Here is a 127857-nt window from a genome sequence, read left to right on the forward strand (position 1 = left end):
AACTGAAACCTCGGGACTCTCAATAGACAATAGGGCTTCAGGTGGTGGTGTAGGCATGTGCACCCAGCTTTCCAGCAGCCTGAATTTCTGCCCTCTCCCAATAATCCCACTGGCTTTTAAAGGCCCAGAGAGAGACCAAAGGGCATGATGGCATGCTTGAGTCGCAGAATGGTTTAGGTTGGAAGGGACCTTGAAGATCATCTCATTCCAACCCCCTGCCCTGGGCAGGGACACCTCCCACCAGACCAGGTTGCTCCAAAGCCCCCTCCAACCTGGCCTTGAACCCCTCCAGGGATGGGGCAGCCACAGCTTCTCTGGGCAACCTGGGCCAGGCTCTCACCACCCTCACAGCAAAGAAGTTCTTCCCCAGATCTCAGCTCAATCTCCCCTCTCCCAGTTTGAAGCCATTGCCCCTCATCCTATCACTAGATGCCCTTGAAAAAAGTCCCTCCCCAGCTTTCCTGGAGCCCCTTGAGGGACTAGAAGGGGCTCTAAGGTCTCCCTGGAGCCTTTTCTTCTCCAGGCTGAACCTCCCCAACTATCTCGGCCTGTCCTCACAGCAGAGGGGCTCCAGTCAGGGTTTATTAAGCTAAATATTCAAATTTAACCCAAATGCAACTAGGGACCTACAGCTCATCGTCCAGACCTGCATGCTGCCTCCTGGTTTTCATGTCTTCCTCCCCAGCTCCCTGTACTCGAATGCCATCCCCCACCTTGCATTTAAGGGTTTTGCCTACTAATAATAGGATTTGAGGTTTGTGCAGAACCTGCTGCTAAGGGGTTCTGGTCAACGGCAGCAAAACTTTCTGAATCCTGAATCCACAGTGCTGAATATATTATGCAAATGAAAAAAATCCATTGGGCTAGAGGAAATAAAAAGATTTTTACAGAACAGCCATCACCTCTTAATTATCTGCTTAGTTGAATTGGTAGTAATCAGTGCTTTCCTCAGAGAGCTCACCTTGGATTTTCTAGGATGTGTGAAAGAACAGCTTGAGCTGAGATTATGGAAAATAGATAGATAATTAAATCTAATCCAGACATGTTTTGACATAGATTAACCTCAGGCGTGGCTTCCATCTGCTAGACAGGATAAAGGAGGAAGCATACCCAGCGCTGTCTCAATTACACCCTGGAACATGTTTCACCACACGGTGTTGTTGCGTGTGTATTTGGCACTTATCGCTAATTATTTTAGACTGATATTGTATCCAGGATTTATTTCACTGTGAAAATCAACAATAAAAATGACTTTGAATACCAAGTTATGGAGATTTTTAATAGCTTCTGCTTAAAAAGATGAAAAGGAATCTCAGCCTGCAACAATCAGGCACTTTTTAGCCTCAAAGATGGGCAAATTGGGACTCAGAAATTTGGGTGTTTGCAGGGGATCCTGCGTCTGTTGCTCATCTCCAGGTTCCCAGGTTGGAGAACCTGCAAGAGCCCCTGAACTGTGTCAGGCCATGGGGTGGCTGATGGCACTGAAGCACTAATTGCACTGAAACACCGCTCAGCACGACACCCCATCCCACATGGCTCACACCGAGCTGTTCTCATGGTCAACCTGCCCCAATTTAAACATACTCAGAGCCACGCCGTGACCTTCAGCAGACATCAGCCGTGGACAGGTCTACGAGGCAGGTTGCAAGCACAAGCAAACGAGTTTTTCCCACACTTCAGATGAGCCAGGAGCGATGTTATCTCCTCAGCTTGGCCCCGTGCCTCTTAGATGGGCGTTAGATACATCCAACCTCCTCCTCTGATCACAGAATTGCACTGAGACACACAGCTGCTGGTTTGCAGAGCAAGTTTATGTCTGTCTGCCAGACACCAATATTAGATCACTCAACAGTTTCTGTATTTACAATTTCCCTCCTCTACTCTTCCAGCTGACTGAAAATTAATTAGCCAAGTGTCCTGGTTTAAGGTAAAACAGAACCAATTTTCTGTTCAGTAATGCCCTGTCCTTGGCTGAGAAGCCAAAACATTCTGGATCCTCTTTAAAAGAAAACTATTCATTCCAAGCAAGCAAAAGCTTCCTTCCACAGTTAAAACCTTCCAAAGACTCTTTACTTCTCAGCAGTTATAGGATAGTTGAGACTCTGAAACCACAATCGTTTTGATAGACCCACAAGAATATACTTCAGAATACTATGTCTTACAGAAAACCAAGTTTCCCCAGTTTGCGATGAAAACAACTTGCAAGATCACCCTGAAATGGGAAGTACATCCGTCCTGAGCCAGTTTTGGCACCCAGGCAGCAGCTCTGTCCCAAAGCACCCTGAATTAAAAGGATCCTTCAGAAATTGTGGTCATTTTGTGTCCTGTTTGCTCTAGACTTTTCCCATTTGTGGTCTACTTGGTCATCATATTAATAGCTGTAGGTTTCTGGAACTATGTGAAATAAAAATATGGACAAATGATTCCTTGGGGATTCTGGAAGACAAATGCGCATGGGTCCCTGTGTACAAGTGTATGTTTAAAGGTAATTCTTTGGCTAACAAAAGACAGCAAAATAGAATGAGTGACACTAGTAAAGTGAAAAAAATATCAGGAAGCAAGTCATGAGGTTACTTATAATTTTATTGCTGCGTGTCCCAAATTAAAGATCAGAAGAAAGTGGCCCCACGATTACTTTTTTTATAGCAGAGGGTGAATAAATCTGAGTTAATGAATTGCATCTCTTTGTAAAGTAATTTCTGCTCGCAATCAAAGGAGGCATGCTGCAAATTTCTAGTTGTTCTGGCAGAGCCAGCAGGCAGGAGGAGAGCTTGGAAACGAGCATTTGCATCTTCCATGGCACTTTGTGGCCGGTGCTGTCAGTGCTACTTCTGCTTTGAGCATTGCTGCTGCTGCTGCTGGGGGATACTCTTCACAGGACACTTGACTTGCCCTTTCGGGGCCTGGGATTGCTCCACGCACTTTGGAGCGCACTTTTCCTGGCATTTTGAAGGAATTTGCTGCTGCTGTTTCTGCTGGTGGGAAGACATCTTCACTAAGCCTGGAAGAAAACCAAGGTGCCATTTCAGTTATTTTAAGCCCTACGCACTTCTCCTTTCTGGATATTATAGTTTCAGTCAGTTCTTCAGCTTTGACATCAAACCAACAGTGAAGAGCCTTTAAGGGTTAATCCTATCAGCAAAACCACAACAAAACCCCATGGAAATCCCTGAGGATGGTGCTGTTCAGACCAAATTTGTGTTGGTGACTCCAGTTTGCTGTAGCTGCCCCATGTTGTCCTCCTGGGCTCCCATCACTGTTGGATCTCTGGGGAGATCAGGCACTCTGAGACCTCAGGGCGTAACTGTATTCAAGCATAAATGAAGAGGCAAGAATCATCCTAACAGAGTTGTGACCCAAAGAGGTAAATGGCTACAGAAGTGGAGGGGAGAGAAACAGGGAGAGGAGTTTTCCTTCTTTCCCTCTGCCTCACTGTTTTCTGAGCATTTCAGCTTTGACAAGCAAAGAAGCAACACAAGTTTTAATGAAAGCACGCTTAGTTCAAAGGGAACCTCAGAGCAATATTTAGAAGTAGTCAAAGAGGAACAGAAAGCCGGTGACATTTCAGTATTGCAAGTGGTTTTGAAAGAGAAAAATAGTTTGATAGCAACCCCTTCTACCAAGAGCCATGTCTCTGCTTAGTTCCCTGAGACCCTCAGAGCAGGAGCCATGTCTCTAGCAGTTAAATGCAGATGACCTGTCCTCCTGCTCGGTGATTATATGAATTTATACAAAGAAGTGAAACTCAGAGCCCTGGAGATCCAGGAGACTGCAATGATCAGTCCATGCCTGCTTGATGGATGCAAACCAAGCTGTCGGTGGATGCCATCCTTTGGCAGCTGATACTCAATACCCGATGGTTATCCGCAAGGATTCTTATCAGTTGGGAAAAAAAAATAAGAGGGTTGACAAGGGTTTGTGGGTTAAAAGAGTCGGCAAGCCACTGCTGTCTGGAGCCTCAGAAAGTCTCAAAATAAAATAATATGGCTTTCACCTGTGCAGAGGTGAAATTGCCAGGGAGATGAGTTGAAACTGTTATTAGATAAACAGAATAAAGGAAAAAAATCTCCCTGTCTCCCAAGGAGAGAGCATCAGAAACCCCCACATATAGAGCTAAAAGCACATAGAGGTACTCACCTGGTGTCTCCTGTTGTTGGAGGAAGAGAAGAAGCCACTGAAGTTAAAAAGCCTCCTGAATGGGAGGCTTTTATATGCTTTTAGAAGTCAGCCCTGGGAGCTGATGACAACAGATTAACTTGATGACCAGAATCTTTCACAACCAGAACCTGCTCCACTGACACCTCCGTACACCTGGACTTCAGTCAAGGTCTGTGAGATGCCTCCTCTTTCAGGTGCGGGGGATTTGTTGTTTTTAATGCAAGGCACACCCAATCTGGTAATAACTGGCTAATTTATTAATAATTCATCTTGTCCCGACCCTGGGCAAAGATCCCACAACTCAATTCAGGTTTGAAGGGGTGGCTCAGATCCATTCTGGAGTGAGCAGAACACATTTGCATAAAGTTTAGGTGTTTCCTGATAGTTTTGTCTGTGATCACCAGGACAGATCTCAGCTGGCACAAATCCCAGTAGGGTGGGGAGGTCTGGGTGCTGCATCCCAGCTCCTGGGAAGGGCAGCAGGTCTGCGTTTGGCACTGTGCTTTTGGGCTTTGCTTCTGTCCTTCTCTATTTTCATTCCCCAAAAGGGAGAATGAAACATTTTATATTGCCAAGAAATTAGAAAGCTTTCCCCATTTTTTTTTTTTGCACTTTCACATAGTTTTTCACTGAAGCAACAAAAACTTCTTTTTCTATAAATGCTGAGTTTGTCTTGCTGAGGTTATGGCAGAATTTCTTTTCTCTGGGGATGGATCCACGTCTATCCCTTGAAGTTTTTCCAAGGAAGGAGCAGAGAAAAAGTTTCAACCGAAACATTGTCTTTAGCTCTAATGTAGAAGGTAGTTCAATCCTCCCTGGAGTATTCCTCAATGCCATGCCCCATGGGGTCAGATTCAGCCCTGGAATTACAGTCCGGTCTCCATTACAGATATGTGATGCTTGGAGAGATGATGGACGTGGCTTCCACTGGTTGCAGGAGAGCAGAAGGTGCTAATGGAAAAAACATCATCCTGTATCTTAACATCCCTCTCTCGTGCCTGATTTCATAGAATCATAGAGTGGTTAGAGTTGGAAAGGACCTTAAAGATTTCCCAGGGGTCTTCATGACCTCGAGGCTGACATAGATCAAAGGTTACTAATTTGTTGTAAATATTCAGGAGAATCTTAGCAATGCCCAGACCTAACCACAGGTGCATAGAGGAGCAGTGTGTCAGGGCTTTTGCAACACGTTTTTCCTACAGGCGCAGGAAGCGTGATGAGCACAAACCAACAGGTCCCTTCTGCCGCTTCCCCTGGGCTTTCAGAGCTGCATGTCCTCACCAATGATGACTGCGCCTGGTGAAACGCTTGCAGCAGAGAGGGAGAGAGGAAAAAATGTAAATTACTAACACAGCTGATTGATAGAGCTAGATGAAGATGCTTGGAAATCAGTCATAGGTGACTAACCTATGAGATGGAGCTCATTAGTAGCTGCATATGACTTCCTGATGAAGGCTTTTTCCATGCCTGGAAGTGGGCACTGACGCTACACAGCAAGCAGTTATTAGCGAGGCAGAATTCATGGCTGAATCCCCAAATGTTTGCATTCCACAGTAGGAATTAGAGGTTCCTAGTCTTCCCCCTCCACTTTCGTGCTGTGGAATATCTGGCCCACCTCGCCGTTTTGACTGTCTGAGCTGAAAGGTGTGTTCAGGTGTAGAATTTGTTTGCCTTAGCAAGACGTGTTTTACCTATCATTATCCCTGTTTGATGGTGTCACCTTTTGGTGTTGACAGAAGTAACACAAAGAGGAATCTGTTAAACTCTCTACACCTGCACACAAGGTTTCATTAAAAGCTGATTTGGTAACAGTGTTTACACACACCTAAATATAACTCTTTTCCTTTCTAGATTAGATGTTCTCCACCCTTGCCGTAATGATAAGGTAGGTGGATAGCAATTCTCTACATCCCAGACATGGAAATTGTGTGGCCGTCACGGAGACAGAGGAACGCAAGTCACATGCACGGAATGGAAGACAATGGGAGCATTATCTCTGAAACTCGGCATTTAAATGGGTATAATGTCCCTCCAGACAATGGGCCTCCTTCAGGTTCAAAATTATGACTCCAAATAAAGAGATATCATTTATATGTGAATTAAAATATTATCATGCCTTCCAGTTGTTAATGAACCTGAAATGCCAACCACTCTGTCAGTCAGGGATGTGACTTCTCCTCCTTGTAGATGGGGAATGGACAGATAACAAGAGGGACACCTGCCCAAAGCCACGCAAAGTGTCTGCAGCAAATCTGGGCACAGAGCTGCAATCTTGAAGGGCCCGGACCTGTTCCTGAACCACAAGAAGATTCATCTCCTGAAGCCAAATCCCCTACTTTCTATAGTTAGTCTCTGAGGATCACGGGGAGAATTCATCAAAAATACCGTGTTGGTCTCCATGAAAAATATCGGTTTCATCTCTATCTGAACGTTTTTAAGAAATGGTTAAAATCCCAGCAAGAATGTTTCAATTCCTTCTTCCTTGGACTTAGGGCTTTCTTCCACTTAAATTTACCTTTTAACAGTTTCTAAGATTTGCCTCCAAAATTCAGAGGTATAAAGACCAAAATTCTGTCATTAATAAAGGTGAAAATTACATTTCTATCGTTTTAAATTAGGACGATGTTATTCTTCTTAATATCTGTTAGAAAATCATTGACGGGATGATGTTTTGTTTATGGTATTAGAAGACATTTCTCCACATTCTAATGGATGCTCTCTCTGTTTACAGCACTGCATTGCAGGCACAAATCCTCCACAACTGTCACAGATTTTAGAAGGAAAACTCAAGGAAGATGTTCCTGGTCCAAAGACATGGAAATGGGGAGATGAAATAAAGACAGAAAACGCATTATGCCATCAATGGTCAATTTTTATTGCTGCAGATAGACATTAAAAGACAAGAGGAATTACATTAAAAGACAAGATGAGAATGAAAGAATAGAAGGGGAGACATCTTCCAACATCAGCTGCTTACAGCACAACCATTGCTAATTAACTTCCCACGATGCCTAGCAGTATAATATTGGCCAACTGCAGTTACCAAGATAAAGGTGCTGAGATAGCAGTAGCAGAAGTATCATAGGAAACAAAGATACAGGCTGGAAACGTTCAGAAAAAGATTTTCCAGGACAAAAAGAGCGTGGAATAACCAGGTCGGGAGAGGTCTCTGTCCGTCGCAGATGGGTCTGTAACCGGTTTTTCATGCCATGGATACTCATGAGCCCCTGGATATTGCAATGCACTGAAGCATTACACAAGGCTCGGGCGTTGAGGCCATCAGCAGGGGTGGGAGCAGCCGGTGCTGCAGGGCTCCAGGCACACGGTCTCGCAGGAATCCACGCATTTGGAGGCACAGACCTCCACGCACTGGGGCGGGCAGGGCTCCACACACTTGGTGCAGCACTGGGTGACGCAGGGCTCCACGCACTGGGTCTGGCACTGGGTGGCACATGGCTTCACGCAGACATCAATGCACGTAGGGGGGCAGACCTCCACGCACTGGGTGGCACAGGGCTCCACGCACTGGGTGCTGCAGGTGGTAGTGCACTGGGTGGCGCAGGGCTCCACGCACTGGGTGCTGCAGGTGGTGGTGCACTGGGTGGCACAGGGCGTGGAGCAGACCTCCACACACGGTGTGGAGCAGGGCTCCACGCACACCGTCTTGCAGGGCTCCACGCACACCGTCTTGCAGGGCTCCACACACTTGCCGCACTTCTGCAGGCAAATGGGAGGGGGCAGGCAGGGCTGCTTGCACTGCTCGTAGTAAGACATCCTTCCGAGGAGCTGGTAAAGCTAAAGAGAAAGGTAAAAAGAGAGATATAAAGTCAGGACACTCGTCTTTTCTTCTTAAACCACAATTCACAACCTGAGCTCTTGAGACATATATAGGAGTTAACAGTTGGCCTGAGAAAGGGCTGTTAGAAAAAATTGCTCATGTGAATGATTCTGCAGGTTATTCCTTCCTTCCTTGGGAACCTGCAGGCATCACTGTTAGGAAGACTAGAGCCATAAACCCTGAATTTTATAGAATTGCCCACAGTTAAATTTTATAGAAGCCGTAACATAAGAATAGTTGATTGCCTTATTTTCTTAATTAAATCAGCAGACGTTCCAGGGCCCACCTTTTGCTTATCACTTTTTCAGTTCCTCACATACCACGGAGCACATCCCCGTTTGTGTAGACATTGGACTTGCTAATCCCCAAGGATAGAGCCTAAAGACCACAAATTCAGACACTATCCCAGATCCTCCAGCTGTATATCACGGTACATCATTGGAGTTGTATCAAAATTCATAGGCTCATCCTTTCATAAAAGAAGGGTTGGCCCAGAGGTTGCAGCTCCCAGTTCCAATTCACTTCTTCATCTTGACTTCTCCCAGATGCCTCCTGCAGCTTTGCCCTCAGGTGTTCTGCAGCTTCCTTCTTCCAGATAATGCTTCTTCCCACCCATCTCTTTTGAAGTCCCAAGACTTACTCTGCCAGCATCCACTAATTTATTTAATTTCCAGACTTAATGAGGTATGAAAAAATTCATGAAGATAGAATACGAAGAAGGATGGGAGACAGCCACAGTTTCTGAAGAGGTGAGAAGACATTTGCAAGCTACTTATGGAAGAGCAAACTCTAAGTTCTCTCCCCCATTCCAGGACAAACCCTGGAACAGAAACACTAGAAGCAACGCTCTCCTGCGTTCAGTAATATATTCCTTCGACCAGACCAACCAAGTACCACAACCATCACATCTTCCCCTGATAAATCCGAGAAAGACTTACCAGTTCACCAGTGCAGGTGAGTGAGGGAGAAGTCAAATGAACTGGTGTGAGCATCAAAATGCAAACCTTTTTATATGGCTCGCATGGCGTCATCTCCGGAAACAAGGGAGCCCAGGGGTATGGACACCTGACCACTAACTACCTGAGCAAGCTCCACCTATACATGCTTTACATATTTGTTTACATCCTAATTTTTGATGGAAACCCTCTTCCAGGAAAAACATGTGATCCTGAGCAAATTCTGTTTCCACCTAATTCATCAGTCATGTGGTTCTCAATGGAAATGACACAGTAATTAAAAAAAACCCAGGTACTGAATTAATTGCTTTTCAAAAAGATTTAATATGGTCGGATATTTTCATCTCCTTATTTCCATAAATGTCTGAATGATACCTTAGGTTTTTTCAATGCAGTAAGAATGGATAGCTATTATTAGGGAAGATGGACAATTGATCTGATTTACTATGGGAAATAGCGTGTCCTAATTCTCATGGTAAGAAACAGTTAATCCTACAGTGGGCCTTCAGCACTTCTACAAAGTATTGTATTTTTTGTTGAGGTATTTTTGAGGTATATAGTTGAGTTATTTTTTTCTGTAATACCTTTTATAACCATTAAACACAACCAACCCATTCTTCTTCCACCGTCCATTAACAACATTGACGCTTGGCAATGTCATTGTGGATACAGACAGGGCTTTAGTGATGGTTTTTGTCAGAGTCAAGTTGGTGGTTGGACTTGATGATCTGAAAGGACCCTTCCAACCTTGGCAATTCTATGATTCGATGGTTTACCTTGAGGACCTCTTCAAGCCATTCAGGGCAAAGCAAAGGGCCACACATTTTGAAGGCATCTTTCTCTGCCAAAACAGTGTAAAGGGCTTCAGTTTAAGCAGAATTTAGGCCCAGAACTCCATATTATCACATTGAAGCCTTTTCCTGATCATGAGATCTCACTCAGCACCACAGTACACAAAAAAATCTTTATTTCTCTGAGATATTCCAATCATGGCGGTGGAATGCGATCATCAGGCTATGTAATCAAATTCCCCAATGAGATCACTCACAAAAATGCTAAATGGGCAAAAAAAACCCAACCTCCAACCTGTTCAGCGTGAGCAGCGCATCCTGTTTACGCTGGAAACCAGGAGACCCACTGGAGAATTGCAGGCATCGGCACTGGTTCCTTTCCAGTGTTTACATGGGAAAACTGGAATTCCCGTCCTTAGCCCATGTGAGCTGACGTCTTTGCACTGCTCCTGACATCCTCCCAGCAACACCTCATGGTTAATTCAGTCTTTCCGCTCTTCTTCCTTCGCTGGACGGACTCGGTGCATCACGTGCGGTTTCTCCCAGTGAGACTCATACTCTGCACTGGCGGTTTTTATAGGTGATAGGAAGAAATAAGGACGTGTACAGTGTTTTCTGGTGTTAGACATCTGCTTTGGGGTGAGGAGAAACACCCACGACTGCATCAAATAGACCCTGCAGACTGTAAAATGAACAGAGACCAAGTAGCTCAGATTTAGTTATCTAATATTTTGACAGATAATCTCTCTCCATCGTCTCATCCAAGACCTAACCCTGCTGGGTGATGCTGAGCAAGCACTTGTCCTCCAGTACACTTAGGTTCCTCCACAGCAGCAGCCTCCAACACTTATCTCGCCAAGGAGTTTGTCACAGTCTGGTTTGTACAGTTCTTCATGCTTTCCTCGGGCTCCAGGCTCACCTCTAAAACCAATGCCGAGGACCGGTCCTACGTCTTCCTTTCTATAGTGGGTTATTGTATACCCTATTGTTATATTTGATTAGCGAGAAATTGTAACGACTTCTAAGAGAAATAGACATTTTAGGAGACATAAATTGATCTGCATCTGTAATATGTGGGAACATCTGAGGGCTGGATTATTATTCTTAATTGACACTTATTTGCGGATCTCTATTACATTTATGAGCAATTTGGTCATTTGACTAGTCACATTAACTTCAGTGAGTCAGGACCCCACAGCAACATCCTTTCATGGCCAACCTGCTTTGGCAAAAGAACTGGAAAGAAGTGATTTTTCCAAATCTGACACTTCTGGGATCTATTTAATTAAATGGCACGTGTTAAGGTCTTTTGCAGAACCGGAGCTGGGTGATGGGTAGTGCTTTAATGAAAAGAGCATGACAGAGCCCAAACCAGAACCAGGAGAGGTTCCTGGGGTCCAGGAGGAGACAGACTCCCCAGAGGTTTGTCTGCTGCTGCAGAAGAGGAGCCCCCTGAGCGCTGTATTCTGGCACTCAGGAGAATATTTCTGAAAAACTGAGTAAAAAAGAACATGGTCAACATTTCAGCTCCCAATAATCCAAGAGAGACTTTATATTTCACCACCAAGAGCTACCAAAGTTAGAGGCACATCAAGATTGGAGCCATTTTCCTACAGCTATAAAAAAATTTGCCTGCAAACATGAAACACCGCATGGTCACAGGGACATGATTGTTAACAAAAATACAAAACTTCAGGATGTGCAGATGTCATGACTTTGGATGGAAACATCTCAAACTCAATTTTTTCCCTGTGCAACTGTTTATATATGCACCATTGTGGGCTGTTCAGGGGTGGAGCGATGGGACGAGGGGGAAGGGTTTGACACTGAAAGAGGGGAGATTTGAGCTGAGATGTGGGGAAGAAGTTCTTTGCTGTGCGGGTGGTGAGAGCCTGGCCAGGGCTGCCCAGAAAAGCTGTGGCTGCCCCATCCCTGGAGGGGTTCAAGGTCAGATTGGATGGGGGTTGGAGCAACCTGGTCTGGTGGGAGGTATCCCTGCCCAGGGCAGGGGGTGGGACTGGGTGGTCTTTAAGGTCCCTTCCAACTCTAACCATTCCATGATTCTATGGTTCAGCTGGATTTCTGCTAGAAAAATGTGTATTCATAAATGGTTGAACACTTTGCTTTAAAAATCTAATACCTCTGGATTTCTTTGCATCCCTTGGTTTAACTAAAAGCCTCCTCAATAAGCATCTGTGGCATCCAGCACTGGTCAACATCAGGGATTTCATTTCACTTATGTTTAGCATCCCATATAGTACATTTTACAGTACCCATATTTTGGCAAGGAAAGCATTTTCATAGAAATCAAGGATTCTCCCCATATTCTCATCCTGTCAAGTCCTTCCCAGCCCACTCTCCTGCACTTTGTTGCAATTACATCTTTAAGGCTGGGCCTTCATTACATCCGACTTTCCCCTCTCGTCATCCCCTACCACAACTCCCCAGGGAAGGTGCGAGGGTGTGATCCAGCACCCAGGGCAGCTTCCAGTTTGGGCTGGTCTCCAGGCTGCTGGTCCATGGCTCCGGCCGCTTTGGAAATCGTCTGCATAGCTGAGATGCCAGGAGGCTGAGTCCAGGATGCAATTAGCAACTCACAGGAAAACAAGTGGCTTGTCTAGTCCATGCCCCGGGGACTATTTGATCAAGTAATTAGATCATTACTTCTGGGGCTGAGAGGAACCCAAATACGGCACTATCCGCCTCTTTTCCTGTTTACTCAGGAAGGTGAGTGCTCCATGAAGAATGATAAGTGAGCATCTGAATGCAATTAAATCTGAAAAAGAGGAACTAGCTGTGATCGTGGAAAAAAAAAGCAAAAAACCTCATCTGTTTTATCATTTGCCTTCTATTGCAGATATTTGCTGTGATTTCTCAATATTTTTGACCAGGTATCTAGCTTTCCTTAGGTTTTTTCACATTATTGAATAAAACTGTGTCCTGATCTCTGAGGAATACATTTTAGAGCTCAGAGAAAGTTGCCTGACAGAGGAAGAACTGTGGCCCTATTACATTTGCTTATGCTGAACAGCAATTTTCTCCCAAACTGTGATAACAGGTTCATAGGTGTAGGTGTTCAGGGTGTAGGTGTTTTCATAGGTGTAGGTGTTTCCAGGTGTTCAGGGAGGAAGGGAATCTGTTTCTCTTCCTATGGCACAATCCTGTGATGCTCACCTGGAAATGAAGTCTCTGCTCTCCGCTAAAAGGCTCTCAGCCTTTTAAAATCTGAATTTCTATGTTCATATGAAGGATTAAATATAATGCAAGCTTCATGCCATCAGAAGGATGCTACAGAGAAATAGTTTAAGGGCAAATCTTATCGGAATGCCATTTTTTCCACCTGCAGTTTCTTATTTCCCAGAAGATTGTTCCATTTTATTTGGGAGCCGGAGCAAAGGAAATTGTCTGTTGCACAGGAATTTACAATGAGTTTTAAAGGAGTTTTGGAGTCAAATCAGACCTCCGCAGGGACGATTAGGAAGCCCCAATCGGTTTGGGATTTCTATTGTGTAGTATTTGTGCTTAGGTAACGCCTAGAGCCCTCGCCAAAGCCCAGACACCGCCGTGGTGAGAGCTGCACAACCAGTGGCGAGAGCCAGGGGCAGCCACAACAGGTTGAGAGAGGAGGACGGAAACAAAGGAGCTGTGAGGGTGGGACAATTTGTGTGAGGCCGGACTTCCCCAGCCTGCGTGCAATGCCACGTCCATTGGGTATGATTTATCATGGCCCACTATTGGTCAGACTCCTCTCCTAGAAAAAAAGTGAGACAGCGATAATTGCAGGTTAGTCACCAGCCACGTGCCCCGGGGCACCTTTAAAGAAGGAGGCAGTGGGTGCTCGCAGACAGAGCTGCGCCCATGTCTGCTGCTTCAGCAGCTTCCCCCGCAGCCTGTCTCCCCATCCCTCCTCCCTTCAGCGGTTGCCAATCCCACTCTGCACCAGCTCCACACTGGAAACCTGCAGAGACACCCTTGGCATGTATCGTGGGGCAACTTCGAGTCCCTGAGGATGTTGCCCACTCTCGAGCAAACCAATGTGGTGCTAGGGAGGAAGCACTGGGATCCCGTTAGCAGATATTCATGGAGGGCCACCAAAATTGTTCAAATTGCTAATACTAATAATATTCCTGCAGAATTCAGTGGTGGGTGAATCCATGTCAGTCTCCCCAATGGATGAGGCTTGCCCAATTGCCACCAGAGACACAGAAATAGAAGGTGATTGCAAAAGGTTGAGATAGGACCTCTGACACACAGGTGACAGTCACGAGGCACAGTCTCCCAGACCTGCTCATCTTTCCCTCATTAGTGGCTTATTTACCCCTTGCTCCTAAAGGAACATTTCATTTCTGCCTGTGGGACGCAGCCACAGCCGGCCTTGAGCTCTTCCAGCTTTGGAGGAGCACTTCAGCAAGCGGTTGGGTTTTCAAAGTCTTCTCAAAACCATGTGAGAGGAGTGCTTCCTCGTGAGGTACAGCATCCCCTCTCCCAGTGACGATCTGGGATAGCCCAGATGAGTCCCAGGTCTCCGGCTACTGCCGTAGACCTTCCCACACATTCTAGATGGAGCTGCCACTCCAAGAGATCAGGCTTTTAGGAAGAAATTAAAAGGGGAACTCATGAGTCTGGGGGAATGCAAAAGTGAAGGAAACACTTGCAGACAACTGATGTCAAGATATATATATTTTTTTTATTGCTTCATACAAGAAAAGGAGAAGATGCCAAGAAAGAACAAATGTGGAAATTCCTCCATCCACACCAGTGCAAAGAAAAATCACAGAATCTCTCTCCCAGACAATATCCCTGGGGGCACAAAATCAATTAGTTACATGTTACAAGGAAACGCATTGTGCTTGAGGTAAATATAGTAGAAATGATGCAGAACATAAGGAAACCCGTTTGAAGATTTGCACTTCCTAGGACAGGAAGGGCATTAGGAAAGGAAAGATGTGAGGAAGACGTTGGCAAGTTCGGGGATCTGTAAACCGTTTTCATTCCTTAGCCTTTGGAGACTCCTGCCACAGGAGCCCCCACACGCAACCTCTCAAGGAGCCATGCATTTACGAGGGCAAACATCTGCACAGGTGATGGAGTAGATGCGGCCGCAGGCAGGGGTGCACACACCCTTGCACCGGGGGGTGGCTTGTGTAACGCAGGCGGTGGGACAGGAATCCACACACTTCGTAACAGCCTGAACGCCCCCACAGCAGGGTTCCACGCACGTGGTGGTGCACTTGGTGACCTCCTGGCAGCAGGGTTCCACGCACGTGGTGGTGCACTTGGTGACTTCCTGGCAGCAGGGGTCAACACATCTGGTGGTACACTTAGTCACCTCCTGGCAGCAGGGGTCCACACACGTGGTGGTACACTTGGTGACCTCCTGGCAGCAGGGGTCCACGCATCTGGTGGTGCACTTGGCGACTTCCTGGCAGCAGGGGTCAACACATCTGGTGGTACACTTAGTCACCTCCTGGCAGCAGGGGTCCACACACGTGGTGGTACACTTGGTGACCTCCTGGCAGCAGGGGTCCACGCATCTGGTGGTGCACTTGTTGACCTCCTGACAACAGGGATCCACACACGTGGTGGTGCACTTGGTCACCTCACTACAGCAGGGATCCACACATCTGGTAGTGCACTTGGTGACTTCCTTGCAGCAGGGATCCACGCACCTGGTGGTGCACTTAGCCACTTGCCCGCTGCATGGCTCCACACACTTAGCAGTGCATCTGGTCACAGGTCTACAGCAGGGATCCACACACCTGGTGGTGCACTTCGTCACTTCACAGCATGGATCTACGCACCTGGTGGTGCACTTCGTCACTCTGCCATAGCATGGATCCACACACTTAGTGGTGTATCTGGTGACAGCTCCACGGCATGGATCCACACACTTAGTGGTGTATCTGGTCACAGGTCCACAGCATGGATCTACACACCTGGTGGTGCACTTGGTCACTCTATCGCAGCACGGATCCACACACTTGGTGGTGCACTTGGTCACCTCTCTACGGCATGGATCCACACACCTGGTGGTGCACTTGGTCACTCGATTGCAGCATGGATCTACACACTTTGTGGTGCACTTGGTCACCTCTCTACAGCAGGGATCCACACACCTGGTAGTGCACTTAATCACTTCACTACAGCATGGGTCTACACACCTGGTAGTGCACTTGGTCACTCTGTCACAGCATGGATCCACACATTTAGTGGTGCATCTGGTGACAGCTCCACAGCAGGGATCCACACACCTGGTGGCACACCTGGTCACAGGTCTACAGCACGGATCTACGCATGTGGTGGTACACTTTGTTACTTCCTGACAGCAGGGGTCAACACATCTGGTGATGCACTTGGTGACCTCCTGGCAGCAGGGATCCACACACGTGGTGGTGCACTTGGCGACCTCCTGGCAGCAGGGGTCAACACATCTGGTGATGCACTTGCTCACTTCTTGGCAGCAGGGATCCACACATGTGGTGGTGCACTTGGTTACTTCTTGGCAGCAGGGGTCAACACATCTGGTGGTGCACTTGGTTACTTCTTGGCAGCAGGTGTCCACACATCTGGTGGTGCACTTGGTCACCTCCTGGCAACAGGGGTCCACACATGTGGTGGTGCACTTGGTTACTTCCTGACAGCAGGGGTCAACACATTTGGTGACACACTTGCTCACTTCTTGGCAGCAGGGGTCCACACACGTGGTGGTGCACTTGGTCACCTCCTGGCAGCAGGGGTCAACACACGTGGTGGTGCACTTGGTGACCTCCTGGCAGCAGGGATCCACACACGTGGTGGTGCACTTGGTCACCTCCTGGCAGCAGGGGTCTACACACGTGGTGGTGCACTTGGTGACCTCCTGGCAGCAGGGATCCACACACGTGGTGGTGCACTTGGTCACCTCCTGGCAGCAGGGGTCTACACACGTGGTGGTGCACTTGTTGACCTCCTGGCAGCAGGGGTCCACACACGTGGTGGTGCACTTGGTGACCTCCTGGCAGCAGGGATCCACACACGTGGTGGTGCACTTGGTCACCTCCTGGCAGCAGGGATCCACACACGTGGTGGTGCACTTCCTCACCTCCTGGCAGCAGGGATCCACACATCTGGTGGTGCACTTCCTCACCTCCTGGCAGCAAGGGTCCACACACGTGGTGGTACACTTCCTCACCTCCTGGCAGCAGGGGTCCACGCATCTGGTGGTGCACTTCCTCACCTCCTGGCAGCAGGGGTCCACACACGTGGTGGTGCACTTCCTCACCTCCTGGCAGCAAGGGTCCACACACGTGGTGGTACACTTCCTCACCTCCTGGCAGCAGGGGTCCACGCATCTGGTGGTGCACTTCCTCACCTCCTGGCAGCAGGGGTCCACACACGTGGTGGTGCACTTCCTCACCTCCTGGCAGCAGGGGTCCACACATGTGGTGGTGCACTTCCTCACCTCCTGGCAACAGGGGTCCACGTATCTGGTGGTGCACTTGGTCACCTCCTGGCAGCATGTATCTTCACATCTGGTGCTGCACTCAGTCACTTTGCAGCAACATGGGTCCACACATGTGGTGATGCACTTGGTCACCTCCTCACAGCACGGAGGTGCACATGTGGTGACTCCAAGGCAGCAGGGATCCACGCACCTGGCAGCCTGTGTCACACCGAGATTACTCAGGTTCACGTAAGTTGTGGTGCCCTGAGGAACCCCGCCATAGCAGCAGGGATCCACACATGGAGGCAAGCACTGGACATTACAGCCAGCGCCACAGGGATCCACGCATTTTTTCACGGGAAAGGTCTTCACCAGGATGGTGGGAGGTGGAAGGCAGAGCTGTCTCAGCTGGCAATCGTTTCGGCACTGCATCTTTGAGGGAGGGGTAACGTCTGAAAGCAGGAAGGGAATTTACTCTGTGGAAAAGAGAGACATTCAGCTTTCACAAATCTATTTCATACGCTGAGTTGAACTATAGTTTTTTTCAACAGAAAACTGAAAAATATACTGGAAAAACAACTGAAATCCATAGAAAGGCACTAACTCCACATGAAAGCATTTTAGACAAGTTTGTAGCTACTGGATATGTGTACATTTCAAAGAACTTCTCAAAACATGAAAGAAAAGAGGTGTTGTTTGGACTCGTCTAGATTATATTGCAGGTTCTGAAGTCATGACAGTCCCCATCTGTCCACAGCTCCCCTTGTTTTGGGATGAGATCTTTGAGATTGTTTCCCTATTTCCACCTGAAAAGGAGACTTAATTAGGCTTCTGGTGTGGACCCCATCCACATGCAGGTCCTCAGCTAGAGAACATGAGTGGAGCCTTCATGCCGGAGAACTTCCACCAGCAAAGGATCTGATGCTCACAGCGCAGCTGCCTTCCCACCTCTCCCACAGAAGTCCTCCTGGTTCTTCTCATCCAGACTTCCTTCCAGGCATTGCTTACCCTTGCAGCCTGAGAGTCTCCACTTCTTATCTTCCCTCCCACTTTTTCCCTTTGAAGTCCTAGCCTTGCCTTTTGATCTCTCTCAAACCCAATAATTTCCTGGTTAAAACAGGGCAGCAATGTCATTGGGGAAAGAGAGAGAGGTTAGTCCGCTCTCAGCTACCCTGAGATGCGTCTTGATGGAGAATGCACAGCAATTGCAAAACACGCAGCAAATAAAGACTGGTAGAAGATGGAATGAATATTTACCCTTACCTCAGCTGCCTGATAAGTACCATACGCAAATCTCAGTAAGCAGAAGCACTCCTAAGTCTTCTATATTGCTTCTGCAGATAATATTTTAAAATTAAATAACCCCAGCCATACATTAAGTAAGCCGAGAGAGACTTACCCAATTCACCACCAGCAACTAGCAAATGAAACCAAAACGGCTTGAGAAACACTACAATATGAATCCTTTTATATGATTTCAGTGTCCGTGTCTCCGGAAGTGAGACACCTCAGGGGTATGGAAATAAAATTTATAATAATCCAGACCTGCTCCACCTCCAATCCTTAAATTACTTGCTTACATTATAATTTTTAATGAAACCTGGCCACTGTGGTGGTACATGCGGCACTATGACTGCTGCCTGCAAGCCTGAATTCCTGATCCACGTATTTCCTATGGGGGATGTGGAACAAGGAACTGATGATACATCCTGGAAACAATCCCCCTCGGAATTAAGCTTTGTTTCGATAAACGTTGATTTGGTACATGTTCCTACCCCTTCCCCTGAGACATCCATACAGACCAGGATTACAGATGGGAAAGGACTCCATAGGTGGTTTTGTTCAGCTCTACTGTACAGGTTTGCTTGCTCTCATCAGTACACAATATCCTTCCCACTGAGAACTTTATTCCCAATAATCTGGCCAGAATTTCCATTGTTGTAACTTGCAACTGTTGCCTCTCACCCTGTCTCTGGCCACCTCAGAGAAGAGCCTCTCCATTAATACTTTTTAAATAACCGAAAGGGCTCCCAGAATGTCCCCTAAGTCTCCTCCTTTCCAGGGTAAGCAGATCCTTCAACCTCTCCCTATCTGTCATCTCCTCAAGGCTCCTGGACCATCTCGGTGGTCTCCACTGGAGTCACTCCAGTTTGCTGGAGTCTGTCTTGCATTGTGGGCCCCAAATTGGACACAGTGTCCAGATGTGGTCTCACGTGTGCCAGATGGAGGAGAGCACTCACTCCCCTGTACCTGCTGGTGTACACTGGAGAGTGCAGCCCAGTACATGGGAGCACCCAAGTTTTCTGGGCAGCTTCATAACATCTCTAATCCTCAACCAAGTGCAGTACACCAGCATAACCAAAATTTCATAGAATCATCGACTGATTTGGGCTGGAAGGGACCTTAAAGCTCATCTAGTTCCAACCTCCCGGCTATGGGCAGAGACACCTTCCACTAGACCAGGTTACTCAAAGCCCCGTCCAACCTGGCCTTGAACAGTTTGGCAGCTGGGGAAGGTTTCACATTATGTTAAAATCTTCACTGTCACTTAGGGTCCTTCCAGGACATCTGCTGTCATGGCCCATCTCTATGCAGCGACACTCCAAGGTGATGAACTATCTGTGTTTGCTGCTCTGACTACCGTGTCTGTGGTGGTGGCCCTTTTTGGTTTGCCGTGCACATTTCTGTCATACAAAAGGTTAAACAGAGACCCAGATACACCGTTCACTAAAGATAGTGAACTGTGCACGACTGCCGCAGCACGGAGTCATGCTGCCTGCCACAACTGCAGCCCAGTCAAGATGCTCTTGTCTGAAAATCCCTCATTATAAGAGAGAAGGGAGAACCACCGAGTGCATTGCCTGCGAGAGATCAAAGGCTCTGAAACTTCCTTCTCTGCTCACTCCAAACTAGCCTTAAGTCACTTGGTGACACAAACACTGAACCAGTATTACTTGCATGTGGAGACGAGGGCTTATATCATCTGGAGACGAAGGTGAGTTCTTGTGACTGCACCATATTCTCCCTTTAAATGTGAATGTCCGTGGAGTAGCTTTTGGTTATTTAAGTTAACATAAATAAATTTGGGATGCAGGACCACTTGGGTTGCCAACTCGCTGCTGACTGCAGTGATTTGAATTAACCTTTAGTATAATACAGCTGATTTTGGTAAACTTGGGGGCTGAAGGGAAAAGGATCCTATCACCTGTCGGCTCTCCAGGGGGGGTAACTGCAAGAGGATAAAGGCAACATCATGGCAATGGAGTCGTGTTTTGTTACTTGAGTCAGAGCTTTAGGAAAAAATGCAAAACATCACGAGACTAGCAATGATATAAGAGTTTCCAGAAGCATGTCAGGACACTAGCACCAGCTCCACCGCATCCGAACAGGACAGCAGCGGCAACAGAAAGAGGTCAGACCTGCTAAAAATAAAAGAATCCCCCAGATCCCACATCCCATCCTGTCTCTAATGGCCCACATGAGGTGTTGGGCTGGAGGATGTTTTACCGTCACAGAAAAACTGACCCATGACTGGGCGACTATTTGAGAGCAAGCCGGGAGTCCATTCATTTCCCAAATTCTTCTCTGACGTCAGCCCCATAAAGGACACGTGAAGTGGCAAGCCATCTTTGCTCACTCGAGGTTATGCTACAGCCGCGGAAATAGCCGGTTTCCACGAAAAATAATTAGTCAAATAATCCATCAGAGGGTAGAGGCGGAGCAGGGCTGGGTTAGTAAAGGATAACTTGTCTCTGTGCCTGGGGCACCTCATCTCCAGAGGCCAAGCTCTTGAATATACAAGGCAGATCCCAGGTTAAAGCTGCCGTGTCTGCTCACCCTCTTTATTTGCTGATACTGAGCTGGGTAAGTATCTTCGGGATTGTACAGATCTGAGCCTGTTACTGCTGTTAATTTTCTACTGTTGGCCGAAATAGATTACTGCTACCAGCTGCGTAAGGGAAATTGTTTATTGGCTCTTGCACCTCCTCGGTGATAAGGGTTTGAAAGAGTAATGATCTTCCTTTGCACTTACTTTGCTGTCATTCCCACGGATACCCTGCAAAACGTTTCCTGCTGCCTCAGCACTGGATTTAGAGGGCTAAAACACCGCCTTGCTCCCTGAGCACCTACACGGCAGGCAGGAGCCGAAACTGCTCTACATGTAGATACCATCGAAGCGGTGAAGTGACTGCGGCATCGCAGACGGCAGTGGCCAAGGTCCCAGGTAAGAGCTCCCGCCTCATGGTAAACCTGAACAACTATGTCTTTCTCTTACCTGTCTAGCCTGTTGCTGCTTTTAGCCATGGTAAAGGTGGGACAGTGATAGCTGCTCCTCTCACAGCTGCTGCGAGATGGGTATTCTCTCTGCTGCAAGGGAGTTTCAGGACAAGGAGAGAAGGTCTGGAAAAGAGAGGGGATTAACTTGGAGTTTATAAACCTGCTGAAAGCGGTAATCAAATCCACTGCTATCTGCACAAGAAAATGCTCTTAGGGTGAAATTGTTTCGCTGAAAGCAGATTTTAATAAGAAAAGCTGAGTTTGGAAGTTTATACAGAAAATCAGAATGACCAAGCTTCTTTTCATAAGGAGCAGTTGCAGAGTTTGAAAAAAATAAACCACAGAAATTTCTCTCCAGTCCTTATTTCATGACCAAATTGTGGCACAAACTGCAAGTGTCTTGCCAAAGAATTCACCAGCCAAGAAAATGAAGTGTCTGATGCTTTGGGTGAGCACACACCAAATTGCTCTTTTTCTTGCAGGCTCGCCTGCAGTGCGGAAAGATGTCCTCCCAGTCCGAGGTGCCCTGCCTGCCTCCTCCTGCCTGCGCAGGGGAGGCTGTATGCACCGACACGTGCCCATCCCAGTGTGCCGTGGTGGACCTGGATGCCTGCCCCGTGCAGGACACACAGCCCTGTCCTGAGCAGACTTCTTTCCAGGTGGACCCCTGCTCATGTCAGGGTGCAGCCACCTGCCTGGAGGCTTGCCCTCAGGTTGGGCTCACCTGCCCACCTCCTGCTGTCCCCGTGCCCAGGGACACCTGCGCACCCCTATGTGTGTGTGCCTGTGGGTGCCCAGCAGTGATCCCTTGTGACGCCCCTCAAAGCAAGGGAGGGACCAGCTTCCCATGCCAGCCTGCAGCTTTGGTGGTGGAGCCCTGTACTCCTGAGGAAGCTGGGACGTGTGAGGAAACCTTCCCCTTCCAGCATGAGATCTCACCGGTGGATCCCTGCATCCCTGGGATGGCTGGGACCTGTGTGGAAACCTTCACCGTGCAGCACGCAACCTCAGCAATGGATCCTTGCATCCCTGAGACAGTTGGGACCTGTGCGAAGACCTCCTCCCTCCAGCAAGCCGTCTTGCCAGTGGAGCCTTGCAGCCCTGAGACAGTTGGGACCTGCATGGAAAACATCCCCTTGCAATATGTGATCTCATCCGTGGAGCCCTGCACCCTTGAGGTGCTCGAGACCTGCCCAGAGGAACCCTGCAGTGCTCAGGGTGTGATCATTGGTGATCCCTGCCCTGACCAGTGCTCAGTTACATGTGTGGATCCCTGCACACCCCAAAGCGTGATTTATACAGAGCCTTGTGTGTCCCAGAGCGTCGCAGAACCCAAGGGGACGTGCACACCCCAGGGCAGCGTGGAGCTGTGCACACCCCAGGGCACTGCAGATCCCACGGACACCAGGTCTACCAAGGGCACAGCCAAGGATGCCAGCGCCCACCCGTCCCCGCGGGCACCCTTCCGCCTGAACACCCGCACCGCCGCCATCGTGGAGCGGTGCCTTTCCAGGTGTCAAAACTGGCTGCGAGGCAAGAAATAAGAGCGACATCAGTGGCCAGCCAGCAAAGAAGAGGTTTCCCCGCAAAGACAAGACCTCCTCTGGTGAGTCTCTTGGTTTCCCATGTGTAACAACAAGAGAGAAAATTGCTTCATGTTAAATAAAAAATACTTTTCAATCATCTGTTAATTATGGCTCTTATTTTTATTGCCTAATGTTAACTGCAATAATGATGGCAAAAGTTCAATGCAAGTATTAATTGCATTCACAGGGACTCGTTTCATCATCTTCAACCTTTTTACTTCCCACATATAAATAACTACTTTCAGAGTCTGTCTTAAATTCAGTTATGATTTTGCCTTTGGGTTTTCTATCCTCTTTTTTAATGCTCTTTTAGATTGAAATTTTTATGAGAATATTGAGAAAAGGAGCTTAAAGGCATCATTTTAACATAGTTTGAGAAAGGTCTTTTAAGGAGATATAAAATGCCAGATGGCATTTAAGGTGAAGAAAGAGCAAACACGGAGCAGAGAGAAGTTGCAGAAAACACCAGGAGAAGAGTAATGCTGAGACATGAGAGTTTTGTTGCACAATGTCCAGCTGAAGACTGGGTAAAACTCTCTATAATTAAAAGTTTTTGTCACACAACAGCTTTCCCTGGAACTGGAGTTACGTCTGTAAATATTAGCACCAATCTGATGTGGGAGGTGAATAAATCTCTTAGAGAGTTATAGAAAAACCGGGGAGGGGGAGGATACACCAATTATTCCTGCAGCTGCCTGTGGTGTAATTAATATCTCATCTGTCATTTCTTGCCCAGCAGCCCTGTCCGACTTGGCGCTGGCATCCAGGGCTCTCCGTACTCCCGGTGGCACTTGGTCACCAGCTGCTTTTTGCTGATACAGCAATTTGCTGCAGCTGCAGGAAAAGCCCGATCCAGCTCAGGACAGCCTGGAAAAATGATGACAACCAGCCCAGGCATCCATAAACAGCTGCTCAATTAAAGCCATTTTTATTGGATTATGGCACTTTGTTTGCTGGGTCTTTAACATCCTCTGTTAGAAAGGGTTTTTCTGCCTCCATACGCACATCAGATAAAATATCTCTATGTGTTAGTGCTCTGTGTGTATTTTCAAAGAGCTAAAGCGAGTCTTTATAGTGTAGCAATAATCGCAGTTTATTGGATTGAGGGGATAAATCTTGATGAATCTGAAAAGTTTGTCAGCTGTTCCTGGTTTTCCTCAGTAAATAAATCAACAGATATAATTCTCAAGACACTACACCAGATTACTGTGCCTGAAACTATATCTATCACCCATTATGTTGTAATAAGGCTCTTCCGAGAGTTAGATTGGATCTGCAGTGTTAGGCTTTGGAAACACCTATAAATCAAGCACGGGTGAAGATAGCCTATAGTAACGGAAAAAAAGAGAACTGAAGATGAACCAGAGACGATGATAAGCAGAGGAACACTATTTACTGCCATACCAAATATGCCCTTGTGAAGCCAGATAAGCTCCACTTGTTATGAGATGCTCTTTTGACACCCTATGACTAGACTGTCCTTTACAAATTGTTGTCCTCTCCCACATAATCTCGTTACAAAAATAACTTCTCATTACGCTCTCACACCACCCCGACTGGCGCTTCCCCTCGCAACCCCAACATTTATGGTTATGCCAACGCAGCACGCTCCAGCCCAGCACATTCGCCATTCAAACACCCATCTACTGATGCTCAGAGCTTGTTGGCGTCACCTTGGGTGCTTCCGAGTGCTTACCAACAACAATAAACCAAGACCTGGAGACTGAGCCATTTCCTCCACCACCAGCAGCCACTCGGCAGGTGAGGAAGTGAGTCTGCTTTCCTCAAGCGTCATTAAGCTGGAGGTGTTCCTCAAGACCAAGATGAAGGTTTCTTTAGCTCTTTGAAGGACCCCATAGTCCATCCAGGGCCATACATATGTCATGTTTTATATGAAAACTACCTAGAAAAAATTTTCCTTTTTGTTGGGTGCATTGACTGTAATTTCAGGGAGTGTTTCTTCGTTCAAGGCAGAGGTGGTCTTTGTGGCTGGGCTGCCCTGATCCCGGTCCCAGGCCTGCAGTGCCAGTGGTAAAGCAGCAAGGCAGGAAGAGGACCAGATCCATCCAGAGCCTTTTACTGGTCTGTGTTACCTGGGGATGGACTGTGTTTGCGTCTCAAGGCTCATGAGGAGCCTGTTCACGGCCTTCCCCCAGCTTTTCATTCCTTTGACGGTTCTCATGCTCCCCTCACCATGATCTCCTCCCCTCACTCATCTGTCATTACTCCTGCCTTGTGACACCTCATCATCATCAGGGTGGAGTGTAATTGGTACAGCTGGAAAAGAGGCATCAGGTGTGATTGTGGCATTCCAAACATATCAGCAAGCAATTTATCCCTTTCCTACAGAGCGGAAGGAAAGGACAAAAGCCCGTCCAACCTGGGTTTAGCCAAACTTTGTTTGCAAACGGAAGTCAAGGGCCTCATTTCTCAGACACGGCCGACAAGGCTGAGAGCTTGCATATGGCCACCTCAGCTGGTACTGAGATGAAGGACCATGAGAAGAACCCCAGGGCTGGCACTGCTTATTTCATGGAGCTGGGTGAGTCATTTTAGGAAGCCGGTCCTTCAGAGCAGGTCAACTGCTGCACGTCTGCATTTGTGAGCGGTGCCAGCCTGGAGCCCATGTTCTCCTGGCCTGAGTCACCAGCTCCAGAGGGTCTTCCAGGCATGGAGAGGAGACTGAGAAGTCCAGTCAAAACCAGCATCTCCCACCCTTTACTAAAAGCAGAGAGGTTAGCACCCCTTAGCACACCCAGGTCTTCAAAACACACACAAGCTGCACTAAGTGAAGCATTTAACAAAAGTAATGAGTTCTACCATTGCTACATCAGCTCTGAATTCCCCATTTCTTCATCCCATTTTTTCTCCTCTGGTTTTCAGGCTCCCGTCCAGCATCCCCCTGGGTTCAGGATCAGGCGACTCCTGCCCGTGGGCTGCGACTGGCTCTATTTTGAGCAGGGCACAGTTCTAAACTTCAGCACAAACATACACCTGGGCTAGAAGTTTCTGCGAATGGCTGGGAGCCTGCCAGAGCCCAGCACACCTTCCCCACACCCGCCTTTCCAGGGTAAACAAACAGAATTGTTGCTCTTAAACAAGGCAGGCCACAGGCAGAACTGGTAGAGCCTGGTTTCCTCCATCTGTCCTGTGTCCAACAGCCCAATGAAGGGAGAACCGATTAGTCCTTTCTACTGCAGCAGAGTTAACCAAGTCTCTGCTAATTTTCATGAAACTTGTAGAGATTCAGCATTTGTTTGAACCATGCCACTGTGTCAAATTTGCTTGGAAATAATGGGTTAGGATATTAAAATTGGGAGCATATAAGTTTTATTTCTTGGGAAAGTCTGGCTAAAGGAAGATGAACCTCTATGAATAAAAGAAAGCAGGTGATTTTCCCTGTCTGTACATCTCCCTGGAATAGAAGGAGAGGAGTGGGCAGGGCAGTCAGGAGCTGTGTTCCTGCAGGCAACACTATGTGCATCAGCCCAGCTTTCCCCCTCCTGCAACCCCAGACGCCTTGTCCAAGCGGCTTCCAGACCTGTACTGTTCACCTCCTTGAGGGCTGCCATTCCACCACCAGATACACGTCCCTGCCAAGGCAAGCTCCGTCTTGCCCCAGAGCACCCACTCCAGTCCTCGGCTGGCAGCCCGACTCAACACCTTGTTCCTCCCCAGCAGCACCTTGCCCAGCCAGATCCACCACACTGCCAGCCTGGCTTTGGTGGGGTTCTATCGGGGCATGTTTCCCAACATGTCCTCTCTGCCCCCTTCCACCCTCTGCTTGGGACAATGCTCCCGTTGTTGCAGCAGAAGCCACCCCTGAGAGCTTCTTAGCTGCTTCCTCTTCACCTGTCCTTGATGCTCCTGCTGTCACTCCTTGGTGACCAGAGCTGCTTTCCAGAACAGCAGAAATCAGCTTTCTACCCCAACCAGAGAAGACACTAAACCAAGACTTTAAGCCATTGCCCAAAATTGTAGCTTCCCACAAAAACGAGCTGGCAAAAGGAACAGAAATTCCCCCGTTGATATGCTGGGCAGTGAGGAAGCTAACGGGAAAAGGCACTGAAATTGTCACCACCACCAAGGGGAGCAGCCAAAATGAGTGCAGCACATGACTCACTTCCATCACAGCCACAGGAGGTGACTCAGGTCTCCACCAAACCCTCAGCTTTCAAGTGGAGGAAGCCGGCAGAGACCACAACTGAGCCAACTGCCCCATCCCGTCCCAGCCCATCTCCTCCGCTGCCAGTGGGCAGAAAGATCCATGGGTGGCAGGCGTGACCTGTGACTGCCTCCATGGTACCCACACATGGCAGGAGTCACGGCTCTGAGCTCAGGGTGATAGAGTAGGGGAAGAAAATCAAAGAGGAGTGCTCGCACCTGGGCTACTACACCTGCCCAACCACAAAAAGCTGGTCCGTGGCCAGAGCCCTGCCCAGAAGCTGATTTTCCAGCGCTAAAGTCTGTGGCTGGCTCAGGGAGCATGTTTGAGCCAGGTCTGGGTGCAGGCAACAGACCTCCTGGGAGGGGATGGCGTCCCAGCTGCCCACAGGTGTGTCTGTGCATGCACACAGTTGGCCGTGGCACCCACAGCACACACTGTACACGTGTGACCGTGCGTGCACACACGCAGCGTTCTCTGGTGGTGCACAGCACAGGAAGACAGGAGGACATGTCCTGCTGGACGTCAGAGAAGTTGAAAGGAAAGGAACACACGGGCAGTGTCAAAGCTTGTTTTCTGGTGACAGATAAAAAACAGGACTCAGAATCTTCTGGGCTGGAGCTAATGAGTAGTAGCTGCGTGATTAATTTTGTCTTGGTCATTAACAGCATTCCTAAATATTGGGATGAAGGCTGCCTTGCTGCCTCATGGGAGGTCCTCCTCCTGACAGTGAAAGCAGATATGAAATAAATCTTCATAGCAGTAAACATGGGATAATCTTGTCTCACCTTCCTCCCTGCCCTATTTCCATGTTAGGTTTATTCTTGGCCTCTAATTGCTAAAGATTTGCTTGAACTGAGATACAGAATTTCAGACTCTATGCGTTGGCTGCCTTCACATCATCATTTCCTGTCCTTTTCCAGACCTAGGCCTGTTGAAGTGAACTTGGGAGTTCCTTTGCACCTTCAGAAAAAATAATTTACTCAGTGACAGCTTCCACGTTTTGAATTAAAACAGCCGACTGGATAAGTTCTGAGCAAAGGAAGCACAGACAAATCCTGCCTCCCCAAGGAGGAACAATGGGTGAGAGGAACAAGATAATCTGAGATACCTGGGCCTCTTTGTGCCTTCTGGGGTAAAAATGCAAAGGAAAGCTTTAATTAACTTCTCCATAAGTACAGTTAACATATGTATTAAAACTGTCTCAAAACATGAAAAGTATCCTCAAAAGCCTTGTTTCAGCTGAGAGATTAATTCCTAATTTTAATTGTGGGATTATTCAAATGCAGAAAGTGTCTTTTAGATATTAAAGGCATTGCTAGCTGGCTTTTCAGTGCTTTACCACAGGGAGTCTTAGAATCCAATTATCTCTGAAGAAATATGTTAAATATACTCATTAACATGTAAAAAAGTGGAAACGTGTATTAGAGAAAAGCTGATGTATTACACTTCTTAATGTCACAATGAATTAGCAATAAAGAAGGTTGCAACAGAAATAACTTGCTGAAATGCCTAGGCAGCATAGGAAAATAAAGCATTTTATTCCAATTAGCTTAATTCCTGATAATGACATAGATGTAGCGATAAAACTCACTGTATAATGGGCTCCAGTGTTTTCGTGGATGGAAGGAGGCAAGAAAAGGCAGGGAAGCCTGAACCTCAGTGTGAACTGCCCTCAGCAGGCAAAAGAAGGAAGGAAACAACAGGGGGAAAAAAAAGGCAAAGGAGGCACGTTAGAAGGCAATAACCACAGATAAAACCTCGGGGTCCCATGGCTGCACAGGGCAGGCACCAACCAGGCATTTATTTGCTTTTTTTTTTTTAACCTCCCAAAGCAAGCCCCATCCGCTCCAGCCCAGAAGCCTTCCAGCTCTCCAAACCCCGTATTTAAGTACTTTCTCCCATTAAACCTTCAGCACAGCACTTTCCCTTCTCCACCAGCACTGACCTACACTTCAGCTCTTCCCTGCTGAGCAGGAACAATCAGAGCCACTCAGGAATAAACAGTAATTTCCTGCTTTATTTTTTGTTGGGAAACCTGACCGTCCTGACCTAACTCCCACCCCTTTGAGCCCCAAACCTTAAACACACCCGAAGTCCTAGCACCCAACACCAGTTCAACACCAGTCCCTGCCATTACTGCCTGACAGACGTTCACCACATTCCCCCGACTGGTGGCAATGCTTCTTCTGTGCCCCATCCCTCCCAGTGTCACCTTCATCTGCTTTCCTTCCAGTCCCTAAAGGGGCTCCAGAAAAGCTGGGGGGAGGACTCTTGATCAGGGAGGGGAGTGATGGGACGAGGGGGAAGGGTTTTAAGCTGCAAGAGGGGAGATTTAGGTTAGATATTGGGAAGAACTTCTTTATTTTGAGGGTGGTGAGAGCCTGGCCCAGGTTGCCCAGAGAAGCTGTGGCTGCCCCATCCCTGGAGGGGTTTAAGGCCAGGTTGGAGGGGGCTTGGAGCAACCTGGTCCGGTGGGAGGTGTCCCTGCCCAGGACAGGGGGTGGGGAATAGGATAAGCTTTCAGATCCCTTCCAACTCTAACCGTTCTATGTTTCTATGAAATTTAGGCACAACCCAAGTTTTAGATCTTCAGCAATCACCATAGTGGTAATAACAGCTACTAAATTATTTTAAAGCTCTTGCTTAACAATTACATTTTCCAGACCTTCTCTTTTTTTCTGCTCTTCTGACGTGTCTTGCTCCAAATGACCACGCCAAAGTCCCAGTGCTGCCATGAGCCAGGTGTCACCCACAGCTTCACCCAGCCCTGGTGCATGTCACTCGTCCAAACCCATCCCAGCTGGGCAGTCCACAGCCCAGGCAACCTCAGCTGCCCCTCGTGCGAATGCCCCGACTAGCCTGCTTACAATATCTTTTTGCCCAAGAAATAGAAGAAAATGTGGAATGATAAAAGTCAGTGGTCAAACTGCTTAAAGGAAGCAACCAGAGAGCGTTTCACCAGCAGCCTAAGCCTGGATCCGTGCTCTGCCCATCCAGAGAAGCTGGTTTGCCCAGTGCCCCGGCACATTTTCTACAAGTGAGCTCAGAAAATGGAGCTCCTTCAGCAAATACACCTCAAAGACCTGTGAATATTAGCAGAGTGAGTTTGCCAAGTAAACAAAGGGCTGAAGACTTGTTTCCTCCTCCACCGCACCGTGCTCCTTACCTCCATATCTCCATGGTAAATCCTCCCTGGAGAGCCAGCCCCAATTAACGTGCATTTTGAACACAAATTCCCAAAGTATTTATTCCTCTCTCAAGTGCGGGCGGCATCACAGGATGATCAATCACGTTAAAGGAAGATGCCGCCCCTCCTGCCCGAAAATTTGAGCTGTGGTGCTCATGACCCCCTTCCAGCACAGCTCGAAGGTCTTGGGGTACGTGGGAATCCCTAAGCACATGGGGCACAACCTCGGAGGCTGCTACCCCTTCTTGATATTGGGTGAAAACAGAGAAATTTGAGCTCAAGCTTTATCTCAGCCAAAGGCATCATGAGCTAATTGTATTAAGCAATTTGGCTCTGCTGGAAGAGCTGTTTCCAGGGTAAAGAGCAGCACAAAAGCTGCTTTCCTGTTGTTGAGGAGGTCCAAGGAAGCTCAGCTTCTTTCCAGACCTCTGCAGAGAGCAACCCCTCCCAGCCCCATCCCAATCCTCTTCAAAACCCCTCAACACCATCACAAACCAGCTGTGAGCTCATGCAAAGCACCCCACCTCCTATTTCCCAGCTCTCAAGGCAGCACCACTGAGGTTTGGTGTGATTTCATTAGTCCAAGGCTCAGAAGCACCTGCCCTCCCCTCCCTGGATTCAACTTGATTTATTGCAAGCTCCCCTCAAACCGGTGTTTTCCTTCTTTTGTGTTCTGCAGCGCTTTTTAACTTCTTCACACATTGTTTGACCCTCTAACCTTTTCTGCTTCACAAAGCACGTATGAACTCCTGTACAGCATAAACCTGTTATTGTCTACGGTTGTCTACAAGAGGAGAAACCGCCCTGCTCAGGATCTGGGTGGGTTTGACCAGAAATAACTTCAGTGAGAACACCCCAAACACTTTTGCTGCTCCAAGGTGCCCCAGTAATTGCCCCCCACCCTCACTGCAGCTTAATGAGGAGATGAGCGGTGAACGTGCCACATGTTTGAGGAAAGTGGTGTGTTTCCATGCAGACGTGAGAGGAAGGTGGATGGACTGGGAAAAGGGAAAGAAAGAAAGAAAAGGGAGATGATGGCTCCTCCGTGGGTACTGCCTGCTGGGCTAACAGAAGAGCTGCTTGATCACACCTGGGATTAAAACTGAAATCTATGAGAAACCTCTCAGCTTAAAGAAAGGGCATAGTTTGGACAGAACTGGCCAGAGAAAAGGAAGCCCTGATCTCGAGGATTCAGCCCACAAAGCCCTCCTGACCCCGTTTCCTCCTGTATTTCTCCTCTCCCAGCCCTTCCCCATGCACCTATGAGGATTTCACACAAACCAAGTGGGACCCATGAACCTTCCCCCTGCCAGGCACAGAGCAAGCCGGGGTATTTTCCTGAAAGTGCTTTTTTTTAGTACAAAACTGGATGTGTTTTCTTTTCTGTGCCCAAAACACCTTGTACTTTCAAAGCTACATGGATTTCTGATATCATTTTTTTCCCCAGTCTTTCTTATTAACCATATATTGGCCAAGAAAAGGACTTTAAAAAATAGAAAGCTATAGTGAGGACAGCTCAAGTCTCACTCAAAGTGCCTGGGAAATTTCATATCATCCTGCATTTGGAGCATCTGGGGGGCCATAGGACAGCATAAGGGGGTATAAAATTTATTTTCCTGAGCAAACAGCAATAACTGCATTTAGGCCTGTGGGGCTCCCAATTAACCCACTGGTGGCCTCACCCACAGGGTTGCAGCGGGGACTGGTGCTGGATGCAGCATCAGGAGTTGAAGTCCCTTCCTTGCTGTGTGCCTCAGTTTCCCCTTCTGGTAAAGAGGTGGTTGCAGCCCCCCATGCTCACAGTCCCCAGCTGCTCGCTAGCTCTGGGACAGGCCATGTCACCCCTCTGTCTTGCTCCAAGTGCCACTTGGTGGCACTGTTTGAAAAGATTTCTCTGCTAAAAAGATTTCTTTGCTCAATTCCTATCTCCCCGACGGGATCAGAAGAGGGAGTTTCTGGAAGGAATCACATTAATCTTGATGCGATCACATCCCTCTTGATGCATCACAATATCCTCATTTTTTTTCCTTTGTTCTTTTCTCTTTATTCACCATGAAATCATCCCGTGAGGTCTCCTCCCCTGCCTGTCAGTCACTGGGGATCTCCGTCTCACAAAACACAAGAGTCCCGGGCGTTTCTCAGGCATCACCTTAAACTAAATCCTCCAGTGGTAAAAATAGCCTTTTCTGTTAAATTCCTCTGAAGTGTGTCTGCAGGTGGGGCAAGCTTAGGAAGGATCATGTGTTAACTCCAGAGAAAAGCATCAGAGCAGAAGTTAATGAGCAAGAGGCAAATGAAGACAGGGGTTTGACAATGTAATTGGGTGCGAGATGTTTCAGGTCACCCAGTCGAAGGGGTGTCTCCTAGGGAAGATGCAGGCTGTGATCCTGAACTCTATATAAGACGACCGAGAGCTGATCGGCTCCAGACTGCGCTCCCGAAGAAGCTCATCGCTCCTGCTACTCGCCCAGGTAAGCCCAGACACACTTTTTACACTGTCCGACTTTGCTACCAGCAGGAAAGCCGGTCCTTCTGGCCGTGAGGATGTCCCTGGAGCTACCACTGCTGAGCTCTCCTAAAGGGAAAAAAAAAAGAAGATGGTAAAAGAGATCTGGATTTACACTAGTCCATGGTTTAGAAGAGACGACCTCCATTCACAGCTCTGCTCTTCTCCAGAAAAAGTCAAATGGGATTTTTTTTTCTCTTCTCCCTCACTGTGTTCCCCCCTCAGCTCTGGCTGTCCCTCACCTCTCCAACCGTCACCTGCTGGTCCTCAATCCCAGCCATCTCTGCAGCTGGGTTCCATTTTTCACCTGTGTTTTCCTTGCTCTCTCTTTCTCTTCCCTTACACTGTTTTGTTTTACCGTGCCCTTCTCTGGCTCCTCTCTGCCTGTCCAGCTGTGGTGTTCAAGAGCAACTTATCTGAAAACCAGGCAAAGAAAATAAAAAGCCCCTTTTTCTCTGTTTTTTTCTCGCAGGTTGCCTCAGTTTTGCAGGGACATGGCCCAGACTAAGGAAAATATCCACAACGTCAGTGCTGCTTTCTACCTCTGTGACCAAAGTGATGGCAACTGCAGCCCCCTGAGCAGGGAGGAGCTGAGGCAGCTCATTGAGCAGGAATTCGAGGATGTGATGGAGGTGAGGATCTGGCCCCACCACTGGCACCTTCAGGCTGCAGGGCTGGGATTGGTAAAGCCAGGCAATTCCTGGGAGGGTGCACAGGACACCAGGCTGCCTGGGAAAGGCACAGATGCCTTCAAATCCCAGGATCTGCGGGGAAGAGAAGCGGCTGTTCCTTCTCCCAGAGCCATCAGCTTGTACAGCTTGGTGTGGGAAGTAACACAAGCCACAGTGTGGGGGGGTCATGGGGCTGGATTTCAGCCCTGCGACTGCTTGAGTGCTCCTAGAGAGGAGGCACAAATGGCTCATGGGCTTTGCCAACACTGTTTGTCTCTTTCCAGAACCCCCAGGACCCCAAAACCATCAAGAAGGTGCTGTGCTTCCTGGATGATGACAGCAACCGCAGGGTTGACTTCAGAGAGTTGCTCAGCCTGGTTTTCCGCACAGCCAAGGCTTGTTACAAACCATTTCAGCCCGGCCAGGGGCAGGAAGATGGTCAAGAGCCAACAGAGGGAGAGAAGGCAGGTGGGGAGCAGCCACCAGGGCTGCGCATAGCGGGAAGGGTCTCCCACAACCAGCGGGTCCCCAAGCAGGGTGTGAACAATCAAGGTCAGGACACTGAGACACAGGACCCAGACATCCATGAAAACCAAGAGGGTGAGACACCAGAAGAGGACCAGGACACCCGTGAAAACCAAGAGGGTGAGACACCAGAAGAGGATCAGGACACCCGTGAGACACCAGAGGAGGACCAAGACACCCATGAAAACCAAGAGGGTGAGACACCAGAGGAGGACCAAGACACCCATGAAAACCAAGAGGGTGAGACGTCAGAGGAGGACCAGGACAACCATCGAAACCAAGAGGGTGAGACGTCAGAGGAGGACCAGGACAACCATCAAAACCAAGAGGGTGAGACGTCAGAGGAGGACCAGGACAACCATCAAAACCAAGAGGGTGAGACACCAAAGCAGGACCAGGACAACCATCAAACCCAGGAGGGTAAGACGAAGGAGCAAGAGCAGGACAACCATCAGGATGACAGGACTGGAGCACCAGGAGACACAAAGAGAGGTGAGATCCTGGACACTGCAAACCCAGGGCAGGACAGAAATACTCATAAGGCTGAAAAGATCGAGACACCAAAACAGGACCCAAAAACCCACCAGACCAAAGAAACTGAGGCACCAGGACAGGGCTCAAACCAGCATAAGAGTCCAGAGACAGAATCAGCAGAGAAGGACCTGAATTGTCCCTCTGAGACACGAGGAAGAGACCCAAAGAACAAGACCCAGGTCTGCGAGGCCTCCAACCCTGATAAGACCCAGAAGCTGCTGCCCTCTCAGCGTGGTACAAGCCCCTTTCGGGATCCCAAGCCCTGGGGACCACACCATGACCCAGCTTTCCACTGGCTCCCTGAATCCAAGGTGCTGGAACAGGAGCACAGCGGGGCAGAGGCTCCGTCTGGTCCAGTGCAACAGCACCAAGACACTCATCAACACAAACAACCTGTTATCGACCAACAGGTCCTGCAGTCTCTGTACCAGTGGCCACCACAGCAGTAAAGGCAAGTCGAAGTGAGGCTGTTGCTCCCTGTGAGGGGGTACATTTTGTCCAGTCCTATTCTGTTTTTTGCATTTCTATTTGTCATCCCTTGTCCAATTCCTTATTGATCCTGGGCTTCACCTCCCCTGGTTTGTCCTGAGCTATTCATGACTAGAGACCCTAGTCCCTCTCACCCTGTCTCAGGCTGCCTCTGCCCGTGTAAGCAAAGTAATAAAACTGAAGGTAAAACAGCACAGTGTCCCGGTGTGTTCCTGCCGTCCGTGCCCTCAACCCGGCTCTGAGCAAACAGCCAGGGTGACACAATGTGGCCCGTCCCTTGCATGAGCATCCATCCCGTGCATGACACGTGGCCAGATTGCTCCAGGGTGCAGGTGGAGGGGTGGCTGCAAAGAGGCAGGCACGTTGTGGGGGTGGAAAACCTAAAGGAGCTGCCTCTCAGCCGCCTTTGCCTTTTAGCCGAGGTGAATCCATCACTCCCCGCGGGCAGGGATGTGACATCCCGGCGAGAGATGTCTTCAGAGGGGGTAGAAAGTCTGGATTAACACAACAGCATGGCTGACCTGAACAGATTCCTCTCGGCATCCATCTGCTCCGGGGCGTTTTTCATGTCTGCTGTGGAAAGAACAAACAGCTGCTTAATGCTGAATGGGAGGGCTTTGTCCTATTTAACCTCACTTTATTAATAGTCCAGAAGCAAGGGGAATGTGGAGCATGCTATGAAGATCAAAAATCCCTATTAGCTATGGAAGTCTCCAAAGGAAGGAGTGGAGATATATTAAACATGGGAAAAAGGATTATTCGGGTACATCCAGTCCCAGCAACAACTGGGAGGTCAGAGAGAAAGAGCTGACACACAAACCGTGCACAAACGGAGCCAATCTCAAACTCAGAGTCAGCTCAGGCAGTTTGGGGTACCAGGTCCTCGGGCACTCGCCCAGACGTGCACATAGGAATGTGGGTAACTCCGAGGGCATGAGCAGTCTGGTGAAGTCAGTGGGGTTCATTAGGGGGTTCAGACGTGCTGGACCACCAGGCAGGCCCAGGACTCAGCAGCCCGCAGGGAGGGTGATGCTCAGCCTGTTTTTCACCATGCTATCTTTCGCTTGCCACCTATCAGCAAAATCAGCACATGATAAATGCACCCGCACCTCCTGCTTTGTGGCCAGTGACAAGCAGCACGCGGAGACCTCACTGGAAAATAAAACGTCATTCCTCTGGGACACCCCAGAATTTCACAATTTGCTGAGCGCTGAATCAGAAAAACCAGCGTTTCAAAACTATCCCCAGAATGTACATCACAAAAATGATTTGGTTTAAAAGTCCTAATGTATTAGACACAAAGTACACCAGTCTGCGCTACCACTGATAACAGCTATTAGCAAAAATATGTTCTGACCTACCTCATGACAGCTGTGGACTCACAATGGGGGAGTCAAGACTTAAATTTCAGCACCTGTCAAAACACCAATCCCTCTGAGATATTCCTCAAAACATTACATTTTCCAGAGAACTCAATTTTTCTTGTGAAATAGAATCATGGAATGCTTTGGGTTGGAAGGGACATTAAAGATCACCCAGTTCCTCCCCCTGCCCTGGGCAGGGACACCTCCCACCAGACCAAGTTGCTCCAAGCCCCATCCAACCTGGCCTTCAACCCCTCCAGGGATGGGGCAGCCACAGCTTCTCTGGGCAACCTGCGCCAGGCTCTCACCACCCTCACAGCAAAGAACTTCTTCCCCAGATCTCAGCTCAATCTCCCCTCTTGCAGCTTAAAACCCTTCCCCCTTGTTCTATCACTCCCCTCACTGATCAAGAATGCACCCCCTGCAGCTTTCCTGGAGCCCCTTGAGGGACTGGAAGGGGCTCTAAGGTCTCCCCAGAGCCTTCTCTTCTCTAGGCTGAACGTCCCCAACTCTCTCAACCTGTCCTCACAGCAGAGGGGCTCCAGCCCTCCCAGCAACTCTGTGGCCTCCTCTGGCCCCACTCCAGGTCTCAGAGGTTTGTCCAATAGCTCTTTGCTTCTTATTAGTCCTGGCTTAGGTTCTAAAATCACCAGACCCAACCATTCCTCTATAGTCTATCTGTCCATCAAACACCACCTTTTGCAGCATCAATAAAAAACTGACCTCCCAGTTCAGGCAAGTCCTGTTAGGGCCGTGTTAATTATATGCTGTGTTCTGAATAACACTACTTTTACCATCAGGAGCGTCATATTTGAATTTAAGAGAGGGTTTTTTTGGTTCATTTTAAGTAGAACACGAAAATTATCCCATTGACACAAATACCTAAAAGTCCTGCAAGCTTGGGTGGTGTAGGAAGAGAAAAGGTCTTTTATACACCCCACTAGGAACCCAGTTCCTCTAAGATTAAATGAAATACAAGTTTGGTCACCCTGTATAAATGTTGACAGGGATGGGTGCAAAGTTGGGTAAGAAGCAAGAGGATGAAGCCCACCCTCTTGGGTAACAGCTTTTCAAAACCTCCCCAAGTCCCATCTTATGAAAACATTTTTGGGGAAAACCAAGCTGTTGGAGAAAAGGGGGTTTCAGTGCTTTGAAACGCATTGCTTTGAACCCAGCAAAGCATGGGGAAGGGGGGCAAGAACGGCTGAAACGCGACGTACCTTCTCCTGCGTTGATACCTGAACGGCACTCAACCATCCCGCGCTGCCCCAGCCCCTGCGGGTGGGATTACCGACTGTTACAAGACACCAAGCCACACTGTAATACTCTAATTTTAATAATAACTCCAATCTACCATAAAATTACAGTTTCCCAAGGGTATTATTATCCCACAGGTGGGGTATAATTTGCACAAGTATAATTTAATCTTGAAAAAAAGCTCAAAAATGAAGTATGGTTAGTAACAATCCTTCGTACGCACTTGTATGAGTATCCCCAAGGTGTTACCAGCACTAATTAATTAGGCTCCTACACCCAGTATGATCTTACCTTAGAGATGGGCCAGATGAGCCACTCACCCAAGGCTGCGTGACAAGTTCATGCTCTGGAGGCTCTCTGCAATGTCTCCATCGTGCGTGTCAAGGCAACATCCTACCTCCAAAACCAAGAGCAGGGGCCCAGGTGGCACAGCTGGTATCTTCCTTATTTGCTCTGTGCAGTGAGAGAGTTCGGGGTGAATAACGAAACCAGTTGGTCTCTAATTAATTTACTGTTAAAAGATTTTAAAAAAAAAAAAAAAAAAAAAGGAGGTTGTAGAAGTAATTACAGCGGGAGCTGCCTAGGGCAACCAGATGAAGATTCAACATGAATCGACCTCTCAGCAGAGAGGTTTTTGCTTTTATTTTTAATTAAAGATCAAGCAAAGTTGAAATGAAAGTCACTCATGGAAGGCAGTTAATATGAATAAATTTTGATCGTGATTTTTCTCAATGAAAAGTCATTGCTTGTTGAACAGTCATTTTCTTGTACGAAAATTCATTTTGCAAACTTTACCATTTAAAAATGTTCTGCTTGTGGTTGGGCTTTTTCCAACAAAACCCTGGGTAATATAACAAAAAGGCTCCTTAATAAGAAGCTACCAAAAATACAACGCATTTTGCAGCGTGTTCTCCAAGGACATCACACAAGCTAAGAGATGGAGGATTTGGGGATCTCACTGCTGTGAACCTGCATTTCAACATTTTCATAGCTCTTTGGTCTTCTTCTGTCCTTCTGCGAGCGAAAACCAGACCCAAACCCCATGGACCTCAGGTCCAAGGTGCTGAGGGAACTGCACAAAAAGGGAACAAAAATAATCTCTGGTATTGCAGTACGAAGACCACAGGTCATACAGATCTCGTCTGTCCCTGATCTGCTCATAGTGTGCCTTGCCACCATCAGTCCTTCTGTCCCCATCCTCAAAATTTCGTTCTGGTCCTATTTTTATGTATGTGTTGCGTGTGTGTATTATACATATAAAAATTCATACCTATGCAAACGCACATTTATATAAAAATAAACCCTCCCATTAATACATAAATACACTTTATAGCTACTCTAGATTTTTTTAAAATCTGAAATATAATCAGCCTGTAAAATAACTTTACAGTCTGGATTAGGTGGAACCAGCCAGTGCCTGGATTGCCACATGGCAACTGCTATTTCTGGGTTAAAATGATAGGTAAGGGGATGATAAGTTAAATAACCCGTTTGAGGACGTGAAGGTGCAGCTGGGCTTGGCCAAAGATGAATCAGGACAACGTCCACAAAGGGTGTCTCCTTTCTGCAGCTCCCTCAAGGACCCTATAAAAGCACCCAGGTCGTCCGATCACTCCGCACGGCTTCACAGGAATCCCACTTGATCCCCTTGGTGATTTGGGTAAGTCACTCCTTCCAAAACGTGCACTTTGCTGGGCAAGGACATGTTATTTCTATGGGATTTGTGTTGGGTGGCAGCATCTTTCCTGCCACAGTATTTTCTGAGTCTTTCGCGTTTCTCTCCAGTGCAGTGTTGATTTCTGTTATTGGGACACCTTCACGCTCTCGTTGTGGGTCCATGGGTAGAGGTAGCTTTTCCCAAAGGGAAAACGAGGGAGGGAGCCAGGTTTTGTGCTTTTCTTTGGTCTGGAGTCAGCTCCCAGCCAGAATTAAGAGATTGGAGAAATTTTCTGGTTCCTACAGAAACACCAAAAGCCAGGATTTGGGATGCGGAGGGGTGCACGTGTGTTCATGCGTGCGCGCACGTTACAGAGGCAGCAAAGCAGACATGGCACAGCTTCAGCTTCCCCAGCTGCCAGCTGAGGTCTCAGCACTGATGGGCCTGATAACAGGCTTGGGGATCCTGCGAGGAGGAAGGAAGGAGGTAGCTTCTGAGGTTTCCAGACACAAAGCTCCAACAGGAGCACTGCTTTCTGCCAAGCAGATCCCAGTAAAATTAAATAAGTAACTCTGACTTAGGTGACCTGACTGCCCTCTGGCTAAAGTCTATTTGCTGATGACCTCATGCTATAAAGAAACCTTTATCGATTGTTTTGCATTACTACAGGTGACAGGAGCATCAGCCACAGGGCTTGTTTTAACTCCCTATAAGCACTCTACCTTCTCTGACCCAGCTAGATCTTGTCTCAGGCCATGCCAGCGCTGTGTTAGACATCCTCTAACCTGCTCCAGAGAAGCTGGTGTCCCAGTGTCAGGCAGAGACAGCAGCATGGGTCCTGGAAACCTGAGTAATTGGTGTAGCCCCATGGGGATGTGTTCTTGGGGCATCTCTTGAGTCATCATCCTCAGTCCCCTCCCTGCGATCCATAAATGCAGGCATCCTGCCATCCCCTATCAAACGTCATTCAAAGACGTCAACAGACAAGTTGGAGGACACTCCCCATCCCACTAAAACCCCTAAGCATTTGAATTTCTTCCCAGTCCTCTGGTGAAATAGAGCTCGCCATGGCACAGGAGCAGACACACAGCACGTCGCGCAAAGCCTGACACGCGTAGGCTGACCCCAGCAATTCTCCCTCCTTTTCATGCCCAGAGACAAGCAAATCTCCCACCCTTAGGTCTGCTCCTTTTCTTGCAGGCTTGCTTGAATCTGCAGGAAGATGTCTCGCTTCTTAGACAGCATTTCCATCATCATCAGCGTCTTTCACCAACATGCAGAGGAAGATGGAGACTGCTCCAAACTCAGCCGAAAGAAGATGAAAGAATTAATCGAAAGGGAGTTTGCAGATGTCATAGCTGTGAGTGCTGCTGCAAGGGGGAGGGCTTCAGGTTGAGACTGGAGGGTAGGGATTGCAAAATTCCCCCCCCCACCCCTGGGAGAGGGGATAATTCTTATGACAGTGGGATGAGGAGGCTTTCACCAAAGGGGAGCAGCATTTGAGTTCCTTTGCACCAACTGCTTTGGCAGCTCTTCCAATCCATTCTGCCATGAGCAAATGGGCAAAAGCTGGAGAAGGAACCGTGGGGAGGGATGGTTTTCTTTCAAAGGTAGGAAGGAAATGCATCCAGTGGAGGGACAGAGCATATCCCAAAGAGAACAGAGCTGTTGAGGTACAGCCAGGAATCAACCAGGAAAATGGAGAATAAAGACATGGAGTTGTTGCTGTGAAAGTGTGAGAGGAGGAGGAGAAAAGATCGTAATTGCTCCTGTCTCTGCATTTCTCTTACAAGGAGCAGAAAGGCTAAAATCCCCTTTTTGTTTCCCTCTGTGTGTTTTCCCTGCAGAAGCCACAAGACCCTCAGACAATTGACAAGATTCTGCAGTTTCTGGAGTGGGATGGGGATGGGGAAATAGATTTTAATGAGTTCCTGCTTTTGGTGTTCAGAGTGGCTAAGGCCTGCTACTGGTACCTGCCGAAGGGACCATGCCTTCGGCAAAGAACAAAGCTGACAACCAGTAGCAAGTTACTCCAAGGGCCTGAAATTAAGAACAGAGGGAGCCGTCAGCCGCTTCAGGAGGAGGAACAACAGACTTGTGAGGGTGATCATCATCCCACCAGTGAATATGAACTGCAACAAGAAACCAGGGTCAACAAGCTTGAAATACTAAAGGAAACAGAGAGTCATCACCAACAACATAACACAAACAGCAGAAACTACGTAAAACGAAGAAGGGAGCCGGGGGAGCCAATCCCTCAGGTAGACAAAGAGCGAAGCCAAGAGCCATGCGACCAACGGAACAGCCAGAGAAGACGTCAACCACCGGAGCCAGACAGAAGAGATGTACAATGCTGCAAGCGTGGCAGTGTGCAAGAACAAGAGGAGGAACTGCAGGCAGATGAGAAGCAAAATCAAGAAGAGGATCAGCCAGAACAACAGGCAGATGTGAGGAGTCGCGGCCAGACCAGAGAACCTCAACCACTGCCAAACCGGTGGAGTAGCCATCAGCCACATGAGGCAGCACTACCAGCATATGATCAAAAAAACCAGCAGCCACAAGAAGCAGATAGAGGAAGTCACAATCAGCCACGTAAACCCAAATTACTCAAAGAAGAGATAAGTCAATACCACCTACGTGAGCTGGAACAAAAAGCATTTGAAGAGAGCAGCCACCAGCCACGTGAGCCTGAATATCTGGATTCAAGACTCCCACATCAATCATACGTAAAGGAACCGCTACAACTAGACACGCGATACTACAAGACTTGTGAAAAAGAAACAGGTGTCTGTGAAGATGACCTTGACTATACAGAAAGTGAGAGAGACATCAGTGAGGCTCCCGATTGGGAAGAAAGAGATGATGAAAGGAGGAAAGACGCACTGCGGGAGAGGAGGGTCGATCGCCAACGGGAGCTGGAGCTGGAGGTCTATGAGCGTCGCAGCCGCCAGACACGCGAACGGGAAGAGCGAGGTGCCACCACCGACCAGAGAGAGACACGCAGCAGACGGGACTGTGAAAGACGTGACATCGAAGACGATGGCAGGAGACAACGTGAGTCGGTGAGATACGAAAGGACAAGGGAGACTGCCCTAGCAGAAGCGGAAGCTGACGTGAAGATCCAGCGTGTGTCCCATGAACTGGAGCCACGTGAGGACCTGGAGAGGAGAGGTCGTCCCCGTGAGTGTGAAGAGCCAGAGGATGAGCGGAGGATTTGCAAAGGCAGAGAGAGGGAAGAGCCCGTGCGGGAGAGGAGGGTCGATCGCCAACGGGAGCTGGAGCTGGAGGTCTATGAGCGTCGCAGCCGCCAGACACGCGAACGGGAAGAGCGAGGTGCCACCACCGACCAGAGAGAGACACGCAGCAGACGGGACTGTGAAAGACGTGACATCGAAGACGATGGCAGGAGACAACGTGAGTCGGTGAGATACGAAAGGACAAGGGAGACTGCCCTAGCAGAAGCGGAAGCTGACGTGAAGATCCAGCGTGTGTCCCATGAACTGGAGCCACGTGAGGACCTGGAGAGGAGAGGTCGTCCCCGTGAGTGTGAAGAGCCAGAGGATGAGCAGAGGATTTGCAAAGGCAGAGAGAGGGAAGAGCCCGTGCGGGAGAGGAGGGTCGATCGCCAACGGGAGCTGGAGCTGGAGGTCTATGAGCGTCGCAGCCGCCAGACACGCGAACGGGAAGAGCGAGGTGCCACCACCGACCAGAGAGAGACACGCAGCAGACGGGACTGTGAAAGACGTGACATCGAAGACGATGGCAGGAGACAACGTGAGTCGGTGAGATACGAAAGGACAAGGGAGACTGCCCTAGCAGAAGCGGAAGCTGACGTGAAGATCCAGCGTGTGTCCCGCGAACTGGAGCCGCGTGAGGACCTGGAGAGGAGAGGTCGTCCCCGTGAGTGTGAAGAGCCAGAGGATGAGCAGAGGATTTGCAAAGGCAGAGAGAGGGAAGAGCCCGTGCGGGAGAGGAGGGTCGATCGCCAACGGGAGCTGGAGCTGGAGGTCTATGAGCGTCGCAGCCGCCAGACACGCGAACGGGAAGAGCGAGGTGCCACCACCGACCAGAGAGAGACACGCGGCAGACGGGACTGTGAAAGACGTGACATCGAAGACGATGGCAGGAGACAACGTGAATCGGTGAGATACGAAAGGACAAGGGAGACTGACATTACGGCAGCTGAAGCTGACGTGAAGATCCAGCGTGTGTCCCGCGAACTGGAGCCACGTGAGGACCTGGAGAGGAGAGGTTGTCCCCGTGAGTGTGAAGAGCCAGAGGATGAGCGGAGGATTTGCAAAGGCAGAGAGAGGGAAGAGCCCGTGCGGGAGAGGAGGGTCGATCGCCAACGGGAGCTGGAGCTGGAGGTCTATGAGCGTCGCAGCCGCCAGACACGCGAACGGGAAGAGCGAGGTGCCACCACCGACCAGAGAGAGACACGCAGCAGACGGGACTGTGAAAGACGTGACATCGAAGACGATGGCAGGAGACAACGTGAGTCGGTGAGATACGAAAGGACAAGGGAGACTGCCCTAGCAGAAGCGGAAGCTGACGTGAAGATCCAGCGTGTGTCCCGCGAGCTGGAGCCACGTGAGGACCTGGAGAGGAGAGGTCGTCCCCGTGAGTGTGAAGAGCCAGAGGATGAGCAGAGGATTTGCAAAGGCAGAGAGAGGGAAGAGCCCGTGCGGGAGAGGAGGGTCGATCGCCAACGGGAGCTGGAGCTGGAGGTCTATGAGCGTCGCAGCCGCCAGACACGCGAACGGGAAGAGCGAGGTGCCACCACCGACCAGAGAGAGACACGCGGCAGACGGGACTGTGAAAGACGTGACATCGAAGACGATGGCAGGAGACAACGTGAGTCGGTGAGATACGAAAGGACAAGGGAGACTGCCCTAGCAGAAGCGGAAGCTGACGTGAAGATCCAGCGTGTGTCCCGCGAACTGGAGCCGCGTGAGGACCTGGAGAGGAGAGGTCGTCCCCGTGAGTGTGAAGAGCCAGAGGATGAGCGGAGGATTTGCAAAGGCAGAGAGAGGGAAGAGCCCGTGCGGGAGAGGAGGGTCGATCGCCAACGGGAGCTGGAGCTGGAGGTCTATGAGCGTCGCAGCCGCCAGACACGCGAACGGGAAGAGCGAGGTGCCACCACCGACCAGAGAGAGACACGCAGCAGACGGGACTGTGAAAGAGGTGACATCGAAGACGATGGCAGGAGACAACGTGAGTCGGTGAGATACGAAAGGACAAGGGAGACTGCCCTAGCAGAAGCTGAAGCTGACGTGAAGATCCAGCGTGTGTCCCGCGAACTGGAGCCGCGTGAGGACCTGGAGAGGAGAGGTCGTCCCCGTGAGTGTGAAGAGCCAGAGGATGAGCAGAGGATTTGCAAAGGCAGAGAGAGGGAAGAGCCCGTGCGGGAGAGGAGGGTCGATCGCCAACGGGAGCTGGAGCTGGAGGTCTATGAGCGTCGCAGCCGCCAGACACGCGAACGGGAAGAGCGAGGTGCCACCACCGACCAGAGAGAGACACGCGGCAGACGGGACTGTGAAAGACGTGACATCGAAGACGATGGCAGGAGACAACGTGAATCGGTGAGATACGAAAGGACAAGGGAGACTGACATTACGGCAGCTGAAGCTGACGTGAAGATCCAGCGTGTGTCCCGCGAACTGGAGCCACGTGAGGACCTGGAGAGGAGAGGTCGTCCCCGTGAGTGTGAAGAGCCAGAGGATGAGCGGAGGATTTGCAAAGGCAGAGAGAGGGAAGAGCCCGTGTGGGAGAGGAGGGTCGATCGCCAACGGGAGCTGGAGCTGGAGGTCTATGAGCGTCGCAGCCGCCAGACACGCGAACGGGAAGAGCGAGGTGCCACCATCGACCAGAGAGAGACACGCAGCAGACGGGACTGTGAAAGACGTGACATCGAAGACGATGGCAGGAGACAACGTGAGTCGGTGAGATACGAAAGGACAAGGGAGACTGCCCTAGCAGAAGCTGAAGCTGACGTGAAGATCCAGCGTGTGTCCCGCGAACTGGAGCCGCGTGAGGACCTGGAGAGGAGAGGTCGTCCCCGTGAGTGTGAAGAGCCAGAGGATGAGCAGAGGATTTGCAAAGGCAGAGAGAGGGAAGAGCCCGTGCGGGAGAGGAGGGTCGATCGCCAACGGGAGCTGGAGCTGGAGGTCTATGAGCGTCGCAGCCGCCAGACACGCGAACGGGAAGAGCGAGGTGCCACCACCGACCAGAGAGAGACACGCGGCAGACGGGACTGTGAAAGACGTGACATCGAAGACGATGGCAGGAGACAACGTGAGTCGATGAGATACGAAAGGACAAGGGAGACTGACATTACGGCAGCTGAAGCTGACGTGAAGATCCAGCGTGTGTCCCGCGAACTGGAGCCACGTGAGGACCTGGAGAGGAGAGGTCGTCCCCGTGAGTGTGAAGAGCCAGAGGATGAGCGGAGGATTTGCAAAGGCAGAGAGAGGGAAGAGCCCGTGCGGGAGAGGAGGGTCGATCGCCAACGGGAGCTGGAGCTGGAGGTCTATGAGCGTCGCAGCCGCCAGACACGCGAACGGGAAGAGCGAGGTGCCACCACCGACCAGAGAGAGACACGCAGCAGACGGGACTGTGAAAGACGTGACATCGAAGACGATGGCAGGAGACAACGTGAGTCGGTGAGATACGAAAGGACAAGGGAGACTGCCCTAGCAGAAGCGGAAGCTGACGTGAAGATCCAGCGTGTGTCCCGCGAGCTGGAGCCACGTGAGGACCTGGAGAGGAGAGGTCGTCCCCGTGAGTGTGAAGAGCCAGAGGATGAGCGGAGGATTTGCAAAGGCAGAGAGAGGGAAGAGCCCGTGCGGGAGAGGAGGGTCGATCGCCAACGGGAGCTGGAGCTGGAGGTCTATGAGCGTCGCAGCCGCCAGACACGCGAACGGGAAGAGCGAGGTGCCACCACCGACCAGAGAGAGACACGCGGCAGACGGGACTGTGAAAGACGTGACATCGAAGACGATGGCAGGAGACAACGTGAGTCGGTGAGATACGAAAGGACAAGGGAGACTGCCCTAGCAGAAGCGGAAGCTGACGTGAAGATCCAGCGTGTGTCCCGCGAGCTGGAGCCACGTGAGGACCTGGAGAGGAGAGGTCGTCCCCGTGAGTGTGAAGAGCCAGAGGATGAGCAGAGGATTTGCAAAGGCAGAGAGAGGGAAGAGCCCGTGCGGGAGAGGAGGGTCGATCGCCAACGGGAGCTGGAGCTGGAGGTCTATGAGCGTCGCAGCCGCCAGACACGCGAACGGGAAGAGCGAGGTGCCACCACCGACCAGAGAGAGACACGTGGCAGACGGGACTGTGAAAGACGTGACATCGAAGACGATGGCAGGAGACAACGTGAGTCGGTGAGATACGAAAGGACAAGGGAGACTGACATTACGGCAGCTGAAGCTGACGTGAAGATCCAGCGTGTGTCCCGCGAACTGGAGCCGCGTGAGGACCTGGAGAGGAGAGGTCGTCCCCGTGAGTGTGAAGAGCCAGAGGATGAGCGGAGGATTTGCAAAGGCAGAGAGAGGGAAGAGCCCGTGTGGGAGAGGAGGGTCGATCGCCAACGGGAGCTGGAGCTGGAGGTCTATGAGCGTCGCAGCCGCCAGACACGCGAACGGGAAGAGCGAGGTGCCACCACCGACCAGAGAGAGACACGCGGCAGATGGGACTGTGAAAGACGTGACATCGAAGACGATGGCAGGAGACAACGTGAGTCGGTGAGATACGAAAGGACAAGGGAGACTGCCCTAGCAGAAGCGGAAGCTGACGTGAAGATCCAGCGTGTGTCCCGCGAACTGGAGCCGCGTGAGGACCTGGAGAGGAGAGGTCGTCCCCGTGAGTGTGAAGAGCCAGAGGATGAGCGGAGGATTTGCAAAGGCAGAGAGAGGGAAGAGCCCGTGCGGGAGAGGAGGGTCGATCGCCAACGGGAGCTGGAGCTGGAGGTCTATGAGCGTCGCAGCCGCCAGACACGCGAACGGGAAGAGCGAGGTGCCACCACCGACCAGAGAGAGACACGCAGCAGACGGGACTGTGAAAGACGTGACATCGAAGACGATGGCAGGAGACAACGTGAGTCGGTGAGATACGAAAGGACAAGGGAGACTGCCCTAGCAGAAGCTGAAGCTGACGTGAAGATCCAGCGTGTGTCCCGCGAACTGGAGCCGCGTGAGGACCTGGAGAGGAGAGGTCGTCCCCGTGAGTGTGAAGAGCCAGAGGATGAGCAGAGGATTTGCAAAGGCAGAGAGAGGGAAGAGCCCGTGCGGGAGAGGAGGGTCGATCGCCAACGGGAGCTGGAGCTGGAGGTCTATGAGCGTCGCAGCCGCCAGACACGCGAACGGGAAGAGCGAGGTGCCACCACCGACCAGAGAGAGACACGCGGCAGACGGGACTGTGAAAGACGTGACATCGAAGACGATGGCAGGAGACAACGTGAATCGGTGAGATACGAAAGGACAAGGGAGACTGACATTACGGCAGCTGAAGCTGACGTGAAGATCCAGCGTGTGTCCCGCGAACTGGAGCCACGTGAGGACCTGGAGAGGAGAGGTCGTCCCCGTGAGTGTGAAGAGCCAGAGGATGAGCGGAGGATTTGCAAAGGCAGAGAGAGGGAAGAGCCCGTGTGGGAGAGGAGGGTCGATCGCCAACGGGAGCTGGAGCTGGAGGTCTATGAGCGTCGCAGCCGCCAGACACGCGAACGGGAAGAGCGAGGTGCCACCACCGACCAGAGAGAGACACGCGGCAGACGGGACTGTGAAAGACGTGACATCGAAGACGATGGCAGGAGACAACGTGAGTCGGTGAGATACGAAAGGACAAGGGAGACTGCCCTAGCAGAAGCGGAAGCTGACGTGAAGATCCAGCGTGTGTCCCGCGAACTGGAGCCGCGTGAGGACCTGGAGAGGAGAGGTCGTCCCCGTGACTGTGAAGAGCCAGAGGATGAGCAGAGGATTTGCAAAGGCAGAGAGAGGGAAGAGCCCGTGCGGGAGAGGAGGGTCGATCGCCAACGGGAGCTGGAGCTGGAGGTCTATGAGCGTCGCAGCCGCCAGACATGCGAACGGGAAGAGCGAGGTGCCACCACCGACCAGAGAGAGACACGCGGCAGACGGGACTGTGAAAGACGTGACATCGAAGACGATGGCAGGAGACAACGTGAGTCGGTGAGATACGAAAGGACAAGGGAGACTGCCCTAGCAGAAGCGGAAGCTGACGTGAAGATCCAGCGTGTGTCCCGCGAACTGGAGCCGCGTGAGGACCTGGAGAGCAGAGGTCGTCCCCGTGAGTGTGAAGAGCCAGAGGATGAGCAGAGGATTTGCAAAGGCAGAGAGAGGGAAGAGCCCGTGCGGGAGAGGAGGGTCGATCGCCAACGGGAGCTGGAGGTCTACGAGCGTCGCAGCCGCCAGACACGCGAACGGGAAGAGCGAGGTGCCACCACCGACCAGAGAGAGACACGCAGCAGACGGGACTGTGAAAGACGTGACATCGAAGACGATGGCAGGAGACAACGTGAGTCGGTGAGATACGAAAGGACAAGGGAGACTGACATTACGGCAGCTGAAGCTGACGTGAAGATCCAGCGTGTGTCCCGCGAACTGGAGCCGCGTGAGGACCTGGAGAGGAGAGGTCGTCCCCGTGAGTGTGAAGAGCCAGAGGATGAGCGGAGGATTTGCAAAGGCAGAGAGAGGGAAGAGCCCGTGCGGGAGAGGAGGGTCGATCGCCAACGGGAGCTGGAGGTCTATGAGCGTCGCAGCCGCCAGACACGCGAACGGGAAGAGCGAGGTGCCACCACCGACCAGAGAGAGACACGCGAGAGACGTGAAAGACACAAGTTGGAAGATGATGAAAGCCGTTTACATGAGGAAGAGGCATGTGAGAGTTTCAGGTGTTGGCTAGATGAGGGTGAAGGACGAAAGCAGGAGAGGAGCCTCTATCAAACCGTGGATGTGGATAATAGAGACCTCTGCCTTCCAGGAGAACAGGCCTCTGTCACTGACATGAGGGTCCGTTATATCCCTGCTGAGCCCGATGTACGGCCCGAGGTGCGGGTCCTCCCTCAGTCCTGTGACCCTCAGACCATTGCGTACTTGATCCGCGTGATCCAGAATCTGAACGATCCTGACGCTACCACCTACGAGATTGTCTGCCAACAGCCCCATGACAAGGGGCAGCCCGCCTATGTGAAGAAGTGCTATGTGTCCTCCCAGCCACCAACTCTCCCGTGTGACAAGACCAATCACCCAGAACCGCAATCCCAAAGGGACGAGCAAGAAACCGAAGAGCCTGAATCTCTACGGCAAGGGGGAACACCAGGTTCTAGGTCCCAGGAGAAGACAGGGGATCTCAAGGAGCCACAGGAGAAGTCTGAAACAGGGGTGAAGGAACGTGCTCAGCAGGTTCCTGCCTCTGATTCAGATGGTGTTAAGGGTGACCTTTGCCGGGCAAAGCCCAAGGAGGACAGGAGGGACAGCCAGCATCCCAAGATACCTGACACGGAAGAGAAGAAGCATGAGCCCCAGGGAGATGGAACAAAAGCTGCCAGGGAGCAGGTCCCACGGGAGCCCGAATCCAGCTGCCAGGAGAGAGAACGTGAGGACAGGGAGGCCAAGAGCTGCCCACCTCTGCCCCAGGCTCCAGAGCCACAGGAAGCCTGTGAGTCAGCCCAGAGAGAAGAAGCCAACCGCTGCCATGAGGATGCCAAGCTTCCCCCACCGGAGAAGAGACGCCAGCCACGGCAGGAGGAGAAGAGCAAGAGGAGCCCCTGGCAAACAAGCGATGCCCAGCCTCAACAGGAGGAAGACCCACGTCTTTGCACCAAGCAGGGTCCCCCTGTCTTGCAGGAGGCATCAAGCCGTCCTGCCGGGGATGAAGCCAAGGCATCTTAAGGGGAAATTCTCTCCCTGGAGCTGGTGGGTCTTCTCCATGTCTCTTTGAGGAACACTTCTGCGCTTCACCTTCAGCTTAGGGTGTCACCATGTGGGGGCGTCAAGTGGATTTGGGTGTTTTCCATCTAACGAATCCTCCGCAGGTTGGCAGAGTGTTACACCAGGGTCTGCAGCTTCTGCCTTCCCGCGTTATGTCTATCCCCCTTAACGCGGTGTGTAGTCACTTTTCTGCTCTAATTGGATTCCTTGGGTCTGTCCTTTATGTCCCTGTCATCTTTTCTACCCTGTGGCAGGACAGTTCTGCATCTCACTGCCCCGTGACTGGGTCTCCTGTTAGTTTCTGCTGTGCAACGCGGAAAAAAGATGATTAAAAATCCCAGTAGCTCAGTCATACTGGTTCTGGGGCCTGAAAATCCTTGAGGCTGGGAAAAAAAAAAATTCCCACTTTTGTAGATTCGATGCTTTTGGTTACACCTTTCTGCTTCCCAAAGAGCTGAGAAGAATCCCTGCTCCAGCCCCACGGAGGCTTTGAAGCAGTTGAGTTGAGCTGTGGTTACCACAGGGTAACGGTGGTGGGTGGGTGGGCGGGGGGGGGTGTCTCTTTCTTCTTCGTACTGATGTATTGCATGAAAAATCAGAATAAAGAACTGATGACTGCACTGACTGCTGCCATCCTTCACCCTTGCGTCTAATTTCTATGAGGCCCTCAGCCTACCGGGAGGGTGTCCCAGTTCAGATCACACATTCCCCCCAGTCCCGGGCATCTAGTCCAGAGAGGGGCTGCTGAAAATCCCACCGAATTCCCCCTCCTACATATCTAGGAGCCCACATACCTCTCAAACTCCGGGCTCTCGCTGCTGATCTGTGTCATTTCAATGCACACTGTGAGCTGAGACCCTCATGGGGACGTGCGGATGTACCTGTGCCCTACGGGGAGGGACAGTGCGAAGCCACTGCTGGTTAAGAGCCACCCAGATGTTTTCCTGGCCACCTGCATCCATCTGCCTCTTCCCCTGGGCTGCCCCATAGCTGGGACCACTCCTGGTTCCTTGGGCAGGAGAGAGGCAGCAGCACGGCAGGGAAAAACCACCACGTGTCACACCCGGTGCACGAGGCTGGAGATAGAACATCCATGACCTTCCCTGGGAGGAAAAACCACATTTTATTCCCTTTTCTTGAGCAAGAGAGAAGCGATTCCCTCAGCAGCAGATGGGGCTGCAGTTCTGCAAGAAGCCAGAGAGAGGGAGAAGCGAGGACAACCCCAGCACCATCTGTGTCTTGCTCTTAAATGTGACCAGGCTGGTGGTCACAGGGCGTCTCAGGTCCACCATAGCCTGATGGAACCCCAGGGCTTCTCGCCACGGCCACCACCCCGTGCCGTTTGGAAGCTGGTGGAAGAGGGACTCGGGAGAGTCTGTCCCAGCCCAGGGGCAGGCGGATGCAGGGGGACGATGCTCTCTGGGCACACGTGGCCGTCGCACGTCTCGGTGACAACCATATGGCAGCACAGATGGTCTGTCTGCGAGCGGGGCCAAAGTCTCGGCTGCAAACACACCCACAGCGGCAGCAGGAAACAGAAACACACACACGCACACCCAAATCCCCCACCGCAGCCAGGACAGGGCCAGGACACGACCCCCCCCGCTGGGATTTGCTCATGTAAAAAGGGGAAATAACATTTGCCCCCCTGACATGCTCCTATTTTGTCGTTAAAGGGACACAAAGAAGAGTTTACGAACTGCAGGTGGGAGTGGAAAATCCAAGGAGAGCAGCAGGTTTCCCACCCTCAGCTCCCAAGTTTGGAAAATCCTTTTGATTTACACAAACTGAACTGTTTCCAGTTCGGGAGGCATTGGACAGGGTTTGGAGGGGGGAAGTACTTTTTCCCCAGTATGAAAAAAAGGAGAGTTTGGGGGCAGGAAATTAGGGAAAGGAAGGAAAACAGATTGGGGATGGTTGTGTCCCCCCCCATTTATTGCTTCCCTTCCTCCTGCTCCGCACTGAGTCACAGCCTCCAGCAGGATTTCCCGAAGAGCCCTGTCCTTGGAAGCTGTCCCAGATCCCAGAGCACATGGAATGGTTTCGATAAGAAGGGACCTTAAAGACCATCCAGTGCCCCCCCTGCCCTGGGCAGGGACACCTCCCACCAGACCAGGTTGCTCCAAGCCCCCTCCAACCTGGCCTTCAACCCCTCCAGGGATGGGGCAGCCACAGCTTCTCTGGGCAACCTGGGCCAGGCTCTCACCACCCTCACAGCAAAGAACTTCTGCCCCACAGCTCAGCTCAATCTCCCCGTTTTCAGCTTAAAACCCTTCCCCCTCATCCCATCACGCCCTTCCCTGATCAAGAGTCCCCCCCCAGCTTTCCTGGAGCCCCCCCCTTTAGGGACTGGAAGGGGCTCCAAGGTCTCCTCGGAGCCTTCTCTTCTCCAGGCTGAACCCCCCCAACTCTCTCAGCCCCCCCTCCCAGCAGAGGGGCTCCAGCCCTCCCAGCATCTCCGGGGCCTCCTCTGGCCCCGCTCCAACAGCTCCGTGTCCTTCCTGTCCTGATCCTGCTCCCATCCTCTCCACCCCAGGCTCCCCCCTGGAGCTTTTGGGACAAAGCGGCAGCGCCCAGGGCTGGGAGTCCCAGGGAAATGGGTCCCTGGGCGGTGGCAGAGGCATGGGGACGGGTGCTGTAGCCATGGCTCGGCAAACACCGGCAAACACAACGTGTCCCAGCAGCTTCCCTGGCTCCCGAGGGAGAGGGAGCAGCCAGGCATCACCGCCCCGTGTACTGGTTTCTGGGCAGCACAAGCTCCGCATCCCCCATTCCCCCCCACTCGGAGCTGTTTGGGCACATCACTTGCCTTTTTGGGTGCCTTTTGGGTCCGTCCCATCCCTTCTCCACCTCCTGGTCCCCCCATTTTCAGCCCTTCGGGGTCTCTTGCCCCACAGCAGCCTGAGTACAGCCAGCTCTGGGTTGGGTTGGTTGGGGGGGGGGGGAAGCTCAGACCCACAGGGGACAAATCCCGGCTGCTGCCAGCTCCCAGCACAGCACCCCAACCCTGGGGGGGGGGGGGGCTGCCTTCATCCCACCCCCCTTTTACAAGAGGAGAAGGTGACGGGGTGTTACCAGCAAAGCTCAGCAGGGGGGAGCGGGCAGGGTCCAAGGGGGGCAGCCCCAGGTGTGTCGGTGTTAGGGTTTGAGGAAGCCACAATTTAGTGTCGTTTAGACAATTATTCTCACCTGACGACCCCTCCCCACCCGGGGAAGGGGAATCGGGGGGGGGGGGAGAAATAAGGAAACCCGAGGGTTGAAATATAAAGAGATTTAATAGAAAAAAATAAATAGATTTAATAAGAGTAATTTAATAGAAGGGAAGGGCTCAGGGCTCCAGCACCGGGGCAAGGAGTTCTCAGAGAGAGAATTCCTCAGCAAACTTCCTGATTTATATTAAATGGGATGTCCATGGAATGAAATAATCCTCTTGGCCCCTTGGATCGAGTGCCCGGGTCTCGCTTCTCCTCCTCCCCACACCTGGGGAGCTCGAAAACACCGAGATCTTGAAACCCGCCCCCCCCGAGCTGGCTGTAAAGTAAATAATAAAGTCAATATTTTCACAAATTCAGACACCGGAGCCTTCCCAAAAGTGCGCTTTTCCCAGGTATTAGAAGAGAAATGAGTCCTCTCAAAGCAGGACAGCGGGAAGGGGATCGCTGCCGGCTCTGCCGAAGCCCAAATCTTCAGGGATGCTCCGGGAGGAGCGAGGCAGCCCCCGGGGGGGGGGGGGGGGGGGGAGTCGGAACTTCGCCCTGAGCCTGGGGATGGAATGAAGGGGGCCATAAAGGGATGAGTTCCAAAGGATCGAGGGGAGAAAACAGATAAGAAGGAGAAAATAGGAGTTGAAATAGAAAAAAGGAGCGTGAATAGATAATGGGAGCGTAAACAGAAAAATGGGAGCGTAAAAAAAGAAAACGGGAATGTAAATAACCGTGAAGAATAAAGCTCGGGAGGGAAAGGGACAGAGAATCCAAAGGAGGGGCCCGGCACATTCCTGAGCCTGCGCCGGGGACCGCGGGCACGTCCCGATCTGCCGTTAGAGCCGCGGTTGCCCAAGGCGACCCAAGGGGCTGAGTCAGGGCTGGGCGCTGGCCACGCCGGGAAGGGCGGTGGCCACGGTGTGAGGCTCATTTACCGCCCCGGCTCCGGCTCCGTCGCATCGCACCGAGGAGCGAGCCCCCTCCGAGCCCCCCAGCCATGGTGAGTGAGCCGGAACCCCCCGGGCTGGGGAGGGAGAGGAGGCTCCGGGGGGGGAGGAGGAGGAGGAGGAGGAGGAGGGCGATGGCAGAGGAGCTTTTCCCACAAATGGCCCCCGGAACCGAAGGGGAGACAGACTTTGGCTCTGGAAAAATCAGCCGGGGCCAAGGGCTGAGCTAAATCTCTGCTGGGGAGCGGGCCTGGGGGCAAGAAAAGGGGGGGCAGAGGGTCCCTGGAGGTGAAGGGGAGCCGGGGGGTGGCAGTTGTGTTGTTCCCCCCCCCCCCCCCATCCCCTCCCCTCTTTTTTCCCCCCCCACTTGATGCTTCCGATGGCCATCGCTGGACTCGGGGCTGCAGCTCTGCCGTCCCGTCCCCCCCCAACTCCCTCCCAGCACCGGGGTGGGGGGGACACAGGAGCCGAGGGGCCGTGGCTGAGCACGGAAGCAACTCACTTCCTCTCACATTAACCAAAAAAGGCTGAATTGAGCCCGGGGCAGGGCAGGATGTGGCAGCAAGGCCCCAGGATGCTGAGGTGGGGCAGGGAAGGATGGGTTCCTTCCAGCTCTCCCCAAAGATCAGAGCTGGGGGGGGGGGGGAAAGCCCCACATCCCCCCCCCCCCCCCCCCCATCTCCCCCAGTCCATCCCAGCTCCGTCTCTGCCCGGAGGCTGCAGTTCGGAGTTCGGGAAGCCAAACGCTGCTCGCATTTTTCTGGCGTGACTCAAGAGTTTCTCCACCATCCAGACAGGGCAGGGTTTGGGGGGGGAAAGGGGCGGGGGGGGGACACACATCCCTGCGATTGCAGCGCAAGCACTTCCCAGTCCAAGAACGCTCCTCTAACTGGGAGCCGCCATCGCCCCAGGGGGATTTTCCATCCGCCACTCCTCTGGCTCCCTCCTGCACCACAAGGCCCTGCCAAGGAAGCGGAGAAATTAAGACCGAAGAAAAATGCAGCCGGACGGGTTGGGCAGAGGAGAGTCGAGGAGGAGAGCGATTGCAGGAGGCCCCCCCACCCACCACCACCACCATGTCCCCCCCCCAGCCCAAATTTCCTCCAGAAATAGTGGAGGTTCCTCCTCCCGCGAGCCCCGAGCTCTCCAGGATGTTCTCCTCAACCCGTTCTCCTTGCTCCCCCGCAGCCCACGGAGACCGAGCGCTGCATCGAGTCCCTGCTGGCCGTTTTCCAGCGTTACGCGGGACGGGAAGGGGACAACCACACCCTCTCCAAGAGGGAATTCCTGGCCTTCATGAACACCGAGCTGGCAGCTTTCACAAAGGTGAGCAAAACCCGGGCCAGAAGAACCTCCCATGGGACACACTTCACACACACACACTCACCCCGGACAGGGATTAATTAGAGCCCCCGACCCCACAACCGCCGTGGGGTGGGCAATGGGAGGAGCTCGCTCCCAGTAGAAGCCAGAGCGTGGCCCAACAAGAGTTGGGTGTCCAAATTCTGCCTCCCCCTCACCCTGGTGACAAAGGACCATCCCAGGGACAGGGGTGCCCCTCCCTGAGCCCCCCTCAGCCTCCAAGCAGCCATCGATTCATAGAATGGTTAGAGTTGGAAGGGACCTTAGAGATCATCGAGTTCCAACCCCCCTGCCCTGGGCAGGGACACCTCCACTAGAGCAGGTTGCTCCAAGCCCCATCCAGCCTGGTCTTGAACACTTCCAGGGATGGGGCAGCCACAACTTCCCTGGGCAACCTGTTCCAGCGTCTCACCACCCTCACAGGAAAGAATTTCCTCCTAATATCTCATCTAAATCTCCCCTCTTCCCATTTAAAACCGTTACCCCTTGTCCTGTCACTCCATCTCCTGACCAAGAGTCCCTCTCCGGCTCTCCTGGAGGCTCCCTTCAGATATTGGAAGGCTGCTATGAGGTCTCCCCGGAGCCTTCTCTTCTCCAGGCTGAACAACCCCAGCTCTCTCAGCCTGTCTCCATAGGGGAGGTGCTCCATCCATCCCTCTGGAGCTCGATTCCCATCCCTTTGGTCTTTTGCAGAACCAGAAGGACCCCGCGGTGCTGGACAGGATGATGAAGAAACTGGATTTGAACAGCGATGGGCAGCTGGACTTCCCCGAGTTCCTCAACCTCATCGGGGGCATCGCCGTGGCCTGTCACGACACCCTGGTGGTTAAGCCCCCTATGCCCTAGACCCGGCCGCTGTGTCTCCCCACCACTGTGAACGTCCCTCCAAGAAGATGGATCAAAGCTGGAAGCAGCACCATCCCCAGTCCTCATTTTTATGTATAAAATAAAAGGTTTCAAATCCTAGCATGAGCCCTGGCTTTATTTCAGCATCAGGAGGGAGAAGAAAGCCCCAGGAAACGCCGTCCAGGCAGGAAGGGAGCAGGATCACAGAATCACATGGGGTTGGAAAGGACCTCTGGAGATCATCTAGTCCAACCCCCCTGCCAAAGCAGGTCCACCCAGAGCAGGTTGCACAGGAACGTGTCCAGGCGGGTTTGGAATGTCTCCAGAGAAGGATCTCCAGGTCCTACCCTCTGCTGCTCCACTGAGGCGAGAACACGCGTGTTCTCATCCTTGAAATCTAGAAATTCCCATCTCCCTGGCTTTGGAGATGCTCCAGCCCATTGAGTGCCACCAGAAATACTCAAGTTACAACTCCACGAGGTAAATGCAGAGACGGGAGCATGACCAATAAGGATAATTTGAGCACTACCAACAGCAATTAAACACTACTAATTAGGAGAAGCAGCCCCTGCTGGCCTGATAAATTATTTCAGGACTAAAGACTCGATTTTCTGGAAACTTCAAACCCCTCCCAGGCGGGGGAGGGAGGGAGCGAGGGAGGGAAGGTGAAAAGAGGAAATTCAATCTCTCTTCTATCTCACTTAAGACCAACTGAGCTACAAAAACAGGAAGATCAAGACGGTCGATTAACTTTATTCATGCGAGAAGCTGATTATTTGCAGAAATGTTGCCAGGACACCAAACCAAAAAAAAAAAATCAACACCAGCACTTGCCCGCGGAGCCGCTCTGCTGGCCCCGAGCAGGGCTGGGCGGTGGCCCCGGTTCCAGACAGTGCCACGCTCCTGTGACAGCCAGGCTGGGCTGTCCCCGCTGCAGCAGGGACTTTGAGCTCTTCTTCCAGGAGCTGAAAGACCCAAGAAGCAGTTTCTGCCTCTCAAGGAGCTTCTCCAGAGCGCACTGTGTGGGACCAGGGCTCGGCAAGAGCCACCCTTCACCCTCTGGAAAAGATTTCCCTCCGGAGAAGGGTGTAAAAACTTCACAGCGGCCGGATCTGGGAATAGAAGCGCAATTTGCTACTACCTGGAAGCAGCGAAGAGTCTCCCTATGGGATTCCTGGGTGGGGAAGAGCAGGTAAAACACGGCACAGGCTACGGGGAAGAGACTGGACTAAAAGCTGGAATGGTGGGAGGTGAGAGTTTTTAGGCTGGGATGGGAAACGGGACCGTTTCCCTCCGCTCTCACACCACCCCAGGGCCGGACAGGCCTTAGCGGAACTGGAGGGGGCTGATCCGCAGCCCGATGACATCTTTGCCGATCTCCGTCACCTGAGGAGTGAAAGGGAGACGGTTAATGCTAAAAAGGAAGAGCCCAGTCCCATACGCAGCAGGCAGAGCCTTGGACGGATGTGGAGAACACCCGCTGCCAATCCTGAAATTTAAACTTTTGAACTACTCAGCATTTCACAACTCCCAGACTGCGCCATCTCACACGCCAGGGCCTCTGACATCCAACTCCGACCCCAAAATCCAGGCCAAGGGAGTTCAGGGGGAACACGAGGGAAGTTGCTGGAAGGGATTCTCAAGGGAAACACAGAATCATAGAATGGTTTGGGGTGGAAGGGACATTAAAGACAATCCAGTTCCCTCCCTGCCCTGGGCAGGGACACCTCCCACCAGCCCAGGTTGCTCCAAGCCCCCTCCAACCTGGCCTTGAACCCCTCCAGGGATGGGGCAGCCACAGCTTCTCTGGGCAACCTGGGCCAGGCTCTCACCACCCTCACAGCAAAGAACTTCTGCCCCACAGCTCAGCTCAATCTCCCCTCTTGCAGCTTAAAACCCTTCCCCCTCGTCCCATCGCTCCCCTCCCTCATCAAGAGTCCCCCCCCCCAGCGTTCCTGGAGCCCCTTGAGGGACTGGAAGGGGCTCCAAGGTCTCCCCAGAGCCTTCTCTTCTCCAGGCTGAACCCCCCCAACTCTCTCAGCCCCCCCTCACAGCAGAGGGGCTCCAGCCCTTCCAGCATCTCCTCTGGCCCCGCTCCAACAGCTCCATGTCTCTCCTCTGCTGAGGCCCCAGAACTGGAGGCAGCACTTTTCCGGGGGGGGGGGGGAGGGGGGGTCTCCCCAGAGCGGAACAGAGGGGCAAAATCCCCCCCCTCGCCCTGCTGGCCACACTGCTGGGGATGCAGCCCAGGGGGCAGGGGCTTGCTGGGCTGCCAGCACACATTGCCAGCCCATGGCCAGCTTTCTCCCCGCCCCAGGCCCCCAAATCCCTTCTCCCTGGGGCTGCTCCCCATCCCTTCATCCCCAGCCTGGGTTGGGACCGGGGGCTGCCCCCACCCAGGGGCAGGACCCTGCACTTGGCCTGGTTGAACCCCATGAGGGTCACATAGGGCCACCTCTCCAGCCCTCTCTGGATGCCATCGCATCCCTCAGGAGTGTCACCGTGTCACACAGTTAGGAGGGGGTGGCAGAATTCAAGACGCCCTTACCGTGGTGACGCGGCAGATCTGCCCGTGGAACTCAGGGCAGTAGCAGGCGCCGCTGAGTGGACACTTCTCCACGGGTTTGCCCCGATAAATGGGGCGGTAGGAGGCAGCACAGATGTCAAAGGGGTTGTGCATGTCGTAGTTGAGCTGGTAGGTGTCTGTGGGGTTCTTCTCACACGCTGACAAGATCTTGCGGGTCTGCAAAAAGCCACCAAATTGACCAGAGAGACAACGCGGAGGGAGTCCAAAGAGGGTCTGCCCCGGCAGATATTTCTGCCCGTGCCCCTCACGGACGTACCTGCTGGGCCACCTCGGGTTTTGGACCCAGTTCCAGCAGCCGACGGGCAAAAGTAGCGGCCGTCTTGAAGTTTTTGAGTTTGAAGAAGAGGTTGAGAGCAGTACGAAGCACCAAGATCATGTGGACGGGCTGGAGGTTGGAGTGGGTGAAATAGGCAGCCATCTGCAGGGACAAGGACGAAAAGTAGGGATACTATCACTACCAACCACACAAATAACTGGACGTCCTTAAAATGCTGCAAGAAACCCCTCCCAAGTAATTCTTTAAAGGAGGAAGTGGCAGAATTCAGGATTCCCAGTGCCTTTTTGAACCCTATTTCCCCCTCATCTCCCTCAAAGTGAAGAAATTCACAGTTCCTGTACCTCGCAGATCCGCTTCTGCTGCTCCAGGGTCTCTTTGGGCAGCTTCTTCCGCTCAATCTCCATGGAGAGCCCCACAATATACTCCCGGCAAATGGCTATCAGCTGCTGGGCCTTTAGAGAGGGAAGAGAGAGTCGAGCTTTCGGCTTCCTGCCCCACAGACACGCGGATGAGGGGACAGAAGAGTCCCCCTCTCACCTCAGCGATCTCCTGCTTGTTGTCCACCACCAGCAAGGGCACGCTGAGCAAGATGGAGCGGAACTTCTCCACAGCCTCCTCGAATTTGCCGGCCGTGGTGAGCTGGTAGCAGAGCTGCAGGCGCTGGATCAGGTCGTTGAGCTTCAGGCCAACGGCAGGGAGGGCGTTTTTCAAGCCAGCTTCTTTCCTGGAGGGGGCAGGGGGGGCACAAAATTGAAGTTGGAGGGTACAAACAGGATCACTGCAGAGGCCAGAAGGACACACATGTGGTCAGCTCGGCTGTAACAGGTCAGAAATGTTTTGACCCAGGGCCACGCTGCTTTTCTTGGCCATTAGCTGAGTGTAAAAGACATCTGTGCTTCCGTAATTCCACCCCCCCACATTGCCCAGGTCTCTCTGCGTTAGCGCAGGTTGGGAAGTCCGGCTCATTTTGTTCCAGTGGCTTCCAGGCACCACCGTAATAAACAGCCCTGTGGTTCTCTAGATGCCTCAGACCAGCCTTTTTCAAGGCCAGGTTGGACAGGGCTTGGAGCAACCTGGTCTGGTGGGAGGTGTCCCTGCCCGGGGCAGGCAGGCGGGAACTCGATGATCTTTAAGGTCCCTTCCAACCCAAACCATTCTATGATTTTATGATTTGTCAGAGGCAGAGCATGAGTGCTGGAAAACACAGCATCCCAACTGCAGAACCCTGGGTTTAGTCTCTAAAAAAACCCAAGGAAAGCAGTTAATTAACATTTTATATCTAACAGGAGGCAGTAAAAAAAAAAATCTCACTAAAGCCAGAATGTTGCCTATTGATACCCAGAGAAGGTTCCTCCCGTCACAACAGAGGGAGATGTTTCTAGCTACATCTCTCCAGGAGCCTGAGAGATAATCATAGAATGGTTCCGGTTGGAAGGGACCTTAAAGACCATCCATTCCCTACTCTGCTCTGGGCAGGGACACCTCCCACCAGAGCAGGTTGCTCCAAGCCCCCTCCAACCTGGCCTTGAACCCCTCCAGGGAGGGGGCAGCCACAGCTTCTCTGGGCAACCACCCTCACAGCAAAGAACTTCTGCCCCACAGCTCAGCTCAATCTCCCCTCTTTCAGCTTAAAACCCTTCCCCCTCGTCCCATCGCTCCCCTCCCTCATCAAGAGTCCCCCCCCCTTCCAGCTTTCCTGGAGCCCCTTGAGGGACTGGAAGGGGCTCCAAGGTCTCCCCGGAGCCTTCTCTTCTCCAGGCTGAACCCCCCCAACTCTCTCAGCCCCCCCTCCCAGCAGAGGGGCTCCAGCCCTCCCAGCATCTCTGGGGCCTCCTCTGGCCCCGCTCCAACAGCTCCGTGTCCTTCTGATGTTGGTGGCCCCAGAGCTGGAGGCAGCATTGGGGGGGGGTCTTCCCAGAGCGGAGCAGAGAGGCAGAACCCCATCCCCTCGCCCTGCTGGCCACGCTGCTGGGGATGCAGCCCAGGGGGCAGGGGGCTTGCTGAGCTGCCAGAGCACGTTGCCAGCTCATGTCGAGCTTCTCAAACGGCACAAGAGCCCAGAAAAGGAACTAACCCAACTGCTTACCAGTTGCGATGTGGGTATCCATACATGCTGGGGAGACACGGCAGGGCTTGGTAGGTCGTACGGCCGCGGGCGTAGGTCTGCAGGAAAAGCTGCTTGTAGGGTCCAAAGTTTGTTACTCCGACCTGGTCGTGAAGGAGCTGGAAGAGACACATTGATTTGGTGAGTAAAAGTTGGCTGGGGCTGCACAAAAGCTGCACAGACGTCGCCCAGGCTCACAGCACCTCTTGTTTTACACCCAGAGAAAACAATGCACAGAATGAGTCACAAAAAGACACAAATTAAAGCTTAAGACTGGATTAGAGATGGAAATACAGGGGAAGAAGGGCTCGGGATTTTCTCTAGAAACTCCAGGGGACACTTACCCTCATCGCTGTCTCAAAGGAGCCAGCCAGAACATGGTCAACGGGAAGCTGAGAATTGTTACACCACACCTATAAAAATGGAAAGGAAAGATATGCAAGAGGAATTGCGTAGATGCCCACGTTTGTCTTACCTCCCCTTACCACCCCCTAACTCCCCCTAACGTCCCTATGCTGCGCACACAGAGGAGAGTTAATGAGAAGGACCGAACCCCAAAAAATGAAGCACCGAAGTAAAAAGTGTCTGAGAAGGACAATCAGAGATTTGTGCCATTACCTGGGCTGGGCTGGTACCCTTGGTGGGCGGCACAAAGAATCCATCCTCTGCTGCTCCTGCTGGACCAGCAGGAACGTCCTGGGGGAACACACAGAGATGTGATTAGTGTGGAAGGTTCCAGCAGCCAGATGAAATGAGAGCTGGCCACAGCTGTGGTGACCAAGTCTCCAAAGAAGCCCAGAACACATCTGCCCACCTCCACTACCACAACCTGTCATCACCTTCCCCAAATAACTACAACTGGGCTGCTTAAGAAGCCTCCCGTAAGCCTCCTACCAGTTCAGGGGGAAGATCCAAATCTTCTTCAACTTCCCATCCACCTCCTTCTTCCTGTCCTTTACCCAGACCTTCCTCTCCAAAGCCTTCTCCAGCATCCACAAAGCCATCTGCGTGGAGGGGGCAAGGGCAGAATGGTCAGAGCTCTTACACAGACACATATTTCCACTTCAAGGTCCCTTCCAACCTAGACAATTCTATGATTCTACAAGAAAAACTCTGGGATTCACCCACCTTCATCCAGCTGCAGCTCCGCGTCTTCTCCCCAGCCCTCGGTGCCAACAGCGTCGATATCAATATCAGCAGCCAAGGCACCCCCTTTGCCTACAAAAAGAGGAGGGTCCTTCAATTACTCATTTCTGAGTGGGTCAGGTGTTAAGGGAAGAATTACGTTACCCCAGCACCCTCCCTTCCAATTGTCAAGTCCCATTTTGTGCTAAAAAACTAAAGATTGAAAAGATTTGCCAAAAATGATGTAAATGCCAAGCTGGATTCCAACCCCTGGTGGTAACACACAAAAAACCCAAGGTTAACGGGTTCAGGAACCACGGAGACAAACGTTCAGCTTAATGGGACATTCCAGGTACAAAGCGATACCTTTGCCAGCAATTGTTCCTTCGAAGAACCCCTTGGAGACGGTCAGCAGTGGCCAGTTGGTGTCCAGAGGCATGACAGGAGCAGGAGGCTGCAGCAGCTTGGCGTTGTGGTCAATGTCTGGGATCTGTGCCAAGAGGAGCAGAAAACAGTTAAAGGCCACATAAGGAAAATCATAGAATGGTTTGGGTTGGAAGGGACCTTCAAGAGCATTCAGTCCCCTTTAACCCCCTGCCCTGGGCAGGGACACCTCCCACCAGACCAGGTTGCTCCAAGCCCCATCCAACCTGGCCTTCAACCCCTCCAGGGATGGGGCAACCACAGCTTCTCTGGGCAACCTGGGCCAGGCTCTCACCACCCTCACAGCAAAGAGCTTCTTCCCAATATCTAACCTAAATCTCTCCTTTTTCAGCTTAAAACCCTTCCCCCTCATCCTATGGCTCCCCTCCCTGTTCCAGAGTCCCCCCCCCAGCTTTCCTGGAGCCCCTTGAGGGACTGGAAGGGGCTCCAAGGTCTCCCCGGAGCCTTCTCTTCTCCAGGCTGAACCCCCCCAACTCTCTCAGCCCCCCCTCACAGCAGAGGGGCTCCAGCCCTCTCAGCATCTTCCTCTGATCATCTTCCAAAATCCCATCCTTTGACCTACCCACCTTCAAGCATCACAGAGTCTCAACACTAATAACTGTGACCAGAATGGAGATGGTTCCTCCCTCCCAGTACGGAGCTGCCTCACCAGTCACACTGACACCAGATCCCACCGTCACGTCTTCCCCAAACCCTAGAGCTCTTGTAATGAAGCATTAGGCCATTTGCTAACCGTTTCCTTTTCAGGATCAAAGGTTTCCTTCAGACTTTCAGCTTCCTCATCCAGACCATGGGTGGCAGCCGTGAGATAGGCCAGAGACTCTGAAATGAGATATAATTAATACGAGCGCTTGTTTTTCATTGCCTGGAGAAAGAAAACTTCTCAAACCAGCACGTACAGCCCCACAAGGGGAAGAATCACACCTTTAGGGGTGTCACTGGATTTAGGATTAGAATGTGCAGGCAACGATTGACCATTTGAATATGTTTGGTTCATTGGTCTCCTGGATGATATCCCAGCTCTTGGATTAATTTCTGCTCACCTTGAGTTTCTCAAGTAAGGGATGACACCGATCTGCCCCCAGATATCATTGTTCATCCCAACAACCTCCCCAGCTTCTCCCGAGCCCACAGAGGCATATTTTACTCTGACGTTACTCACTTTGCCCACAGTTCTTCAGGATCCTCACCCTCTCTGCCACGTCTCCTAGATACAAGGCGTTCTGGTAGTGGCCACTCATATCCTTACGGATCTCAGCTAAATCAAAAGAAAAAGAAGTCCCAATTGTTCTGCTGTTCTTGGCCTCTGCTGTGACGCCGCTCGTTCCCTCTGGGGACAACACTCAGATCCTCTTATCTCGTTTTGTTTTGCCCCCACCCCAGCGCTCACCAATCTTCATCATCTTCCGAAGCTTCTCCAGATTGCCGGTGATGAGGTAGAGGAAGGAGAGCCTGTCGAAGTTCTTGGTGCGCTGGTAGCACATCTCCACAATCTGGTGATTGCCCTGCAGCAAAGCCACTTCTCCCAGTTTCTCCCAGCAGTTCTTGTCATCCAGAGCTTTGGCTGCTTCCAGAGCGATCTGACAAGAGAATTGAGATGGTTACAAAGGCTTTGCAGAAAGGAGTTTTCTCTGCAGGCTTCTGTTGACAATGTCCATGATGGAAAGCAAGGGATTAAAAGGATCATCCTCAACTCCATCACTCTCAACTAATTATTCTTCTTCCCAATAATCCTCTTCCTTGCAGCAAAAGTTAAGGTTGTGAGAGATGCCCAGAAGGACGTGCCTTTCTCCCCGCACCACCCGCCTCCTCACCTCGATGTTGCCACACTCCAGCGCCAGGCTGAAACGGGTCTTCTCATCCTTGACAAAGTGCAGGGCCACCTCCGGGTAGCCCTTTTTCTGCAGGTAGGCAATGATGGACTGGCCCACGAGCTTGGCGTTCCTCACCATGTGCAGCACCTGCAAAGAAAAGGCACTGAAACCCTCAACACCCCTCGCGAGGGACAGAATCACAGAATGGTATGAGCCTGGAAAGGACCTCTGGAGATCATCTAGTCCAACCCTCTGCCAGAGCAGGTCCACCCAGAGCAGGTCCCACAGGAACGTGTCCAGGCGGGGTTTTGAATGTCTCCAGAGATGGAGACTCCACCACCTCTCTGGGCAGCCTCTTCCAGGGCTCTGCCACCCTCAAAGTGAGGAAGTTCCTCCTCATGTTGAGATGGAACTTCCCATGTTCCAGTTTGTGCCCGTTCCCTCTTGTCCTGTCACTGGGCAACACTGGAAAAAGCCTGGCCCCATCCTCCTGACACCCACCCTTGAAATATTTCTAGGCGTTGATCAGATCCCCCCTGAGTCTTCTCTTCTCCAAACTAAAAAGCCCCAAGTCCCTCAGCCTTTCCTCCTAAGGGAGATGCTCCAGGCCCCTCATCATCTTTGTAGCCCTCTGCTGTACCCTCTCCAGCACCCTCTTCTCTTTATCCTCAGGTCAAGGAAGAGCATGAGGTTTCTCGTGTCTCCTCACCTCATCATACTTCCGGTTGATCAATGCCAGCTTGAATTTGAATTCCGTGGGATCGATAGTGAGGACTCTGGGGCGACACTCTCTATCCAGGCAGTACACGTTGTTCCCCTTCACGCGGGTAACGTAGATAGGCAGGTCCAGGGTGCGGATGATCCCATGATCCCTACGGCCACACACAGCGCACTCGTGACACACGTGTCAACACATCTGTCTGACCACATTCCCTACCTCAAAAAACAATCAACTCTCTACATTGTTTTCATAGAATCATGGAATGGTTTGGGTTGGAAGGGACCCTTAAAGAACATCCCCTTCTCCCCCCTGCCCTGGGCAGGGACACCTCCCACCAGACCAGGCTCCTCCAAGCTCCCTCCAACCTGGCCTTCAACCCCTCCAGGGATGGGGCAGCCACAGCTTCTCTGGGCAACCTGGGCCAGGCTCTCACCACCCTCACAGCAAAGAGCTTCTGCCCCACAGCTCAGCTCAATCTCCCCTCTTGCAGCTTAAAACCCTTCCCCCTCATCCCATCACGCCCCTCCCTCATCAAGAGTCCCCCCTCAGCTTTCCTGGAGTCCTTTTAGGTAAACCTGGATGAGGTTTTAACCTGGATTAGAAAAACAAGCCCCAGGCAGATGAGCAGTGCAGCCTCCCAGCCCAGTAGCGTAACACCAGCGCTCAGGATAAGCAACCAAACATGAGGATTTAGCTCTGGCTGGCTTTGGGTACGTCCATGCTCTAATAAAAGCACCGTTTCACAAGCACTAGCCCAAAAAAGCCCCACGGTAGCCCACACAAGGCTTGCACGACGCCCAGCCTCACCCCGTGGTGACGGCGTATTTGATGTGATTGCTGGTGGTGTAGATGAAAACGCCGCTTTCATCCCAGGCGCCGCTCTTGACACGGATGTTTTCATGGATATTACAGAGCGACTCCAGCTTTCTGTTGCAGATCATGATGGCTGGAGAGGAAAGGGAAGAGAAGTGAGGGCAGGGAACCCTCTGCTGTTAAACATCTGCCTCTGAACCATGGCTTCTCCCTTCCACCATCCCAGCCATTAAGGAGATGATGGAAAACACAAAAAATTGTCACCATCTGCATTTGTTTTTAGGGATTAGCTGGATCCTTTTTGAGGGGTACAAAAAGCCCTCTGTTTTCCAAGCTTGTAGAAAGCCTTTCCTGAAGATACAAAGCCCCACACTATGAACATCCTCAGCTGCAGCTTCCCCACCAGCCACGGCACTGGATGGACTCTCCAGCTGGGACTTTGCTCCCAGCCCAGGGAGAGCCTGGTGTGCAGCAGGATCCACGTGAAACACTGTCGTGTCCCCAACTCCCGCTCACCGTGCTTCGCCAGCAGAGCCACGTGGGACATGTCAGCCGACCAGATGACATATTTCACCTTGGAGATCTTCACCGAGGCCAGAGTTCTGGGAAAGGACAGGACCAACATCAGAGAGTTGAACAATCCCCTTCCACAGCAGCTCTGGGATCAAGCTGGATGACAACCACCAGCACCCAACACCCCGAACCCCACTTCCAGGTGGCTCTGAAGGCCCTTTTTGCAGTCTGCTGACTTCAAAACCTGGATTTCTGAGGGGGTTTTAGGGATGGGTTTAAAGGAACGAAGGAAATAAGGTATTTCCAAGCAGCGTTGACATTGTTGAATTTACTTGTAACTTTCCCAACAATATTAGGAAGAAAAAGGTGTATAAATAAAGAAATGAGGCAAGTTCTGGGATGTAAGAAATGAACACACAACACATCCATCTGCAGATAATCCAGAACTTTCTCAAGCCTACAAAGACGGCCAAAAGCCATCCCCTTGACCATTCCTTTGTGGCCAACAACGCGTCCACCAGCACTAACACGCTACCACCAGAGAATTCGGAGCAGCTATAAAACCTAAGGGAGGAGACACCAGGCGAGTTTAGCTTGAGTTTGGTTTTTTTTTTTTTTGATTTCTCTCCGCTTTTCCAGCGCCCAGTTCCGCAGGCAGAGGATTTACAAGGGGATGGCACCTCTCCCTGCCACCGCTGGCACGATGCCCGCGGCAGAAATTGCACCTTGGCTGTGTTTATACACTCTGCTCTCCGTAACAGTTGTCAGCCGTGGTTTGGATGGGCCCAACGCAGCTGAGGCTGGATTCTGGAGGGCATTAATAGCTGCTACTTGTCCCCAGAGGCCACACGCCGGCAGGACGACAATATTAAGACTTCTCCCGGCAGAGGGGGTCTTACCGCTTCTGCTGCACATCAAAGAGGGTGATGGAGTCCGTGTCCCTCAGTAGCAGGTTCCCAGTGCCAGCGTAGAAAATCTCATCGCAGTTGGGCACCTGCACCTTCTTCGTGATCTCATTCTTCAGGTTTTTGATCAGGATCTGCCATTCGGGGAGAGGAAACAAAAACTTAAGTAGATTCCACAAAGAAATTCAGCGTTATTTGAACTCAGAATTTTTGTACGGCTGAACCTCAGCGGCCAAAATAAGAGCTGCAGCTTTTCTGGAAGCTTTATCAGACTTTATCCTGCTGGAAAAATCCACCCAGGAGTTTCCCAGGGGTCAGACACAGCGTATCCTCTCTTTTCAGCCCCAGTGCTGTCAGTACTAATTGGCTGATGCGATCTGCCAGCCCCCTCTACAACGAGCACGTGAATAAAATGAGAGAACACAGCGTAGATAAAAAAAAAGGAAATGATGAAGTTGAGAGGGGAGAACGGCAAGTGGAGAAGGGGCAGGGGAAGGGGAAGGCAGGGAGGAGTAAGAAACAGGCATGAAATAAACTTCAATTTATTGAGCTAAAATGAATTTTTAAGAAATTCAAACAAAGGGAAAAAAAAAAGAAAAAATTCAATATCCTGCATGGGGCAGAGAACAAGATTTTTCTTCCCCATCACATCAAGTTAATTCAAGCAGGGAAAACTTTCTGTGAGTGTCTTTCCCCTTTTTTTCTCCTACTGCACTCCCCAAGTGAGAACAAACAGCTTTAATAAAAATCTAGCCTGTATTTTCCCCATTCCCCCACTACTTTCACGCTATGGAAGTGACCTGGGGGGGCGCTCCCCGGTCCTGTTCTGGTCAGCTTTAATCGCTGAACTCACCCGCTGCAGCAGGTTTCCAGCAACTTAGCTCAGATTTACTGTCAAAGGAGTTAATTAACATTTCAGCTCATTACATTTGCGCTGTATTATTGTGTTTTTTCATGTGGGTCTGCAGCCCGTTCTTTACCGACAACGCTTTGCCAGTCTCCTCGGATCTCCCATAATTCTGAAAAACCCAATTTACCCACTTCCAAATGACAAGGCACCTCGTTAAAAAGCTGACCCTATTAAGCCCATCCCCTCCCCTTACCGAATGCATGCGGTCCAGGACGGCGAAGCGGTTCCGCGCCACCCACACGGCTGTGAGCCCGGAGGAACGTTTCCCCTCGGGCGCTGGGGGAGAGAAATAAAACACAGACGGGGAATAAAACCTCTGGCAGGCTCTTGTTCGATCCCGTTTTGGCCGCTGTAGCCGCTTCCTCCTAATTTCATGTTTAACCTGAGGCCATTCACAAGACTCATCTACCCCCCCCACCACCACCCCGATGTCCTTTCGGGTCTCGGCGTGGCCACCGCCAGCCCTTTTCGCCAGCCAAGGGACGAGACAAGCGGCCGGTTTTACAGCCAAGGCCACCGCTTGGTGCCATCCCGGGCGACAGCGCCGTCTGTCAAGCTAATGAGCGGAGCCTCGTTAGCCAAACGAAGGGAGCAGCGAGGGTCCCGGCTTCCATGGAAGAGCCCTCCTCTCCCCCTTGTCTTCCCCCCCTTCCCCCCCCCCCCCCCCCCCCCAAATGGATATAACGAGCTGGAGGAGAAAGGCTTAGCTCTCCCCAGCGCGCAGCTGGGCTCCCAGTTTCCAAATGCTAATCCAAACACAGCCCTGGGCACGTCAGACAGCACAGAGAGAACCACGGGATGCGCTGCTGATGCGGGGAAGGCTTTTTGTGGCAGCAAAAGGGAAGGCAGAAGCGAAGCGAGATGGTAAAATAACATTTTCTTTAGTTCTCGGCCCCTTTTCTCACCAGTCCTGCTGCTCTACACAACTGGTTTCGGAGACTCACCCACTAAGTGCTATTTCACAGCGCCATTTGTCCTAAAAAACGATGATTTAAACCTGCCTTCCTCGCCCCTCAGCCCTCATTTACTGCCCAACCCAAGAAAGACTCGTCTGAATTCAATTCCCAGCTCCGCTTGGGATTTTCTGCCGGCGGCTTCACCTCTTTTCCTCAATCTCCACAAGCCAGCATTTTAACTGGCTTTAAGTCTCTAACGCTGACTGTAGATCAGGCAGAAAATCACTGAAATATATTCCCAGCAAGACTTAAAAAATGGTAAGAAAGCTCAGCTTCCCTTGTAGGTCAGGTAAATAATTCCTCCTGCGAATAAGACAACGATGAAGACTCCAAAGCTCATGTTAAATGCCCACACGATAGTCCTGGAGATCACCAGAAGGTTGAATATACAGTAGTTTCTTGGAGAAGATATGTATCGACCGGTAGAATTTTATGCTATTCTTGAAAATGCATTAAAATGCACAGTTTTCGTAAGGTCTTACTGTTTCTTCCTCTAAAAGAATAAGCCCTTTCCTCTTTTAAAGGGTGACAAGCCGAGCGTCCCCAGAAAAGTCAGCTTTTAACACCTGAGTGAAACTAAATATTCGATTAAATCTTACTGAATGTATTTCAGAAGTTACTAAAAAGCTCCCTTTCTCTTTTTCTCTCCAAACACACCCGCTGACTGCGCTCAGCAACGAAATTTTCCCTTCGTTAGACCCACAAAAATTGATAAATCTACGAAGAAGTGAGTTGGATTCCAGTCGAACTCGTCCATCACTCCCCCTCGTTTCAACATCTTTACGACGGAGGCAGGAGGAACCAGCTGGAGTTTCAGATCCCAAATGGAATTCACAGTCAGGAGAAAGAATGAGGTTGGTGGGTTGTTTTTTGTTTTGTTTTTTTTTTCCCCCTAAATCATGTTTTGACTTTGTAAATTGCACAAAACTGGTCTGGAATTTGCCGAGAGGAAGAATGGCTACTGGCACCCTGGCACCGTCACTTTTACAGCCACTTTTCAGAGGATAAAAATCTCTCCGAACAAAACAAATCCGGTGAAAAATCCATCTCTGGTGACAAGCCAGGAAGGCCGCCTGCTGCGTCGAAAGGGAAAAGCGCAAAGTTCCTAATAACACAATTATAAAATATATATTTGGAGCAGTAAAAGTTTGGGCCGAACATGAATTTTTCAAGTCAGCGCGGTGTGATATAGTGAGGGGGAAAGCTGCCAAATGGTGTGTGCTGCGGGGGCACTGGGAACCACAGAGAAAGAGGCCAACGAGGGAGGCTCAGAGAAATGAAGCTTCTTTTTTTTTTTCTTTTAAATATATAACACGCACACAGAGAGAGCTGGAGAGCGGAGGAGGGCACAGCTCCACAGCAATAAACCCTCTCAAGGTAACGGGAAATCATCTATTCCTCAACGACCCGGATGAAGGGATGGAATGTGCCCTCAGCAAGTTTGCTGGTGACACACAACTTGGGGGGGTGACAACCCAGAAGGCTGTGCCGCCATCCAGCGAGACCTGGACAGGCTGGAGAGTTGGGCAGAGAGGAACCTGATGAAATTCAACAAGGGCAAGTGCAGGGTGCTGCACCTGGGGAGGAATAACCCCCCGTACCAGGACAGCTTGGGGGTGACCTGCTGGGGAGCAGCTCTGAGGAAAAAGACCCAGGAGTCCTGGTGGACAACAGGATGCCCACGAGCCAGCAATGGGCCCCGGTGGCCAAGAAGGTCAATGGCATCCTGGGGGGCATCAGGAAGAGCGTGGCCAGCAGGTGGAGGGAGGTCATCCTACCCCTCTGCTCTGCCCTGCCCTGGGGAGGAACCATCTGCAGCACTGGGACCAGTTCTGGGCTCCCCAGTTCCAGAAGGACAGGGAACTGCTGGACAGGGCACAGCAAAGGGCTACAAAGATGATGAGGGGCCTGGAGCATCTCTCTGATGAGGAAAGGCTGAGGGACTTGGGGCTTTTGAGTCTGGAGAAGAGAAGGCTGAGGGGGGATCTGATCAACACCGAGAAATACTTCAAGGGTGGGTGTCAGGAGGATGGGGCCAGGCTTTTTCCAATGGTGCCCAGTGACAGGACAAGAGGGAACGGGCACAAACTGGAACATGGGAAGTTCCACCTAAACATGAGCAGGAACTTCTTTGCTTTGAGGGTGGCAGAGCCCTGGAAGAGGCTGCCCAGAGAGGTGGTGGAGTCTCCGTCACTGGAGACATTCAAACCCCACCTGGACATGTCCCTGTGGGACCTGCTCTGGGTGGACCTGCTCTGGCAGGGGGTTGGACTAGATGATCTCCAGAGGTCCCTTCCAACCCCATATCATTCTGTGAAATTAAAAATGCCTACCATCCGGATTCTGGGAGTCTGCATCCTTGGGGATGGTGTAGAGGTCATAAGTGCTGTTCTCCAAGTTGCTGGCTCTCTGTGGAGAGGAGGGAAAAACCCAGTTTAAGACAGGATTTCGCAGAACCGACATTCACAGCTTCGTGGAAAGTCCTTCAGCACGTTCTGTGACAGAACTGACTTACCGTGCAGAGGAGAACGGCGTTCTCGGCCGGGTTGTAGGACATGTTGAACACGGGGAACTTGGAACCGCTGAAGAAAAGAGAAAGTCAGAGGGGACCAAGGTTATTTCTACCAAAATCACCTTCTGATAAACACCCTTCATTTTCTGAAATACACCGAGTAGCAGAAAAGCTCAGTTTTGATGAATATCCTGCATCAAAACCACTTGGAAACAGTGTAAGAACATGAACGTTTTACAAATGAAAGAGCCAGCGTTTCGGTTTGAGACTCAAAATGATTTTAAAACAAATTGTATCCATGCACGGATAAAAATTGACCTAAAAAACTTCTTGTAGCCTTTGTAAATTCATCTGATGGAAGAGTCTGTTGAAACAGAGGTCTTAATTGCACCCTCAGAATCGCTACAAACCCCTTCCGGACCAGCAATCCGAACGGGACCTAACAATGTGAATACAACACCAGGATCTATCTGTAAGCGAGAAACAAGTAAGGGATTCAGGATCCTGGGAACGGAGCGGGACGAGCACCGTCTCCTACCTCCGCAGCTGCATGACAGCCACGTCTTTCGAGCTGTTGAAATCGAGCTGCCGGAGGAAACGGTCCTTCACATAATAGAGCATGTTGCCGTGCACAGCGTACGCCGGCCGCTCGCGCTCCAGTTTGAACACGATCATGCCGCCGTCATGGCCTGAGGAAAAGGCAGGCGAGAAATCAAACGTGTGAATTAAATCCCGCAGGGTTTTTTTCCTCATTACGAAGACGACACTAACGAGCCCTTCAAACCAACAAAGATCACAATGACGACCGTCAGCTCCCTCTGCTACTCCTGACTGAATTGATTCTTTCCCATCGCCTTCACATTTCCTAATAAATCTAAGATTTATTCTTCTAGAAACACTTTGCCTCGCTGACACCCCTTTCTTTAATTGTTAAAACTCCAGGGTGGGTTCTCCAGGATCTGTCCCAGCCCTTCTCAGCCGCAGAGAATTTACCCAGTTAATGCAGACGATCTTCTAGCTTTGAACTGGAGCCCACACAATGACATCATGTTCCACTAAATAAGGATCTTTTCCCTACGATACATTTAGTAAAAGCCTCTGCAAGTCAGTGTGCTCTGCAAAGTGTGTCAAAGAAAAGCAAATCCTATATGGATCATAGAATCATGGAATGGTTTCGGTAGGAAGGGACCTTGAAGATCACCCAGTTCCACCCCCCTGCCCTGGGCAGGGACACCTCCCACCAGACCAGGTTGCTCCAAGCCTCCTCCAACCTGGCCTTGAACCCCTCCAGGGATGGGGCAGCCACAGCTTCTCTGGGCAACCTGGGCCAGGCTCTCACCACCCTCACAGCAAAGAACTTCTGCCCAATATCTAACCTAAATCTCTCCTTTTTCAGCTTAAAACCCTTCCCTCTCGTCCCATCGCTCCCCTCCCTCATCAAGAGTGTCCCCCCCCCCCCAGCTTTCCTGGAGCCCCTTGAGGGACTGGAAGGGGCTCCAAGGTCTCCCCGGAGCCTTCTCTTCTCCAGGCTGAACCCCCCCAACTCTCTCAGCCCCCCCTCCCAGCAGAGGGGCTCCAGCCCTCCCAGCATCTCCGGGGCCTCCTCTGGCCCCGCTCCAACAGCTCCATGTCCTTCCAGTGTTGCTGACTTCCCATATGGAATATATTTATACATTTTCTCTTCACACCAACCTCTCAGACACCAAGTAGGACCTTTTCTTACCTGCAGCAAAGAGGTTGAGGTTGGGATGAGCAGCCAGTACCCAGAAGCGATCGTGGTCCCGCCGGAAGGTCTGGACACCCGTGCTAAAGGTGAAAAGGAAGGAATAAGTAATATAAACAAAACAGAAACCGCGGTGTAAACTTAATTTCCCAACGAAGATTCTAAGCTTTGCCACACAGACAACTCTAGCATTCAGCACCCAGAGTTCAAAATGCTGTATTCAAAGCCTTCTCTCAAATACTATATCCTCATTTAACACCTTTCCAGCAGCAGCGTTACAGACAAGTCAGGCCTCTTCCACTTGCTTCCAGGCAATTACAAGCCTCGCTCTTGTCTCAAAGGGACAGAAAAAGGGACAAACACGACTTCTCACTCATGAATTATCAAACACCAACGGTTTAAGAGCTGCTGGTGTTCGGTTTCTCCAAAAATAATGGCAGGTGTTTCCCACGTGTGAAAAATTTCATCATAGGATGGAGTCGGATGATGCCTAAGGAGCACTAACCGTTTAGACATGTCCCAGACACGGATACTCTTGTCTTCTGAGTTGCTGAGGATGAGCTCCTGCCGCGGGTGAAAGACGGCGCAGGAGACGTTGTTGTAGTGCCCTCGGCAAGTGTCAACCTCCCAGGCCTTCGATTCTAACCGGAGGTGGGAAAGAATGAGGGAAATGATGCTGAAACAGGTTAAGCTCTGCCACAGCAGCAGCACAGCAAGAACTTTTATCACAGAGCAAACTGCATCAGCCACTAGTTATTATACTGTTTTCTGCAGTTTAATTAATTATCTCTCTCCAACCACTAGCACAGCTCACCTGAGAGAAACAGATAAGCCCCATTACTAAAAAGCTGCTAATCGTATGGAGTTTAGCTGGACTGAGCTGACAAAAGCACAACCATTCCCGATGGAGGGCTCTCAAATCACCTCCCTTTCTTCTTCCATACTCAAAAAACTTCAGCGTCATGTTTTTCTCCTCCTCCCAGCTCCTGCTCAGCAGCGGGTGCAAATCAAGAGAAACCGGAGGCATTTGGTAGAGAATTGAACTCTCCTCACACTGAAAAAACCAGTGCTGGCTGGGGTTGGACTAGATGATCTCTGAAGGTCCCTTCCAACTTCTACAACCCTACGATTCTGGGATTATTTACTGCTCTGTCAGACAGATGTCTTTGCAAAGTGTAAAATGCCTCCAGGTTCTGTCTGCAGGTGTTCAAACATCAATTTTAACTCTCAACCCCCTTCTCCCCGTGGGGTTCCCCTCCCCGGAGAATCCTCTCACCGTTCATCCGCCAGATCTTCACTTGCCGATCGTCAGCTCCCGACACGATGAGAGGCATCGTGGGGTGGAAGGCGGCCCAGTTCACTCCCCGGTCGTGGCCCTGCACAGGCACAAAGACAAGTCACTCAAAGCAATTCGGGGCCTGAACGGAAGGAGCAGAGGAGGGACAAAGCACCAGCGACTGCAGACAGGCTCGCCAAGACACAGCTTTCACCACCTTCACCATTTCACACAGCATCAGGAAGAGCGTGGCCAGCAGGTGGAGGGAGGTCATCCTACCCCTCTGCTCTGCCCTGGGGAGGAACCATCTGCAGCACTGGGACCAGTTCTGGGCTCCCCAGTTCCAGAAGGACAGGGAACTGCTGGACAGGGCACAGCAAAGGGCTACAAAGATGATGAGGGGCCTGGAGCATCTCCCTTAGGAGGAAAGGCTGAGGGACTTGGGGCTTTTGAGTCTGGAGAAGAGAAGACTCAGGGGGGATCTGATCAACGCCTGGAAATACTTCAAGGGTGGGTGTCAGGAGGATGGGGCCAGGCTTTTTCCAGCGGTGCCCAGTGACAGGACAAGAGGGAACGGGCACAAACTGAAACATGGGAAGTTCCACCTAAACATGAGGAGGAACTTCTTTCCTGTGAGGGTGGCAGAGCCCTGGAAGAGGCTGCCCAGAGAGGTGGTGGAGTCTCCTTCTCTGGAGACATTCAAACCCCACCTGGACACGTTCCTGCGGGACCTGCTCTGGGTGGACCTGCTCTGGCAGGGGGTGGGACTAGATGATCTCCAGAGGTCCCTTCCAACCCCATAGCATTCTGCAATTCTGTGATTTTTATACTGACAGACAGTAGGATAATGGATGCCTGCAATAATAAGCATTGCAGATACCATTCTGCACCAGTAAAACAAAGCTCGGCGCCACGTCCCAGCTTTAACAAGCCGCTGCAGAAGGGCTCTCTCTCCCATAATCTACTCTGTTACACCAGTAACACCAGGGAATAACAGCTGCTGTTTAACCGAGCTTTTGGCTGCACAGAGAAAGCTGTTCTCTCTCTGGTTACAGCACGAACATCCCCAGATTTCACATTTTAAAGTCAGGAAAAGTAACGCCATGATCTACAAGAGGATATAACTCTGCAGAGCTGAGTCGGGTGTCTCAACTCTTCTTTCCTCTGTTATTTAGGGGCTTTTAGAGGAGCCTCTGTGTTACAGAGATCCCATTAAATACACCCAAAAAGGCTGCACCGCACACACAGACGGACACTGTACCTCCAGAACGTGCTTCACAACCGCGTCTGTTGTCCCAAATAAATCCACCCCCGTTATTCCCCGGACATCGGATTCCACAGCTCCAGGGGACAGGTTCTTCTTCCTTAGGCCTTGCGGAACAAAGAGGAGGGAGAAATAGGGGTGGAGGAAGGAAAAACTTATATTATCAAGACACTATTTCTAATTTAACGACGAGTGCCCTCCTGAGCTGTTTACACCCATCTTCAGGTGGAAAAATGGGAACTCGAAAGAGGGGAAGAGGGTGAGAAATGTTCAGGATTCCTTTCCGCTTCCTCCAAAAGCACCAGCTCAGATTAAACACCCCAAAAGAGACCCTGAAACGCAGAAAATCGCACGAAGGATCATCCAACAGTTTTGGGAGGAAGATTTTGGAATCTTTTAACGTATAAACTCATTTAACTTAGAGCAGCAAAGAACCAGGGCTCAAAATCCCCCAAATCTGCTGCTGAAAACAATCCCCACTGCTGTCCCCAGAAGCCACGAGTTAACAGCGGCACTCGGAAACAAAACAGAGTTAAAGCTCAACACCAACTGATGCTCTCTCTGACCAGGATTATTTGCACACCAGACATCAGGCAAAACAGGGAAATAACCCTCCCCGGGAGACTGTGACAGCCGGGACAGAATCCTGCTACGGCCATAAGTCATTTGGGGGAAAAATTGGGGAGCGGAATTATATTTTGAATGCATTTCTCATCTCTCACTAGGTTTTTCTTTTTTCCCCACACACTGGTATTCTCGCAGCGTCGTGCCTGCCGGGAGCGACAGCTGAGTCAATAATTCAGCGTGTCTCTAAAACCCTTCATCACGTATCGGCTGAGGAGAAAAAAAAAAAAAAAAAACCCAGTCTGTACCATCTCCAAACCAATTTGGCAGCTGGAACTCTGCTGAGAGAGAGCGTTTGTGGGAGAATCGGCAAAGCTCACAGGCAGAATAGCTGTTAACCTCCCCGCGCTGGCAGGAGAGAAAGGGGGACAGGTTTTAAATAACCGGGATGTCCTGTCCCCAGCCCCTGCTGGTGACACAGCTGGTCACGGCTGAGCGCGTAGCACAAATAACACAACGTGCCCAACCAAAACTGCAACGGCCAGAGCCGCGGGTCAGATAAAGTCCATCTCTAGAAGAGTTTGTAGCCCCACCATAGAATCACAGAATTGTCTGAGTTGGAAGGGACCTTCAAGATCATCTAGTCCAACCACCAACCTAACTCTGATCAAAACCAGCACTAAACCCTGTCTCTAAGCACTATGTCAACCCGGCTTTTAAATCCCTCCAGGGATGGTGCCTCAACCCCTTCCCTGGGCAGCCCATTCCAAGGCTTAATAACCCTTTTGGTGTAGAAATTGTTCCCAATATCCAATCTGAACCTCCCCTGGTGCACCCTGAGGCCGTTTCCTCTCGTCCCATCGCCTGTTCCTTGGGAGAAGAGACCGACCCCCCCTGGCTACACCCTCCTTTCAGGGAGTTGTAGAGAGCGAGAAGGTCTCCCCTCAGCCTAAACCTTTTCTCCAGGCTGAACACCCCCAGCTCCCTCAGCTGCTCCTCACAAGTTCTCCAGACCCTTCTCCTTTGTCTCCAGACCCCTCATCACCTCCGTTGCCCTTCTCTGGACCCGCTCCAACCCCTCTATGTCTTTTTTGTGGTAAGAGGCCCAAAACTGGCCCCAGCCTTTGAGGTGGGGCTTCACCAGTGCCCAGTCCAGGGGGACGGTCACCTCCCAAGTCCTACTCCCCACGCTGTTCCTGATACAGGCCAGGATGCTGTTGGCCTTCTTGGCCACCTGGGCACACTGCTGGCTCGTGTTCATCCGACAGCCAGGACTGTCCCTGCCTCCCACCGGTCTTTACCTCCACCTAATATTGTCCTCATTTCTAGCTTTTCATTTAAGGGACCATATTTAATTCCATGAAATCACCCCATGGCCAAGGTGGAACTAAGACATAGCCGCAATATCAACAAAGGACTCTGGAGTTTTCATTTGCAACTCCTGCTTTGAACTTTAGGCCATGCTTCATTCTATATTTTCTCTCTGAAAAAGTTGAAAGAATCCCTAATAATATTATCTTATCTTCCCGTCACCACCCACAGCTAAGATAGCAAAAAAAACCCCCTAAAAAACCCTAAACCCCACCCTTTTTGCAAACCTGAGGCCATTTTATCTTTCTCTCAGAACAAATGACTTATTGCTGCCTCCAAGAGTTTTTCAAGGGGATAAAGGTGATCTAGAAATTCCTAAAATCCTCTGGTACATCTGCAAAGCTGCTCAGTTGACAGAACCGTGTCCCTTCTCACTACAAAAAATATCTATATTGGCTCTAAAATCAGACTGGGAGATTAGGGCTACAAAATCTCTGTCTTTACAGACTTTTTTTGGCTGCACAAGCTACAGCTCACCTCGTAGAAGACTCGCTTCAAGCAAAAGGGTGGACTAGATGACATCCCAAGGTCCCTTCCATCCTACAGCTTCACAGAAACAGGGGAATAGGTCCCTGTTGATAGAGAATTTTTAGTTTTTTGCTGAGGTTTCTGCAGACAAGAGGCTTCTCTTCCTGCTCTCGGACCCTAACAGCTCTTTCTGGCCTCGCTTGGCTTTCAGCGATTGTGGTTTTGAAGTGGGTTTTGTCGCTGGGCACTCCCTCCGACCGGGCAACTCACCAGAAATATCCCAAACGCGCACCGTCTGGTCCAAACTGGCCGATACCACCAGGTCCTCGGAGGGGTGAAACTGGGCACACATCACGTAGTGGTTGTGTCCCGTCAGCACGCTACAACAGAAAGGACAGAAAATCCCACTTAAACATAAGATGTATTAATAGAGGGTCCAATACGCAGTGACAGCAATAAGCTCGGTCTGGAGACGGATGATGAGGAATGTACCACAAAAAAGACATAGAGGGGCTGGAGCGGGTCCAGAGAAGGGCAACGGAGCTGGTGAGGGGTCTGGAGACAAAGGAGAAGGGTCTGGAGAACTTGTGAGGAGCAGCTGAGGGAGCTGGGGGCGTTCAGCCTGGAGAAAAGGAGGCTGAGGGGAGACCTTCTCGCTCTCTACAACTCCCTGAAAGGAGGGTGTAGCCAGGGGGGGTTGGTCTCTTCTCCCAAGGAACAGGCGATGGGACGAGAGGAAATGGCCTCAGGGTGCACCAGGGGAGGTTCAGATTGGATATTGGGAACAATTTCTACACCAAAAGGGTTATTAAGCCTTGGAATGGGCTGCCCAGGGAAGGGGTTGAGGCACCATCCCTGGAGGGATTTAAAAGCCGGGTTGACATAGTGCTTAGAGACAGGGTTTAGTGCTGGTTTTGATCAGAGTTAGGTTGATGGTTGGACTTAGATAATCTTAAAGGTCCCTTCCAACCGAGACAATTCTATGATTCTATAATATTGCTAAATGCTGCTTTTCGAGAGCACGACTGAACCCTTCTGTTCTTAGAGAGCATTTAAGGGCTGACTTTCTGATATCAATAACTTCACAGGCTTCCTGAACACGTATTATTTTAACCTCAAAACATTTTCCAACCAAAGAACACATGAATTTACAAATGCAAGTCTGGTGGCATCACAATCAACAAGCAAAAGAGACAACTGACCAAAATATTCACAACTCATCAGTTCTCTTTGTCAGTTCTATCCCTTCAACTGAGCACAGTTTCTGTGCTTGAAAATAACAAAAATAGGCAGCTCGCCCCCAAAACGTGCGGTTATTTTTTTAAAGCACTCATTGATTTTACCAAACACAAGTTCTGGACTGCCAGTTCCAAACCCGAATGGTCTGGTCATCTGAAGCACTCAAGATCCAGGGATATTCCTAAAAAAAAAGCAAAAGTATTCTGGATATGAAATAACACACACCCCAGACGTTCCCTCCCCGCAGAGTATTTTCCAACTGCCCCCAGGAATGACCCTTTTTAAATCATAATTAAGGTCTTGTAGGCAGAATTTCTGCCTCTTGTGCCTCTACAAAAGGCCACCACGTCTGGAGGGTCCTTATGCAAGTGCAGTACAATTTCTTTAGCAAAGATTCCCATCCAGGGAAGCAAAAGACAGATTATTTTTCACAAACAGGAACCCATCGCCAGGGTAAGGAGCAGAGGAGCTTACGTGGTGGAAGAAGGTGGTGCGAATATAATCCAAGTGCCCGAGCAGAGTGAAGAGACAACGGCGCAGCTTGTAATTCCAGACCTGCACAGCACAGAAGCAGAAACATGACTGTACATGCCACATTTTGGGGGGGGATTTCTCCCATTTCAGTTCATTTACAGGCGCCTCTCTTCCACTTCAAAACATTTTCCTAATAATTTTCCTATTTTCCTACAACCAGATGTCTCCTCACTGCAGTTAACTCTAATGGCTCTGAAACAAGAGAATCCCAATCCCCAAACACCATTTTCCACCCACCCACGCTCTTTCTCATCTTTTAACCAGTTTCTTTGCGCTGTCCCTTCCCTGGAAGACAGGGAACGAGAGCTAAAGGGGTCAAATGTTACCTTTATTTTGTAATCGTCACCTCCAGAGACAAACAGAGGCTGCTGTTTGTGGAAATCAATACCTCGAACGGGTCCTACGAAATAGGAAGAGCAGGTTGGACATAGCAAGGCGGCTGGAGTGGGCCCTAGTATGACCTAAAGATTTACAGTTTGCATTCTTCCTAAATCCTGTTGCTATTGAAAAATTAAGAGCTTCAAAGCAACAATAAGAAGTCACGTAACAGTCTGAGATCCCATTCCCAAACCCCTTCCTTTCATAGAATAGGTTGGAAGGGACCTTAAGGCCCAGTGCCACCCCCTGCCCTGGGCAGGGACACCTCCCACCAGACCAGGCTCCTCCAAGCCCCCTCCAACCTGGCCTTGAACCCCTCCAGGGATGGGGCAGCCACAGCTTCTCTGGGCAACCTGGGCCAGGCTCTCACCACCCTCACAGCAAAGAACTTCTGCCCCACATCTCATCCAAATCTCCTCTCTTCCAATCCGAAGCCATCGAGATGCCTGCAGCAGCCCTTCACAAAACATCCAGGCCCTTTTTATCTGTATTTACAGGTTCATTTTCATACCAAAACCAAAACTATTACCCTACTCTATGTGGAAAACAAGCCAGCCAACTGGCCACAAAGAAACACAAGCTAAACCAGAGAGGATCTGAAGTCAAACAGGCAGAAGCCTCAGCAGAACCTCCCTTCCTCCTCCCGCACCCCATTCTTCCTCCACAACAGGCACAAACACCTTCCCTCCCCCTTGCCCCCCCGCACACTGACCATCGTGCTCGTCGAATTTGTCGATGAGGGTGCACATCCGATAATCCCACAGCTGGATGACGCCATTGTGCAGGCTGGTGAGGATCCAGGGCCGCTTGGGGTGAAAGCTGAGCCCTGCCGAGGCACACAGAGACGTGACAGCGAGGCCTGGGCTCACCTGGGAGCCCCACAGGCCTGGAGGAGCCCCACAGGCCTCCCCCGCTCAGAGACCCCAGTGGTGGGCGGAGACCCCGGCGCAGCCTCCCCGGTTCCCCAGGGGCTCCCAGCACGGACCGAGCCCAGCCCCGCCGTTACCTTTCACCCGGGCCGACTTAGTCTCGAACTTGGTCAGCATCACTCTCCTCCACCGCCGCCCTCGGCACCGCCGCCGCCCCGACCCTCCACGTCGGCGCCCCGGAAGTGCCCCCAGCTGACTTCCGCTTCCGCCCCACCATAGAGTGTGGGTCCTCCCGGCGGTGCAGAGCGGCTTCCGGCGGCGCCCGTGCGTGCCCGCGACGGAGGAAGCGGAAGGGCTGGGAAGATGGCGGTGGCGGCGGCGGGGCGGAGAGCTTGGGGCAGCCGGGGGATGAAGGCCGCTGCGGGGAGCTGCCGGGCCCCGCTCCCGGCCTGGTGGGGTCTGCTTCGGGGGCTGCTTCTCGCCGTGCTGGCAGCGGGTGAGGCTCAATGGGAGAGGGGCGGGACGGGGTAGGGCAGCTCTCCCCCGGTTCGGGGCCGCTCCGCACCGGAGGCGGAGGTAGAGGGGGCCTCATCTGGCCCCCTTTGAGAGGGTGGCTCTGGGAGCCCTCGCCTGTCCCCCTCGGAATTGTGGAGGGGCTCATCTTTCCCCCCCCCGAGTTGGGGAAACGCCTTTTGGGGTGCGGGGACCCCTTGGTTTGTCCCTCTCTGAGGTGAGGCTGTATCTTTCTCGCAGGCTGCTGTCGGGGAAACTCTGTTGAGAGGAAGATCTATATCCCGCTGAACAAAACGGCGCCGTGCGTTCGCCTCCTGAATGCCACCCACCAGATCGGCTGCCAGTGTGAGTACAGCTGTTGCTTGGATCAGTGTTGTCCTTGTTCTCAGCACCGTTTGCCCTTTCCCAACCCCGCTCCGGTAATGCTGAATATTCTGACCCGTTTCTGCTAAACTGAGGGGTGGAAACCTTAGAGACTGTGTTCCTGCAGACCTCAAAAATTCCCTGCCAGGGCAGAGACCAGTATTTTGAGCTTGTGCGGTCAGTGTATGCCCAGAATAAAACCAAGCCGCAGCTATTAGGGGTGCGAGGCAGAGCTGTGAGCACTGCAGAACGTGTTGGGGTTAACAAGGTACGAGAGAAAGGGAGCAGGGATTGAAAAAGCGAGAAGGGGGCATCTGAAGGGAGCGGAGGGTTTGGTTGAGCCGCTTGTGCGGGGCCTGTTGGCTCCACAAAGGGTTTTTTTTTGTCATATTGAAATGGGGAAGGCAGGCCTGAGTGAGTTTTAAAATTAAAAGATAGGTAAGGGAACACCATTCGAGCAGTATTCCTGGATGAAATTAGTGTGAGTCAGTGTTCTGCTCGCTTCCAATTCAGTTTTGCTTCCGCAGGCAGCCACACCCTGCAGGAGGTTGTTGGCTGCCCCTGCAGGGCAGCACAGCTGCGCTCGGGCTGTCACATAACTCAGGGTACAAGGTTCTCTGGCTCCTCTTCCTCCCTCTGTGGGAGCCTGGTGGTCGGGCCGACGGCCGCACGCAGCCCTGCCTTCCCGCTCACGGGCAGTTTCCAACAACAGCACCAGTTACTAACCGTGGGGGTTGTGCTTCTTTTTACTGGTAGCTTCTTAAGCAAGTGCTTTGTCTGTTCTCTGCTGGGTGACAAGGACAAGCCATGGACCTGCTTTGGTGCTAGTGTCCTTTGCTGTCACAATCTTTTGCCCCTTGTGCTCTTCCAGGCCTCGTGCTGAGCTCTCAGAGCTCTCGCTTTCTGAATTCGCAATATTGAATCTTAAAGCACTAAAGTGCTTCTGCTACTGTGGTCCTTGAGGCAGGGCCTGTCTCCTCTGAGTGCCGTTCTGTCTCGGGGCCTGTTTCCTCCTCTTCTTCCTTATTCCCTCTGGTCACAGGGGACTCATGGTGAGGACCCTTCTGGAGCTCTGGGACCAGTCCTGGGCTCCCCAGTTCAAGGACAGGGAACTATTGGAGAGGGCACAGCAAAGGGCTACAAAGATGATGAGGGGCCTGGAGCATCTCTCTGATGAGGAAAGGCTGAGGGACTTGGGGCTTTTGAGTCTGGAGAAGAGAAGACTCAGGGGGGATCTGATCAACGCCTAGAAATACTTCAAGGGTGGGTGTCAGGAGGATGGGGCCAGGCTTTTTTCCAGTGGTGCCCAGTGACAGGACAAGAGGAAATGGGCACAAACTGGAACATGGGAAGTTCCACCTAAACATGAGGAGGAACTTCTTTCCTGTGAGGGTGGCGGAGCCCTGGAAGAGGCTGCCCAGAGAGGTGGTGGAGTCTCCTTCTCTGGAGACATTCAAAACCCCACCTGGACACGTTCCTGCAGGACCTGCTCTGGGTGGACCTGCTCTGGGAGGGGGTTGGACTAGATGATCTCCAGAGGTCCCTTCCAACCCCATAGCATTCTGCGATTCATAGTGCTTAGTTAGCTCAAGGTCCTTCAGTGCTTTGATGTGTTTAAACAAAAGATGCTTTCAGAGCCTGTTCAGCTTTTTTCTTTCCCCACTAAAAGCGACTCTTCCATTTTCTGCCCTGCTGTAGCTAAATGGTGCCTCTTCAAATTCCTTCCTCTAATCCCATGAGCTCTTCTTCCCAAAATTCCTTGGTAAAATACTGCCCTGCTGTTCCGGGGTGGTTTGGGAGCATGAAACTGTGAAATGTAAAGGGCAAATTCTCTTTTCACAGCCTCCATCAGCGGAGACACAGGGGTCATCCATGTGGTGGAGAAGGAGGAGGACCTGAACTGGGTGCTTACTGACGGCCCCCACCCACCCTACATGATTCTGCTGGATGGGAGTCTCTTCAACAGGTGAGTCGTCAGCGTTGGGGTCTCCCCAGGGTGACCGGAGCCCTGGGTCACTAATCAGGTGCTGGAAATGTCATTTTTCAAGTGACAGATGGCGGAATCAGCCCTGGCTGCATTAAAGTATGGCGAGATTGAAACATTTGTGGGTTTACTGTGTTTTAGTGCTTGATTTTATTTCTTCTTAAATGGGCTGGTTTGCTGTTAGGGAGATCCTCGTGCCACGTTCATCACTGCAGCAGTTCCTATAAGTTCATTAAACAACGTGATTAAGATTGGTCACATCTTATCCCGGGCAGAGCGGGAAAGAAATGGCTGAAGTTTTCTCCTTGTTGCTGTGTGCGTGAGCTTACGGTTTTGAGAAGAAAAAGGGACATGCTGGTTATTTCGATGAAAAGCATCGTGACGTGCTCGACTGTAACGTCTTGGATTGTAACTCTTCGTTAATGGATTCAAACATTTCCCTGGTGTTTTCTCTTTTCCAGGAGGGTGATGCTGCAGCTGAAGGGAACCTCCCGAGTGTCAGGCCTTGCGGTGGCCGTTGCCAAACCCAGCCCCCCCCAGGGATTCTCTCCTGGTTTGAAGTGCCCCAACGATGGCTTTGGTAAGGAAACGTTAACTCTTCGTTCTTGGTGGACGGTGGAGGAAGAGAAACGGTGCCTTTACGTTGGCCAGTCCGAGCAAAAAATGCCAAGGGCTGCTGAAATTGCACCTACACTTTAACGTCAAAACGGTATTTAAGATGATGTTCTTAAATGTTCTCAAAATATTCTTTCCGTGTAGTTGATCTGAGCTCGAATCTCATCATTTCTCAACATGGTACCTCTTCAAATTCCTTCCTCTAATCCCGTGAGCTCTTCTTCCCTAAAGCCCTTGGTAAAATACTGCCCTGCTATTCCAGGGCCCTCAGATAAGCTGGCTAAAACAGCATTAAATCACTAAAAGTGTTAAACCTGACCAAGGGTGGTTGTAACTTCTTTTTCTCTCACGTGTGAAACTTGTGCTTTGTCCACACGTGATCCTTAAAGCCTCTTGTGTTGCACAAGATTGAGAGCAGTGTGTGTTAAACTCCCTCTCTGGGCCAGTCGCTGCTTTTTAAAATGCCATTCTGCCTCCCCAAATTCCCCCGGTGGTCTCAGTCAGGTTTTCATTTCGGTATTTTTTGCTTTGAGAGGGGAGAAATTCATAGAATCACAGAATTGCCTGAGTTGGAAGGGACCTTCAAGATCATCTAGTCCAACCACCAACCTAACTCTGATCAAAACCAGCACTAAACCCTGTCTCTAAGCACTATGTCAACCCGGCTTTTAAATCCCTCCAGGGATGGTGCCTCAACCCCTTCCCTGGGCAGCCCATTCCAAGGCTTAATAACCCTTTTGGTGTAGAAATTGTTCCCAATATCCAATCTGAACCTCCCCTGGTGCACCCTGAGGCCGTTTCCTCTTGTCCCATCGCCTGTTCCTTGGGAGAAGAGACCGACCCCCCCTGGCTACACCCTCCTTTCAGGGAGTTGTAGAGAGCGAGAAGGTCTCCCCTCAGCCTAAACCTTTTCTCCAGGCTGAACACCCCCAGCTCCCTCAGCTGCTCCTCACAAGTTCTCCAGACCCTTCTCCTTTGTCTCCAGACCCCTCACCAGCTCCGTTGCCCTTCTCTGGACCCGCTCCAGCCCCTCAATGGCTTTTTTGTGGTAAGAGGCCCAAAACTGGCCCCAGCCTTTGAGGTGGGGCTTCACCAGTGCCCAGTCCAGGGGGACGGTCACCTCCCGAGTCCTGCTGGCCGCACTGATACAGGCCAGGATGCTGTTGGCCTTCTTGGCCACCTGGGCACACTGCTGGCTCGTGTTCAGCCGACAGTTGACCAACACCCCCAGGTCCTTTTCTGCCAGGCAGCTCCAGCCACTCTGTCCCCAGCCCGGGGCATCCATGGGGTTGTTGTGACCCAAGTGCAGGACCCGTCACTTGGCTTTATTGAACCTCAGATCGTTACACCCTCTGTAGCTTGCCCGAAGCTTTCTGCCGTGAAGGATCCGTGCGTGCTCTGGGGAGGAGTTTGATGCGCTGGCGTTTGTCGTGCCTCTGCCTTCGTGCTGTTTGTGCAGTATTTAGGTGTTAAAATGATTGGCACGTTACGGATGCCTCGGGGCTGCTTCCAGCACAGGATGAGCTCAGAGAACGTGGGTTTGTGTGTTTCCTCCTTTCGAAGTGTCACGTTTCTCTGTGTGCTTCCTCCGCTCTCTCAGCGGGTGAGAAACGCTTGCTGCGGGCTGGTGCCAGCCTCCTGGCCTGCCGCGGCTCGGAGCATCCCTGGTTCTCACTCTCTCTCTGTGTGACACGACGCTCTGCCTCTGCCGCTCCGCCGCACGCAATGACCTGCTCCATCTCTCCGAGCTTCTGTCAGCTGGTTCCTCAGCCCGTAATGGGGCTCATTCTGTATCTGCTGCTATTTTCTCAGCAGGCTCTGCCTCTCCTGCAGTCTCTTATTCTCTTGCAGGCTCAGATTTGCCCATTTTTTATTTTTTTTTTTCCTCTGTTTCCAGGTGTTTATTCCAAAGATTATGGCCCTCAGTTTGCACACTGCAATAAGACCGTGTGGAATCCTGTGGGGAGCGGGCTTTCGTATGAGGATTTTGACTTCCCTATTTTTCTTCTCGAAGATGCCAATGAGACTCAAGTTATTAAGCAGGTACCGCGCTTCCTTAACGAGCAGGAGAGGGGACCGGTTCAGGAAAGGGGGAAGAAGTTTTATTTTCTCTCGGTTTAGATGTTGAAATCTGCAGTAAAAACGTATGGTCCGGTGCTGTTACGGAAAGGCTAAGTTTTGTAACGATTTTGATTTCCATCCAGTGTTATCAAGACCATAATGTCCCTCGGGAGGGGTCTGTCCCCGAGTACCCTCTCTGTGCCATGCAGCTTTTCTCCCACATGCACGCCGTCACCAGCACCGTTACCTGCATGAGGCGCAGCTCCCTCCAAAGCACCTTCAGCATTAATCCGGGTGAGCAGATCCCTCTTTCCTTGTCACGATGGGGGATAAGGCTGGTGGTAAAAAAAGAGAACATGGAGCTGTTGGAGCGGGGCCAGAGGAGGCCCCGGAGATGCTGGGAGGGCTGGAGCCCCTCTGCTGTGAGGGGGGGCTGAGAGAGTTGGGGGGGTTCAGCCTGGAGAAGAGAAGGCTCCGGGGAGACCTTGGAGCCCCTTCCAGTCCCTCAAGGGGCTCCAGGAAAGCTGGGGGGGACACTCTTGATGAGGGAGGGGAGTGATGGGACGAGGGGGAAGGGTTTTAAGCTGAAAGAGGGGAGATTGAGCTGAGCTGTGGGGCAGAAGTTCTTTATTTTGAGGGTGGTGAGAGCCTGGCCCAGGTTGCCCAGAGAAGCTGTGGCTGCCCCATCCCTGGAGGGGTTCAAGGCCAGGTTGGAGGGGGCTTTGAGGTGTCCCTGCCCAGGGCAGAGGGGTTGGAACTCAAAGATCTTGAAGGTCCCTTCCAACCCGAACCGTTCTATGATTCTAAAAATCTCAGTGGAATACAGTTATGCAAAAGGAAAAAAGTTTTAGAGCTTCCCTTAAAGGCTTGTTTGCCAACTGAGCCTTTTCAAAATGAACTATTCAAATGGTAAGGAATTTGGGGCTACGTTTGTTGTCAGTTTAGAAAACAATATAAAAAAGAAATGCTGGCTGAGAAAAATACTTAATTTTTGCTATGTAGGTACCTAATATCAGCTCCATAATCTGCTCTGGAATTACTGCTCCCTTAGATTGTGTGTATGTGAATTAAAATCCTAGCTGAGCAGAAGTTTCCCCCCTGCTCGCACTGCCGATGAGCTACAGCTGACCCCAAAGCTCATTTCTCACTTGTCCCTGCTCTTCTCTCAGCTCAAGCAATGTTGTTTCTGCTTCCTAGAGGTTGTGTGTGACCCTCTTCTCGATTACAACGTTTGGAGCACTTTGCAACCTATCAATTCCTCCGGCAAAGTGGATCCTGAGAAGGAAGTTATTATTGTTGCTACACGAGTAGGTACCTCTTAATCTTCCTCTCTAGAGCATGGGTTGGAAGGATTCTGGAAAGATGGGGGCTTTGAGTCTCATGGGAATACATTTCTCTTACGTATTTTCATTTATTTCCATGTTCCAAACCTTTTAGATCTGACTATTATGTTTCTGAAAGTGTGAGCCTTATAGTTGGTGGGTTTACCTGTTGTTTTAATATAAGGATTCTGTGTCTTCTTTCTTTCTGTCTTGTTATTTGAGACTTTTTTCAGCATTTTCTTCACTGCTGGAACCAAACGAGGAATAGTTATTGTGTCTGTTCTGCTTCCCTAAGATATTTCACATCCTTAAAGTGTGTCACGGAGAGGGAGGCAGCAGGGTTGGCTCTTCCCTGCTTTTGGGGAGGCAGAGGCTGAATCACGTGGCGATTTTGTTGTGTGTCGAGCAGTGAGTCAGTGTCAGAACAGAGAGAGAAGTTCCCTTCCCCGTCTGGCAGTTTGGTTTCCAGTCGCTTTACACTCCCCCAGAGATGCCAGCTCAGAACTCCCGCTTTGTCACCACCTCAAAGCCTCGTGCTGAGCAGTCACGCCAGCACTAAAATCATGGCACGCTTGATAATCTCCATTTTCAGGTCAAGTCTTAGAGGCAATGGCAGGGCTCCTAGGCCTCAGGACTGCCACAAAAATGCAATTAGCATTTTAAATTTCATTAGTCCAGGTGCTTTGGTCCCTCCTGTATCAGTAGGATGAGTGGGATGGGAGGGAGGCGATAGATTTCCCTTCCCAATACAATATTCCTCTCTCTGTGTGCACATTTTTTACTCCTCCCATTCGTGCTTACAGATTGACAGCCATTCCTTCTTCTGGAACATCGCACCTGGGGCAGAGAGCGCCGTCACCTCTTTTGTCACCCACTTGGCCGCTGCCGAAGCCCTTCATAAAGCGTCAGATGTTCATTTGCTGCAAAGGAATATCATGTTCACCTTCTTCCAAGGGGTAAGAGCGGTGGCATCGCTCCACCATTTGGCTTGTTCCGAGATGGCAAATCAGCCCTTGGCTCCCTGCAAATGAACTTTTTCCCCACTCTTTGCGCGGAGTCATTTATCTGCCTCCCCACACCGTGGTTCTCTCTGCTCCCCCCGGTGAGAACGGGCTCTTAATTGCACTGGGATAACGACAGCAGATGGAGCTTCCACTGGGGCAGCCCATATTCTGCCCCACGTTTCATTCTGGATGAATGACTCCAACTTTGCTTTTCCTCCTGCCTCCTCCCCGTGTGTCTGTCTGTATGTCTCACCCCCCGATCAGGATGAGGATGCGACGGCCAGGCTCTAAATTCTGAAATGAAGCCCAGAAAAAGGCTAGATTAAAAATATATGTGTTGACAGCAGCGAAATGTAGCTCGTTTCTGAGAGCCCGGCGCTGGAGTTGGCAGCTGCGGAAAAGCAGAACAAGCGTGTGGAGGAGGGACTGATGGCCAACAGCTGATGTTCCCCTCAAGGCATCTACATCCATGGCTTCTTTTGTGTGGTTTTGTGAAACTGGCTCCCACAGCCTCGTGCCGGGGCCGTGTGATTCCCTTCATTCACCCTCCTTGGCAGAATTTCCTTGGGGGGGGGACAACTGTACAGCGCTCTGGAGGGGACATTCTCTGTCGTGCTCCCAGGATGGAGGAGGAATGAGAAGACTTGGCTGTAAATTAGTCAAAGAGGAGGGAAGTCTGGTGGCTTCATTGCCCCTTTGTCTGGGGGATTCTCTTCTTGGGGGCACCCATTCTTCCCCAGGCACCGTTCAGCTTCTTGCAGCTCCCTTGACAAGCTCACTGAAGTCTCACTTTGCCTCTGTGCCTTCCTTCCTTGTGGAATTCAGTAACTCGCCCCTGGTTTTCTGCTCTTTGCCTTCCTTTTTGTCCTTTGCTTCATCCTCCAGTACCTTTGTCTTTGGAGCCAGGCGCAATGTAATAGTTACTTTGGTCTTTTGGTGCATGCCAAGCACCTTCAGAAATGTTTGGTGGCCCTCAAACTCTTGGGTTGCACCTTCAGAAATGTTTGGTGGCCCTCAAACTCTTGGGTTGCACCTTCAGAAATGTTTGGTGGCCCTCAAACTCTTGGGTTCGGTTCACCTCAGCCTCTCAAATATGCCAGACGGATACCCCGATGTGATTCATACATGATTTTTCTTTTTTTTCCTCTTGCAGGAGACCTTTGATTACATTGGCAGCTCACGCATGGTGTATGATATGGAGAAAGACAAGTTTCCTCTCCGCTTGGACAACATTCATTCATTTGTGGAGTTGAATCAGGTGTGGGATAAGTTTAGGGGACCTTTTTTAATTCCCTGTTTAGCTGTGGTTTTCCCAGCCAGCCTTTCACTGGTTTGTGATTATTACCTGGACTGGACTTCCCTGCTCTGCAAGACTCACTCACTTATGTATGTTTTAGAGGGGAGATTGAGCTGAGCTTTGGGGAAGAAGTTCTTTGCTGTGAGGGTGGTGAGAGCCTGGCCCAGGTTGCCCAGAGAAGCTGTGGCTGCCCCATCCCTGGAGGGGTTCAAGGCCAGGTTGGAGGGGGCTTGGAGCAACCTGGGCTGGTGGGAGGTGTCCCTGCCCAGGGCCGGGAAGTTGGAACTCGATGGTCTTTAAGGTCCCTTCCAACTCTAACCATTCCACGATTCTGTGTTTTCTACTTCGAATATTTTGTGGTTTTTCTTGCAGGTGGCTCTGAGGAATGACTCCGTTCTCTGGATGCACACGGACCCCGTCTCTCGGATGAATGAATCTGTTGAAGTGCAGGTAACAAAGCAATCTGTAGTCATTCATCTATCCCAAATTCTGTGGGTTCTTTAGCGTGCTGCAGATGATCAGGATGTTAACCTTTCCAGAGAAGTTACACGTGTAAAAGAATAGCAAAAAATATAAGGTCTCTGGGGAGACCTTACAGCAGCCTTCTAGTACCTGAAGGGGGCTACAGGAGAGATGGGGGGGGACTCTTTATCAGGGAGTGTAGCAATAGGACAAGGGGTAATGGTTTTAAATTGAAAAAGGAGAGATTTAGTTAGATATTGGGAAGAAGTTCTTTGCTGTGAGGGTGGTGAGAGCCTGGCCCAGGTTGCCCAGAGAAGCTGTGGCTGCCCCATCGCTGGAGGGGGTTCAAGGCCAGGTTGGAGGGGGCTTGGAGCAACCTGGGCTGGTGGGAGGTGTCCCTGCCCAGGGCAGGGGGCTTGGAACTCGATGATTTTCCATCTCTAACCATTCCATGATTCTAAAACAGTGTCATTTTCTCTATTTTCAGGTTAGAAACTTGCTGGATATCCTGAGTAACAGCAGCCTGGGAGCAAACGTGACTCTGCAGGAAGTTGGATATTCGCAGCCTCTTCCCCCATCTTCCTTCCAGCGCTTCCTTCGGGCTCGGCACATCCCTGGAGTGGTCCTGACTGACCACAGAACTGCCTTCCAGAACAGGTGCTTCTCCGGGCTGGGGGGGCAGAGGGTGGCCAGTGGGCAGAGGGTGGCCCGTGGCCAACGGCAGCGGAGCCGGCAGAGGGCACCTGAGCTCCCGCAAGGCCTCTGCCAGGGGGGTGCCGCCTGACATACATGTAGAGCTGTGCCCCGGGGGGAGCGGAGGAGCAAACATGTGCCATGTAATTGAACAAGCGCAACATAATTATTCTGACAACCGAAAGAAATCCAGTTTTGTACAGAAAATGTTCCCCACAGCTGGCTGGAAGCCAGAGGTGAGCAAATGGCAACTGAGCGTGCCTAAGCCTCATCTGTTCTTCCAGAAGCTGGCTGCATTTTTTTTTTTTTTTTTTTTTTTACTTTTTAATATGGCTTTCTGTTTGTGATGGCAGAAAGCCCCAGGCATTGGAAAGGGCACTTTCATTCACCCCACATGACCCTACCTCAGCGTGGTCCTTGGGGATCCCTTGCTCCTCTTTGACTTTGGGAGTTGAGATGTGGGGTAGAGGACAGACATACGCTTCTCCCCTCTTCCCTAAACTCTTCAAATTGGCTCTTTACCTTCCTTTTCTATCCTTCCCTGCTGTTTCTGAGAATGTTGTGATCCAGGGGAAGTGGCTTCCCTTTCGTCTTTACTGCTCTAAAGGGATGAGAAGAGCTGGGATGGAAGGAAGCACAGCCCTCTGCTGTGGGACCCCGCTTTAGACTGGGAGGGATCATAGAATCATAGAATTGTCTGGGTTGGAAAGGACCTTTAAAATCGTCTAGTCCAACCATCAGCCTAACTCTGATAAAAAACCATCACTAAACCATAAAAAAACACCACCGAGCCATCAGTCCCAGTTTGACTGGGAATGGCAGGGGCGTAGACCACCCAATTCTCAGTTCAGCTGCTTGTGCTGCAGATGCCTTGGTGTAAATCTCGCCTGGAGTTTGCTTGGAATTCCTCGCCGCCTTCGAGATAAGGCATTAATAAAATCCACTGGCACGACTTGCATCAAAAGCCCTTTTCCCGGGGGACCTTCTCCATGGGTTGTCCTTGCCTCAGTTTCTCTACCCGTTTAATAGATTGGGCTGTGGCCCACCTGAAAGCTAATCACAGCCTGTAAATTGCTCGGAGATCCTCAGATGGGAGAAGCTGTGGAAGGGGCCAAGTTAATTATAAAGCCTCATTAAATGGTTTAAGGAGCGTGTGGCAGGGCAGCGCTTTGGCAGGGCTGGATCGTTGCTCCCCGGAGGCTGCTCCCACTGTTTGCTTGAGGCACACGCTGAATTGAATTCCGTGCCCTGTGGTTTCTTTCCTGCCCCTCCCCAACCTCCATTTGCCTCCTTCTTTTCAGATACTACCAGAGCATGTACGACACTCCGGAGAACGTCCGGATGCAATACCCCGAGGGCCTCAGCCCCGAGGAGATGCTGGAGTATGTCACAGACACAGCCAAGGTTCCTATTTTGCATTTTCTTTACCTTTTTTATCTGGGGTGGATGGGGGCTTTGGGGAGGGGCAGAAAGAAGTGGGGAGAGAGGCGGGGAAAGCTGTTTCCAAAGAGGGCAGAAAGAAGGTGGGAGCGCTTTGTACAGGGACAAAAGCGATGGGCACTCAAATGCTAGCGTGATGGAAGCGGTTTTGATGGATGTGTGGATTCTGGCTCGCTCTCCTTGCTTGTTTTGCTGGATCTGCCTGTCTTGATTAACACGGAGCGTTCTTCCTTTGCAGTCCCTGGCAGAAGTCGCCACAGTGGTCGCCCGTGCTCTCTACCGGCTCGCGGGGGGAGCCAACGACACCTCTGCTATTCGGGCAGATCCAAAAACGGTACGAGCAGATGGAATTGAGGCCCTGGCATCTCTGATGAGCCCTCACGTACTTCCCTTCTGTCTCTGTTTATATGTGTTTACACAGCATGCTGTCCTGTCTGTCTCCGCGAGGGCTCTGCCTGGCCCCCCCCTTCTCCTTTTCCCCACCACAGCTGAATGAAAAACCCTTCTCTGGTTCCTTTCCTCTCGATCTCGGGGCAGACATTAAGCTTCACGAGCCCATTACAAAACAGAGCTCCTTTTATCCTCGTTCCGCAAAGCAGAAGAGGAAGCTGAGGTGAAACAGCGATGTGTGTGCCACAGGGATAGGCTAAGGAATCGGTGGAGCTGGAATCAAACCCAATTTTCACATTTAGATCCTGAATTCTATACAGTTGTGACATATAGTCATTCCTTTGCTGTTCTCTTGGCCCTTGTAGTGGGAAACGTCTATCAGCCAAATAATCTTGAGAGAGCTATCGCTGCTGAGATCCTGTTTGTATAAATCTCTCCTCTTTGTATAAACCGATTTCCATCTCTTCCCAGGTCTCTCGGATGCTGTACGGGTTTCTGATTAAAATGAACAATTCCTGGTTTCAGTCCATCATTAAACCAGACATAAAAGGAATTCTGGGTAAGAGCAACACAGGGAAGAGGAACACAAGGATGGGTTTGACCCCATGTGTGACCTGGCAGCTTTCTACAGCGCTGTCTGCTTCTGGCCGTCTCCCCGTCAAGCCCATTTCTCTCCCTGTTCCAGGTGACGTTCCCCAACATTACGTCGCCGTTTCCAACCCCGTGAACACCACCTACCTTGTACAGTACGTCCTGGCCAACCTGACGGGTACCGTCGTCAACCTCACCAAGGAAGAGTGTCTGAACCCTGAAAAAACACCCAGCAGCGAGAGAGAAGTAAGTGTCCATCAGAGCGGGATGAGAGGGAAGGACAGATCTGTCCAGTTTATGGTTTCTGCTTTTGAGCAAAACCGGTTGGGAATGTTTTCTGTTCCTCCTAATAACATGTGGAAGAATCACAGACTGGTGGGGCCTGGAAGGGACCTCTGGAGATCACCTTGTCCCACCCCCTGCCCAAGCAGGGTCACCCAGAGCAGGTCCCACAGGATCAAATCCAGGCGGGTTTGGAATCTCACCAGAGAAGGAGACCCCACACCCTCTCTGGGCAGCCTCTTCCAGGGCTCTGCCACCCTCACAGTCATTTCCTGTGTCCCAGTTTGTGCCTGTTGTCCCTTGTCCTGTCCCCGGGCACCACTGAGAAGAGCCTGGCCCCATCCTCTTGCCCTCCCAACCCTTTAGCTATTGCTCAGCGTCGATGGGATCCCCTCTCAGTCTGCTCTTCTCCAGCTGAATGGCCCCAGGTCCCTCAGCCTTTCCTCAGCACAGAGATGCTCCAGCCCCTGAGCATCCTCGCAGCCTCTGCTGGACTCTCTCCAGCAGTTCCCTGTCCTTCTGGAACCGGGGGGGGCCAGAACTGGTCCCAGTGCTGCAGATGTGGCCTCACCAGGGTAGAGCAGAACTGGGAAACTCTTCCAAGGAGCCATCTTAACGCCCGAGGACAGGAAAGGAGTTGGGCAAAAGGATGCCTTTAGAGTGAGAAGAGGCAATAAAGCCCCTCTCTTACCCTCCTTTCTCTTCAGGTAAGGTCTCTTACCCTCGTATTTTCTTCACAGATGTATGACTACGCCTGGGTGCAGGGTTCTCTGGACCCCAACTCAACCTCACGGGTCCCCTACTGTGTCCGGTCAACGGTTCACCTGACCAAAGCGCTCTCTCCTGCCTTTGAGCTGCGGCAGTGGGGATCCACGGAGTATTCCACATGGACGGAGAGTCGGTGGAAAGAGATCCGTGCCCGAATATTTCTAGTAGCCAGCAAGGAGCTAGAGGTGAGTTGGTACATGTCTGAAAGAGAGGAAAAAAAAAAACCTGTGGGTAGATTTGAATGAAACAGTTCAGACTTTGCTACGAGATCTTGTGCCATCGTCCTGTGTAAGAATCCCAGCTAAGAACAGCCAGGCTTTGGTCCTTGAAAAAGAGGGAACCGTCGCTGGTGACAACCCTCCCACCTCCAGCCCTTTGGGGGTTAATAATGTGGTCGCTGAGGCTGAGACTGGTGCAGAATAATCAAAGGTCCCAGGAGCTCTGTGAATAAAAGGTAGAAGTGACAGGAGTCTTAACCCCTTCCCCAAGCACGGGGGCCAAAGCTGGTGAATCCGGCTGTTAAACCTGTTTCACCCGATGTGCAAAATGTGCCTGATTGTTGCCCCATTTTCCTTCCTGCGCTTTGAATCCCCTCTAAAAAGTGCAGAAATAACTTTGGCTCAAACCATCCCGAACAAAAGCTGCTGTTGGTTCAGTGTCTCGGATCCTGAGCAGCCCCTGGGCTGGGTGTGACGTGGTTTAAGTGCCGGCAGAACAAGGGTTAAGCGCCCGGTCCCTTTGGGACTCTGGGCCTGTCTGGTGTCCTCTGGTTGGCTGTTCATGATGTCATACCCTGTCACATCATGTGCCACCCAAAGGCCGTGCAAGCCCAGGCATCCCTTGCATCCCTGGGATGGTTATTTCAAATCTGAGCAATTTATTTGGGCGACACTGGGCCTTTTTAACACCCTCAGGCAAGCACAGTACACCGCCTGTGTCTCGGCACCAGTAGATACTGGTGTCCAGTTTGAGCCCAGCCATCCCTGAAGCGTTGACCCAATAGAAAATGTGCTGGGAGTGTTTGGCCGCTGAATGGGGACTATACTGGGATATCTGGGGAGACTGGGAATGGCAGTTCCACCAAGGAGAAGGGTGATGGGAAGGGATCTGCCCAGGCCTTAGATGGGTCTGGGACTTTCCTGGCTTCAGGAGAGGTGCTGAGCAGAAGGGACTCTGTTATTCAAAGCCTATTGACAGATGTTGATCCTGCCAACAACTTGTTGACGGCATTTGCGGTTCTTTGCTGGAGGAGATGATGGTTCAGGAGCAGCCGAGGCGTTATTTTAAATCCTTGCTAAAAATCTTTGCAAAGCGCGTGCGACTCTTCAAACGCGATAAGTTCTTTATCCGTGACACAACTTTCTTACCTTTTCTCCTAAACATCGGTTTATGTGCAATAACCCCAGTGAAAGCTGACCTGACCCTGTCTGGCAGTCGCTTTTGTCTGAGTCTGTAAGGTCCTCGGAGTATATTTATATTTTTATTTTTATTTCAATGTACACGGTGTCTCAGGAGCGAGCCGATCTCTGTAGCTTTCTGACAGAGACATTCCCCCACCCCCCCCACCCCGATTCGATGCAATTCGGTGCTGCGGGTCTGTAACGACAACACTGAGTGTTTCTCGTCCCTTCCCAGATAATCACCTTGGTTGTGGGCATTGTCATTCTCGTCTTCTCTCTCCTCGCCACGTATTTTATCAACGCCAAAGCGGACATACTCTTTAGCCTCCCGCGGGACCCCGGGGCCGTGGCTTATTGAAGATGCTCTCGGGGCTGGAGAAGCTTTAGCCCTTGGATTACAGTTGTCAAAAGATAAAAACACTGGAATTCCCCTCTCTCCGGATAGGACCGCGAATGGTTCTCTCTGGAGCATCCGTGCTCGAGTTCTGGGGACCGAGCCCCAAAAAACATGAGACTTTCCCAGAAAACGGTGCCGACCGAGCCCTAAAGAAACTGTGACCGAGACGGTCCCGAAGCCTTGCTTTTTAATTTGTCCTTTTTCTGAGCAACTTGAGAGGTCCTGAATGCCACCGAGGCGACGAGGTGATGGATTTGTTCCCTAAAGGAAGGGCAGGGGTGGAAAGATAAAGGTGTTTTCTCTGGGATGTCCATGGAGCAGCGGATTTCCGCGGTGTCTGACGGCACAGGTTGCCTGGTAATGTCCAACAGTCACTGTGAATGGGTGTAAACTCCAATACAGGGAGGACAAGGTGTGTTTAACAGATGATTAGATGTAAAATGTCCTTTTTTTTTTTTTTTTCTAATGGTGCAATATTTTCTGGGTTTTGTACATATATAAATAGTTCTGTTTAATTAAAAAAAAAAAAACCTCCGCTTACAAGTAAATTAACCCGTTGCCTGTTTTGTCGTAGTTGTTACCCCAAAGCCACTGGGTGTTGCAATGAGTTTTGGTCTCGGGAGAGACAAGATTTTGTTTGATTTGGTTTTTTGACCCGTGTTACAGAGTCACAGAATCACAGAATGATATGGGGTTGGAAGGGTCCTCTGGAGATCATCTAGTCCAACCCCCTGCCAGAGCAGGTCCACCCAGAGCAGGTCCCACAGGGACATGTCCAGGTGGGGTTTGAATGTCTCCAGAGATGGAGACTCCACCACCTCTCTGGGCAGCCTCTTCCAGGGCTCTGCCACCCTCAAAGTGAAGAAGTTCCTCCTCATGTTTAGGTGGAACTTCCCATGTTCCAGTTTGTGCCCGTTCCCTCTTGTCCTGTCACTGGGCACCGCTGGAAAAAGCCTGGCCCCATCCTCCTGACACCCACCCTTGAAGTATTTCTAGGCGTTGATCAGATCCCCGCTGAGTCTTCTCTTCTCCAGACTCAAAAGCCCCAAGTCCCTCAGCCTTTCCTCCTAAGAGAGATGCTCCAGGCCCCTCATCATCTTTGTAGCCCTTTGCTGTGCCCTGTCCAGCAGTTCCCTGTCCTTCTGGAACTGGGGAGCCCAGAACTGGTCCCAGTGCTGCAGATGGTTCCTCCCCAGGGCAGAGCAGAGGGGGAGGATGACCTCCCTCCACCTGCTGGCCACGCTCTTCCTGATGCCCCCCAGGATGCCATTGGCCTTCTTGGCCACCAGGCTGGCTCGTGGGCATCCTGTTGTCCACCAGGACTCCTGAGTCTTTTTCCTCAGAGCTGCTCCCCAGCAGGTCACCCCCAAGCTGTCCTGGTGTGGGGGGGTTATTTCTCTCTCCCATCTTTCACATCTAGATTCCCTGCTTGGCTTTGGGCTTTTTTTTCTTTTTTTCCCCTGAAGGCTTCTGGTTGGAATTATTATTATTTTTTTTTTCCTCCTTGTTTTCCCCATACAAACAGAAATCAGCACTTTTTACCACTCCCAGCCCAGTTTTCCACCCCCAGCTTTTTGTTCGGAGCCGCTCTCTGGCGAGAGGAACAAACAGCTGTCCCCGTTGCCTGTGCCCACACCACTCCTCCGATGGCCAACAGGTCTCCCCTGTGGCCACTGCCACGAGCAACCCTCCTATCGGCAGCTGACAAAAGGAGGGGAGAAGCGAGGGGACGAGGCTGGCAAACGCCGCAGCGGAGACACGTTTCCCCTCCCGCTGCCAAGGCTGGAGAACACACCAAATCTTGAGTCTCAGCCCAAAATTTACCCTGCGTGTCCCTCAAACTCTCCCGGTGCCAGCGGCGGCGCCGGGTGGAGGGAGTGAGAGGAAAACCAGTCGCCGTCGGTGCTTCCAACCCTTCCCGTTGTGTTCTGCCCTGGTCAGTAAATTGGTTTTACTCAGCTGGTTGTTGATGATGAGGTTTGTGCCGTGGGGATCCGAGCCTTCCCCTCCTTGGGGAATGGGGCTGGAGTGGTGGAGGAAAAGGGGGTGGGGGAGAAATAGGAGCAGGGGGTTCATCTGGGAAGTAAATGAGCTACGAGAGAGTCCTGGTACCCAGGTTTCTCCTCCCTGTCCATCCCCAGCCGCTGCCCCTCTCCTTGTGGTGCCCTCCGGTGACACGGACGCTGCTACTGCCCCCTTCCAGAGGGGTGACGGGACGCTCTTGAGACCTTGAGGTGAACAGCACTTGAAATACAAAGGTGTTTTGTTAAGGTCAAGCTGCTGTCGGTGGAAGGAGCTGCTTTTTGTGTGGTGGAGAACGAAATCCCTTTTTATACGGGAACAAGACCATGGGTAAAAGATCTTGTGTTCACCCGCATCCCTCTCCCAGCTCATCAACGGGGCACGTTGGGAGGAATCTGCATCTCTGTGACCTGTTCGCTCTCAGTCCTCACCCTCACACAAAGAGCTGGGGGTGGATTTGGGAGCGCTCCTTCCCCTCCCCTGGGACCAGGGGAGCCTTTGCTGCCTTTGTGTCCGACGGCAGAATCGCTGCCCCCGGGGAAGCCGCTCTCAGCTGCTTTTAGCCCAGTCTGAGCCCTGGAAAAGTTCACTATTAAGCCATCCTTTCCGTGCCTCCAGTCCGAGGACAGTTATCTCCAGTAGATCCGTGGCCCCAGTTTAAAAATGGGTTTTTCACCCCTTGTATATCTTCCTTTTGTCTAAAACCTTTGGTTTGGGGGTGAGTTGTGGCTCTGGTTCCTCCCGGTACAACAGCAGCCGTCCTCAGCTGCGCGGACCTCGAAGTTGATAACTCCCCTGATACACTTCCCTCCATCACTCCTGAGATTATGTGCATTAATTAGAGCATCCCTAATGCTAATAAGCAACGGGGAGTAAGTGCCTTCTCAGTAAATTAATGCGGAAAGTAGCTTGAATATTGGTATATACGTAGATTTATTTTTGTCTTTGCGATAGAAACAAAATTGCTGAGTTCTGAGGAGCGGCTGCGTGTATTTTGATGTGTGTTGGCTAAAAAAAGGTAGAGTCTAAATTGCCTTGGGGGCCAGTGGGGAGCCAGTGGAGTGGCCGCCTTTGAGGTAGCCTGACGAGAACAAGATAATTCCCCCCCTTCAAAGCCCATTTGCTTTGATAATTAGAAAAGTTTGCATGGGAAATTACGCAAAACATATGGAAAGCCAAGAACTTTCCGGCTCTGTGTCTGGTCGCCTTTGAAGCAGCGGAGTATCCCTGGCTGCCTCGAGGTCTGGGGAAGGGACGCAGCGAACGCCTCTGCCGTCTGTCGTAGCTGGTCCAGGAGGACAAGAGTCCAGCTGGGAAACAGGTCACCTCTGGAGATACCTGGCTGTTCCCTGGCTTCAAGATATTTCTCCTGGCAAATTTAGAATCGTAGAATGGTTTGGGTTGGAAGGGACCTTAAAGACCATCCTGTGTGTCCCCGGCCTTGTCCTGGGCAGGGACACCTCCCACCAGCCCAGGTTGCTCCAAGCCCCCTCCAACCTGGCCTTCAACCCCTCCAGGGATGGGGCAGCCACAGCTTCTCTGGGCAACCTGGGCCAGGCTCTCACCACCCTCACAGCAAAGAACTTCTGCCCCACAGCTCAGCTCAAGCTTAAAACCCTTCCCCCTCGTCCCATCGCTCCCCTCCCTCATCAAGAGTCCCCCCCCCAGCTTTCCTGGAGCCCCTTTAGGGACTGGAAGGGGCTCCAGGGTCTCCCCAGAGCTTTCTCCAGGCTGAGCTCCCCCAACTCTCTCAGCCTGTCCTCACTCGCTCAGTGATTTAAGATACTGCAGTGATTTAAGACACTCTCCCAGCCAACAGAGGTTACATCTCTCTGCCACAGTCAGCAGAGGAGACAAAAGCTCTCTCCAGTCTGGTTCAGCATCACAATCCAGCTCAGGTACTGGGAAAATGCTTTCTGACTCTCTAGACTTTGCCTCGCTGCTCCAAAGCACGGCTACTTGAATTGCTTCCAGAGCCACGCTACATTTTGAGGTTGGTTTACATCATTCCTGGTCGAACTGGTTCTTCCTGATGCTTCTAGATGCTGGGCAGCTTTGAGTTCCGTCCAAGCCCTTGGCATCTTTTTGGCACTGAGTTCAGCAGGTCGGTTTTTCTGCCGGTTTATGGGATGGGGGTTCTGCAAGTTCTCCCCCTACTCAGCGCTTGACCAAAGGGAAGAAAGGAGAAAGCAGCCGAGCAGCCAAGGGCGAATTCATCCTCAGGAGATGGAGCCGGGAAGAAGCAGGTTCTTCAGCCCTTCACCAGGGGGAAAAAGAAGTGATGCAACTTCCAGTGAGTCTTGCTGAAACTACTCCTCAAAATAAACAGGCTCCTGACGCCAGCGAGGGCTGGGGACCTGCTCCCAGGGGCAGGTTGCTACACCTTGCGCTGTGTTTTGCTCCTGAAGGTAAAGGCTGCAGCTCCATGCCGGTTCCCATCTCCTCCCAGCTCCAGTGAGCCTGGTGGTGGCAGGACAGGACTGGAGAAGATGGACCGGACACTGGAACCATCTTTCTTGTTGTACTTGAAGTAGTTCACTCCCTCCTGCTGGCTCTTTTGGCTCCAAGGTGCCCAACCAGGAGTAGAAACCCAGGGACTTCTGCCTCGCTTTTCTCCTGACTGTCCTCCAAAATCAGCCTCATCCCTGTACCTTGCCCTGCATGGATCCATGAGGAGTCTTGTCACAGCATTGCAGACTAGTGGGGGCTGGAAGGGACCTCTGGAGATCACCTTGTCCCACCCCCTGCCCAAGCAGGGTCACCCAGAGCAGGTCCAACAGGATCAAATCAAGGCGGGTTTGGAATCTCACCAGAGAAGGAGACTCCACACCCTCTCTGGGCAGCCTCTTCCAGGGCTCTGCCGCCCTCATGTTGAGATGGAACCTCCTGTGTCCCAGTTTGTGCCCGTTGTCCCTTGTCCTGTCCCCGGGCACCACTGAGAAGAGCCTGGCCCCATCCTCTTGTCCCGCACCCTTTAGCTGTTGCTCAGAGTCCATGAAGTCCCTTCTCAGTCTGCTCTTCTCAGCCCCAGGTCCCTCAGCCTTTCTTCACCGGGGAGATGTTGTCCTCCTTACTGGTAACCCCATGGAGCTCCCACCTGTGCCTCTGGTTCCGAGATAGCGCTTGGGTCACCCCAAACCACCCCCAGCTCCATCAGACTGAGGTTTTTTGGGCTCCCCTCGCCGCGGAGGGCAGCTGTCCCATGCTGTCCCCGCCGCACAGCCCCCAGGCGTCTTGCGGAGTCACACACATAATTTGCCAGCATCGGTTTCCTCCCCACGTGACTCTACCAGGGATTTTACTACCCAAAAAATAAAAAAAAAAAAAAAAAAAAAAACACAAAAAGAAGATGCCACTGACTCTCTCTTGACCCCTGAACTCGGCTGCCTCCCGGGAGGCCGAGGGCTGGGGCTGAGCCCAGAGAGGAGGGTTTGCAGCTGCCCTTGTGCCCTGAGGGGGGAGACATATGGGGGTGACAGTCAATGAGAAGGCAGAGGAAATGTGTGTTTTCTTAGCGCCCAGCTCCTGGGAACTTTATGGCTCTGGAATATTAAGAGGCAGGAAAGTTAATTAATACCCAGAACAAAGCCAGGGCTGTTTGGTTTCTGGGAGAAGGAAGTGGTGGAGACAGGAAGAAAAAAATTGGTGTCTTCTTAAATAATTTGTTTTCTACGTTTTATCAGGAGCTAAAATAGAGATGGAGCCTGTGAAGGGATTGATTTTTGGAGACCAGAGAAAGCAGATTTCTGAGGGGCAGGAGGGTTTTTGGGGTGAGCTGTAGGAAAAGCTCCCGATGCTGAGCCTGGGACAGCACGGAGTAGCGTTCGTCGTGCCCTGCTCTCTGTCACTTCTCTAAAAAGTCACTGTTTCTCTTGAGGTGACACTTCTGCCCCCCACGTAGCATCCTTCCTCTCCTCTCCGCTCTGCCCAGCTCCTGGTCCCAGCGCTGGAGCCCGGGGGCTGTGCTTTGGGCAGCGGTGGCTGCAGGTCCCCGGGGTCGAGGTGGCCCATGGATGGCCTTGCCAGGGCTGGCCTGGGACTAGTTCGGCTCCCAGCTGGGCTATCACTTGCCTGACACCTACCTCGGGATTTAGGGAGATGGGGGGGTTGCTTTAGGTACCGCTTTAAGGTATATTCAGACAACCAAGACCCTGTTTTCACAAGTGACAATGGCTCAGGTGTGGATTATTCAAGGGAGAGCATTTTTCTCAAATAAATACATGGAGAAAACCTGCTGCAAGACCTGCTCCTCTGGAACTGAAACTCTCCTCCTTTGAAACTGCTCTGGATCTCTCTGCGCCGAATATTTTGAAGACCCCCGAGCTCTGTGTGCCCTGTGCCTCAGGTGAAGTGGGTCCAAGGCCACCCTTTGCCTCTGTAGCCTGGCAGTTCTTTGGTCCATGGACCAACAGAGTTGATACGGAGCCTTTGTGACATGTCTAAAGGGTACATGGAGCCCTGTGTCCCAGTCTGGTGCCCCTTCCAGTAGCCTGTGGTCGCCCTCCAGTAGTCCTGCTGCCCTGGTCATTGACAACAGCTTTCTGTGTCCTCCCCGTGAGCAGCAGCGAGGTCCAGCTGAAGGAACGAAGGCTTTAGCCCAGGATAACGCCCGCTGGGAGCGAGGGCTGTTGGCTGGCACCCGGCAGGCATTTGAGTCCAGCGTGTGTTTAAAATCAGGGTCTGACCACTACAAATAGTGTCGGAATTGCCAGGCTGGATCATGCCCAGGGTCCAGCTCTGCTGCCACCCTTGTCCCTGACGGAGCCCAGCACCCGCTGCTGCTGGGGAAGGCACAGAAGATCCTGGAGCGACCCCGCACCCCAAATCCACAGCATCCTGATGATCCCTGAGCACCCAGTTCCCACACTGGGTACCGCTGGAGCCCTCTGCCCTGCCTCTGCTCCACCTGGTGCAGCGAGAACGTCCAGTGAGATCCATGCCATCCATCCGTATGTCCATCCTCCAGCCAGTTACACACGTCCCTGGAGAAAAACACCAGTGCTGGAGAAAAAGGAAGGTATTTTGGGGAGATACTGATCCAAGCTTGCTCTTCCCCAGTCTGCCCAGTGCAGCCCTGTGCTCCCGGGACCCAGTCCTTTTATCTCCAGCCCCTTCCATTGGCGTGCGGTGGGATTGCGAGGAGGAGGTAGAGGATGAGGCGAGGATGGAGGATGCTGCTTAGGACCTCCAGCTCTCTGCTACCCAGGTGATCCTTCCCCGGCGCCAGCGCAGCTTTAGCGGTGAGGTTTCTGGGGCTAATCAAGATCGACACGCAAACAAAACAGCATCTCCGCATCTCGCAGCCAGCAGAAAGGGAGAAGCAGATGGGCTGGAGGAGGCAGGGAGCTGCTGCTAACTGGATTGATGGAGAGGCCTTTAAGAGAGATGGATTGGAGAGGGAGCCGCTGGAGGAAAGGGCCGGGGCGGCCACGCTACGAATGGGGCAGGGGCCCAGGGAGATGACGGGAAGGGAGAAAGGCCTGCAGATAACAGATGGATGGACACAAAGACTGGAAGGGAAGAGAGGGACAGATGGACAGGCAATAGAGAGAGTCAGGAGAAGAGAGGGATCTGAACGTAATTAGATTGGATCCGATTATGACAGACTCGATTAGAGCAATATTATGATCAGGAGCTTCTGTCGCTATTTGGCTTTTAGGGGGGAACAAAGCCAGAGAGCACGTGTGGAAGGGGGACACGCGGAGGCGAAGAGAACCGGGAAGGATGAAAGGAAAGGGGCTCCTTGTGAAAGCTGTCAGTGGTGGTGGTGACAGATTGTCTAGTTATCGAGCACCGGGGCCGTCTGTCACCGACCGCTCACAAAACCTGCACTCAATAAAAGCCGGGGAGACAAAGGCGAGGAGAGGAGAGGAGAGGGGCTATCGGAGCCGGGAGCTTCTGTCACTCGCCAGGAGAGCACGCCCAGGGCACGGGGACAGCCCTGCGGCTCGGGGACCTTCTGTTGTGAGCTGGGCACACGCAGGAGCAAACATAGGTGTGCACAAAACACACGTGCTGTGGGGCACCGGACCTGGCTCGGCCACTTTCCCACGCTCACATGGACTCTGCAGCCAGTTTGCCTGTGCACGCACACGTGTGTGCACACGCAGCTTGCACGAACAGCCTGTGTGTGCACACGCCTTTGCGTGCCCTAACATACTTACCCCAAAAAGACCTCGAGCCTTGGCTTTGCGTGGCATCGTGGCCCCGGTTGAAGGTTAAGGGGTTGCCTGGGTGCTTCTCCGGTGTCGATCCCAACAGCTCTGCCTCCTGCTCGCTGTCTGCGAAGAGTCCAGGAGCTGGAGCATCCCCCGGTTGAGCATCACAAGTGGTTGGCGAGGCCTTGAGCCGTCCGTGTGGAGCATCTGAACCTTCCCAGCCGGCCCGGGCTGCAGCCACGGGTTGCAAAGAACGTGCTGCAAACCAGACGTGATGGAGCTGGCACCTGCCCCCCTCCAAAAACTGCACTTCTGGAGCTCTGGACCAAGTCTGGTGGCACCAAACGGGATGCTGGGGACGCTGTGGGATCTCTGGTGGCTCAGCTGCAGAAAATGGTCCAAAAGGGCATGTCTGCCAGGGAAGACTCTGCCATGAGTGAGCAGCTGAGTGGTCACAGGAGCCCAGCACCTTTTGTTCATGGAATCATGGAATGGTTTGGGTTGGAAGGGACCTTAAAGACCACCCAGTTCCATCCAGGGACACCTCCCACCAGCCCAGGTTGCTCCAAGCCCCCTCCAACCTGGCCTTGAACCCCTCCAGGGATGGGGCAGCCACAGCTTCTCTGGGCAACCTGGGCCAGGCTCTCACCACCCTCACAGCAAAGAACTTCTTCCCCACAGCTCAGCTCAATCTCCCCTCTTTCGGGTTGAAACCATTACCCCAGAGGGGTCCGGCCCCCGTGCCACAGAGCAGAGGGTCCTTGCTGGAGCGATGGGGCACAGTCCCACCATGAGAATTAAGGTACTGGTTCATAGATTCATAGATTCATAGATTGGTCCAGGCCGGAAGGGACCTCCAAAGGTCATCTAGTCTGATCCCCCCGCAGTCAGCGGGGACACCTCCAACTAGACGAGGTTGCCCAGGGCCTCGTCGAGCTTCACCCTGAATATCTCAAGGGAAGGGGCCTCAACCACCTCCCTGGGCAACCTGTACTGGTTGATGGACAGGAGTAGTAACGTCCCACCAGGGACTCTGTCTTTCCAGTGCCTATAAGTTGAGGCAGGGATCTCCTTCCAGGTGTCCCCCCCCCACCATGTTGTTGGGAGGTGCAGCTCCTCTATACCAGCTCCAAAGCTCCGGCTGGATCTACTCCAGCAGCACAAGGGTTAAATCTGCCTGTTTTCCCCGACAAGCCCAGGCCAGTGTGGTCCCTGGTGGTTTTGTACAATATGTCGCCTCATCCTCTGCCAAATGCTGCCTCTTCTCCTCTCTTTCCCTACCTCGCCGTGTCCCCTCTGCGCTCAGGCGGGGATCCCGGCTCAGGTCCCCCCCACCGTGGCCCCGTGCCACCGCTCCTCTCTCTGCAGCTGATCATCCCTCAACCTCGTGGGTCGTGGTGGGCTAGTCTTGGAGGGCTTCGTCCCCTTGGGTGGAAACACCACGCCTGGGGTCATCAGCCTCACGGGTCAAGCCGAAGGCATCGAGAAACGTTCAGAAGCTGGGGCTGCTCCCACCCGGCGTGCACCAGCCTTTTTTTCTTCCGTGTTGAAAAGAAGGCGCAGGAATTTGGAGGAAATGAGGGGTTTCTGCAGGCTCCAGCGTGGGGGCTCCTGCGATTCAGAAACCTGGGCGGTTTTGACAAGGAAATACCAGTTTCTGCCAGTTGGGAAGGTGGGAGACTCCGAAGCTAAGGACAAAGGAAAAGGGTCCCTTGTTCTCCCTCCCAAAATCTCACCAGGTTTGGACCAGCCTTAGCATATTCGAAGCTCAGAAGTTCTTGCTGAGGAGGCAGAGGACGAGGACCCAGAGACCAAAATCCCAGAGACCACGGCAGCTCCCACAGGCTCCGAGCGGGGTCCAGGGAGGATTTCAGCCCCCGGGGTTAGGGGGGCGCATATTGGCTTAGGTGGCAGGGGAAAGGTCTTGAGTTTCTCGCTCTGCCCTCACCCTCTCATGAGACCTGTGTCTGTGGCTTCATCTTCCCCGGCTCCCAGTGTTTGTGTCACCCTCCACGAGCCGCTCGGCTCGGCAAGGAGCTGCGTGGGCACCGAGGAGCGCTTGGAATCAGGGCAGCATCCTGCCCCTTGGCACTTCCAGGGTACAAGGAGCCCCCCTTTTCCTGAGGGAGGTCCCCGGGTGAAATCCTCCCTCCTGGCAGTGCAGAATTTGGATGCTGGGAGATTTTGGGCCCAGGTTGCCCAGAGAAGCTGTGGCTGCCCCATCCCTGGAGGGGTTGAAGGCCAGGTTGGAGGGGGCTTGGAGCAACCTGGTCTGGTGGGAGGTGTCCCTGCCCAGGGCAGGGGGGGGGACTGGATGGTCTGTGGGGTCCTTTCCAACCCAAACCATTCTATGATTCTATGAAGGGGCCCTGGCAACCTCAGCTCTTCCCTGGGGGAGGAGAAAGGCTGAGAGTCTGCATCGCCCCAGGGCAGAGTTGATGTGGCCACATTATGGGGGGGGGACACACCTGGGCTGCTGGGAGCAGGCACTGGGCTGGTGTCACTGCAGCCGAGCAGAGGGGGCTGTCCCCAGTTGGGGTCATGGAATCATAGAATTATAGAATGGTTTAGGTTGGAAGAGACCTTTAAGATCGTCAAGTCCAACCGTTAACCCAGCACTGCCCAGTTACCACTAACCCATGTCCCTCAGCACCTCATCTACACGTCTTTTAGATGCCTCCAGGGATGGGGACTCCACCACCTTGGGGACAAACCGGGCAGCCCGTGTCCCCACCGGGCACCTGTGCCTTGCTCCCCGGGAGACCTGCACAGATCCAGGATGGGAGGATGGATTTGCCAACCCCTCAACTCCCAAGAAGAACTCGAGCGGGAGCCGAAACCTGCCCGCTTCGCCTGGATGCCGCCGTGGCTGCGAGGCCAGCGCAGCTCGGGCTTTGGCATCCCCAAACGGGGAGGCTCCGGCAGCCAGATCCGCTCCTTCCCTCCCCTCCTCCCCGAGCCCAGCCCGGCAGGATGCCCGAAGCAGCCCAGCATCAGCTGCGGAGAGAGGTGGGGGCCCTGCTGGCGTCCTGGCAGGGGGAGAAGGAGCTGGCCCTGGGGGCGAGCAGGCGAGACGGGAACAGAGGAGGGACAAGGCAGAGCAGAACGAGAAAGAAATGCAATTTATTTACCCCCGTCAGGCTCCCCGGGGAGATGGGGGGGCTCCAGGCGAAGCGCTGCGGAGGGGGGATGCGTGCGCAGGGGCAGGGGGATCCGGGGGGTGGAAGGCAGGGGGGTGAAGGGTTCGCACCCCTCTCTGGCCGTGGAGGTGCTGCTCGTGTGTCCCCACGTGAGAGAGGAGGGGTTCGTGCCCGTGCCAGGGCTGCGGGGGTGACGGATGCAGGACGTGCATGGCATCCCGCGCCGCGCTGCTCTCGGGGGCGGCGGTGGCCATCGCCACGGGCTCATTAGGCGAAGATTGTTTTCTAATCGGTGCCATAGCAATGGGGAGACGGTGCTTCTCCCCGCCACCTGATCCCCCCGCCGCCGCTCCGAGCCCATCTGCCCATCCCTGCCACGGGGCTGGAGGCCGCCCAGGTGCGGATGCCCATCACCTGGGCTTCTCCTGCCGTGCAGAGGATGGGGGACCAGCCCCCAGGGCCTGGGGGGGGGGGGGGATGAAAGGAGGGGGGGACACATAACCTCCAGCAGTCACAGGAGGGAGAGGATGAAGGTGGGAGAGTCCCCCAAGCGAACTGCAGGGAGGGAGAGGAGGACCAGGGACGGGAGGGATGGAGGACGCGGGGATTTCACTGATAATGAGGATAAATTGGAGCAGATTTTCTCAAAACAAGAGTTTAACAGGAAAGCGGAGAAGGGTGAGAGGCAGAGACCACGTCTGACCCACAAAAGAGGTCATCGTTTCGTGGATTAATAGAGGATCGGTGTTTCACAGCGATACCTGTGTGTTCTGGGGACCTCTTTCTTTCACTTCCTCTCTCTTTCCTCCCCAAACTTTATTTCAGGTGAGTTTTGCAGCAGCTCACGGGCAGGGCCCAGGGGACAGTTATCTGGGAGAGGTTGTCCATGCTCCGGGCACCCACGGGTACACCCCAGAGCCGTGCGACGTTCGGCCACACGTGTGGCACACGGACATATGTGCACACGAGCACAGGACGGACACACGGACACCACCATGGGGGCTTCACACCGGGAAGGTTGTGCCGTGGGTCCCGCTTCCTCTGCCGACGCTGCTCCTCATCCCACCCCGGCGCAGGCACTCGCCTGCCCGTCTGCACCTCCCTCTCCCCTTTCCACGCTGGCTCCCATCTCTCCATTTCTCCTTTATGAAATATGCATGGAGAACAGATGTCGCCTTCTCCCGGAGCACCCCCCACCCTCCTCCCTCCCTTCCTCCCTCCCTCCATCCCTCCCAGCCCACCACCTCCATCCACCCTCCAGGACCACATCCAACCTCCACCTCCCTCCTCTCCCGGGGGCTCCAACCTCCCGCACAGCCAATGGCATCCCCTCTCTTGACTTTAATATTTATGAGGGGGGGGGCACCGGAGCGGCCAATGAGGCAGCCGGGGTCGGACCCGGCGTGCGAGGCCGGGGTGTATATATATAAGCGTCTGGGGCACATGCCTCCTTGGGGTGTCCATCTCAACGCCCGGTGGCCCGCTCGCTCTCCTGCCCGAGGAGGACCATGCCTGGGCCCCACGGCTACCGGGGTTCCCCCTGACCCCCTTCCCCCCCCCCTTCCAGGTCCATCCCACCCAGCAGGACACCCCTGCAAACCCCAGGGAAACTTTCCGCCTCCTCGATGGACGGATGAGCCAAGCGGTTCCTCCTTCCTTGGATTACTTGGAGCTTCGTCCTGCACTGGAAGAGAAAAGCTGGAGCCCGGGAATGGTCAGCAGTTTGGGGGTAAGGTGGGGATGGGTCCTGGGACTGGGGGGGAGCAGTTGGGGGTCGCTGCAAGGTTTGATGCTGCTGAAAAGGTGGCGTGAGGAGAAGGAGAGCGAGATAAGCAGCGTGGTCACTGCGGGAAGGTACCCCACTGCCCAAAGCTCTCCGGGGAAGGGGACTTGACCCCTCCATGAGGTTTAAGACCCTCCTGCGCATCCTTCGCTTTGGGCTTGAGGACATTTCCCATCAGGAAAACGCAAAGGGACCTCCATCCAGAGGTCCCAGACACACTCTGCGGGGCCAGGGGGGTCTTCAAAACTTGTTACGCCGCTGGTCTGAAGTGCGAGGGAAAGGGCAGGCGAGGAGGTGGGAAGCGTTGCTTCCCGTCGGGGGTTTAAGCGCTGCTGGGGTTTTGCGAAGGCAGGACCGGAGCAAGGGCGGGTTTGAAAGAGGTTCTTGCAAGAGATGGATTTGGGAAGATGGGAGTTTACAGTTCCTCTGAAGGGAAAGAGTGAGGAAGAGCCACTCAGAGCACAAGAAACCCACCTGAAGGAGAAGCTGTTTGAGGACAGGACCAACCCAGCGGAGGAGGAGTGGGATGAGGAGTTCATTTGGCTCCAGTCCTGAAACTTGTCTTCATGCAAATGGTCCGGCGTCTCCTGCCGACGTCCTTCTGCGGCTGAGAGCAGAGACCCACCCCGCAGGACCCCTGCCCACCCGTGTCCGATACACTTTAAATTCACTCACAGGGACACCGAGATGGGGACAGCAACGTGTCCCACAGCCCATGCCCTCTGTGGATCTTGATGGACCGGTGAGTGGTTCCTGGGCTGCTCCTGGGCCAGGTCACCGTCCCCGTCTGCCCGAGGAGAAGGTTTCACAGCCTCCCCTACTCCCGGATGAGGTGACACCCCGGTGCCTCGGTGTCCCAGGAGGGGACAGGAGCCGATGGCTCGTCCCCTTCCCTGCCCTGTGCCGCAGCCGTGGGGTCAGGAGGCAGTTTCTTGCTGCGGTGGCTCCTCCGCACGTGACCTTGGAGCTCCAGCGCGGTCGGATGGGGCACCCCCGGAGTTTGCAGGGCGAGAGGAAAGGAGGCCCGATGGTTTCAGAGCGTCAGCGCCGGGATAAGAGGGAGAGAGAAGAGCCGGGGAGGTGGTTGGAGAGATGGAGCGCAGCTCCCCGGTCCCTAAGAGCAGGGGGGGAGAGTATTTAAACAGAAGCTGCACGCGGAGGTCCGGAGCTGCGCACGGGAGCACGATCCTGGAAGTCAAACTGACTCCTCACCACTGAAAAGCTGAAAGGGCAGAGCCACCGTGGCATGTGTCCACCCCCAGAGTCCACCTTTCCTCCTTCTCCCAGCTCGGCCGCATCCTCTCCAGACCCTGCACTCGGGACCGGAGCAGCAGTCCTGGGAGCGATGCTCCAGGGATGCTTATTGTGGACAGGAGCGGGGTGGCACTGCCAGCAGGTGAAACACGGCCGTGGGGACAAACCTGGAGGTGGCCCAGGTCACCGGCCAGGGACGGGGTAGTGGTCACCCACGGACATGTTGCTCCCGAGGGCAGAGCAGCCGGTGGGGAGGTCTCCCTCTGCCGCCGAGGAGCAGAAAGGAGGTGCCGGGTCTGCAGGAAGGGGACGAGCAGAAGGAGAAAAGGAATTGAAGCGGGAGGGGAGCGAAGGAGGTTAAAGAGGGTGCAGGAGTCACGGCCGCAGGGGGTGGCTACGGCGGATGAGGCTAATTCAGGAACCGGAGCTCCACGCTCCTGCGCTGGTCGCGGCTCTGGTTCCTCGGCTGGTTTGTCTCTGAAGCCTATCACGGGGAGAGCAAGAGAAACACAACCCCAAATTCACCCTGCTGTGGGGACGGGGCAGGGGATTGCAAGCTCCAAGCCTTGAGAGGGCACCTCCACGGAGCCCCAAAGCCACGTTCCCACCAGCTGCGGGCTGAGGGCTTCACGGGGGTAACTTTGTGCTCAGGATGTGGGTGGTTTGTTGTACTCTCACTCAGAGCTGGAAGGTTTTATAGATAAAAAGAGTACGTTATTATTTTTTTTTTAGCAAAATCTGAATATCACCGTGCAAGGAGGAGTGTGTGTGTGTGTGCACACGCGCGCAGAGATGCCCGACTTGGGGTAGATTTTGAGCGTCGGTGTAAATTACTGTGCGTAAATGGCCGTGGGATTCCCACAGAGGAGTTTTGGGCTGGGAACATTTACACGTGTGTGTGTGTGTACGTGTGTGTGTGTACACGTGTGTTGGTGTAAGCACACGAAGAAACAGCCACATGCATTTGGGGGGGGGAGCTCAGGGAGGGCTGTGCAGATGTTTCCATACACGTTTATGGGGTTCCCTGCGTTTCTTGGGCAGCTCTTCTGCAAAAGCACATCCAGGGCTCCATTAAATGGGGATGAGGACTATTTCACCCCCGTCCTCCCCTGTCCATATTCGTTTAGTTTCCATTTCTCCATCCTACGGCTCATTACGGGCTCGTCAGGCCAGAGAGGGGTAATATGTTGGACATCCCTGCCTGGCTGCCTGCCCAGCCCTGCTGCCGCCTCTTCCAGCGGCAGCGTTTTCCCATCCCAACTTTATTCCCCTTCTCCTGCTCCTGGGGCACCCCAGCCCTTCCCCTGCCCAGGGCTGGGGGGGGGACGGGACAAAGATGCGCCGGGGGAAAGATGCGCCGGAGGAAAGATGTGCTGGGGGAAAGATACGCTTTCGGCAAGACCTGCCTTTCCCAGCCCTGCTCCCGGGGTGCCGGAGGCATCTGTGCGACCCCGGGGTGTCCCCCCCCCGGCTCACCGTGTCGAAGCCAGGGCTGGGAAAGCAGCCGGGGCTGGGGGGAGAAGGGAGAGGAGAAGCAGCTTTCCCGGCCGTCGGCGCGGAGTCCCGGAGGGAGCCGGGAGCCAGCGTCTATTTGGACACATCAAGCAAAGCAGCTGTGTTGGGTTCCATATGTCGGGGGTGCCAGGATCCATGACATACGGGCTCATTTACGATACAATGAGCCCCCCCGCACCCCCTCCCCTTTCCTCTCGCCCCCGCAGTCTGTTTTTCCCCTCCGCTCATCCACCACCTGGCATCTCTCCGGAGAACCGGGAGAAATGGCTTCTACCTTCTCCCGCAGCCACCCCACCGGCTCCCCCTCCGCTGCCGGTGACCGGGGACCCGGAGCCCCGCGTTGTCCCCTGCCCCCGGCTGGAGCACAGAGCCCCGCTCCCCACCTACGTCTCTGGGGTCCGTGGGGAGCCGGGTGGTCCTGAGACCCTTTTTCCTTCTCTTTTCTAGAGCACACGGAAGGAGTTCGGCTCTGACACCTGACGGCTCCCGAGCTGGGTCCTGCCACGGCCGCGCGGAAGAGCCCGGGGGTCTCTGGGCACGGTGGGGCGCGCAGAGGAGATCTATTTATTTCATTTCTTTATTTATTTATATGCATCCTGCCACCTTTCTCCCCCTATTTATTGTGAAAGCTGCCACCTGCCCAAGGAATCCTCCGGGGAAAAGGGAAAATTTTGGAATTCCCTCGCGGGGACCGTGTGTGATGAGGAGGAAGAGGAGGAGAATAACCAGGGGCTTGCTGTGAGCTGGAAACCTTCCTTTTAGAGTAGAATATTTTGGCTTCGGCGTCGTGCCCGTCTGTCTGTCCTCCTGCCGTCCCACCCCCGTTTTTCCAGGATGATGCTCAACTCGGACCAGACGGAGATCGACCTGCCCCCGACGCACTCCGAGTCCGAATCCGTCTTCAGCGACTGCGGCGGCGGCCGAGCGGGCACCGGGGAGGATGCTGGTGGCCTCGGCTTGTGCCCCCAGTCCCGGGTGGCCGAAGCGGGCGAAGCCGTGAAGAAAGACCTGCAGCACCTGAGCCGGGAGGAACGGCGGCGCCGGCGCCGAGCCACGGCCAAATACCGGACAGCCCACGCCACGCGGGAGAGGATCCGCGTGGAAGCCTTCAACATGGCCTTCGCCGAGCTGCGGAAGCTGCTGCCCACCCTGCCCCCGGACAAGAAGCTCTCCAAGATCGAGATCCTGCGCCTGGCCATCTGCTACATCTCTTACCTGAACCACGTGCTGGACGTCTGAGCCGCCCAGCCGGTGTCCGTCTGTCCGTCTGTCCGTTCCTCGGCCGTCATCTCCTACCTGAACCACGTGCTGGATGTCTGAGCTGCCTAGCCGGCGTCCATCTGTCCGTCTCTCGGCCATCATCTCTTACCTGAACCACGTGCTGGACGTCTGAGCCACCCAGCCAGCGTCTGTCTGTCCGTCTGTCCGTCTCTTGGCCGTCATCTCCTACCTGAACCACATGCTGGACATCTGAGCCTCCCGGCCAGCATCCGTCTGTCCATCTCTCATCCGTCATCTCCTACCTGAACCGTGTGCTGGATGTCTGAGCTGCCCAGACGGTGTCCGTGTGTCCGTCTCTCTGCCACCATCTCCTACCTGAACGTGTGCTTGGGCATCTGAGCCGAGAGCTCGTCCGTCTGTCTGTCCGTCTGCAACCTGAACCACGTGTCAGGCATCCAAAATGCTGTGCCTGTGTCCGTCCGTCTGTCTCAATGGACCGAGTCCCCAGCTTCCTGCTCTGCCCCCCGTCTGAACCACGTCCTGTATCTCCCCACGTCCGTCTGTCTTTCCATCTTTGCCTAAGTCAGGCTTGGTCCGTCGGCCGTCTGTCCATCCTGCTGGATCCGCTGCCTCTGCTGGCTGTGAACGCTCCCAACTTCTGTCCGTCCTTCTGCTGCGTGTCCCACTCATCCTGATCCTCGTCCTATGGGATCCCGAGCCCGCATCCATCAGTCCGTCCGCCCCCTCCGCTCCCTGACCCACAACGGCAGCTGCTGAGCCCAAGTTCTGTCTGTGCATCACCTCTTTTGTACAAGGCCCCCAAAAATGAACCTGTGAAACCCTGCAGCACCCAGCGGCCCCCGGGGGCTTCTCCGTCCGTCCGTCTGTCTGTCTGTCTGCACCTTCCGCCACCAGCACGGCCAGTCTGGACCCAGCCACGCATCTCCATGGACGGGTTCCCCTCGGGACGGAGCAGAGACGGTGCTCGCTCCCTGTGTTCCCCTCCAGGTGCTGGCCCCCCTCCCGTGCCAGGCTGGGGCAGCACCCGGGGGCCCCCCCAAACCCCTCCATTGCTCCCCAAACCTCAGCTCCCTCAGCCCTCAGCCCTCTTCATCCCAGGCTTTGCTGCCCGACCCTCCTTTGCACTAGTGCACAACGAGTGTGAAGCCCCCCCACTCCGTGAACCACCCTGGGGCACCCGACTGGCAGCGCTTCATCCCTCCCCACTCTTCCTCTGCCCCCCCGGTTTGGTTCTTCTGGTGAAAAAGGCTTGAGTGGGGGTCACAAGCGTGGCACGTGCCCTGGCACGGGGGGAACACTGACGCTCGGCTCCCCCAGCACCGTGTCCCTCCTGGTGCTGGTGGGGGCCCATGTGCAAAGAGGCTTCACTCCAGGGTGCCGCTGCCCCCACCCCACCCACCCCCCCATTTACACCAGTAAGGCACTGGTGCAAGGTGACGTGTCACGGCACAGGCTCCGCTGGGGTAAACTGCACTTTACCCACGGCTCACGGGGCAGCAGGGGTGGAGCGGGGGGGCAGCAGGCATGGCCTCTGTGCCCACCTTCCAGCAGGATCCCCCCCCCCCGCATCACGGGTCAGCACTTTGGGAGAGGGAGGGGAGTGGGAAGGGAGAGCAGAACCGAGCAGCCTTTTCTCCAGCGAGGCTGAGGCCGGGAGAAACTCATTGCAGGAGTGAATGTTTAGCCTTGGTTTATGGGTGTGTGTTTGTTTTAAGAGTTAATTTTGCACTGGCAGTGGCAAGAGCACAAGCAGAGCCCGGGAGAGGGGGAAGAGGGGGGGACCAGGAGAAACCAGTGGATGTGCTCAGAGCCAACGCTCCACAGGGTGGGACTTGGGGGAGGTGGACTTTGGTGGCGGGGAGAGGCTCAGTGCCACGTCCTGCCCATACCAGTAACCCCCCAGAGCCGGAGCTGGGGGTCCCAGTGTCCCCCTGTGGTCCCACCCTCTGCATTTTACCCCCCCCTGAGGTGTCAGCCACTGACCCGTGCCAGGTGTCCGAGCCCCACCAGCCCCAGCTGGGCTTCCCAGGACCTCCCAGTCCTCCCAGTTCCATCCCATCCCTATATCTGCCACCAGCGATGCCTCGCTCCGTACCTCATTTCCACCCCCCATCCCCCCTAAAAACAGGGAGAACCATCGCTACCTCTGTCTCGCCTGGAAACGTGGGATTCCCGAGGGACGGAGCAGGGGACCCCCAGCCCCCCACCCCGTCACTGGGGGGGCAGCGGCGGAGCCAAACCGAGCGGGGCAGCCCCCCCTTCCCCTCCCTCCGTTCCCCAGCCCCGTCTCTGTGCCACGAGGATATTTATTGAATTAATTTATTGATAAATGTTATTATTTATTTGCTGTGTTGTGCACTTTTGGGGAAAGGAAAACTAGAAAACGAACGGAAAAAAACAAACACATCATCATAATAATCATAATAATCATAATAATAATAATAATAGTAATAATGACCACGGGGGAACATCACCCAGCCCACCCTCGTACGCGACGTGCCCCAGCGTGTGTTTGTCTTGGCTGTTCAGACTGTGCAAGGATTGATTATTTATGAGTTCACAAGGAAGTCGGGGAGGGGGAAAAAGAATTAAACTGCCAGCAAAAGAGAGATCTTGAACTCGGAGTGCCCGGCTGCCCTTTTTCTTCCTTTTTTATATATATTTTTTTATTATTATTATTTATTTATTTATTTTAATCTTGTTTTTAACCATCTCTTCCCTGCGCTGTTGGGGGGGGGGGGGGGGTGAGGGGATTCCCAGCGCTGTGGGAACGGCTGCGGCCGTAGCTGTGAAAGGATGGGGTGGGAGGGAGCCCATCACCCACCCCACCACCCCCACCCCCCGGCTCTGGCCAAGGGACAAGGATGTGTCCCCTTGGCACTCACAGAGTCCTGCCAGCACCGGCCGGGCTGGGGCTCGCTCGGAGCCAGGGTGGACGCCGTGTCTTGGGCTTTCCCTGAGTCTGCAGCCGCTGTTTTGAGCCCGGCTTGGGTTTGCTGGGAGAATCACGGAATCACAGAATGATTGAAGGGACATTGAAGACCACCCAGTTCCTCCCCCCTGCCCCGGGCAGGGACACCTCCCACCAGCCCAGGTTGCTCCAAGCCCCCTCCAACCTGGCCTTGAACCCCTCCAGGGATGGGGCAGCCACAGCTTCTCTGGGCAACCTGGGCCAGGCTCTCACCACCCTCCCAGGAAGGAATTTTTTCCCAATATCATAAAATAGGTTTGGGTTGGAAGGGACCTTAAAGACCATCCTGTCCCCCCCCTGCCCTGGGTAGGGACACCTCCCACCAGACCAGGTTGCTCAAAGCCCCATCCCCAAATGGCCCAGTCCCTCCAGTGACAGCAGAGGGATGAGGACATCTGGTCCAGCCATCAGCACCTCCAAACACCCCCCAAAAAAACCACCTTCTCTCTCCTGTGTCCCCCTGGGAAACCAGTGCGGCCCCGGCTCTGATGTCACCCATCGCTTGACCATGCAGAGGTCCCCTTCTCCATGTCCCCCTCCCCCACGATCCCCCCCAGCCCAGCCCGAGCTTCACGGGGAGGCAAGTTTGCGGCTCGTCTCCTTTGTCTGCACCGGTCCCGCGTGTCCCCAGGGGGGCAGGGTGCAGCTGTTCCCAGACTTGCTCCAAATTTCTTCATATAATCAATTGGCCTCGGCTGTGGCTCGGCTCGGGGATGCGTCAGAGGGGAAATAATAAACAGGGGGGGGAGGGAGCGGGGGGAGCCAGCGGGGAGACGCGGCACCAGATCGAGCTGCAGGGCCAAGGGAGGCTGGTGGGACACGGAAAGGGACCTTTGGGGACCTCAGCACCCTTTTTTGTCCCAGCTCAGGGGTTTCTTCCCAGTGTTTGCTCTGCTCCCAACCCCTCCGGCCGGCTTCATCCCACGGAGGTTGGTGTGGGACCACTGTCTCCATCTCTCCATCCCACGGAGGTTGGTTGGGGACAGCCATCTCCATCCCACAGAGGTTGGTGTGGGACCACTGTCTCCATCCCATGGAGGTTGGAGTGGGACCTCTATCTCCATCCCATAGAGGTTCATGCAGGATGGCCTTCTCCATCTCTCCATCCCACAGAGATTGGTACGGATGGGTGTCTCCATCCCACAGAGGTTCATGCAGGATAGTTGTCTCCACCCTGTCTCTGTCCCCATCTCACAGAGATTCGTGCATGATAGCCTTCTCCATCTCTCCATCTCACGGAGGTTGGTGCAGTATGGCTATCTCCATCCCACAAAGGTTGGTGTGGGACTTCCATCTCCATCCCATGGAGCTTGGTACAGGACCTCTGTCTCCATCTCATGGAAGCTCGCGGAGGATGGCCTCCATCTCTCCATCCCACAGAGATTGGTACGGGATGGCTGTCTCCATCCCACAGAGGTTGGTGTGGGACCTCTATCTCCATCTCATGGAGGTTGGTGCAGGATGCCTGTCTCCATCCCACGGAGCTTGGTGTGGGACCTCCGTCTCCATCTCACAGAGGTTGGAGCAGGATGATCCTCAAGCCCATGGAGGTTGGTACAGGATGGTTGTCTCCATCCCACAGAGGTTGGTGTGGGACCTCCGTCTCCATCTCACAGAGGTTGGAGCAGGATGATCCTCAAGCCCATGGAGGTTGGTACAGGATGGTTGTCTCCATCCCACAGAGGTTGGTGTGGGATGGCTGTCTCCATCTCTCCATCCCATGGAGGTTGTTATGGGATGGTTGTCTCCATCCCATGGAGGTTGGTACGGGACCTCCGTCTCCATACCATGGAGGTTGGTGTGGGATGCCCATCTCCATCCCACGGAGGTTGGTACAGGAGAGCCGTCCTCATCTCTCCATCCCCCGGAGGTTGGTGTGGGACCTCCATCTCCATCCCACAGAGGTTGGCATAGGATGGCTGTCTCCATCCCATGGAGGGTGGTGCGGGACGGATGTCTCCATCCTACCCCCGGCCACGCACACCCCAGGAGCTGGTAATCGGGTTAAGGCAGCCCTGTGTCCGCGGCGGCGGCTCCCAAACCTCTGCGGGGCCCGTTGTTCCCGGCTGCCAGCCCCGGCCCTGACATATGGTCCTCATTGTGCCTCGCACAATGGAAACACTTCATGCTAATTTAGATGCTGGTTCTGGCCTTGCTGTCATCTCCGACAGATTGAGTCCCTTGCCTGCTCTTTGTGCTCGCGGGCGGGCAGGGGAGCAGGCAGCGCAGCTTCTCCTCTACCTCCCTCAGCCTTTTCCTAGACAATTCCCAGCTCTTTCCCTATTCCCACAGCTACTTCTTCCTCTCTCCTTCCCCAGACACATCTCTCTGTCCCTTTCCCAGCCTCTGGAGGACGCGGGTCCCGGCGCGCGGGTCGGCGTGCGCGGTGGGGGGAACGTTTCACAACGGCTTTTCGTTTGAAAAACGCCCACGGAAAATAGTCCTGAAGGTGCAGACGAACAGACAGACGTGAAACCGCGTCTGCCCCGCGGCATCGCTGCATCCCTGCCCCGGGGACAAGGAGGTGGGGATGGCTGCTGGCCCCCTTCCATGTCCTTTCCTCTCCCGAAAAGGAGTAGCCCGGGCAGGATGTGACACTCCCCCCCTCCCCGGGTTGGGAAGAGGGGGAAGGACACCCCTTGTCTCATCCTGTTTGTGCCCTGGTCCCCCCGGAGATGTCACCGTGGGCAGCAGCTGTGTCCCCAGCTCGGCTGTGCGAGGAGGCAGTGCCATCTGCTGGGTCCCCAGGATGGGGACGCTCACAACAGACCCCTGTCAACCCCCCCCATCCACCAAGGCTGGGGACTCCCATCCCTGTCCCTGCCAGCCGGGTCCTGGAGCATCCTTGTCCCTGCTGGGACCGGGACCAGTGCAAGGGACAAAGGCAAAGGGCGTCCGTGGGACCTTCCCAAAAGCACCCACCATTTTAAATGCTGGTTTCATGCTTGGTTTAGAGCACAAGGGTCCCCCAAGGCCATGATGCCCATCAGAGATGGGTGATGGGGAGGGACAGGCCCTGGCCCAAAAGGGACAAGGGTGTCTCTCGACAAAGCACGGATCTGATCCCTTCCCTCGAGACACGGAGAAGGAGCAGAGAGAAAGAGCCCGGCTGGATGGAGACCAGAGCCGGCAGCGTGGCAAGGGCCAGGCATGAGTTGGGGGTCAATTTGGGACCCCTGTGTCCCCTCCCCAGGGCAGGGACCCCAGCGCATTGTGCTGGGAGAGGAAGACCAGCGGGGCCAGGAGGGGCTGGCAGGATCACCACTTGGCAGGATCACCGGCTTGGCACCCTGGGGCTGGCACCCAAACCTCTGTGGGGATGGGTGAGACACTGCCGATCCTGTGTGGGGCCAGGAGACGCCGTGTGTGCTCCCCCCCGCTTCCCCCTGCCCCACACCCTGGTTTCTAGGGCTCCGAATCTCCAGAATTACCTGCCCAGAGCCTCTGCCCCCCCATCCCTGCAGAGTGGGACACCCAGCCGTGACACCTTGGGACCGATGGGACCTCCCTGGGGTCCAGTTCTTCCTGTGTAGGGTGGTGGGGCGGCTCTGGAGAGGGGTCTGGCGGGTGTGAAGGGGACACAACTGTCCCCCCGGCTCTTCTCGGGGAGGTGTACGAGGACTTTGCAAGGGCCTTGGGTCCTCCCTGTTCTCCAGAAGGTCATTTCCAAGACACAAGCCAAGACAGAGCTGGTTCCGGGGACTCCTTCATCCCCAGGAGATGGGTGGGAAGCACCCAGCACTCCATGTCCTGCTGATCCCAGGTGCCCCACATGGCACAGGCACCTTGCAGAGCCGGGCAGGGTCTTCTGTCCCCAGAGCAGGGTGGGGAGGGAGGGAACCGTCCCTGTAAATCACAAGGTGGAACAATGAGGCCCTTCCCAGATGGCGGGGAGGCTCCAGCCACCCCAGCTGGCCAGGAATGAGCTCCAAGGGCCCCATTAATCACTCCCGGAGCCAGAGCGGGAGCAAGAGGACAGCCCAGGGCAGCTGCCTGCAGGAGGAAGGGACAGCAGAGGGGACCCACACCCCGACAGAGATCCCCAAGCTCGGCTGGGTCGCAAGGACCCAAACTTGGCCACAGCTGCTGCACCCCCAAGGTTCCACGGAATCACGGAATTGTTGGAGTTGGAAGGGACCTCTAGAGATCCCCTAGTCCAACTCCCCTGCTAAAGCAGGGTTGCCCAGAGCACATCACTCAGGGCTGCATCCAGGCGGGTTTTGAAGATCTCCAGAGAAGGGATCTCCACACCCTCCCTGGGCAGCCTGTTCCAGGGCTCTGGCACCCTCACCGGAAAGAAGTTTCTCCTCCTATTTGAATGGAACTTCCCATGTTCCAGCTTGTGCCTGTTGTCCCTCATCCTGTCACTGGGAACCAGTAAGAGTCCGGCTCCATCCTCCTTCAACCCACCCTTTAGGTACTTGTAAGCATTAATAAGGTCTCCCCTCAGCCTTCTCTTCTCCAGGCTGAAGAGTCCCAGCTCTCTCAGCCTTTCCTCATCAGGGAGATGCTCCAACCCCTCCATCATCTTTGTTGCCCCACGCTGGACTCTCTCCAGTAGTTCCCTGTCTCTCTTGAACTGGGGAGCCCAGAACTGGACACAGTATTCCAGTTGTGGCCTCACCAGTGCAGAGTAGAGGGGGAGAATGACCTCCCTCCGCCTACTGGCCACACTCTTCCCAACACAGCCCAGGATTCCATTGGCCCTCTTGGCCACAAGGGCACATTGCTGGCTTATGGATAGTTTCCTATCCACCAGGACTCCCAGATCCTTCTCCTCAGAAGTGCTTTCCAGAAGATCCATCCCTAACCTATACTGGTGCCTGGGGTTCTTCCTCCCCAGGTGCAGGACCCTACACTTGCCCTTGGTGAACCTCATGAGGTTCCCCTCTGCCCAGCTCTCCAGCCTGTCCGGGTCACACTGGATGGCGGCACAGCCCTCTGGAGTGTCGGCCAGCCCTCCCAGTTTGGTATCATCAGCAAACTTGCTGAGGGGACACTCTGTCCCCTCGTCCAGGTCATTGATGAATATGTTGAACAAGACTGGGCTGAGTACTGGCCCCTGGGGGACACCACTGGTTACAGGCCTCCAACTTGACCCTACTCCATTAATTACAGCTCAAGGCTGCTCCAGTGGCTCACGCAGCTCATCGAGCCATGTGAAAATCAGGAAGGGACCGATCCCCCAGCTCTGTGCCAGGAGCCAGGGGACCCAGGACAGGCTGGGATCCGCCTCCATTAAGCCTCTGCGGCCGGTGCAGGGCGCAGCGTGGCATCTCCTTACCATTTCATAGGTGGAGAGGGACCTGGAGCAGGTCCCAGGGAACAGGCTGGAGCTGGGGTCCCCTGTGACAACTGCAGCGCAGAGCCCAGCTGATGGCAAGAAAAGCCAACCGAATCCTGGGCTGCATCAGGAGAAGTGTGGCCAGCAGGGCACGGGAGGTGATTCTCCCCCTCTACTCTGCGCTCGTGAGACCCCACCTTGGAATACTGTGTCCAGCTTTGGAGTCCTCAACACAGGAAGGACATGGACCTGTTGGAACGGGGCCGGCGGAGGGCCACCAAGATGATCAGAGGGATGGAGCACCTCCCCTGTGAAGACAGGCTGAGAGAGCTGGGGTTGTTCAGCCTGGAGAAGAGAAGGCTCCGGGGAGACCTCATAGCAGCCTTCCAATATCTGAAGGGAGCTACAGGAGAGCCGGAGAGGGACTCTTGGTCAGGAGATGGAGTGACAGGACAAGGGGTAACGGTTTTAAATTGGAAGAGGGGAGATTTAGATTAGATCTTAGGAGGAAATTCTTTCCTGTGAGGGTGGTGAGGCACTGGAACAGGTTGCCCAGGGAAGTTGTGGCTGCCCCATCCCTGGAAGTGCTCAAGGCCAGGCTGGATGGGGCTTGGAGCAACCTGCTCTAGTGGAGGTGTCCCTGCCCATGGCAGGGGGGTTGGAACTCGATGATCTTTAAGGTCCCTTCCAACTCTAACCATTCTGTGATTCTATAATACACCGTGGGACACTGTCACCAGCCGAGCTGCGTGGGGCACCCTGGGGCCACAACAATGGCTCCTTGATGGCCTCCTCCACCAAGATCCTCAATAAAATAATGAGGAACAAGCTGGCCAGAGTTGGGGGTCCCTGAGGCACCCCGAGCTCCATCCTCCACCTGATGGCTCTAGCTTTCTCCTCCCTTCTGTGACCCAGCAGCTCCCACCGAGCTCAGCCTGGACCTCCGGATGCTGCAGAGAGGATGCTGCTGCCACCACTGGCCGGTGCTTCAGCTTATGGGGCGCACACTGGTGGGGAGGTGACCCAGAGGGATCCCAAATACATGAGCTGAGCTGTGCTGGGGCTCAGATGGAGCAGGACCCCCCCCCCCCCCATGGAAAGGATGTTGCCAGCCACCACCCGCCTGGTGCTGTGGTTTATTGGGCACACGCTGGCAGGGAGGTGACCCAGAGGGACCCCAAATACATGAGCTGAGCTGTGCTGGGGCTCAGATGGGGCAGGACCCCCCCAGCCTGGTCAGGGCCAAGCAGTCCCAGTCCCAGTCCCAGTCCCAGTCCCAGTCCCAGTCCCAGTCCCAGTCCCAGTCCCAGTCCCAGTCCCAGTCCCCATCGCGCCCCTCCCGCCCCAAACCCTCCTCCCCATTAAGGCAAAACAAGCCATTTAAATCCAGCCAATGGCGTGCGCCCAGAGGAGAGCGCCGCACGCCATTGGGCAGCGCGGGGAGGGGCGGGGCCAGCCCCTTTCCCAGCCTCCGCTCATTGATATAAAGCGCCCGGCGGCGCTGCCCGGCTGTTCCGGGCATGGGGTGCACCCCCCCTCCGCTGCGGGTTGCCCCACGCGTGGGGGGGGGGGGGGGTCCCACACCTCCCCCGGTAGAGGGACTGGGTTTTCTGGGTGCTCTGCGTGGGGATCCCTGGCTCCTGGAGGGTAGGGGTGAGGGGGTCCCTCCTTCTGGAGCAGGTAGGGGTGCTGGGCCCCCCCTCTATGAGCAGTGCCCCCCCCCCCCCCCCCCCCCCGCTGCTGGCTGGGGGGTGCGAGTGGCCCGTGAGAGCCCAGGCTCCTTCCCACGGGCCCCCGCTGGGGGGTGGGGGGGTGCTGCTCCAAGGCTCTGGGCCCTGAGACCCCCGCATGGGACCCCCACATATGGCTCCATCCTTTCTAGCCCCCCCCCCCCCCCAGCTCCCTGGGGGTCTGCAGGTGTGTGCTGAGCTGCTGTCCCGTGTGTGTGTGTGTGTGTGTGTGTGTGTCGCTCCCTGTGTGTCCCTGGGGACCTGGACTGGGAGATGGAGTTGGGGGGGGGGGATGTGTCTTCTAGGTGCCCCCACCCAGCCCAGGGCAGCAGGAACCTGGCTGGAGCAAAGGGTTGGGGTTCCCACGTGCTGTCACCCCTTTCTGGGCCAAGCCAGGACACCTTTACCACAGGGGTCACGGGTGGACACACACACACCCCCCCCCCCCCCCCCCCGACACCCCAGGGGACAGAGCTGGGCGATGGACCCAGATTTCATGGGTGGGGGCACCCGAGGGCCACGGGGAGCAGCTTGTGCACAGCCACATCCTTCCCCCCCACCCCAGAACAGCCCGGCCTGGCACGTGGGTGGGAGCAGGAGCAGGACCCCCATGGGCTGTTGCACCCCCGGGGGGGGCACCTCTGCCAGGGCCAAGGCTCGTCCTCCCCTCTCGCCCCCCCCAACCCAACTGTGCTCGTGCCTGGGTGCAGAGGGGGGCACGGTGGCACTCGGAGGCCATGGTGACCCCCAGGTACAGAGGGGCACTTGTGGGGCACAGAGACCCCTGGGTGCAGAGGAGCAGTTGGGGGGCACGGTGACCCCAGGGTGCAGTGGCACTTGGGGGGCACGGTGACCCCAGGGTGCAGAGGGGCACTTGTGGGGCACAGAGACCCCTGGGTGCAGAGGAGCAGTTGGGGGGCACGGTGACCCCAGGGTGTAGAGGGGCACTTGGGGGGCACGGTGACCCCCGGGTGCAGTGGCACTTGGGGGGCACGGTGACCCCTGGGTGCAGAGGAGCACTTGGGGGGCACGGTGACCCCCCCTCATGGGCTCTGCCATCACCCCACCGACCGTCGCAGCGGGGGCGAGACTCCAGTGGGGCTTAACCCCGAGCCCCCACGACCCCCCCCCCCAAAGCAGCGGGGACCCCCACCCCAACCACCTCCATCCTTATCCCAAAAGCCCGAGCTGCGGGTCGAGGACCGGGGGACACCCCCCCCCCCCCGGCGGCGAGACCCCCCCCGCGGGCGGGACCCTCCCCTCCGGTGGAAACACACACCCCCCCCCCCACACACACACACACCCCCCCACACACACACCCCACCTCGGGTGGGAGCCCCGCGGGCTGGACCCCCACCCCTCCAGCAGGTACGGGGGAAGGATGCCGGTCCCCCCCCCGGCCCCCCCCCCCCCCAGACAATGGCCCCGGAGGGGCGCCGGGAGCGCGGAGCGGAGACAATGGGCGGGCGCGGGGGGAGCGGCCGGGAACAGCGGCGAGGGGGGGGGGGGGGGGACGGGAGAAGCGGTTGGGGGGGGGTTCCCGGAGCCGGTGGGACGGCGGGGCTGGGGAACGGGACCGGGTGGGTCGGGGTTGGGGGGGACACGACACGGGACACGGCGACGACCCGCCGCCGCCGCTCCGCTGGGATTCGGGGTTTCCTCCGCCTCCTCCTCCTCTTCCTCCTCCTCCTCCTCCTCCTCCTCCTCCTCCTCCTCCTCCTCCTCCTCCGCCGCGGCAGCACCAGCGGCAGCCCCGGGATTTGGGTGCGGGGAGGTGCTGGTGGTGGTGGGGGGGGGGGGGGGGAGAGGCGCACAAAGGTGCGGCGGAGATGGTGAGTGCGGGGTTTTGGGGAAGGGGAGGGGGGAAGGACGGACACACACACACACGGACCCGGGGGTTGGGGTTTGGGGGGGGGGGGGGGGACACGGGGGTGGCCGCGCCGCGGGGGCCGGGAGCGGGGCCGGGCTCGGCGCGTCCCCGCTGGAAGGGCCTGGGAAAGCCGGGGACTTTCCTGGGCCCGCAGCCAGGCGGGGAGCGGCCGCTCGGCGAGCCCCGCTCCCCGGGGGTCGGGGCAGGGGGAGACGCGGGGGGTGCCGGGGGGGGGTGGGTGGGTGGGTTTGCCCTCCCTTTCCCCCCCCCCCCACTTTAAGCCGGAATTTGTTGAGGGGGGGGGGGGATGCTGAGGATGCCCCGCTGCCTTCTGGCAGGGCTCTGCTGGCCCTGGGGACCCTCCCCGGTGGGCGATGCGGTGGGGCTGGGGGGGCTGTGTCGTCGTCGTCCCCCCCCCCCCGGGTTGCATCCAGGCTGGCAGCGGTGCCGGTGGATTTCCCACCCGGCGGTGGGCACGCTCATATCGGAGTTTACTGGCCAAGCCTCCCACTGCGGTCAACTAGCCCATGGCTACCAAGGCCTTTGTGCCCAGGGTGGGTGCGAACCAGCAACGGGGTGGGGGGGGGGTGGGGGGGGCACCGAGGGGTGCCAGGGCTGGGTGGCCAAGTGCCAGGGCTGGGTGGCTACTTTGAGGGCGACGGGGAGGTGAAAACGGCCTCCACCCCACAGATCCTGGCAGATCTAGGGGGGGGTGGGTGGGTGGGGGGGGACGGACGGACGACACAGACACCCACAAGGCAGGGTCTGTGTCCCCACCAGCACCCCCCCCCCCTACACACACACCACACACACAACACACACACCCCCCCCCCTCACCTGCCTCCGGGAGGGACCCGGCCGGATTCTGATCCGGTTTATCTTGGTCCCTTCCTGGCTCCGTGCCCTGAGCCAACAGGGAGTTCCCTCCGCTCCGCGCCGGACTCAGACACCGGCCCCCGTTCCTCCGGCTGGGGCGAGAGGATTTTATTTCCTTGGGGAGAGGGTGTAGAGTCTGCTCCCCCCCCCCCCCTCCCCCTCCCCAACATTTCCAGGCCTTGGGATAATAATAACCCAGGCTGGGGTTAAGGAGAGGGGGAAGAAAAAATAATAATAATAAAAAAAAAAAAGCAGCAGAATTAAATATTATCTTCCCGGAGCCTCTGGGGATGGCTGTTGCTTAATCACAGGAATTGGGGACCCGGCTGGGAGGCAGCCCCGAGTCAGATGCCATCTCGCAGCCGGGCTTCTCC

At 53.3% G+C, this 127857-nt stretch overlaps 6 protein-coding genes across 7 annotated transcripts; 5 read left to right on the forward strand and 1 right to left on the reverse strand.

Moving 5' to 3' along the window:
- Nucleotides 1-32759: 32759 nt before the first annotated feature.
- Nucleotides 32760-35070, forward strand: LOC141476023 (uncharacterized). Its single transcript, XM_074164626.1, has 4 exons — nucleotides 32760-32882; nucleotides 33374-33523; nucleotides 33847-34237; nucleotides 34385-35070. Exons 2-4 carry the CDS (start codon nucleotides 33386-33388, stop codon nucleotides 35068-35070), a joined length of 1215 nt encoding a protein of 404 aa, XP_074020727.1. The 5' UTR covers nucleotides 32760-32882; nucleotides 33374-33385.
- Nucleotides 35071-40610: 5540 nt separating this feature from the next.
- TCHH (trichohyalin) lies at nucleotides 40611-50292 on the forward strand. The gene is made up of 4 exons (XM_074164403.1): nucleotides 40611-40748; nucleotides 41236-45195; nucleotides 45556-48319; nucleotides 49034-50292. The coding sequence occupies exons 1-4, from the start codon at nucleotides 40611-40613 to the stop codon at nucleotides 50290-50292; spliced, it is 8121 nt and encodes a 2706-aa protein (XP_074020504.1).
- A 3766-nt stretch (nucleotides 50293-54058) lies between these two features.
- Nucleotides 54059-57494, forward strand: S100A11 (S100 calcium binding protein A11). Its single transcript, XM_074164660.1, has 3 exons — nucleotides 54059-54534; nucleotides 55670-55807; nucleotides 56537-57494. Exons 1-3 carry the CDS (start codon nucleotides 54532-54534, stop codon nucleotides 56687-56689), a joined length of 294 nt encoding a protein of 97 aa, XP_074020761.1. The 5' UTR covers nucleotides 54059-54531; the 3' UTR covers nucleotides 56690-57494.
- Nucleotides 57424-82288, reverse strand: COPA (COPI coat complex subunit alpha). 2 transcript variants are annotated; one of them, XM_074164659.1, is made up of 33 exons: nucleotides 82194-82288; nucleotides 81900-82013; nucleotides 81136-81209; nucleotides 80750-80830; nucleotides 80380-80456; nucleotides 79307-79416; nucleotides 76631-76740; nucleotides 75370-75469; nucleotides 74599-74734; nucleotides 74094-74176; nucleotides 72909-73059; nucleotides 72374-72440; nucleotides 72192-72267; nucleotides 69096-69178; nucleotides 67987-68126; nucleotides 67091-67176; nucleotides 66569-66707; nucleotides 65750-65912; nucleotides 65041-65187; nucleotides 64617-64806; nucleotides 64389-64484; nucleotides 63960-64048; nucleotides 63149-63272; nucleotides 62786-62875; nucleotides 62552-62661; nucleotides 62276-62353; nucleotides 62002-62070; nucleotides 61640-61776; nucleotides 60091-60277; nucleotides 59895-60005; nucleotides 59533-59694; nucleotides 59238-59432; nucleotides 57424-58075 (listed from the first exon to the last, which is right to left on the reverse strand). In XM_074164659.1, the coding sequence occupies exons 1-33, from the start codon at nucleotides 82231-82233 to the stop codon at nucleotides 58016-58018; spliced, it is 3675 nt and encodes a 1224-aa protein (XP_074020760.1). In that variant the 5' UTR covers nucleotides 82234-82288; the 3' UTR covers nucleotides 57424-58015. The 2 variants fall into 2 exon arrangements, with proteins under 2 accessions (XP_074020760.1, XP_074020758.1); XM_074164657.1 differs by having other exon boundaries at nucleotides 66569-66745; nucleotides 67081-67176; nucleotides 82194-82233.
- Nucleotides 82289-82414: 126 nt separating this feature from the next.
- Nucleotides 82415-98183, forward strand: NCSTN (nicastrin). Its single transcript, XM_074164543.1, has 17 exons — nucleotides 82415-82552; nucleotides 82810-82914; nucleotides 84775-84898; nucleotides 85378-85496; nucleotides 87429-87574; nucleotides 87736-87886; nucleotides 88790-88899; nucleotides 89718-89870; nucleotides 91072-91176; nucleotides 91588-91665; nucleotides 92165-92334; nucleotides 93672-93774; nucleotides 94049-94144; nucleotides 94672-94759; nucleotides 94886-95037; nucleotides 95814-96026; nucleotides 97477-98183. Exons 1-17 carry the CDS (start codon nucleotides 82420-82422, stop codon nucleotides 97597-97599), a joined length of 2169 nt encoding a protein of 722 aa, XP_074020644.1. The 5' UTR covers nucleotides 82415-82419; the 3' UTR covers nucleotides 97600-98183.
- Nucleotides 98184-114344: 16161 nt separating this feature from the next.
- NHLH1 (nescient helix-loop-helix 1) lies at nucleotides 114345-114749 on the forward strand. The gene has a single exon (XM_074164587.1). It carries the CDS (start codon nucleotides 114345-114347, stop codon nucleotides 114747-114749), a length of 405 nt encoding a protein of 134 aa, XP_074020688.1.
- Nucleotides 114750-127857: the final 13108 nt, after the last annotated feature.

The sequence above is a fragment of the Numenius arquata genome, chromosome 27 (assembly GCF_964106895.1).
Source record: "Numenius arquata chromosome 27, bNumArq3.hap1.1, whole genome shotgun sequence".
NCBI lineage: Eukaryota > Metazoa > Chordata > Aves > Charadriiformes > Scolopacidae > Numenius > Numenius arquata.

What these genes read in the sequence shown, in the direction of transcription:
- LOC141476023 (XM_074164626.1), top strand. Translation starts at nt 33,386, where the DNA reads ATGGCCCAGACTAAGGAAAATATCCACAACGTCAGTGCTGCTTTCTAC. An exon ending in AATTCGAGGATGTGATGGAG is followed by an intron (nt 33,524 to 33,846) that starts GTGAGGATCTGG and finishes GTCTCTTTCCAG; the next exon opens with AACCCCCAGGACCCCAAAAC. An exon ending in AGAAGAGGATCAGGACACCC is followed by an intron (nt 34,238 to 34,384) that starts GTGAGACACCAG and finishes GTGAGACGTCAG; the next exon opens with AGGAGGACCAGGACAACCAT.
- TCHH (XM_074164403.1), top strand. Translation starts at nt 40,611, where the DNA reads ATGTCTCGCTTCTTAGACAGCATTTCCATCATCATCAGCGTCTTTCAC. An exon ending in AGTTTGCAGATGTCATAGCT is followed by an intron (nt 40,749 to 41,235) that starts GTGAGTGCTGCT and finishes TTTTCCCTGCAG; the next exon opens with AAGCCACAAGACCCTCAGAC. An exon ending in TGAGGACCTGGAGAGGAGAG is followed by an intron (nt 48,320 to 49,033) that starts GTCGTCCCCGTG and finishes TGGAGAGGAGAG; the next exon opens with GTCGTCCCCGTGAGTGTGAA.
- S100A11 (XM_074164660.1), top strand. An exon ending in AGCTGGCAGCTTTCACAAAG is followed by an intron (nt 55,808 to 56,536) that starts GTGAGCAAAACC and finishes GGTCTTTTGCAG; the next exon opens with AACCAGAAGGACCCCGCGGT.
- COPA (XM_074164657.1), bottom strand. Translation starts at nt 82,233, where the DNA reads ATGCTGACCAAGTTCGAGACTAAGTCGGCCCGGGTGAAAG. An exon ending in TAAGTCGGCCCGGGTGAAAG is followed by an intron (nt 82,014 to 82,193) that starts GTAACGGCGGGG and finishes GTGCCTCGGCAG; the next exon opens with GGCTCAGCTTTCACCCCAAG. An exon ending in AACCCGAGGTGGCCCAGCAG is followed by an intron (nt 59,433 to 59,532) that starts GTACGTCCGTGA and finishes GGCTTTTTGCAG; the next exon opens with ACCCGCAAGATCTTGTCAGC.
- NCSTN (XM_074164543.1), top strand. Translation starts at nt 82,420, where the DNA reads ATGGCGGTGGCGGCGGCGGGGCGGAGAGCTTGGGGCAGCCGGGGGATG. An exon ending in TTCGGGCAGATCCAAAAACG is followed by an intron (nt 94,145 to 94,671) that starts GTACGAGCAGAT and finishes ATCTCTTCCCAG; the next exon opens with GTCTCTCGGATGCTGTACGG. An exon ending in TAGCCAGCAAGGAGCTAGAG is followed by an intron (nt 96,027 to 97,476) that starts GTGAGTTGGTAC and finishes GTCCCTTCCCAG; the next exon opens with ATAATCACCTTGGTTGTGGG.
- NHLH1 (XM_074164587.1), top strand. Translation starts at nt 114,345, where the DNA reads ATGATGCTCAACTCGGACCAGACGGAGATCGACCTGCCCCCGACGCAC.